Raw genomic sequence first — 144,179 nt, 5'->3', positions numbered from 1 at the left:
TACCAGTTTATATACAGTATGAGAAGGTAAGATTTATTTCCAACTTCTTAAAAACTTAAAATCTTCTTAAAAACGTAAAACTTTCTTAAAAGCTGTGTAGAGTAAAATGTTAAAATATTGAAAGAAAAAACACCAAATTAGATTTTTATATACCGCCAAGTTATCCTGAAAGGTATAGAAAAAAATAAAGACTTTATAGGGCAGAAATTTATATCCATATCTTAAAAATTAAGAAGATTGGGTAGGAGAGACAGCTTAGCAGTTAAGGTGCTTGACTGTGAAGCCTAAGGATCCATGTTTGACTCTTCAGATGCCATGTAAGCCAACCACACAAGGTGATGCAAGTATATAAGGTCACGCATGTGCACATGGTGGCACACACATCTGGAGTTAGATTGCACTGGCTGGAGCCCTGGTATGCCAGTTCTCTCTTTCTCTTTCTTGCTCTTACTCTTTCACATAAAAAGGGACAGTCTGTTGGGTTTGCCTCAAAAAAAATTAAGAATATTACATGTACTAAGTAAAATTAAAGCTTATTTTTCTCATTGCTAGTTGATCTAACAAATTTCTTAAGATTAAAAAAGTACCAGTGTGTTTGATGGTTGTTGCTTTGCATTAGTGAAATGAATTAGAGCAAGAAAATAAGGGAGGAGCTGGAGAGATGACTTAGCAGTTAAGGCACTTGCTTGCAAAACCAAAGTACCCAGGTGTGATTCCACAGGACCCACTTAATCCACATGAACAAGGTGGTACATGCATCTGGAGTTCATTCTGAGCTAGGCCCTAGAGCCTGAGGTGTCCTCACTCTGCACCCTGTTCTCCCTCTCTCTCCACTCCGTCATCTCTCTTTCACCACCGTGAATTGCATGAGAATTACAACTCCCATGGACAGGCCAAGGCTACTTTTCAGTGGGACTCATAGAGTAATCTGCCCTCTTTAAACCTTCTCCCTTCTTCTTAGGCCAGTCCATAGAGAGGCCACTCAGTGTATTCACTGGACCATCTTTAACCCAAGGAGGTAGCAAGTCAGCTTCCCTCTGTCTTCCTATGGTACCTGGGAGAGACGGACCTAGATCTCTTATCTTGTCCTTGGAGGACTGCCTTGGGAGCCTCTGGTTAGAAACAATTCCTCAGGGATACCTAATCCTCAGACAGACCCACCCCTCCAGTACTTCTTACCCTCCATGGGTTCCTAGATTTTCAAAACTTCACTGGCCTCCCTGCTAGACTGTCTTTTGCCCAGTCTTAATAAATTCTTAGATAAAAAAAAAAAAAACTGTCTTTTTTTGGTACTCCATTGTAAAACCAAGGATGGTGATACCCCAAAGCTGATCCCCTTCTTGGGCTCCACTCTTCCCCCCTTCACCTGACTTTTGCTGTGGTTTTTCTACAGCCAATACTAGCTCCATTCTCTGATAAATCAGGTGACTGGGACCAGATCCCTCTGGGCATGGTGCAGGACCCCATTGCTATCTTTCTGATTCATTTCCAGAGCTTGGAGTCTACCATATTCCTCTCCAGGCATTCCCCTCATATCTTTCCAAATGAACAGAGGTCCAGGATCTCCTTAATCCAAACCTGCCCCAGACCATCCACCTAAAAGGAGACATAAAGTTTAAACAACTCATTTTTATTGTAATACAGTCTGGCCACAACATAAATTGGACAATAATTTCTGCTGATCTGAAAATGACACATTTGACTTTTAAGCTCTTAATGACCTTACTAACTCCTTCAACTTCAACAATATATATCACTTTATATATAACTATATATAACAATCCAATAGCCAATATTATGCTAAATGGAGAAATAGTCAAAAAGTTCTCACTACAGTGTAGAAGCAAGCCCCTTTAGCTATGGAGCCATTGCCAAAGAACCTCATTAAAATTTGGAACAAGACAAAGGTGTCCATTCTCTCTATATCCATTTAATATAGTTCTTAAAGTCTACATAAAGAAATAAGAAAAGAGAAAAAATAAAAGGTATACAAGCAGGAAAGGAAGAAATGAAAGTATCTTTATTTGTACATGATATGATTCTATACATGAGACCTTAAAGACTTCATCAAAAACTAGTTTTAGCAAAGTGGCAGGATATAAAAATAACACAAAAATCAGCAGCCTTCCTATATACCAATGACAAACATACTAAGAAAGGAATCAAGGAAATAATTTAATTCACAATAGCCTCAAAAATACCTTGAAATAAACCTAACCACTGACATGAAAGACTTCTACAAGTAAAATTTTAATACAATGAAGAAAATAGTTCAGAAGTTATTAGAAGATGGAAAAACATCCCATGCTCATGGATTAGAATAATATTGTAAAAAAATGGTTATCCTATAAAAATCAATCTACAGATTCAATGCAATCCCAGTGAAAATTCCAGTACCATCTTTCACCAGAAATAGAAAATAATTTCCGTGCATATAGAATGCATATAGAAGCACCAAAGATTCCAGATGGCCAAAGAAACTCTGACAAACATGAGTAATGCTGGAGATGACCCCATGTCAGAGTTCAAGTTTTACTACAGAGCCACAATAATAAAAAGGGTACTACAACAAAAACAGACACATAGATGAAGGGAATAGAATAGCAAATCAGCATATAAATCCATTTAACTACAGTCACATGATATTTTGACAAAGATACCAAAAAGACACATTGGAGAATAGACAGCATTGTACTAGAAAAACCAGATTCTACATGTAGGAGAATGAAATTAGATCCTTAGGTCCTCCCCTGCACAAAAATCAACTTCAGAAGGACCAAGAATCTCAGTGAAAGACCTGAAGCTCTGAAACAGCTAAAGGAACAAGTAGAACACTTCAAGATGTAGGTACAAGTAAGTGTAGTCTGAATAGACCTCTAGTTACCAAGGAAATAAGGCAAATAATTGAAAAATGAGACCTTATGAAATTAAATGGATTTATGTAACTTATGTTTCCACCAACAGTGTATAAGAGTATCTTTCCCCTTGTATATCCTCACAAACATTTGTTTCTTTGTTTTCCTAACAAAAGTCACTCTGATTGGGGTAACATGGAATTTCCATATATATGTATGTATGTATATATGTTTGCAAGCAGAGAGAGACAGAAGAGAGAGAGAGAGAGAGAGAGAGAGAGAGAGAGAGAGAGGGAGGGAGAGAATGGGCATATCAGGGCCTCTGCCCATTACAAACGAACTCCAGATGCATGTGTCATTTTCTGCATCTGGCTTTGTGTGGGTACTGGGGAATCTGATCCATGTTGTTAGACTTTGCAGGCAAGTGTCTTAACCACTTAGCCATCTCTCCAACCCCTTCACTGTAGATTTTTATTATCATTTTTAATTGTTTTGTTTATTTTCACTTATTTGTTTGAGAGCAACAGACAGACAGAGAAAGAGGCAGAGAGGGAGACAGAGAGGAAGAGAGAGAGAGAATGGGCGCACCAGGATTTCCAGCCACTGCAAACGAACTCCAGATGCATGCACCACCTTGTGCATCTGGCTTACATGGGTACTGAGGAATTGAGCCTTGAACTAAGGCCCTTAGGCTTCACAGGCACATGCTTATCCACTAAGCCATCTCTCCAGCCCCTTTATTATCCTTTTTCTCTGAGAGAGAGAGGGAGAATTAGCATACCAGAGTCTCCAGGCACTGTAATCCAACTCCAGATGCATGAACCATCTTGTGTGCATGTGCGACTTTGTGGGCTCATGTCACATTATGTGTCTGGCTTATATGGGACTTGAAGAGTCAAACATGAGTCCTTTGGCTTCAAAGGCAAGTGCCTTAACTGCTAAAGCATCTCTCCAGCCCTTGCTGTAGTTTTGATTAATATTTTGTGAATGATTAAAGATTGAATATCTTTTTCATTAGTTTCATGGTCATTTATAGTTTTGCAATTAAAAAAATCTGTTGAATTCATTTGCCCATTTACAGATTGAATTATTTGTTCTCTTGTTTTTAAATTTTTCATATGTTTATATATTCTGTATATTAAGTCTCTCTCTCTGAGATGAATAGCCGACAAATGATTTTGGCATTGTGTAGATTATCTCTCCACATGAGCACAAACAATAGTTCAAGAAAATGATTATACAAAACTCCTATTTGGTGACTTTATTGGGGTTACTTACAGAATACAGGTGAGGAGTTACTTACAGGACCATGGCAGGGATGACTCAAAGGTAGCTGCATCATTGGAATTCTTACCTAAGCATGGATGATCACTTAGGGAAACTGCATCCCTGGATCTCACTAAATGACTTGCAGGCAGCTTGGCTGGTCACCCCAGCACTTGTCACTTTTTTTGTTGCTTTGTTTCCAATGCATGCTTTTGGTAGTTATGACAGCACCATTCTCTTATTGTTACTGTGGTGCTAAATTTTAGTTTGAAATCAAGCTTTGTGATATCTACAACATTGCTTTATCCCTTCCAGATTGTTTGGGCTATTGATGGTCTTTTGTATTTCTGTACGAATTTTAGGATTATTGTTCTATCTCTATGAAGAATATCTTTAAATTTTTAGCGGGGGTTATATTGAATTTGTATACTACATTTCCACAATATTTATTCTGCCAATCCATGAACATAGGAGGTCTTTCCATCTTCTAGTACATTTTTCAGTGCTTTATAATTTTCATTGTATAGCCCTTTGCCACCTTTGATTATGTCTTGGCTTTTTATATTTTGAAGATGTTGTGAATGGAATTATTTCTTGACTTTTTTCTGTGAGTTATTGTTGCTGCATAGAAAATCTTCTGATTTTATGTGTTGGCTTTATATCCTATAAATGCTTCACCCTGTTCTTTCTTGTTCTCTTGATTCAACTTTGGTAGTTCAAACTTGTTTTGATTTTTTTCCATTTATTCTATATTTTCAAATATTAGTAACACACGTTTTTAAAACATTCCTTAATTATCTATTGTAATATCACCCTTTAACTTACAAGTTATTAATTTGGGCCTTCTTTCTTTTAGTTAGTTTGGAAGACAATTTCTCCATGCTGTTCATCTTTGCAGAGAATAAAGTTTTAGCTTAATTGATTCTTCATAATATTATTTTAGCCTTTTCTCAATATGAAATGTTTTTTGTTTTTTTCAAGTAGACACTCATAGCTACAAACTTCACTTGTATTTTTTTCTTTTTTAATATGATACTATTTATTGTTTTTTTTTAATTTAATTTATTAGTTTTCTTTTCAGCAAATACAGGCAGTTTGGTACCATTGTTTAGGCTCATCCATGATCTACCCCCTCCCAATGGACCCTCCTTGTTGATGTAAATGGGTGGTGCATTGTGTAGTTAGCCCACAGTTATTACAAACTTCATTTATAACAGCCATCATCGTGTCCCACAGATTCCAGTAAGTAGTATTTTTGTTCTCATTTGAGTCTAAGAATTTTTAAGTTTCCTTCCTGAATTTTTTTGTTTTAGTTATTATATTTCTTAACTAACTTTAAAAAATGAAAGTTAATAAAGATTTAAGTAATAAAAAGAGATGTGAGGAAAGGGAAAAAAGGAAGATAGAAAGGAGATGTACATGAGGTATAGATGTAGGAAAATAAAGATAATATAATAATACAAATTCAAAAACAAGCCCAGAAAGAAAAAAAAAATTCTCTTTGCTAAAGAGAATATGATATTTTCCCAGGACTGTTTCTAGACTTTGTTAGTATAGAGGACAGGGTGACTTATTTCTTCCCAGCTCTAGTCAAATAAAACTAGAACAGACAATGTAAACGTTGAGGCTGTCCTGCCTTGGCTGCTGGTTCCAAAACAATATTTTCCGTGACTGCATATTCACTTTGTGAACTGTGTGTGTGGTATTGGGAAGTAGCAACCTGCCTGAAGCTGTGTTTGCCCACTGAGCTTAAGTGGGGGTCCACTTTCACCTGATGTTCACTGTCATTGCGCCTGTATGTGTGGAAAATTTCCAGCAGTGATAGTGTAGTCTGCCAAGGCTTCTCATCCTCTGAGCATGAAGAAAGTGAACAAATCTTTTTTTTTTAATTTTTATTAACATTTTCCATGATTATAAAATATATCCCATGGTAATTCCCTCCCTCCCCACCCCCACACTTTCCCATTTGAAATTCCATTCTCCATCATATTACCTCCCCATTACAATCATTGTAATTACATATATACAGTATCAACCTATTAAGTATCCTCCTCCCTTCCTTTCTCCACCCTTTATGTCTCCTTTTCAACTTACTGGCCTCTGCTACTAAGTATTTTCATTCTCACGCAGAAGCCCAGTCATCTGTAGCTAGGATCCACATATGAGAGAGAACATGTGGCGCTTGGCTTTCTGGGCCTGGGTTACCTGACTTAGTCTAATACTTTCCAGGTCCATCCATTTTTCTGCAAATTTCATAACTTCATTTTTCTTTACCGCTGAGTAGAACTCCATTGTATAAATGTACCACATCTTCATTATCCACTCATCTGTTGAGGGACATCTAGGCTGGTTCCATTTCCCAGCTATTATAAATTGAGCAGCAATAAACATGGTTGAGCATGTACTTCTAAGGAAATGAGATGAGTCCTTTGGATATATTCCTAGGAGTGCTATAGCTGGGTCATATGGTAGATCAATCTCTAGCTGTTTTAGGAACCTCCACACTGTTTTCCACAATGGCTAGACCAGATTGCATTCCCACAAGCAGTGCAGAAGGGTTCCTTTTTTCCCGCATCCCCGCCAACATTTATGATCATTTGTTTTCATGATGGTGGCCAATCTGACAGGAGTGAGATGGAATCTCAATGTATTTTTAATCTGCATTTCCCTGATGACTAGGGATGTAGAACATTTTTTTAGATGCTTATATGCCATTCGTATTTCTTCCTTTGAGAACTCTCTATTTAGCTCCATAGCCCATTTTTTGATTGGCTTGTTTGATTCCTTATTATTTAACTTTTTGAGTTCTTTGTATATCCTAGATATTAATCCTCTATCAGATATATAGCTGGCGAAGATTTTTTCCCATTCTGTAGGTTGCCTCTTTGCTTTTTTCACTGTGTCCTTTGCGGTGCAAAATCTTTGTAATTTCATTAGGTCCCAGTGGTTAATCTGTGGTTTTATTGCCTGAGCAATTGGGGTTGTATTCAGAAAGTCTTTGCCAAGACCAATATGTTGAAGGGTTTCCCCTACTTTTTCCTCTAGCAGTTTCAAAGTTTCCGGTCTGATGTTAAGGTCTTTAATCCATTTGGACTTAATTCTTGTGCATGGCGAGAGAGAAGAATCTATTTTCATCCTTCTGCAGATATTTATCCAGTTTTCAAAACACCATTTGCTGAAGAGGCTGTCTCTTCTCCAATGAGTATTTTTGGCATTTTTATCGAATATCAGGTGGCTATAGCTACTTGGGCTTACATCTGGGTCCTCTATTCTGTTCCACTGATCTACATGTCTGTTTTTGTGCCAGTACCATGCTGTTTTTGTTACTATGGCTCTGTAGTATAGGTTAAAATCAGGTATGGTGATACCACCAGCCTCTTTTTTGTTGCTCAGTATTATTTTAGATAGTCGAGGTTTTTTGTGATTCCAAATGAATTTTTGGATTGTTTTTTCTATTTCCATGAAGAAAGCCTTTGGAATTTTGATAGGGATTGCATTAAATGTGTAGATTGCTTTAGGTAAGATTGCCATTTTCACGATATTGATTCTTCCAAGCCAGGAACAAGGGATATTTCTCCACTTTCTAGTGTCTTCTGCAATTTCTCGCTTGAGTGTTTTAAAGTTCTCATTGTATAGATTCTTTACTTCCTTGGTTAGGTTTATTCCAAGGTATTTTATTTTTTTTGATGCAATTGTGAATGGGAGTGATTCTCTGATTTCATCCTCTGTGTGTTTGTTGTTAGCATATATGAAGGCTACTGATTTCTGTGTATTTATTTTGTATCCTGCTACATTGCTGTAGGTTTTGATCAGCTCTAACAGCTTGCTAGTAGTCTTTAGGGTCCTTTATGTATAGAATCATGTCATCTGCAAATAATGATAACTTGATTTCTTCCGTTACAATTTGTATCCCTTTTATGTGTGTCTCTTGCCTTATTGCTATGGCTAAGACTTCCAAAACTATATTAAACAGAAGTGGGGACAGTGGACACCCTTGTCTTGTTCCTGATTTTAGTGGAAAAGCTTCCAGTTTTCCCCATTTAGTAATATGTTGGCTGTAGGCTTGTCATAAATAGCCTTTATTATATTGAGATATGTTCCTTCTATTCCCAGTCTCTGTAGGACTTTTATCATGAAGGGATGTTGGATTTTGTCAAATGCTTTCTCTGCATCTAATGAGATGATCATGTGGTTTTTGTCCTTCAACCCGTTTATGTAATGTATTACATTTATAGATTTGCGTATGTTGAACCATCCCTGCATCTCTGGGATAAAGCCTACTTAGTCAGGGTGAATGATCTTTTTGATATACTCTTGTATTCTGTTTGCCAATATTTTGTTGAGAATTTTTGCATCTATGTTCATGAGGGAGATTGGTCTGTAATTTTCTTTTTTTGTTCTATCTTTGCCTGGTTTTGGTATCAGGGTGATTCTGGCCTCATAGAAGGAGTTTGGTAGAATTCCTTCTTTTTCTATTTCCTGGAAAAGCTTAAGAAGCAATGGTGTTAGCTCTTCCTTAAAAGTCTGGTAAAATTCAGCAGTGAATCCATCCGGGCCTGGGCTTTTTTTAGTTGGGAGATTATTGATAACTGTTCGGATCTCCATGTTTGTTATAGGTCTATTTAAGTGATTAATCTCATTTTGATTTAATTTAGGTAGGTCATATAGATCAAGGAAATCATCCATTTCTTTCAGATTTTCATACTTTGTGGAGTATATGATTTTATAGTATGTCCCTATGATTTTTTGAATTTCTCTGGAATCTGTTGTGATGTTACCTTGTTCATCTCTGATTTTATTAATTTGTGTCTCTTCTCTCTTTCTTTTGGTCAGATTTGCTAAGGGTTTATCAATCTTGTTTATCCTTTCAAAGAACCAACTCTTTGTTTCATTAATTCTTTGGATTGTTCTTTTTGTTTCTATTTCATTAATTTCTGCCCTAATCTTTATTATTTCTTCCCATCTACTCATTTTTGGTTTGCCTTGTTCTTCTTTATCCAAGGCTTTAAGGCGAAGCATTAGGTCGTTTACTTGCGACCTTTCTAATTTCTTAATATAGGCACTTAAGGCTATAAATTTACCTCTTAGAACTGCCTTCATTGTGTCCCAGAGATTTTGGTATGTTGTGTTCTCATTATCATTTGACTCTATAAATTTTTTGATTTCCTTTTTGATTTCTTCATTGACCCACTCATCATTTAGTAGTGTATTGTTTAGTTTCCATGATTTTGTGTATGCTCTATAGCCTTTCTTGCTACTGATTTGTAGTTTAATTCCATTGTGGTCAGATAGAATGCAAGGAATTATTTCAATTTTCCTGAATTTGTTAAGATTTACTTTGTGTCCTAATATATGGTCTATTTTAGAGAATGTTCCATGTGCTGCTGAAAAGAATGTATATTCTGCAGCCTTTGGATGAAATGTCCTGTATATATCTGTTAGGTCCATTCCTTCTATGACCTCATTTAGTCAAGATGCCTCTCTGTTTATTCTTTCCCTGGATGACCTGTCAATTGATGAGAGTGGGGTGTTAAAGACACCCACCACCACTGTGTTTGGTGTTATCTGTGACCTTAGTTCTAATAGTATTTGTTTGACGAATTTGGGAGCCCCCATGTTAGGTGCATATATGTTTAGGATTGTAATGTCCTCCTGTTGGAGTGTGCCCTTAATCAATATAAAGTGACCTTCCTTATCTTTCTTGACTAACGTCGGACTAAAGTCTACCCTGTCTGATATTAGGATAGCAACCCCTGCTTGTTTTCTAGGCCCATTTGCTTGAAACACCGTCTTCCAACCTTTCACCCTGAGATAATGTCTATCCTTTGTAGAAAGGTGAGTTTCTTGGAGACAACAAATTGTAGGATCCTGCTTTTTAACCCAGTCTGCAAATCTATGTCTTTTCGTTGGGGCATTGAGACTGTTGATATTAAGAGATATTATTGAAAGGTGTGTATTTATGTTTGCCATTTTTGTGTGTGTGTGTGTGTTTCTGGTTCTACCTTTGCTCTCTTCTGTTAACTGGTATTTGAGTATAGCTTGTTTTTTCTAGGTTCCTTATATGTGTGCTTTTCCTTTTGTTCAGCATGGAGGATTCTATCAAGTATTTTCTGTAGAGCTGGTTTTGTCTTCAAATACTCCTTTAACCTGCTTTTGTCATGGAATGTCTTTATTTCTCCATCTATTTGAATGGATAACTTTGCAAGATAAAGTAACCTTGGTTGACAGTTGTTATCTTTCAGAACTTGGAATATATCACTCCAAGCCCTTCTGGCTTTAAAAGTTTGTGTTGAATAATCTGCTGTAATCCTGATGGGCTTGCTTTTGTAGGTAACTTGATTTTTCTCTCTAACTGCTTTCAATATTTTTTCTTTGGTGTGTGTGTTTGGAAGTTTGACTATAATATGGCGAGGAGAGGTTCTTTCTGGGTTTTGTCTGGCTGGGGTTCTAAAGGCTTCCTGTATCTATATTGGTACCTCTTTCCCAATTTGGGGGAAATTTTCCTCTATGATTTTGTTGAAGATGCCTACTATGCCTCTGGAGTGGAGTTCTTCTCCTTCTACTATGCCCTGAATTCTTATATTGGATCTTTTCATAGTGTCCCGAATATCTTGAAATTCCCACTCATACTTTTCTATAAGTTTGTCTTTCTCTTTGTTGGACTGCATTAGGTCTGCCACCTGGTCTTCTAGCTTAGATATTCTGTCCTCTCCCTCATCCATCCTACTGGTGAGATTTTCTACAGAGTTTTTTATTTCATTAACTGTGTTCTTCATTGCTAGTAATTCTGACTGGTTTTTCTTTATTATTTCTATTTCCCTATTTATGTCTTGTATTGCCTTCTTTATTTCATTAAATTGGTGTCCTGCCTCTTCTTTGATTCCTTTGATTTCCCCTTTGATTTCTTCTTTGATTGTTTTCATGTGTTCTTTGACCTCTTTGAACATATTTATAATTATTCTTTTGTACTCTTTCTCAGGCATTTCCTCTAACTCTTTCTCACTGGAGGACATTTCCGATGCATTAATGCTTTTAGGTCGATTTATATCTTCTTGCTTTTTAGTGTTTCTTGTGTTATAATGTATATATTTTTGCATCTTGGATTAAGTTAATGCTTGGATTTTCTAGCTAGCTGTGTATTCTTAGCTGTATCTATTGATTTGATGTAATATATTTTCAGGGTAGGACCTTAAGGTGTTAGGTGTGGCTCTTAAGACTCTCAGAGTATCTACAAAGATGTTCTTAGGGGTTGAGTTTCCCTGCTATAGGAGTATTCAAGCAGGCTGAGTGGAATAAAATACAGGTAGATTCTAAAATTTAACTAAACACTGTACACATTCAATCAAAAACAGCCCCAAGTATGTATGCAAGAGTAGTTATTATAATGACCAGATCCTCTATCAACAAAGAGGTTTAGATTTCTGGTCTGTTGAGGGATCCAAGTCAGCTTGTGACCAAGTGAGACCCTTCCCTGGTGCAATCCCAGTTACCTTGGGTGATTTTGGTCTCAGTCAAGTTGTTGCCTGGGTCGTCGGGCTGCTGTTCTGATTTCTGGAGCTGGGCACTTGCTTTTCCTTCGGGGCAAAATGAGCCGCTGCTGCTGCCTCTGCTGCTGCTGTAGCTGCCACTGCTGGAGCCACCACTGCTGCTGAAGCTGCTGCTGCTGTGTCCACTGCCACTGCTCCCCCTGAAGCTGCTGCTGCGTGATCTGCCGCTGCTGCCGCTCCTGGGTCTGCTGCTGCTGGGGCCGCTGGTACCGGTGCTGGAGCCGCTGATGTTGCTCCCGAACTCTGCTCCTGCTTGGGTCCCATTGTCAGCCCAAGTTGGCGTGGCCGGGTCCCGGGCCGCTGCTCTGTTTGCTGGAGCTGGGTTCAGGCGGTGGGGGAGGGGAGGGAGCCGCGGCTGCTCTGGTTGTCTCGCTGTTCCACGTGTTCTTCTACCTCGCGGTCTGCTCCTCCGTTGCTCGCTGCCGCTCTCCCCTCACGTTTCCCGAGTTGTGGAGAACGCGGTGTGAGGGGAAAATCCCGCACCTGGCTTTTCCTGCGGCTGGAGCCAAGTCTGGCGGTTTTCTGCTGCGCCGCGGCCGCGGCGGTTTGCCGAGCTGCCGGAGCCGCTTTTCCCGCCTGTGTAGGCTCTGAATGCTCTATAACTCTTCTACTTCCCTGCTGCCGCTTTAATTTCCTATACACCTCACTTTTTAGTAAAAGTGTGTATTTTGCTAAGTTTTTTTTGGTCTTTTTCCCCCCTAGCCTGCTTTGGCGTGGTACCTACGCCGCCATCTTAACCGGAAGTTCTGTGAACAAATCTTAGCAATCAGCACTTGGAGGGTGATCTCTGGGCACTATGTGGTCCCTAGCCCCAACTATATTGGTCTCTATTCTAGATCCCACATAAATCCACACATAAGTAAGTATTATTCCCACTTTGTATGTTCATATTTCAGCTTTTAAAAGGAAGCACCTTCCATTTCTCTCATTATTGCAAAGCATGATTTCCACTGTAGATTTGTGTCTTCAAAGTTGTAACCAGCTTTCTGGGTCCACACTAGCTGTAGATAGAGGTGTCACTAGAGGCAGTGAAGTGGAGAAGCTGCTGCAATTTGTAAAGACAGAATCACTCATGCCAGCCATATTAGCTGGTATGAGTCCTCTTAAGACAGCGTCCACTTATAGCACCTATGTATGACTAAATTAGGACATTTAGAAGAATTTTGTTACAATGCCACCTTTCTGCCCAGATTGTATATCATGTCTGAGATTGTATTTTTACAGGGTTATAAATTCTTCATTTGTAGGACTTCTTAAGCCTTTCTTTCTTTTTTTTTCATTTTTGCCTATTGTCTTATTGCAAACTTGCTGTTACAGCTCTCTGTTTATCTTATAATTCTAAAGTCCAATATTTCTAGATTTCACCTGCACCCCCACCTCCACACTCCTTCCTGTAGTAACACACCTGTTGTGGAGACACATTAAAGTGATGGGTATCTCCCTGAGTATTTATAGGCAGTTAATGGTTGCTGGGGAATGGAGAGCCCATTTTCCTGTAAATAATCCCTCATCCAAGCACCTAAGGAGTCTTAATAAGTCATTAGGTCCCCCAAAAGAACATTAAAGTAGAAAGGAAACTAGTTGGGGAGAGAAAGGGGAACAATAGGAGTAGGAGGGGAACAAGAAAGGATAATGGGAAAATGAATATGATAAAAATACACTACATAGATTTATTTCTAACCTACCATAATTTGCTTCCATCCCCACAGGACAATTCATTATTTAAAAAAAAAAAAAAAAACTAGAGCAGGGGCTGGAGAAATGGAGCAGTGGTTAAAGAACTTGACTTCAAAGCCTAAGGATCCAGGTTCAATTCCCTAGTACCTACGTAAAGCCAGATGCACAAGGTGGTGTATGCATCTGGAGTTCGTTTGCAGCGGCCATACCCATTCTCTTCTCTCTCTTTCTCTCCCTCCCTTCCTCCTTTCCTCTTTCTTTCTCAAATAAAAAACAATAAAATAAAAACGAGAGCTAACATTCACTTCAAAGTAAAATACTAAAATACTTCTCCACTAAGATTGTAAACAAGGGGAGCTTGTACATGGTAACTACTTATGTTCAGTATTGGATTTCAAATTCTTGTCAAGCACAATGGGACAAGGAAGGGAAATAAAAGCTCAACAGATTTTTTTGGGGGGGGGGTTTTGAGGTAGGGTCTCACTCTGGCTCAGGTTGACCTGGAATTCACTATGTAGTCTCAGGGTGGCCTCGAACTCACGGCGATCCTCCTACCTCTGCCTCCCGAGTGCTGGGATTAAAGGCGTGCTCCACCATGCCCGACGCGCAACAGATTATTAAGGAAAAGTAAAGCATCTACACTTGTGCGTGACATATTTTTTTATGTCATAAGTCATTAATAATTTTTATTAACCTCATAATAAATAGGTAAGTATAGGAAATCAAAGGATAAAAACTAAACATTTATATTTATTGGAAAGCAACAAACATAGTAAAACTCTAATGAAAGTAGATTATAAATTAAAATGAAATACATAATTTCTGGGCATAATTTCAGCAAAACATAAATATAACATGTTTGCTGAAAACTTCTTATGTGCTGAAAATAATGCTAATGAAGGCAATGATAGAGCTCTATTAATGAAATGCATGAATTTGAAGTCTAAACATAGTAAAAGTATAAATTATTCATAAATGTGTAGAAATTTTAATAATATTTCTATAAAAATTCAGCAAGATTGTTATTCTACAGACAATACTTTTAAAATTGATACAGAGAGGCAAAGAAACTAGGACAGCAAAAAGCAATTTTAAAAGAATGATAAAAGAAGGAAGAAAATTTTATCCAACTTGAGACTTATAGTACAATTATAATGAGCATTGCTGTGGTATTCATAGAGGAAAGGACATACATGTCAATGGAACACAAGAGAGAACTCAAAGACAACTTGGATTAATAGCAAATTTTAGTTTTACAATGTTGCAAAAGCAATTCAGTTGATACTGGCAACTAATGGTGCCAGAAAAATTGAACACTCATAGACAAAAACAGATAAACAAGCAAAACATTTTACCTACATGTCACAACCTACAGGTTCTTATAAATTTGATATAAATTTACTGCACAATTCATCAATTCCACATTATGTTTATGCAAGAGTATTCAAAGCAAATTCCCACTAACTTCTACACAATACTTTAAAAATTTTATTTATTTATTCATCTGTGAGAAGAGAGAGAGAAATAGAACGGGTGCACCAGGACCTCTTGCCACCACAAATAAATGCCAGATGCATGTACTATTTGGGCATCTGGCTTTACCTGGGTACTAGGAAAATGAACCCAGGCCAAAAGGCTTTGCAAGCAAGTGACTCTAACCACCAAGAAATCTCCCCAGCACACAATGTTTTTTTGAAAATATTTCTACTTATTTATTTGAGTAAGAGACAGAAAGAGGTAGAGTGTGAGTGTGGATACACCAGGGCCTCCTGCCATTATAAACAAACTCCAGATTTCATGAGCCACTTTGTGCATCTGGCTTTACATGGGCACTGGAGTATCGAACCTGGACCCTTGGGCCTTGCAAACAAGTGCCTTTAACCACTGAGTCATCTCTCCAGTCCCTATAATGCTTTATTAAAACAGGGCCTCACTCTAGTCCTGGCTGACATCAAACTCATGATAATCCCCCTATTTCTTGCAGAGACTGATTAGCCACCATGCCTGGCTTCACAAATGTTTTTGACAGAAGTACTCATGCCCAAAGTGGTAACAATTAAATGTCCACCAACCAAGAAATTCATAAACAAAATGTAGTATATCCATATAATTGAAATGTTGGTACATGTTTCAACGTGGACAAATCTTGAAAACATTATACTAAGTGAAAAAAGCAAATTTTCACAGACCACATATTGAATCATTATAAGCATTGTTTAGCATAATCCAAAGAGACAAATAAATTAATAGCTGCCCAGCTCTAAATGTAAAAATAATGCATATAATTGTTGAGTTTATTTTCGTGGAAATTAGATGTTGTAAAATGATATAATTATGAGTATTTCTTAAATAATTGAAATTCTACAACATATATTCTTCAAATTCAGTTAATTTAAAAATCAGGAAAATTATGGGTTTCCCCAAAATTGTGGAAGTTTAACAACATGCTCTTAAATAACCACTGAGTAATGCATAAATGATATGGAAAATTATAAAATACTTCAAGATGAATGAAAATCAAAGCAACATGTTAAACTATGGGATGGAATGCAACTGAAGTGGTATTTAGAAGGAAATAAGTACTAGTAAATGTTTAAGTTAAGAAAGAAGACTTCAAGTCAATAACCAGACTTTCTGTGTGAGAAGAGAAGAAGAGCAAAGCAATAGTAAAGAAAACAGAAGGAAGGAAATACTGAAAACTATAATGGAAATTAATAAAATACACGGCAGAAAAATGATTTAAAAATGCTAAAATCTAAAATTGGTTCTACAAAGAAATCAACAAAATTGACAAACATTTACCTAAACTGATCAAGAAAAAAGTGGAAAGAATCAAATTAATAAAATCAGTACCTGAGTTTGGATATTCAAACACCATATAAAAGCTGGAAACTGTAGTAGGCTTTTGTAACTCCAGCATTCCTATGAGCACTATGGAAGGCAGACACCGGAAAATTTCCCAGAAGCTTGGAGATCACCTATCCCAGGAGCAGTGAGCCATATATCTTGCCTCAAACAAGGCAGAAGGTGAGGACTGGCACCTGAATGTTGTCTTCTGAACACCACACATGTTCATGGAAAACATTTGCTTGCACTTATACATCTGAACATGTACATACACAGACATCACGCGTGCGCGGGCGCGCGCGCGCACACACACACACCCACACACACACAGAGCAAAAAATTAGTAATTAGTAAAATCAGTAACTAAGGAGAAGACATGAAATGAAGAGTTACAAAATAATTTTTAAAATGACAACAAAGTGGATAACTTACATGAAATGCGACAATTCCTTCAAAGAGACAAACTACTGAGACGACCTCAAAAAGAAATAGAAAATCTCAATGGACTTATAACTAATAAAGATTGAATTAGTAAGTAGAAAAATCTTTACAAGGAAAAACCCATGTCTTTATTGTTAAATAATACAAAACCTTTTAAGAAAAATTAATAGCAATTCATCATCATAGTTTTCAGAAAATAGAAAATGAGAGAACATTTTACAGATTATTTTATTAGGCCATTATTCTCTTCATAATTTCTCCAAATAAGACCTAACAAGAAAATAACACTATAAAACAATGTCTTTTTAAACAATATCCAGTGGATATTTATTGTGTGCTTGATATTTTGGTATACTTGAATTCCATAGTATGTTAAGAGTTTTGCATGCATTATATCATTTGAGCCACATAAAAATGTCTTGGACAGGTGCTACTATTATTTTTCTCATTCTATTGTGGAACAAACTGAGACTTCTAGTCTCAAGGTGAGTCAGCCAATGCCACAATAGCAATACTGGGATTTAGAAAACTGATTCTGAAAGCCCTATGGTCTTGCATTGCAGCTTTGTGGCTAATGTCAGTTGTGAAAACATGGTTTTATCCACAATGCTAATTTTCTCAAAAAACATCTCTGCCTTTTATTTCCATTGTTCCCATGCCTGGAGCAGCTTCATGTCCTATTTTCCTAATTCTTTCCCTAATGTAGTATTTCTTTATAAATCTTTACTTTTTTATTAATTTTAAATTAACATATATGATAATGGGTTTCATTATGGCATTTTCATGCATATGTCACTTTATATTCATCCTGTGCCCCTGATGTTTCCCCACTCCCTCTGCTACCCTCTTGCTGATCCCTTTTCTCCCTCAAATAGTTTCCCTTCTGGTTTTATGTAACATGTATTCCATTACCTTGTATTTTTTTTCCTCATCATCATTTCTGTGCATATGAAAGAAAACATGTCAGACTCAGACAAATACTAAATGAGCCTAAACTTAAGCTGGCTTATTTGCCCTCCATTTTACTAAAATGTCATAGTTTTCATTTTTCCTTATTGTTCAGTAAAATCCCATTGGACATATGCAACCACATTTCTTTATCCATTTATCTTTGTTGGATACATAGGCTGTTTCTATTTATTAGCAATTGTGAATAGTGACACAATAAACATGGATGTACACACATCTCTGTGGTATATTGACCTGAGTCTTGGTATATACTCACGAGTACATCATGTGGCAGCTCCATTTTTAGTTTTCTAAACTACACTGATTTCAACTATACCAGTGGCTGCACCAGTTTACATACCCATCAGCAGTGTATAAGGGTTCCTCTTGCAACACATCCTCAAATTGGTTTTGGCTGAATTAGTGGGTGGCTAAACAGCTCAATTCTCTGTAGTGTTTGCCAATGTTGGAGCCATCTGTAAAGTGTCTCTGGCTAGAAGTTTTTTTGGAGTTATGAACATGCAGCAGTTTGATCAATATTATAGTATGCTTCATATAAATCAGAGATAATCACTGCTAACATTTTGGTGGCTGTATTATAATATTTTGCTGTGAATAAATTTACTTTCTCCTCTCTGAGAAATACTAAGGATTGAGCTCTCAAGAATAGGCTACTCAAGCTGGGCATGGTGGTGCACACCTTTAATCTCAGCACTAGGGAGGCAGAGGTAGGAGGATTGAAGAGAGTTTGAGGCCACCCTGAGAACACACAGTGAATTTCAGGTCAGCCTGGGCTAGAGCAAGACCTTACCTCAAAAAACAAAACAAAACAAAAAAGACTACTCAAATAATAAGCTCTCCAAATAAAATTGGAAGGAGGGGCTGGGGAGATGGCTTTGTGGTTAACACACTTGCCTGCAAAGCCAAAGGACCTACGCTTGATTCCCTAGGACCCACATAAAGGCAGATGCACAAGGTGACACATGCTTCTGGAGTTCGTTTGCAATGGCTAGAGGCCCTGGAGCATCCATATGAGAGCTCTCTACTTGTCTCTTCCTTCTTTTCTTTCTCTCTCTCTCTCATAAATAAATAAAAATCAAAAGGAAAGCATAGGCAAACATAAAAAATTACAAAAAACTGAAAGGAATATCCAAGTAATAGGTATGCAAATTGCAACATAGAAATGCAAAAAAACATGTAATAGCAAGACAACATGATTCTTCCAAAAGATGATAATTACTCATGAATTACTGAATTAAAAGATGCTGACATCAGTAAAAGTCCAGACAATGATTTCAAAAGTTTACTATTAAAAATAATCAAACCTAGGGCTGGGGAGATGGCTTAGCGGTTAAGCACTTGCCTGTGAAGCCCAAGGACCGCTGTTCGAGGCTTGATTCCCCAGGACCCACGTTAGCCAGATGCACAAGGGAGTGCATGCCTCTGTAGTTCATTTGCAGTGGCTGGAAGCCCTGGCGCGCCCATTCTCTCTCTCTCTCCCTCTATCTGTCTTTCTTTCTGTGTCTGTCGCTCTCAAATAAATAAATAAAACTAAACAAAAAAAATTTTAAAAAAATCAAGTCTGAGACAAGATTCAAATCAGCAGATGAATTCAACCCAAGATCCAGAGAGGAATTTGGCAACACAAAGAAAAAGGTCAGCAAATGGAAATATAGAAACAAAATTCAACAACATGAAAGAAATAAGCAAGGAAATTGAGAATTTGAAAAGGAAAACAAGTAAAATTATGGAAATGAAAAGAGGTCAATGAATCAAATAAAAATCACAGTGGAAAGCAACACTATTAGACTCAACCAAGCAGAAGAAAGTGTACCAGTGGTGGAGGATAAGGACAAGGAATAACTATATTCAAGCTTCTGTAAAGAAAAAAAAATAATTAAACCATGACCACAATGTTCAAGACCTCTGTGATATGATAAAGAAACAAAACTCAAGAATCCACAGAAGAGCTAAAATCATAAGGTACAGCAAATCCATCCAGTGAAAATCTAGTAGAAAAACCCAAAAGATGTGGACAAACTTGAAGATAGATCTCTCCCAGTACTAATCATGAACTCTGTTTATTTTTGTTTTGTTTGCTTTTGGTCTTTTGAGGCAAGACCCTAACTTGCTGCACCAGGTGGCCTTAAACTTGAGATCCTCTTGACTCAAACTCCTTAGTGTATGGATTGTAGTACCATGCCACCACACCTGGCTTAACACAGACCTTTTGTGTCACACTGACAGTTATTCATCTTGGTGGATGGGAAGTTACTTCCTAATCTCTCATATGATAGGATGAACAAAGGATACAACAGATATACTTGAGGTTCAATTTCTCTGAAGAATAATAGCAATCTATGTTCTACAAAAATAAATCCCTGGGCCTGGACATGGTGTGAATGCCTTTAATCCCAGCAGGCAGAGGTAGGAGGATTGCTATGAGTATTAGGGCCCCCTGAGACTCCATATTGAATTCCAGGTCAGCCTGGGCCAGAGTGAGACCCTACTTTGAAAAACCAAAAAAGAAAAAAAAGTCCTAAAAAATTCTGTGTCAAACTGACAAAGTTGTTTTGAACTTTAGTTCAAGAAGGCTCTGCATAGTAGTGTTAAATGCATAGATCATCTTGTCACTTCTACAGAAGCAAGGGCTTTGTTTCATAAGTTTATAGTTTGTAGAAATGTCTTAATACTTAGTGGCTTCTAAAACATGTTCTTTTCACTTTTATCAATATTTCTGATACTTGTCTGGGTTTTTAAGTGTTAACTCGCAGCCAGTGCCAGGCAAATGGTGATTAAATATATTTCCCTGGGGGAAGGGTAGGAACAATACAACTACAAAACTATTCTTCATAGATGTGGGGTTTATAGAAAAATCTTTTTGTTGTTGTTGTATGTTTTTTGTTTTTCATGGCAGGGTCTCACTCTAGCCCAGGCTGACGTGGAATTCACTGTGGAGTCTCATGGTGGGCTCGAACTCACGGCAATCCTCCAACCTCTGCCTCCCAAGTGCTAGGATTAAAGGCATGCACCACCATGCCTGGCTTTAATAGAGAAATATTAAAAGCTACTTTAATAACCCAAATGAGGAAAATCCTAAAAAAGGTCCAGTTATATACAAAGATGATAAGTTTAAAGAAAAAACTGAATAGCCATAGATTTTTAGGTACACTTAAAATATATTGAAAATAATTGTAAAATATACTCCTCAGTGCATTCTATAATTGTTTTGAAATTCTTATGAAGGTATAGCAAAAACTATACAGAAAATAATGTATTTTCTATATTCTCTTCTCTATCTTCATTTTAAAAACACATTTGAAAAATAAATAAAAATTTACAAGCTGTTTCCATTTTACAAAGCTACAAAAGGCACCCTGATTGTTTCAAGAAAATGAGGTGAGCAGTGATGTATGCACTCTTCCACACTACTAGAGAGTACTAATTTTGTAGTAGAAACATGCGACAAGACATGAACAAAAATATTTGTCTTCAGTGTCTATGGCTGTGAAATCCAACCAGGAAAAAGATGTTCTGAGATATTCATGTATGAAGATGTTCATGGCAAAACTGAACTTGTAAGGAGGAAAATACCTTAAACATACAGACAGTTTGGTTGCAGAAACAATAGATCATCCCCAAGCTGGAATATTAGATATGAACAGAATTGCATGAGAATGTCTAACAAAAGAATGATAGTTCCCAAAGAAATGTAATAGTGAAAATTCTCCAGTGAAATAATCTACATTGTATTATAAAGATATGTAGATAGCTATTAAATGTTACTTTTTCAGGCTCTGATATGATTCTCAATATCAGAAGCCATTCTTGGCTTTAGGTTGTTTTGCTTCTTTTTCTTACATGAATATTTAAATACATGTTTCCTATTATGCATATGCATAATTTCTATATGTGAACATATATATCCACACTGTTATCCCTATTAAAATATTGGCAAGATGGACAAATAATTGTGATAGATCAGTCATTAACAATATTAGAATTTCTTGTAGAAATGAACTTATACTATATTTCTCCACACAAAACACACATTAAGGTTTTAATTTTTTTTCTACCACTATCTGTTAAAGAAGCAATCTTGAATGTCAATAAGGTTTATGTTCAACAAAGAGTAAAGACTTAAAGCATGAACAAGTGTATGCAAACACATGGACATAAAGACATGAATATATCTGTACATATATCTATCTGTCAATCAATGAAATTGAGTGAAAATTAGTAGCCAGAGATAATATTTTAAAATTATCTTTAATGAAAGGAAATGAAGTTCAAAAGTCTGTGTGCATAAATACATACACACATACTTATGTGTGAAAAGCAGATAGAAAACAGTATGTACATTATAATATACATATGTGAAATATGCATAAGAAAAATACTGGCACAACAAGCAAAAATGTTTCAGGTAGTTACTGGAAAACACTGGGCACATACAGATGAACATGATTCAAAAAGGCAAGGGTTGTCATTGGGATTGGTAACTAATAATATTCATTTTCATCTGCTCTCTGCCTTATTTTTTTTTCCTGTAATAATGTTGATTTGTTTTTATTTAACAGGGAAAGGGAGCGGAACAGTGAAAAGGAATGATTAACAGCGATCAATTCCAATGAAATAACCAGGACAGTGAAATACCATTAGCAAACCACCAAACTGGCCAAGACAGACAGACACACACATGCGCACACACTCACGCACGCACGCACGCACGCACACACACACACACACACACACACACACACAAACACCAATTACAATGGCCCAAGAGACTTTGCAGGGGAAACAGGAATACTCCTTTTACTAGCTGCGCTGGCTGGCACAAGTGCAAATTGGTACAATGCTTATGAAGGTAGCCTTTTGGCAACACATAAGGAAAGTCTCTGAAATGTCTATATGTGGACCCTGCAAGTCCACAGTTAAGGAAACCATCCAGGATGCTAGCACAGAGTTGGCTTGACAAGGAAGGATTCACTCATCATCAGAGCACGCAGTGTTGGTTTTAAACACAGGGAAATAACTAGGCACCACCTGAATGTCCAACAATGCTGGAATGATTACAGAAACGTTAAGGTTCATGGATACACACAGGAGCACTCTGCAGGCACTGAAGATGAGGATTCGTAAGCCTGTTGAATAACATGGAAAGAAGTTCAATGGGTTGATTTTTGTTTGGTATTAGTTGCTGAAAAGAAAAGCAGGTTAAGAAACACCACATACTTGAACCATTCTACAACAGTATGTTGAAAGGGAAGGCGGCTTTGGGGTGAGAGGGAGAAAAAGGGAGAGCAGAAAGCCTGGAAAATCAGCACACAGAAAAGGTAAAAGTGGTCCTCTCTGGGTAAGAGGACGCTAGGGAGCAAATACTCGCTTGCTTTTTCCCTCATCTGACTTCCTTCTCCTTTCTGATGTTTCTACCATGGAGTGGTACCACCTGTACAGTAAACAGAGAGAGAAAGAGAGAGAGAGAGAGAGAGAGAGAGAGAGAGAATGATTTTAGGAACCATACCACAGAGAGAAGAGGCAGCCTTTAACCTATCGAATGGCACAGATCAGTAGGATTTTTCTCAATGTCCTTGCTGGGGGTGAGGAGAGGAGAGGGGAGGGGAGGAGAGGGGAGGGGAGGAGAGGGGAGGGGAGGGGAGGAGAGGAGAGGACAGAAGACAGGAGAGGAGAGGACAGAAGACAGGACAGGACAGGACAGGACAGGACAGGACAGGAGAGGAGAGGAGAGGAGAGGAGAGGAGAGGAGAGGAGAGGAGAGGAGAGGAGAGGAGAGGAGAGGAGAGGAGAGGAGAGGAGAGGAGAGGAGAGGAGAGGAGAGAGCTAAGAGGAGAGAGGAAAGGAAGGAGGAGGACAGAGTGGGGACAGACAGATGGAGAAAAGAATGAAGGGGAGCAGAAGAGGAGTGGAGGGGGGAGAGAGGAAGGAAGAGAGAGAGAGGGGGAGAGAGAGACAGCGTTAGAGAGACAGAAAACACACAGGAGAGAGAGAGAGAGAGAGAGAGAGAGAGAGAGAGAGAGAGAGAGAGAGAGACCTGCACTCCCAATACAATACACTGCTGGTGGGTGGGGGTGGGGGCGGGGACGCTGTAAACCGGGTGAGAGCCAAGGTCTGGCTCTACTGGCTAGCTGCTAGGACGTCTTCATCGGAAGGTGGCCTCCTCATCGGTGTCATCCTCGAAATCTCTGAGGTCAGCACTGGTGGACTGCCGGGCCCAGGCTCCCCTTTCTGCCTCCCTCTCTTTATGCGACTTGAATCTCCCCACGAAAATTTTGCGGTAGTTCAGGAACATGCCATTCAGCGCATCTATGGCCCTCTCAGCCGACTCCTGCTTCTGGAAGTGCACGAACCCGTAGCCCTTGGGGCCCTTCTCATCGCAGGCCACCTTGCAGGACAGGATGTTGCCGAAGGCCGAGAAGATGTTGTACAGCGCCTTGTTGTCGATGGTCTTGCCCAGGTTCTTGATGAAGACGTTGCCCACCCCGCTCTTGCGGAGCGAGGGGTCCCTCTGGGACCACATGATGCGCACTGGCCTGCCCTTGATGACATCAAAGTTCAGGGTCTCCAGGGCCCGCTTGGCGTCCACCGGTTGCTGGTAGTTGACGTACGCGTAGCCCAACGAGCGGCGGGTGATCTTGTCCCGGCAAATGCGGATGGACAGGATGGGCCCGGCCGGACTGAACTTCTCGTACAGCATCGCCTCGGTCACCTCGGGGTGCAGGTCGCCCACGTACAGCGAGGCCATGGGAAAGTCTGGGTTTCCCTCGGGGCCCTCGCCGGACTCCGCTTGGGCAGCCGCCTCCTCCGCGGCGATCGCCGCCGCCAACTCCTCATCCGCATCCACCTCCCCCAAGGGGGCCGCCGCAGCCTCCGCTGCAGCTGCGGCGCTGGCCTCAGCCGCCGCCGCCGCCGCCGCCGCCGCCACGGCCCGGGCGGCCTCCTCCTCCTCGTCGTCCTCCTCCTCCTCTCTAGCCAGGGCGGCCGCCACCTCCCCCAGGGTGGCCTCCGCCGCTGCCTCCTCGCCCGAGGCCTCCGCCTCCACCTCAGCCTCCACCTCTGCTTCCGCCTCCGCCACGGAGGCCTCCGCCACGGCCTCCGCCACGGTCGCCGCCGCCGCCTCCGCCGCCGCGGCCGCCGCCGCCGCCACCGCCGCCGCCACGGTCGCCGCGGTCGCCACGGTCGCCGCTGCCGCCGGGCCGCTAGCGCGACCTCCCCTGCCGCGAACTGAGGGGGCGGAGAGGCGGGGAAGGGCCGGTGGGTGCCGGAACCCGGGCCGGGGGCGTGAGCGCGAGCGGCCGGAGGGGGGCCTGGCTCCGGTCGAACTGGGAGAGCGAGTCACCGGGATGGCGAGCGCGGCCGGGAGCGCGCCGGTCCGAGTCGCCGCAGCCCGCTGCTGCCGCCGCCGCCGCTCGGTCGTGGGCTAGCGTGCGGGGCGCGGGCGGGAGGGCGGCGTGTGGTGGGGGGCGGGGGTGTTGGCGTCTGTGGTCCGGGCAGCTGGGAAGGCTTCTGTCTCTTTGGTTCCCCCTGTGGCTGCTGCGGGGCTGCGGGGCCGCGGGCGGTGGGGCGGGGGCGGGGGCGGGCTGGCGTGAAGTGGGGTGGGGGTGCCAGTGCGCAGCCTCTGGGAGCGCGGGCATATTTATGACGAGGGCGCCAGCGGAAGGGCTCCGCTCTGGACGCGAGGAATCCGGGTTCCCTGCGTGTGCTGGGGGGGGGGATTTGATGCCCCCGCCCCCAAAATGGAACGCTTCCGTGATCAAAGCAAGTACCTTGCAAGAGTGGGTGGGGCGGCCTTCGAGACACGCTTGCTTGGCCTAAACCAGCCAAGAAACCGTGTTCGCGCATGGGGGGGGGATGTGCAACCCCCGCCAGAAAAAGCCCCCACCCCCCACACACGCACTGCCTAACGTCACCACCAGGAAAGCACGAGTCTCCCCAGCTCCCCACGCAGCCTGCTGAGCCATTTTCTGAGCTACTCCCCCCCCCCCCTTCGCACCTCTTCCCCTCTCCTTCCGCAACACTTGCAGAAGACAGAATACAGAATGCGCATTCATTCATAATGCTGTGCCTCACATACATGCAGAGTCAGAGCCAGGCAGTCCCTGGGGATGCAGGGGGCCCGGGAGACACAAGGCAGTAAGACGCAGGCTGGCTGGAAGCCTGTCCTGGGGGGCAAGGGATGTGGGCTGGAACGCCCTACCCCAGCCCAAGGCGCACCTATGGGCCCGGGGTTCTGCACCCTACCCCGCCCCCCAACTCCCCGCTGGCCTCGCCAAGCTGAGTGGATGGATGCGGTCTGCATGACGGAATCAAGAGCACCCTGTCCCCAGCGTTGTGCTCCTTGGCAAGATAGGGACAGCCAAACCGATGTCTGGGAACAGGGCCTGTCTGGTGCACAGTCAGACACTTGTCATATTTCTGGCTCTGCCCTCAAGGTGCTAACGTTCCCAACCTCGACTAGAGACGCACAAGGCAGAGCTCAGAAGGAAAAGGAAGACAGAAGCTGAACTCTTGCTCTGGGCTGACACGACCAGCCTTTACACCAGCCCGTAGGTATGTATACAGGCAGCAATGAGTGCTGATGTGTGGGCGGCGGTGTGTGGCGAGAGCAGCCTTGTCTCCCTGGCCGGAGCAGCCAGGTTGAGGGAACAGGCCAGCTGGCAACTTTCAGAAGAGTGCATCAAGAGAAGCTGGAGCCTCAAATCCTCCACAGAGTGGGGTCGGCCTCTAGCTGTTCCCAGTAGGCGCCAGGGAAGGCCATGCCAAAGAGGACACCCCATCCTGGGGTATGAAAGGTGATAAGGCAGGCACTCCAGGCTGTGGGATTCCTCTGTGCCAAGGCACACACATGGTCACTCTTGGTCATGCTCGATAGTCTGGCCAGGACAAATCTCCAAGAGCACAGCATGGGAGATGGGGGCTGGAAGTCCTTTGAATCCTGAAGTCAAGTTAAGGCGCTGGGGTCTCTGTACCCAAGGTCATGGTCACCACTGGGCATGTGCAAGGAGAGAAGTGGAATGAATAATCACAAAGTCGCTCTGCGTGTTTGGAGCCTCTCTCCGTGTACATACAAGTGTGCATGGTCAAACGCATAGGCACACATGGGCACACACCTTTGCAGCCATATAGAACTCCAAGGTAGAGCAAAAAGAAGAAAATTCTGTGGGAACCAGTTCCTAAGAGACAAGAAAACACTTCCCTGTGCCCCTCCTCTTCATTTCAGAAACAGGGTTCTCAGAGCACAAGCCAGTAGGATCAGATCTCAAAGAGTGGTGAAAACATAATGTCTTTTCCTCAGGATGTCTTGACTCCACTCCAGCTCAGGTTTCCACTAAAGATAACAGAATTGCCAGGACAAACCTACTAGGTTCTTGGCTGGGAGTGGAAGGTGTGGAGGGGGGCAGAATGGCTCAGTGGATAAATCACTCACCATTATCTGGAGGTTAATCCCCAGAGTCCACCTCAAAAAAAAAAAAAAAAAAAAAAAAAAGACAGAAGTTGGGCTGGAGAGATGGCTCTACCTGTTAAGGTCTTGCCTGCGAAGCCTAAGGGCCCAGCTTCAATTCCACAGCACCCAGGTAAGGCACATGCACAAGGTGGCATATGCCTCTGGAGTTCCTTTACAGTGGATAGAGGCCCTGCTGTATTCATTCTCTCTCTCCCCCCCCCTCAAATAAATGTCTAATTTTTTAATATAAAAGCCAGGAGCTATGGCTGGTTTCTGTAACCCCAGCATGCTGGCTCTGATACTGAAGCTGAAGGCGAGAACGGAGGTAGAGAAAGCCTGTTCTGGAAGCTCATGGGGAGCACAGCAAAGAACAGCAGCAGCAGGAGAATCGCCAGCAAGAAACCCTACTTCAAATCAGATCGAAGAACAGAGGATTAACCTCGACTTTCTCCCCCACATGCACCCTGTAGCACGCCTGGCTCTGCACTCAGACACTTGAGCACACACAAACAATTAAAACATAAATATATGCCTATAAATTCAATTATATTGATTTTCAAGGTTAGAATATAAAATGAAGGGTTTCATCTTGACACCTTTATACATAAGTGGCATTATAGTTTTCCCATTATAACTCTCTTTTACTTTCATCGCATATGTGTATGATGTGTGGTGTGTGCACTCATGTACATAGAGACGTGTGCCTCAGACCCGTGCATAAGGAGGCCAGAGGAGAATTTTGGGCGTCTGCTTATCGCTGCTCCTCATATTTCTTCTCCTGGAGCCACTGTCCTTCACTAGGCCCAGAGATCTCTGGTCTCCGTCCCCTGTGCTTACCATGGACTGGAGTTACAGACTTGCATGGCCAAGTCCAGGTTTGCATATGTAGCCTGCAGAGTTGATCTGGTCTGAGAGGTCCTGATGCTTCAGAGGCAAGCACTCTGCACCACTGACCCAGCTTCCCAGGGCCTCTTAGGCTTTCGTACCATATCTAATTCATGACTCTCCGCATGTCTGCCCTGCCTCCCCGAAGTTCTCTTGCACCCCTCTGTAGGTTTGTGACCTACAGACATTTGTGTATAAATACATACACACATCTGTACAATTTTCAGTCTAGGACCCGCATGTGATAGAAAACGTGCTGTTTTTGTCCGAGTCTGGCTTATCCCCTTAACATAAGGATGTCCGGTTGCCCTCAATCTCGTGCACGTGTCATGAATTCATTTCTCTGTACGGCTGCATAAAATCTGTTGTAGGTATGCCCCACAATTTCTTCATCCATTTATCTGTTCAGAGACACCCAGACTGATTCCATCTAATGGCTGCTCTGAATAGCATAGCAAGAAACACGAATGTGCAAGTATCTCTGTGGAAGGTTGACCTAGAGTCCTTTGGGTATACACCATTGAGTGGTAGAGATGGGTACTAGGGTAGTTCTTTTCTTCAGGTTTTTGAGGAACTGCCACACTGGTTTACAGAGGGGCTGTAAAGATTCACACTGCCACCATCCATAGAGAAGGCTTCCCCTTCCCCCATGTCCTCACCAGCATTTACCATCATTTCTTCAAGATAGCCATTCGGACCAGAGTCAGATAGCATCTCAAAGCAGTTTCAATTTGCAGTTCCCTGCTGGCTACGGACTTAGGACACATTTTCAAGTCTTTCCAGGCCATCTGTGCTTAAGTAGACTGTCAAATTCTGTGTGCTTAGACTATGGTGGCCATGGAATGTTACCTGCCCAGCACATATTCCTGATCCAGCATCCAAATCGACCTTCTTTATGGAAGTAAAGCTGGTTCATTGAGTGGCAGTGTTGACTGGCTCTGAGAAGGTACACTGGACAGGACAGCTATGCAGCCCAGGAAGTCACAAGTTTGGCATGTGTGGCAGATATTTCCATCTCTGCCCGAGAATCAGATGCACAGACAGGGGTTCTGCTCACTGGGCAGAGCCCATCTCTCTGCCCCTATGCTGAGCTGTTGCTGCTGAAAGCAAGACACAGAGACATGGAGCTCGTGCACAGTCAAGGAAAATACTGCCAATTAGGAGCCAATCTCCTGGGGGCCTGGGTTGCTTGCAGATGGGGGCCAGGTAAGCTCATGGTTCACCACTGCTGTTGGCTCTCCAAGGGGCGGGCGCCAAGGGGAAAGACATAGTTACCTAGTAGGGCGTGATGATGAGAAGATGTGATGTCACAATATTACAGGAGCTTCTCTGCATTAATAGTTGGAGACTAGTCACAAAGGGGATCCACTGCGGACCAACATAATGGCAAGGGTTTGACAAGCTCCTTCCCCGACTTGGCTCTCTCTCTGCACACAGTGGCACAGCATGATAAATGAGCCCCCTTTGGGGGGAGGCAGGCTAGACTCAGCCAATTCGTGCTGAAGATGCTCCCTAAGATTCAAAACAATGTCATGAGACTAGAAGGGACCAGGACAACATCTGGAACTTTTTGTCCAAGTATGTTCTCAGGAACCCCATCTTTGAAGTTAGTTTGTGATCAGTTTCTGCCACCTGCAAGCAAGTGTTTAGGGCACTTAGTACAGTGAGAGATGCAAAAACACTAAATAAAGGACCCTGTGGAGTATCTGTGGGGGAAAGACAAGGCCCTTTTCTGGCGGAAGGGAGTTGTGTTGATTTTCTGCATTCAGCCATTCAGATCAAGTCTTCATGCAGGGCCTGCTAGGCATTATGCCTTATTCTAGTCAGAGGACCTCACACACAAGGAGCTCACTTTCTAGTGGGAAGGTAGATATCAGATTTATCTGAAAATATGAAATAAAACTAAAGGTTGCCATAAGGCGCTCGGGGAAAGAATGAAGATAAATTGATGCATACTTAATGAGAACTTTGCCAAACTGGCCAAGCTGGAGACATGAAGCCTGGGGAGGTTCTTTCTGAGGAGAGTGATAAGCTCCCTATCTTAAAAGGAGCCATGGAAAGACCTGCCTAGCAGAGGCAGCTGCAATGCCCCCAGTCCTGTGGCACAAAAACCCTGGAACTAAGAGAAGAGAAGAGGTACCATCAGGACTTGAGGCTAGTGTGAGAGGAGCTAGAGGAAAGAAACAAGGAAGGAAAGTGCAGTTTCTGGAGGGAGCCATGATGAAGTGCTGGCTTCTTATTCAGAGTGTTCTGAGGAGCAAGGGAGAAGAATGAATGCAGGAGGGCCTGGATCTTATTGGCATTTAATAATTTCTCTTTGGCAGCTCTGTATGGATAATTCCACAAGTGGGCAGGGCACAAAGGAAAGTGGGGAGCCCAGTGATGAGGCTTTTGCTGCCTGGCATCCATTTGCTTGGGAGACAGAAGCTGGTCCAGAATGCAAGAATGAGAGCGGAGGTACTGCATGAATTCACAGGGCTTTCTGCAAACACGAGAGTCAGTACCCACCGATGTATTAACGGCAGTTGGTGACCAAACTTCAGAAATGAGTGACAACACATGAATGGTAGGCGAGTGAGTCTATTAAATGGGTGATGGATATAATATACATTTAAATATGTCACATGTAAGTATATACATCCATTCTTGCTCATCGCGTGATGAACATCAATATCCACCAGTTGTACTAATTTGGTGGAGTTTCCAAAGGGTGTGCTATATCTATGTGGTAAAAGTCAGCTTTGGAGCAGGGAATGGCACACTGGGTCAATACTCTGTATGGGAATCAGGGAGATGTAGGGTCAGAAATTATGTCAAACCTATTGCTGAAGTCTCCACCTGCTTGGGCTGTGAGTTTACTGAGAAATCAAGATGGACTTGAGATGAAAACCTCCCCCCTGTACACCAGCTGGAAGAAGGAGAGAAGAAGGTACTCTGTATAAAGCCCTATGGGAGAGAGATGTCGTCCGTGGCCAAAAAAAAAAAAAAAAAAAGAAAAGAAAAGAAAAGAAAAAGAAAATCAGTGGACACTCTAAGCCTTAAGTTTGGTCAGCCAGGCCAAATGAGCCAATTGGTGCAACAGTGGCATGTCTGTTATTGGGGAAACCAACGACTCGATAATTAGACTGGAGACTCCCTCCACTGGAGGGGATACATGCCCAGTAATGAAAACCTATGACAAGAGATGTCATGAGCTCTAGAGGTGTTAACACCTGCTGGTGTCTGGCTAAATATATGTATTATGCTCAGCAAACCGCCCAGCAAGCACTTCTCTTAATATTCATACCCACACTTTAATGCTACTCTCACTTTTGGTTAGAGAAGCTTCTCTTCTGATGGCGGTGACCTCTGGGATGCCTCAAAGGTCACCATAGTGCTGAGAAGGGACAACGACGAGTGTTCAGCACTGAAACATCTCTATCACACCTTGCAAGGCTCGGGGTCCATTGTGGAAGGGGTGAAGGAAAGTATATAAGAGACAAACATAGGACAGGACTGCTTACAATGAAATCTTGCAGATACAAAATGGCCTGGATATCCATAACCTCACAATGCCTGGCACTATCTACATAGGGCTCACATGATAGGAGGAAAAGGTGATGACATGAAAATAGAAGAGAGCCTAATTGTGAGGGGGAAGGGATATGATGGAGAGTGGATTTGTGAAGGCGGAAGCGGAGGAGTGGAGGGAATTAATACCTCTTGTCTATAGTTATCTATGTTGTCAACAACAACAAAAAAAATTTTAAGGAAATAGTGTGAAAGTTACCCTCCAGTCTGTTTGCTAACTCATCCTGCAAGTCCCAGAGGCAAGTCATCCAGAAAAGGCCAAGCATTCTCCTTGCATCCTCCCCAGTTGCCTCATTTCTGTGCCTCCTAGGCCAGGCACCTGCAACGAATAAGGAACACTGCCACCATTGATCAGAGTTTTGTAAGACATTAATGGACTGTCAAACCTGTGTCCTACTTCACCTCATGTTCCTGAAGCCACTGTTCTGTCTCTTTGCAATTCCTATGGCGCCCACCTCCCAAACATAGGAAGCTCTGAAACTGTACTTCCAATTGTCATTATGTTTCCTGCATTCTCAGGGTAACCTCTTCCCACCAGACTGGTCATCCTTTTCATCCAAATTCACTTCAGTAACTGGTAGAAGCTGAAGGACATATTTTATTTTATCTTATTGTTTCATTGGTTTTTCGAGGTATAGTCTCACTCTCACCCAGGCTGACTTGAATTCACCATGTCATTCCAGGCTGGCATCACACTGATGGCAGTCCCCTTACCTCTGCCTCCCGAGTGCTGGGATCAAAGGTGTGCACCACCACACCCGGCTGAACAGCATCTTTTGCCTGTTGTTCTTAACCCCCTCCCCCAATGAACTCTATGCTGTTCCCACTCCCTGGCTGTTATAGACAGTTCCTCGATTCGGGTATGAATACCCAGACTAAGCACACTTTATGGGTGGATGGTATATATTTGAAGCTTACAGATCCAGTTGAATTTCCATTGATGGCGGAAGCAGCGGAGTCCCATTCATAAATCTAAGCAGAGACAGAAGCCACTATCAGTCAGCAACACCAAGAAACAGCAAGCACAGACCAGCAGCAGTCAGATGGCACACCACCAGAGATCAGGCCTCTCTATAAAACTTTGGCCTGGAATGAGATGTACCCCTAAACACACCTTTGGGATGGACTCCAGATCTGGACCCAATGAAACCTCCTGCAGCCAGATAGCTGGAGGTCCAAGTCAGAAGTTTAATTATAATACCTGTGTCCATAGTGGAATACATTCAACCTTCTACACTGGTCCCCTGCCTGTTCCTCCATTGAGTTTGGGCAACTATACTAGGCCCTCCCACTGATGATCATATTCCCACATGTAGCCATCACAGACCTGTCTGGAGACTGCCTGCACATGGAGTGGGACCTATGCTTTCTCATTAGCTCCACCCAGGGTCCAATCCTTCAAGCAGGTGGACCCTAGACTTGTGCCTTCCCAGACTGGAGATCAGACACACTTGGTGCTAGACTTACTCCTTGCTGGCTGCTACAGGCTACCCACAACCCAAAGTGCATGCGCGCGTGCGCGCACGCACACACACACACACACATACGTGCATACACACATGCCATGCGAATAGATGAGTAGCCTAGGCTCTCAGAATATGTTGCTTGTCTTCCAATAAACATATTACAGACCAATGTACAGACTGCTAAACCACACATGCCGAGATCAAGTCTGCCAAGGACACCCCATACAGGCCCCTCTAAAACTGCTGTAGCTACATTCCCAACAAGACAAAAGTATTATCTCCAGATGGGGAAAGTCGAATGCAAAAGAATCACACAAGAAAAATAGGCGACTGATCTCCACTAAGAATTTCAGTCCCATCGTGGAAGCTGCTAATGAAATCTACTTAGAAGGAACTCCAGACACGGAATTCCAGAATGTAACTATGATAAGTGTATGCAACAAATTTGATGGGGCCATGAACAAAGGGCTGAGTGAAATGAAAGAGAATCAACAGAAAGAACTCTTACTGAGTCAGAATGAACTCAGTGAATTCAAATGGGATATGATCATTTACCTGGATGAGTTGCAAGAGACAACAGGCAATCTTGCTCAGGTGATGAAAATGTCAAACTGTGAAAGGAAAATGAAACACTAGGAGAGTGAATAGCTGAAGTAAAACCTAAGTCTCACTAATAGAATAGGTCATCTAAAGGACAGGTTGCTTGCACCTTGAAGGCAAGGCAAGGAAATTAGATTAGGAGACCAAAATCAATGAAAATTTCTAGTGGTTTGATTCAGTTCCACTCCCCCGCCCCATTAACATCTGTTCTGAATGCTCCGTCCCCAGCTGGCGGCAATTATGGAATTGGAGCATCCTGGAGGCAGTGTATTGTTGGGTGACAGACTTATGAGTCTTACAGCCAAATTCCCATGGCTAGTGTTTGGCACACTCTTCCGTTGCTGTTGTCTACCTGATGTTGGCCAGAAGGTGTTGTCCACCCTCTCTTCTCATGCCATCATTTCCCCCAGCCATCATGGTGCTTCCCCTCAAGTCTGTAAGCCAAAATAAACCCTTTCATCCCACAAGCTGCTCTTGCTTGGGTGTTTTTCTGCCAGCAACATGAAGCTCACTGAAACACAAGATCAATGAAACAGATAAACAGAATGTTGCAGTCAGGTTTGCATTACTGGTAGAAATCACCCACCCAAGAGCAGCTTGTGGGGAAAAGTGAGGTTTAATTTGGCTTACAGGCTTGAGGGGAAGCTCCATGATGACAGGGACAATGACAGCATGAGCAAAGGGTAGACATCACCCCCTGGCCACCGTAAGGTAGACAATAGTAACAGGGGAGTGTGCCAAGCACTAGCAACAGGGAACTGGTTGTAACAATACACTCCCTCCAAAAGTTGTTAATTCCCAAATCTCCATCAGCTGGGAACCTAGCATTCAGACCATCTAGGTTTATGGGGGACACCTGAATCAAACCACCACACAGAACATGAGGAAAATATGGGAAACCTTAAAAACAGACACAAAACATTCAAATCATGGACATACAAGAAGTGGCAAAACTACAGGTCAAGAAAATAAAGAATATCTTCAATAAGACTGTACAAGAAACACTTCTGAATCTTTTAAATGTGAGACCCATCTGGGCACAAGAATCAAATAGCCTACCAAATAGACAGGGCCAAAGAGCAAAGTCCTCATGATACATGACACTTAAAATATTAAACACAGGAAACAAAGAAAGAATATGAAAAGATGCAAGAAAGCAATAGCTCCTAGGTTACAAAAGCAAGCCCATCAATTACATTGAATTTTTCAATGGAAACTGTAAAAAAGTCAGAAGTACTTGGAATGGGGTAGGTCAAATATTGTAAGATCAAAGATGCCAACCCAAACTACTATACGCACCAAATTATCCCTCCTAATTCCAACTGAACAGAAAACTTTCAGTGATCAAAGCTGGTTTTATGAATATATGAGCACTAAGCCAGCCCTAAAGAGAATACTGGAAGAAACAGTTCACATGAGGAGAAGAATAAACATACTCAAGAGCACACTGGAGGGGAAAACAATAATCTCAGCGATGCCAGTCGTTAAAGCAAATAAGGAGAAAACACCAAACTCCACATAACCTTCAACATGACAGGGATTAACTCACACTTGTCAAATATAACTCTGAATGTCAGTGGACTCTACTCCCCAATCAAAACACAGGTTAACTGTTGGAGCAGAAAAGCTGCATCCATCCATTTGCTGTCTTCTAGAAATCCATGTTAACAAAAAGACAAACACCAACCTAGAGTGAAAGGAATGAAAAGAATTATTCCAAGCAAATATGAAATAGGAAACAAACAGGCGTGAATATATTAAATTAACATTAGACCAAAGACACTTCAAACCAAAAATAATCAAGAGAAAATGAAGGCCAATTCATATTCACAGAGGAAACAAGTGATCAGTCAGATATGTCAATCCTAAACATACATGAACCAAATGTAGGTGCGAAGAACATTTTTTTTTTAATTTTTATTTATTTATTTATTTGAGAGCAACAGACACAGAGAGAATGACAGATAGAGGGAGGGAGAGAGAATGGGCGCGCCAGAGCTTCCAGCCTCTGCAAACGAACTCCAGACGTGTGCGCCCCTTTGTGCATATGGCTAACGTGGGACCTGGGGAACCGAGCCTCGAACCGGGGTCCTTAGGCTTCACAGGCAAGCGCTTAACCGCTAAGCCATCTCTCCAGCCCAACATTTTTTTTTTTAATGGGAGGAAATGGTTTATTTCAGCTTACACTTTAGAAATTATTTTTTTTTAAATTTTTATTAACATTTTCCATGATTATAAAATATATCCCATGGTAATTCCCTCCCTCCCTACCCCCACACTTTCCCATTTGAAATTCCATTCTCCCTCATATTACCTCCCCATTACAATCATTGTAATTACATATATACAATATCAACCTATTAAGTATCCTCCTCCCTTCCTTTCTCCACCCTTTATGTCTCCTTTTCAACTTACTGGCCTCTGCTACTAAGTATTTTCATTCTCACGCAGAAGCCCAGTCATCTGTAGCTAGGATCCACATATGAGAGAGAACATGTGGCGCTTGGCTTTCTGGGCCTGGGTTACCTGACTTAGTATAATACTTTCCAGGTCCATCCATTTTTCTGCAAATTTCATAACTTCATTTTTCTTTACCGCTGAGTAGAACTCCATTGTATAAATGTACCACATCTTCATTATCCACTCATCTGTTGAGGGACATCTAGGCTGGTTCCATTTCCCAGCTATTATAAATTGAGCAGCAATAAACATGGTTGAGCATGTACTTCTAAGGAAATGAGATGAGTCCTTTGGATATATGCCTAGGAGTGCTATAGCTGGGTCATATGGTAGATCAATCTCTAGCTGTTTTAGGAACCTCCACACTGTTTTCCACAATGGCTGGACCAGATTGCATTCCCACCAGCAGTGCAGAAGGGTTCCTTTTTTCCCACATCCCCGCCAACATTTATGATCATTTGTTTTCATGATGGTGGCCAATCTGACAGGAGTGAGATGGAATCTCAATGTATTTTTAATCAGCATTTCCCTGATGACTAGTGACGTAGAACATTTTTTTAGATGCTTATATGCCATTCATATTTCTTCCTTTGAGAACTCTCTATTTAGCTCCATAGCCCATTTTTTGATTGGCTTGTTTGATTCCTTATTATTTAACTTTTTGAGTTCTTTGTATATCCTAGATATTAATCCTCTATCAGATATATAGCTGGCAAAGATTTTTTCCCATTCTGTAGGTTGCCTCTTTGCTTTTTTCGCTGTGTCCTTTGCGGTGCAAAATCTTTGTAATTTCATTAGGTCTCAGTGGTTAATCTGTGGTTTTATTGCCTGAGCAATTGGGGTTGTATTCAGAAAGTCTTTGCCAAGACCAATATGTTGAAGGGTTTCCCCTACTTTTTCCTCTAGCAGTTTCAAAGTTTCCGGTCTGATGTTAAGGTCTTTAATCCATTTGGACTTAATTCTTGTGCATGGCGAGAGAGAAGAATCTGTTTTCATCCTTCTGCAGATATTTATCCAGTTTTCAAAACACCATTTGCTGAGGAGGCAGTCTCTTCTCCAATGAGTATTTTTGGCATTTTTATCGAATATCAGGTGGCTATAGCTACTTGGGCTTACATCTGGGTCCTCTATTCTGTTCCACTGATCTACATGTCTGTTTTTGTGCCACTACCATGCTGTTTTTGTTACTATGGCTCTGTAGTATAGGTTTAAATCAGGTATGGTGACTTCCGGTTAAGATGGCGGCGTAGATACCACGCCAAAGCAGCCTGGGGGGGGGGGGGAAGACAAAAAAACACTCAGCAAAATACACACTTTTACTAAAAAGTGAGGTGTATAGGAAGTTGAGGCGGCAGCGGAGAAGTGGAAGAGTTATAGAGCATCCAGAGCCTGCACAGGCGGGAACAGCGGTTCCGGGGCGGCTCGGCCACCCGCCGCAACCGCGGAGCGGCAGAAAACCGCCGGACTCTCGGCTCGAGCCGCAGGACAAGCCAGGTGCGGGATTTTCCCCTCACACCGCGCTCTCCGCAACTCGGGAAACGTGAGGGGAGAACGGCAGCGAGCAACGGAGGGAGGAGCAGACCGCGAGGTAAAAGCACACGTGGAGAAGCGATACAACCAGAGCAGCTGCGGCTCCCTCCCCTCCCCCGCCGCCTGAACCCAGCTCCAGCGAACACAACAGCGGCCCGGGACCCGGCCACGCCAACTTGGGCTGACGGCGGGACCCAAGCAGGAGCAGAATTCGGCAGCAACTTCAGCGGCTCCAGCACCGGTACCAGTGGCCCCAGCAGCAGCGGACCCAGGAGCGGCAGCGGTGGCAGATCCCACAGCAGCGGCTTCGGGGTGAGCAGCAGTGGTGGACACGGCAACGGCAGCTACAGCAGCGGTGGTGGCTCCGGGGGTGGCAGCTACAACAGCTGCAGAGGCGGCAGCAGCGGCTCAGTTTGCCCCGTAGGAAAAGCAAGTGCCCAGCTCCAGAAATCAGAACAGCAGCCCGACGACCCAGGCAGCAACTTGACTGAGACCACAATCACCCAAGGTAACTGGGATTGCACCAGGGAAGGGTCTCACTTGGTCACAAGCTGACTTGGATACCTCAACAGACCAGAAATCTAAACCTCTTTGTTGATAGAGGATCTGGTCATTATAATAACTACTCTTGCATACATACTCGGGGCTGTTTTTGATGGAATGGGTACAGTGTTTAGTTAAATTTTAGAATCTACCAGTATATTATTCCACTCAGCCTGCTTGAATACTCCTATAGCAGGGAAACTCAACCCCTAAGAACATCTTTGTAGATACTCTGAGAGTCTTAAGAGCCACACCTAATACCTTAAGGTCCTACCCTGAAAATATATTACATCAAATCAATTGATACAGCTAAGAATACACAGCTAGCTAGAAAATCCAAGCATTAACTTAATCCAAGATGCAAAAATATATACATTATAACACAGGAAACACTAAAAAGCAAGACGATATAAATCCACCTAAAAGTATTAATGCATCAGAAATGTCCTCCAGTGAGAAAGAGTTAGAAGAAATGCCTGAGAAAGAGTTCAAAAGAATAATTATAAATATGTTCAAAGAGGTCAAAGAACACATGAAAACAATCAAAGAAGAAATCAAAGAGGAAATCAAAGAGGAAATCAAAGGAATCAAAGAAGAGGCAGGACACCAATTTAATGAAATAAAGAAGGCAATACAAGACATAAATAGAGAAATAGAAATAATAAAGAAAAACCAGTCAGAATTACTAGCAATGAAGAACACAGTTAATGAAATAAAAAACTCTGTAGAAAATCTTACCAGTAGGATGGATGAGGGAGAGGACAGAATATCTAAGCTAGAAGATCAGGTGGCAGACCTAATGCAGTCCAACAAAGAGAAAGACAAACTTATAGAAAAGTATGAGTGGGAATTTCAAGATATTCGGGACACTATGAAAAGATCCAATATAAGAATTCAGGGCATAGTAGAAGGAGAAGAACTCCACTCCAGAGGCATAGTAGGCATCTTCAACAAAATCATAGAGGAAAATTTTCCCCAAATTGGTAAAGAGGTGCCAATACAGATACAGGAAGCCTTTAGAACCCCAGCCAGACAAAACCCAGAAAGAAACTCTCCTCGCCACATTATACTCAAACTTCCAAACACACAAACCAAAGAAAAAATATTGAAAGCAGTTAGAGAGAAAAATCAAGTTACCTACAAAAGCAAGCCCATCAGGATTACAGCAGATTATTCAACACAAACTTTTAAAGCCAGAAGGGCCTGGAGTGATATATTCCAAGTTCTGAAAGATAACAACTGTCAACCAAGGTTACTTTATCCTGCAAAGTTATCCATCCAAATAGATGGAGAAATAAAGACATTCCATGACAAAAGCAGGTTAAAGGAATATCTGAAGACAAAACCAGCTCTACAGAAAATACTTGATAGAATCCTCCATGCTGAACAAAAGGAAAAGCACACATATAAGGAACCTAGAAAAAACCAGCCATACTCAAATACCAGTTAACAGAAGAGAGCACAGGTAGAACAAGTAACACACACACACACAAAAAAATGGCAAACATAAATACACACCTTTCAATAATATCTCTTAATATCAACGGTCTCAATGCCCCAACGAAAAGACATAGATTTGCAGACTGGGTTAAAAAGCAGGATCCTAAAATTTGTTGTCTCCAAGAAACTCACCTTTCTACAAAGGATAGACATTATCTTAGGGTGAAAGGTTGGAAGACGGTGTTTCAAGCAAATGGGCCTAGAAAACAAGCAGGGGTTGCTATCCTAATATCAGACAGGGTGGACTTTAGTCCGAAGTTAGTCAAAAAAGATAAGGAAGGTCACTTTATATTGATTAAGGGCACACTACAACAGGAGGACATTACAATCCTAAACATATATGCACCTAACATGGGGGCTCCCAAATTCATCAAACAAACACTATTAGAACTAAGGTCACAGATAACACCAAACACAGTGGTGGTGGGTGACTTTAACACCCCACTCTCATCAATTGACAGGTCATCCAGGGAAAGAATAAACAGAGAGGCATCTGGACTAAATGAGGTCATAGAAGGAATGGACCTAACAGATATATACAGGACATTTCATCCAAAGGCTGCAGAATATACATTCTTTTCAGCAGCACATGGAACATTCTCTAAAATAGACCATATATTAGGACACAAAGCAAATCTTAACAAATTCAGGAAAATTGAAATAATTCCTTGCATTCTATCTGACCACAATGGAATTAAACTACAAATCAGTAGCAAGAAAGGCTATAGAGCATACACAAAATCATGGAAACTAAACAATACACTACTAAATGATGAGTGGGTCAATGAAGAAATCAAAAAGGAAATCAAAAAATTTATAGAGTCAAATGATAATGAGAACACAACATACCAAAATCTCTGGGACACAATGAAGGCAGTTCTAAGAGGTAAATTTATAGCCTTAAGTGCCTATATTAAGAAATTAGAAAGGTCGCAAGTAAACGACCTAATGCTTCGCCTTAAAGCCTTGGAAAAAGAAGAACAAGGCAAACCAGAAGTAGTAGACGGGAAGAAATAATAAAGATTAGGGCAGAAGTTAATGAAATAGAAACAAAAAGAACAATCCAAAGAATTAATGAAACAAAGAGTTGGTTCTTTGAAAGGATAAACAAGATTGATAAACCCTTAGCAAATCTAACCAAAAGAAAGAGAGAAGAGACACAAATTAATAAAATCAGAGATGAACAAGGTAACATCACAACAGATTCCAGAGAAATTCAAAAAATCATAGGGACATACTATAAAAGCATATACTCCACAAAGTATGAAAATCTGAAAGAAATGGATGATTTCCTTGATCTATATGACCTACCTAAATTAAATCAAAATGAGATTAATCACTTAAATAGACCTATAACAAACATGGAGATCCGAGCAGTTATCAATAATCTCCCAACTAAAAAAAGCCCAGGCCCGGATGGATTCACTGCTGAATTTTACCAGACTTTTAAGGAAGAGCTAACACCATTGCTTCCTAAGCTTTTCCAGGAAATAGAAAAAGAAGGAATCATACCAAACTCCTTCTATGAGGCCAGCATCACCCTGATACCAAAACCAGGCAAAGATAGAACAAAAAAAGAAAATTACAGACCAATCTCCCTCATGAACATAGATGCAAAAATTCTCAACAAAATATTGGCAAACAGAATACAAGAGTATATCAAAAAGATCATTCACCCTGACCAAGTAGGCTTTATCCCAGAGATGCAGGGATGGTTCAACATACGCAAATCTATAAATGTAATACATTACATAAATGGGTTGAAGGACAAAAATCACATGATCATCTCATTAGATGCAGAGAAAGCATTTGACAAAATCCAACATCCCTTCATGATAAAAGTCCTACAGAGACTGGGAATAGAAGGAACATATCTCAATATAATAAAGGCTATTTATGACAAGCCTACAGCCAACATATTACTAAATGGGGAAAAACTGGAAGCTTTTCCACTAAAATCAGGAACAAGAAAAGGGTGTCCACTGTCTCCACTTCTATTTAATATAGTTTTGGAAGTCTTAGCCATAGCAATAACGCAAGAGACACACATAAAAGGGATACAAATTGGAAAGGAAGAAATCAAGTTATCATTATTTGCAGATGACATGATTCTATACATAAAGGACCCTAAAGACTCTACTAGCAAGCTGTTAGAGCTGATCAAAACCTACAGCAATGTAGCAGGATACAAAATAAATACACAGAAATCAGTAGCCTTCGTATATGCTAACAACAAACACACAGAGGATGAAATCAGAGAATCACTCCCATTCACAATTGCATCAAAAAAAATAAAATACCTTGGAATAAACCTAACCAAGGAAGTAAAGAATCTATACAATGAGAACTTTAAGACACTCAAGCGAGAAATTGCAGAAGACACTAGAAAGTGGAGAAACATCCCTTGTTCCTGGATTGGAAGAATCAATATCGTGAAAATGGCAATCTTACCAAAAGCAATCTACACATTTAATGCAATCCCTATCAAAATTCCAAAGGCTTTCTTCATGGAAATAGAAAAAACAATCCAAAAATTCATTTGGAATCACAAAAAACCTCGAATATCTAGAATAATACTGAGCAACAAAAAAGAGGCTGGTGGTATCACCATACCTGATTTTAACCTATACTACAGAGCCATAGTAACAAAAACAGCATGTTACTGGCACAAAAACAGACATGTAGATCAGTGGAACAGAATAGAGGACCCAGATGTAAGCCCAAGTAGCTATAGCCAGCTGATATTCGATAAAAATGCCAAAAATACTCATTGGAGAAGAGACAGCCTCTTCAACAAATGGTGTTTTGAAAACTGGATAAATATCTGCAGAAGGATGAAAATAGATTCTTCTCTCTCGCCATGCACAAGAATTAAGTCCAAATGGATTAAAGACCTTAACATCAGACCGGAAACTTTGAAACTGCTAGAGGAAAAAGTAGGGGAAACCCTTCAACATATTGGTCTTGGCAAAGACTTTCTGAATACAACCCCAATTGCTCAGGCAATAAAACCACAGATTAACCACTGGGACCTAATGAAATTACAAAGATTTTGCACCGCAAAGGACACAGTGAAAAAAGCAAAGAGGCAACCTACAGAATGGGAAAAAATCTTCGCCAGCTATATATCTGATAGAGGATTAATATCTAGGATATACAAAGAACTCAAAAAGTTAACTAATAAGGAATCAAACAAGCCAATCAAAAAATGGGCTAAGGAGCTAAATAGAGAGTTCTCAAAGGAAGAAATACGAATGGCATATAAGCACCTAAAAAAATGTTCTACGTCACTAGTCATCAGGGAAATGCAGATTAAAACTACATTGAGATTCCATCTCACTCCTGTCAGATTGGCCACCATCATGAAAACAAATGATCATAAATGTTGGCGGGGATGTGGAAAAAAAGGAACCCTTCTGCACTGCTGGTGGGAATGCAATCTGGTCCAGCCATTGTGGAAAACAGTGTGGAGGTTCCTAAAGCAGCTAGAGATTGATCTACCATATGACCCAGCTATAGCACTCCTAGGCATATATCCAAAGGACTCATCTCATTTCCTTAGAAGTACATGCTCAACCATGTTTATTGCTGCTCAATTTATAATAGCTGGGAAATGGAACCAGCCTAGATGTCCCTCAACAGATGAGTGGATAATGAAGATGTGGTACATTTATACAATGGAGTTCTACTCAGCGGTAAAGAAAAATGAAGTTATGAAATTTGCAGAAAAATGGATGGACCTGGAAAGTATTATACTAAGTCAGGTAACCCAGGCCCAGAAAGCCAAGCGCCACATGTTCTCCCTCATATGGGGATCCTAGCTACAGATGACTGGGCTTCTGTGTGAGAATGAAAATACTTAGTAGCAGAGGCCAGTAAGTTGAAAAGGAGACATAAAGGGTGGAGAAAGGAAGGGAGGAGGATACTTAATAGGTTGATATTGTATATATGTAATTACAATGATTGTAATGGGGAGGTAATATGATTGAGAATGGAATTTCAAACGGGAAAGTGTGGGGGTGGGGAGGGAGGGAATTACCATGGGATATATTTTATAATCATGGAAAATGTTAATAAAAATTAAAAAAAAATCAGGTATGGTGATACCACCAGCCTCTTTTTTGTTGGTCAGTATTATTCTAGATATTCGAGGTTTGTGTGATTCGAAATGAATTTTTGGATTGTTTTTTCTATTTCCATGAAGAAAGCCTTTGGAATTTTGATAGGGATTGCATTAAATGTGTAGATTGCTTTAGGTAAGATTGCCATTTTCACGATATTGATTCTTCCAATCCAGGAACAAGGGATGTTTTTCCACTTTCTAGTGTCTTCTGCAATTTCTCGCTTGAGTGTTTTAAAGTTCTCATTGTATAGATTCTTTACTTCCTTGGTTAGGTTTATTCCAAGGTATTTTATTTTTTTTGATGCAATTGTGAATGGGAGTGATTCTCTGATTTCATCCTCTGAGTGTTTGTTGTTAGCATATATGAAGGCTACTGATTTCTGTGTACTTATTTTGTATCCTGCTACATTGCTGTAGGTTTTGATCAGCTCTAACAGCTTGCTAGTAGAGTCTTTAGGGTCCTTTATGTATAGAATCATGTCATCTGCAAATAATGATAACTTGATTTCTTCCTTTCCAATTTGTATACCTTTTATGTATGTCTCTTGCCTTATTGCTATGGCTAAGACTTCCAAAACTATATTAAATAGAAGTGGGGACAGTGGACACCCTTGTCTTGTTCCTGATTTTAGTGGAAAAGCTTACAGTTTTTCCCCATTTAGGAAAAATTATTTATTTTTATTTATTTACTTCAGAGTGACAGGCAGAGAGAGATAAAGTGAGAGAGAGAGAGAGACAGAGACAGAGAGAGAGAGAGAGAGAGAGAGAGAAAGATAGAATTCGTATGCCAGGGCCTCCAGCGACTGGAAATGAACTCCTGATGCTTGTGCCCCCTTTTTCAGCTTACACCTTTTAAGGGAATCTTCATCATGGGAGGGAAAAGCACAGCAGAGCAATGTTTGGGCATCACATCTTGTCACATCAGCTAGGAGGTAGCAGCAAGAGGGAGTGAGCACCTGTACACCCAAGTGGGCTGGGATAAACCTCAAGGTCTGATCAGGCACACAGCCCCCTCACAAAGCTCGATTTCCAAAATTGCCACTAGCTGGCAATCAAGTATTCAAGAGAAGTGAGACCATAGGCAACATTTAATCTAACTAGCACACTTGTGTTTTAAAATTATTCTTTATAGCCGGACATGGAGGCGCACGCTTTTAATCCCAGCACTCGGAGGCAGAAGCAGGAGGATTGCCGTGAGTTCAAGGCTACCCTGAGACTCCATAGTGAATTCCAGGTCAGCCTGGGTAGAGTGAGACCCTACCTCAAAAAACCAAAAAAAATTATCATTTTAAAATTTTATTTTATAAAAGGTAGTGAATGTTCTTTTATTGCTCACCCCCTCCCATTTCCCTGGGTGCCCTCCTCAATGGGATTATGATATTCACTGCGGGGGTCATGAAGGCCTCAGTCATTCTCAGTTGGGTGGGGGCAACTAGACCACAGGGTATTCCTACCCTCTCTGTACCTCTTATAATGTTTCTGCCCCTCTTTCAGAATGTTCCCTGAGCCTTGGAAGCCTGTTAGTTGTCTGATTTAGTGTTGAGTTCTATGTAGACTCTGGATTTCTGCATATATATATATATATATATATATATATATATATATATATATATATGTATATTCTTGAGGTAAAGTCTCCCTCTCCTCCAGGCTGACCTGGAATTCACTATGTAGTATCAGGCTGGCCTTTAACCCACAGCGATTTTCCTACCTCTGCCTCCTAAGTGCTGGGATTAATGGTGTGTGCCACCACACCTGGTTTTAATGGGTTTTGATTTACCATGGTGTCTTTCACCAACAAATTAATAGAGAGTGACATGAAGACCCCACTTTTACCAGTAGAAAGATCATCCAAACAGAAACTAAATAAGCAATGCAACTAAATAAGACAATGGATCAAATGAATGTAACAGACAAGTAGAAAATATTCCATTAAAACTCCATAGGGCTGAACAAGATAGCTTAATGATTAAGGTGTTTGCCTGCAAAGCCAAAAGAACCGGTTTGGTTCCCCAGGACCTACATAAGCCAGATACACGAGGAGGCACATGCATCTGGAGTTCGTTTGCAGTGGCTGGCAGCCCTAGCATGCCCATTGTCTCTTTCTATCTCTTTCTCTCTCTCAAATAAATAAATAAATAAATACATTTTTAAAAAGCTCTACAGAGGGGGCTAGAGAGATGGCTTAGCTGTTAAGCGCTTGCCTGTGAAGCCTAAGGACACTGGTTCAAGGCTCGACTCCCCGGGACCCACGTTAGCCAGATGCACAGGGGGGCACACGCGTCTGGAGTTCGTTTGCAGTGGCTGGAAGCCCTGGTACGCTCATTCTCTCTCTCTTTCCCACTTTCTCTCTCCTTCCCTCTGTCTGTCACTTTCAAATAAATAAATAAAAAATAAACAAAAAATTAAAATATAAAAAATAAAACAACTCTACAGAATATACATTATTCTACAGGCCAAATTGATGGGGTGGAGGAAGAGAAGACCCCAATCTGTAAGATTAGAGGTGACAAAGGAAGGAAGATGTTACAAAAGATACTAATGAAATTGTGAGTATCATAAGGACACACCTCAACAACTTATGTTCCACCATATTGGAAAAACAGGAAGAAATGAATGAATATCTTGCATCATCTGATCTATGAAAGCTAAACCCTGAAGAGATAGTCTTTATAGAGCTATAACATCTAGTGAGATTGAAGCAATAATTAAAAGCCTCCCAAGAACAACAAAGGAAACTGCTGGCCCATATGGATTCACTACTGAATTCTACAAAAACTTTATAGAAAAAAAGCAACACCACTGCATTTTAAGTTATTTACAATATTTCAAGGTAAGGAAGGTCTTCTAACCCTTTTGTGAAACCATATTTACCCCAAGACTAAAACCAGACTGAATAACAGCAAGAAAATAAAATTATAGACCAATATTCCAGTTAAACGTAAATGTAAAAATTCTGAGTAAAATTTTTGCAATTTGAAACAAAAATATTAAAAATTCTAGCCACCTCAATGAAGTAGCTTTCACCTCTGGACTGTAGGAATGTTTTGACACATGGAAATGAATCCATGTGCCAGAATCATATACCCCCCCCCCACTGTTCGATATTGGTGGGAGAGACCTATGTGGCCCCCAACACAAATTTGGTCATTGCTTAGGAACTTGGTTATGCACAAGGACTAAATGGAAAAACCTGATTTGATTTTTGTTTTGTTTTGTTTTTCAAGATAGGTTCTCACTCTAACACAGGCTGACCTGGAATTCACTATGCAATCTAAGGGTGGTCTGGAATACGTAGCGATCCTCCTACTTCTGCCTGCCAAGTGTTGGGACTAAAGGCATGTGCCACCATGCCTGTTTTAAGTATGCTGAAGACACCACAGGCTATGGTTGAGGGACATTGAGAAATCAAGCTGCAACTGAGAGGTGAGCCAGTTCAATGCTGGCTAGCTCTCCTAGAGGTGTACGGTGCTGTGTAAGCTGCAGGGGTAAAATGGTCAGCAACAGCTTGAACAAGCTGTGGATCCAACAAGCTACAAAATCAATCAGCCTTGCAAGAAGTACATAGCAGGTCAATAGTGACATGCGGGCTCTGGGTGTAATCCACTGCTGTCTGATTGGGCATGAAGGCAGCTTAGTGAGAGGGATTAAATACCTGTACTAAGTTATAAGCCTATGGCTTAGAAGGCTATAGACCCCAGAGGAAAGCTTCTACAGTTTTGTCGCATCTTGGCAATTCCCTTCATAATAAGTACTTTTGCTACTACCTGCTTTGGAATCACGAAAACAGGGTGGTCATGACAGAGGCCTTTGTCAACATCCCAAGTATTTTTCTTTCTGGGAGCCAGTTCACCTTCTATTGTATGTTTAAATGTTTACCCAGCCCTGACTGTCATAATGCCAGGCTGGTTGCAGCAGTGATCTTCTTACAATGTATATAACCTCCACCAAAAGCCCTGAGTTAGGAGTGGTGCTTACCTTGGCCATGTTTCTCTGCCTTCTGTTCTTCTCCATACCTTTGGAGTCCTTGTCCATACAAAGGGATTTTTATGAGGATGAAAAGTGGTCATGGATGGCAAATGTTTCTAACAGTGTCTGGCATGTATTCAATGCCCAGTACAATGGGTTCCTTATTAATCTCATTTCCTTCTGTCCTGAGGATGTGTTTGGTCATCAGGTTTTCAAAGGGCAATTTTCTTTCTTTCTGGTACCTCCGAAGGTTTGGAAGCTTTTCTCTCACCAGGATCAAAGTGCCAGTACAGAGGGAGTCTTTCCTTTCGGCTACAGTCCTTCGTAATGGAAGCATTTGTGGCACTCAAGAATTCCTGATTCCCTGGCCTGAACTCACTTAACTTAAACACCTTTGAACTGCTCTTCCAACCATAGGAGCTTGGGCATACATTGACTTGTGTGTGGTGGTGGTGGTGGTGGGGTCCCAAGAATTTTGAAAAATAACTCATGAAAGGATGGCACTTTTGAACTCAAGGAAGACCAGAGACTTAATGTGGTAATACTCGCTCTGCACAATTGGGTTTTCACTCCAAACTGGGCTTTCTGTCAGCCCTTTCAAAATTGCATGGGGAAAAAATTGGACACAGTTTACTAAAGGTGATAAACACTGCCAAGTTCTTTGATGGAGGGCAAATGTACTGAAAGTGTTTTGAAGTCGCTGTGTCATCAAGGTAAAAATATTATCAATGTCTACGATAGTGAGTGGACACACCTTTTGGATAACTGAAATGTGATTAGTTGGTCTTCAGAGCCTTTGGTAGCTGAGCAATTTATCTTTGCAGCCTGCTGAACAGACATAAAATGAAGACCCCTTCTTTGTGGTAGTCACTTTCCAGGGCAGAACACTATGCTTTCTACTTCCTCTCATGTACATGTAATGATAAAGTACAAGGGATCTTAGGATTAAAACAAGCAAGCAAACACACAAACAGGACACACAAAGATCTGCAGTCCCATCACTTCCTACTTCCCAACTGTCTTTTCCCAACCTGAGAGGTTTTCTTTTGCACTTATTGTTTAGTTGATTTGAGCCTGTTTCTCATCCTGTTCCTCAGGCCCACCAGGACTTCACTCTGTAGCCCAGGGTAGCCTGGGTTTCATGGCAGTCCTCCTGCCTCTGACTCCCAAGTATGGGAATTACAGGAGTGAGCCACCGCGCCCACCTTCCAATGGCCTTTTTACTGTCTTTTCTTTCCAGTGTTCTGTCAGCCTCTTCTACCCTGCAGATCAACTACTTACTCTTCTTTCTTAATAATCCGTAGGCTTTGGACTTCAGGTGATCACACTCTACTGCAGAGGGTGGCTTAATCCACCTGCTGTGCCTTCCCTGGCTCATTCTTTGTCTTAATTTTCATAGCTTCTCCAAATTTTAAGCTCTTCTAATGGTGCCTCCAGCAATTTTATTTCTTTATTTTTTGTTCTTTTTTATTTATTTGAGAGTGACAGAGAGGGAGAGAAAGAGGCAGATAGAGATTGAGAATGGGCGCTCCAGGGCTTCCAGCCACTGCAAAGAACTCCAGACGCGTGTGCCCCCTTGTGGGTCCTGGGGAATTGAGCCTCGAACTGGGGTAATTAGGCTTCACAGGCAAGCACTTAACCACTAAGCCATCTCTCCAGCCCCCTCCAGCAATTTTAAATGATATGTTTGATTCCCAGTTTCTTCCATGCACCTTGGTCAGTTTCCCACTAACCGAGGGTATGCCAGTCCCTTCTCTGCCCTCCCTTCACCGTCTCCTTCTTATTTCTTTATTCTCCTTTCCAGCCATAATAGTAGTCATTCCCATCCACTCTTAGAATCCCAGTCAAGCCCTTTGTGCTTTGAAAGCCTACAAGCCACTTATCTTTCTGTGAATCTCCAATACAGTTGAGCACAGCACAGGCCTCTTCACTGATTGTAGGCTGGGTCAGTAGGGAGAGGTTGAAACCCTATAGGAAATTTGAATCATATTTGTTCTTTGTTCCCTGAACTGCTAGAACGTCTGCCCTGTAGGAGTTTAGTTTGTCTGTGATGGAAGCCTCAGTGAATGAGCACCCTTTTTATGCCTGTCTTACACACATGCAAATGGTGTGAGACACTCCTACAGCCAGGAGCCGTCTGTGGAATGCATGTGGTCACAATCTCCATTTCAGCCATGGGAAACTCCAGGACCGAGGACTTTGACAATGGCTCAAAAGCAGAACCTGGAGTGTGAGTCAAAGCAAGGCAGTGTTCTTCCATAGTTGATTCTGACAGCAGCATGGTGTTTTGCACTGAGCTGGCCCATGCTGTCACCACAAACGAGACCTCCACACATCCTGTTAATGATTCGCAGTCCCCTTCAAATGGCAACCCATACAGATCTCAGACACCTGAGGATACAGAGAGCACAAAACCTGTTGTTTTGTTACACTTCATCAAGCCCATACAGATGTGTAATAATATGTTTGCATTTTCGTGTGCTGGTGTTCTTCTGTCAACAATGGGCTGATACACGACCCCTTTCTTCCACTTCTCACATGCCTAGAGAAGACTGACACAAACCGATACAATGCGTTCTATTGTGTACAAATCTGCATGAACCTCCACACCTGACAGAGGCACTTCACTTTGGAAACAATGCCATGGCCATTTTAGAGCGTTTGCTTTTGCAGACAATTATTACTGTTTTTTTTCTGATGTGTCTCCTTTCTCAGCCTGCCTTCTAAAGTTTCCCTTTATTTTTTGTAGGCAATTTGCTCCTGTTGAGCCTTTCCTGTTGGTTTGCCTGGACTTCATCCAACCTCCTGGAGCTGTGTGTTGATTGCTTTGACTCATATTTATCACATTTTCTGCCATTCTGTCTTCCAATATTTTTGTCTTCGTTAGCCCCCCCTGTTTCCCTCAGAGGCAACCATTGCAAACAAGTTCGGTGATTTCCTGTTTCCCCATAAGTCAATGAGTTTGTTCATGCTTTGGTTGTTTGACTGTTTGAGGCTTCGTTGCCATAATACTGACCTACACCAAAATGCTGACATCTAAAGCAAACAACTGTATAGGCTTGACATGTGACCCATGAAATAATCACCACAGTTAAGCAATGGCACATTTCTCTTGTCCCTAGCAACCAGTCCCCCCACCTCAGCCTGACACTCTCTGAACCATCACAAAGCAAGCGCTTATATGCCTTTTTGAGCTGAGGACTTCTTTGAGTTGTCCAGAATTGTACACAGCTGATGATTGTCAAATACAGACATGTGTATTTTGACGAGGAATTGTCGTTTTTCTATCTGGATAGCAATTGAGATTCTCTCTCGTTGTACCATGAGAAAAAAACCTCATCAGCATCTATTGGTTTCCAATATTTTCTTGTACAGGTACATAGGAGTCTATCTGCCCAATTTCTCATGGCCATTTGGAATATTGCCCATAGTGTGGCTCTTAGATATGAAGTTTCTATGAACATCCACTTACACAGTCTAAATAGAAGCATACTTTATCTTGAATACTTAAAAATGAGAAACAGTCATGTAGTTTTGTTATATAGTTTAGGGTGACTGGACCACAAAAGTAAAATGCAGAAATGTCCTTAAGTCTGCTTGCAATATCCATTTTACTAGAGATTAGAGAAGGATCTTTCCTCTTCTTTTTAAAAAATATTTATTTCTTTTTGTATTTGAGAGAGACAGAGGAAGAGAGAGAGAGAGAGAATGGGTGCACCAGGTCTTCCAGCCACTGCAAATGAACTGCAGATGCTTGTGCCCCCTTGTGCATCTGGCTTATGTGGGTCCTGGGGAATTGAACCGAGTGCCCTTGGCTTTGCAGGCAAGTGCCCGGTGCACCCATTCTCTCTCTCTCTTTCTTTCTCTGTCTCAAATAAATAAATAAACAAAATTTTTAAAAATTAAAAAAAAATCCTCACCAGGTGGGTCAAATCTCTTTGCTGGCTGTTCACCTCTCCTGAACTTTCAGGTTCCTGTCCTGGTAAGCCTCCCTTTGACTTAGCCTAGAGGAGCTGAGAAGAGGGGAGCCCCCCTACCCATACTCCCATATGGGTTCTCAACCCTCTTTTGCCTACCACATGGCAGGAACTCTCTGCACTTTCTTCTCTTTGTTCTCTAAGTCCATCCTCATGTTTCTTTCAGGCCCATGCTTAATTTCCACGTGTGCTTTCAGACCATGTGGGTGTATCCATTTTCCCTTTCTTGGTTGGTAGACCCTCACCCTCCCTCATATATTCTTGAATAAAAGTGTAATGGTTCATAAATTATCCTTCTCAGTCTTGTTCTATCCAATTCTTTGAGAAAAACAGACACAAGTTCAAGATTTGGGGTTTGGGAAAAATATAACTTTTTCTGAACTCCAAAATATTCATTACAGTAATGGAAATGATGGTGTGGTAGTTTGAACGTATGTCCTTCAAAAGACTCAGGTGTTTTATTAAAACTTGGATTTCTAGCCACCTGGCTAGAAGAGGTATCACTGTGGGAGGGATCCTGGGTTCCAACCCTAAGGTGTGTTTGGGGGCAGATCTGATTTCCAAACAAAAGGTATGCAGCAGAATGTTTTGATCTCTGGCTGAGTCCCTGCCGGCCATGTGTGTTTGATCTTGGTTGTGCGCTGGCTGGTAATGGTTTCTCTCTGGGGCCAGCCTCTTTTGCCATTATGGAAGTTTCCCTGGATGTATAAGCTTCAAATAAATGCCTTACTCCATAAACTGCCAGCTTGGAAGTTCATCCGAGCAAAGTGGAACTGACTATAACAGATGCTTTGTATAGTATGCGTGTATTTTACTGTCCAGTGATACCCAGTAGAATCTGTAGGCAGGGAATCCCTCTAGTATGCTAAAGGTATTGAGAGGAGAAATAAGGAAGAAGATGGTTGGGCCCATTTGTATATATCTTTGAGTATTATCAAAGCCAGACAAATATAGTAATGAAATTATCAAAAATTAGGCTAAGAATGTCAGAAATAGCAAAAAGGGCATAACCCATCATATATGAAGAATCCTCAATTAGGTCAACAGCTAGTTTCTTATGGGAAACCATGGCATTGTAAGAAATGGCATTACATAAAGCTCCGAAAGAAAATTTTATGAATCAGGAATGTTTATCTAGAAAAATTCTATCATTTTGGGCTCTTTTTTGAGACAGGCTCTCATTCTAATCCAGGTTGACCCAGAACTCATTCTGTAGCCCAGTCTGGCTTCATATATTTTGCTTTTGACATATAATTCTACTTTGCATTGTATATGTGATCTAAAAGATGAATGCATAGAATTATTATGAATCTATGCTGTTTAACACTCTATAAAATTGTTCTTTGTGACAACATAAAAGAGAAAGTTGCATAAGAATATATTGTTCTGATGCTATGAAAATTCAGTTGATATTACTTAAAATTATAAAGATTTCATATGTGAATGATCATTCATGTAGTAACCAACAAGAAAATATATATGTTGCACCAAAATAAAAATAATACAGAAATGAAACGGGTTTATAAAAAATAAAATTATAATGGAAAAAAGAGACAGAAAGCATATGACATGCAGAAAAATGCATAGAAAGATGCTATTAAAGTACCTTGTTATTAATTTTACAAGTACATGGATCAAATTTTTCAAATAAAAATGAGACATTGGAATAATGGAGAGAACAACATGACTAAAAACAATATGCTATCTACAAGAGATTCACTTCAACAGTAGTAAGCAAAAATGCATTTTTGAGGTTTCACCAGTTATGTATGATATATATCTGTCTCCAAGGGTGTGATGAAATTATGAAATAAATTACTTTAAGGGCTTTCAAGCTTCCAGAGGAAAGGATTTCTATAAATGTAAATTGTAGAGTGTTACAGTAGGAACACAGTCTATGACTACACACACATCTGTGGAAAATTGAACTATTACTTACTACCTAGCCCCTTTTACAGAGGGCGGAATCTCAATTTGTCTAACTTCTTCAATCACTAGGCTTGCAACATCTCCCAAAACATTGCTCTACCAGCACAGACCATTTTTAAGCAGTTTCCTTTGCTTGGTAACTTGAGACCAGTAGATGGCACCAAACTTCAGGTGTCTGTTGTTGGTTTTTGCCTCAAATGAAGGAATAGTAAGGTCATTTTGTTCTTCTTTCTTCTCTACATCCAGCTGGCCAGAACTCATTCTTTGATGCAATCTGGATTTTCATTTCATGTTTTAAATGATCTCCCCCAAATTAGCTGCTATTATTCCACTGTTCATTCTAGCTCCTTGACTGTTGCAACAACAAAAGCTAACTAGATATCATATTTTAGTTATTCCAAGTTCACCAAAAGACCCCGTTGCCCTGCAACAATTTTCAGTTAATGATTATCTTGTAGTACTACCCTTATGCTACAGAGATGTGGGAGAGCAAAAAGTGCCATTATCTCAGCTTTCTAGATTCATGTGACCCTGTGGTTAGAACTCTAGTTGTACAGTAACAGATCTGGGTACAAATCTGGTGCTTTTACCAGTCTATGCATCCTGGGCCACTTAATTCAGCCTTCTAAACATGTGTGTTTATTTGTACATAAGTATATAAGCCTGTAATATTTTATTACTGAGATGAACAAGCTTAGATAAGTAACATGAATTGTGTCTACCATTGTTACTTCCTCCATAAGTATTGATGCTGTAATTGTTGCTGTTTTTTATAATTTAAAAAAAATAATTTATTTATTTATTTGAGAGAGGGACAAAGAGGCAGATAGAGAGAGAATGGGCATGCCAAGGCCCATATCCACTGCAAATGAAATCCAGACACATGCATCACCTTATGCATGTGGCTTAGGTGGGTACTGGGGGATCAAACTTGGGTCCTTCTGCTTCTCAGGCAAGCACCTTAACTGCTACATCTCTCCAGCTCAATTGTTGCTATTTTCAGATGAGTCCTCCACCACCTAGAAAAACCTCTCCTCCTCTGAGGAACATGACTAGTGGCAGCTACTATGGGCCTCATTAGGAAAGAATTAAGGATCAGTGCAGTAAGATACGTAAGACAAAAGTGAGAATGGGGCTGGTCACTAGAATTTATGATAGAAAAAGAAAGTCCCAGTTTCTTTCTGCAAGAGCGCCACCATGTGGTACAATGAAGAATGTACATCGGCACCTTTGGGAAGAGGCTGTGGTTCCACAAAGACACTTAAGAGGCATCTGGTGAAAAGTAGAAAGAGAAGCCATGCGCACTGAAGTGACCAAACCGGGGGGGGGGGGGGGATTGGGAGGAGAAAAAAGGATTAATAGAAATAAAGACTGACTTCAAAATCAAATGCCACCTTAGCAAGCACTTACCAACTGTCTCATTTATAGTTATCCACCCACATCCACTTAGTCCATTGTGATACATTTACTCACCACTGGCAAAGAGCACCACAGGTTAAGTAGGCCACAGACCCTGTCCTAAAGAAGCTCACAGGCCTAGGGTGGGGAGACTGGGAGGCAAGCAAACAAACGTCTATCATACATCAGTGCTCTCCAGTCAGCAGTCACCAGGAGCACACCTGTGTTTGAATAAATCAGATTTACTGTTCATTGTCACAAGGAAGCAGTTATGTCATGGATAATTGAACAGAAAGTAAGGGGTGTTACAAAAGATGTTCAGTATTTTAGCCAAATTGAGAGTCACTTGAAAGTGGATGTGGCTAAGCGAGCAGGGAAAGTCTATGTCTGAGCATCACAGTAATTTTTTTAAGATTTTATTTTTATTTATTTATTAAAGACAGAGAGAGAGAGAGAGAGAATGAGCATGCCAGGGCCTCTAGCCACTGCATACGAACTCCAGATGCATGTGCCACCATGTGCATCTGGCTTACATAGGACCTAAAGAATCAAACCTGGGTCCTTAGGCTTCACAGGCATACACCTTAACCAGTAAGCCATCTCTCCAGCACCCTCATAGTAAATTTTATTGTGGGAAATAACCCAAGGCTAGAGCTATATGTGGAAAAGCAATGGTACGTAACCACTAATTGTGGCTGGGAGAAGAGGAGTTTTGTATTTTGGCTGCTTGGTATAGTAACCATAGGAAGAGATCTTGTCTCTTACATCTCTCTTCATCACAGTGACCAAGTGGCCTTACCTGGTGTGACCCTGCTGTGAGACTGCTTAGTTTCAGTGGGAAAATCTCATGGCCTAGCCTTGTCAGGCCAGTGACAGAATCCAGGGGCTGCTTTCCTCTTCCATAACCCCCACTTGGGAGGAGAAAGATAAAGATGTTGGACATTCATCTGTGATATTGACATTTGCACCCTTGCCAAGAGTTTGCTGATCACAATCCAGAAGGTTTTCAGAGGACACAGACTGGGTTGTAGGATGAGGATGAGCTGTTGAGTTATTTAAATTGGCAGTGGCTTCATACCTGCATTCTCCACTTCAGACAGGATGCACTGGTGAATGGCAGCAGGTGTTTAACAGGAATGAAGTGATTAGTCCTTGGCCAGGTCTCAAAGCCAGCAGGGCTAGATGCCATAGCCCAGGCAATGAAAAGACAGCTTGCATCCAGCTACGTCTGTCAGAGAGGCCCATGGGGATATGACAGACTATTTACTTGTCCTGGAATATTTATGTGGATATAGTGAGAAGTGTTCACTACAGCATGAACTGTGCTGTGGATGGCCAAGGAGGAATCATGAGCGCTAATGAATTTAGAGGAAGTCTTGGGCTTCTGGCATGGACATTGTGTCATTTGTGACTTCGGGCAAGGAGAAGTTTTAGGTTACTTTCTCCACTTGCAATATTTCTGCTGCAAGAATAAGGGTGAAATCTCTCCTGGGAATTCTCCCAAGGAGCTATGTTCACATCATACTGGAGATTTCTGGGGTTCCCCACCTTAGGAAACCATGGAGTGGTATTTGTTTTATTTATCTCCATGTCTCCATCAATTCTCCTAGTTGACAGGCTGGTGGTGGCCAGCAAGGGAAAGTGTGATGTCCAAGAAAGAAGTGGCCCAGTGTGTATAGGCAGTATAGGAAGTCCGATTATCACATGGCACAGCAGGTCAACTGAATTTTTGCCTCTTGAGGTGGGCACATTCCTTGACCTGGACAAGTATTGCTAGCAAAACAGCTGCAGTGTCTCTGACAGATATTTATTTTCATCCCGAGGGTTGAGCTTTTGCAGATAAGATAGTGATGACCTCAGTAGGAGCATTTTGGTGGCTGAAGTCAAGGTCCATTCTCACAAGACTAAAGGTTGGGGAGGAAAACACAAGTACAGGAAAGGACTTGGAAAAGAGAAGTTGCCTTCTGAAGTGGTTCAAGAAACTGGTATTAAACTTTGACCAGTAAGGAAAGAGGAGTTGTACATCCAGAAATCATAAACTTCATAAACATACAGAAAAGTTTTGTTCTCCAATGGCTGAAAGAAACCATTAGGGGCAAAAAAGTAAGTAAATCTTATTAGTATTCTCAGGGGTGATAAAATGTAGCAGGCAAGGCTGGGTAGCAAAGGGACAGAAGAGAGTGCTGAAAGGCAGAAAATGAATGCTGGTCCTTAGTTTTGGGTAGGAGCTGCCCAGATCCAAAGTGGGCTCTTTGCTCTGTCGTCTTGGGCTTGCAGAATTCCTGAGAATCCTTAGTTTGAGGTGTTGTTTGACAGCACAAGGCAATGTGTGTCATTCCAACAGGAAACGATTATTCCAAGGGTGAACATCTCATTGTTTTATTTTTGTGCCAGTTTTGAGAAGTGACTAATACTGTCTTCTTTTTAAAATTTTTTGTTTACTTTTATTTATTTATTTGAACGCTACAGACAGAGAGAAGGAGGGAAGGAGAGAGAGAGAGAGAGAGAGAGAGAGAGAGAGAGAGAGAGAGAGAGAGAGAGAATGGGCATGCCAGGGCTTCCAGCCACTGCAAACAAACTCCAGACGTGTGCGCCCCCTTGTGCATCTAACATGGGTCCTGGGGAATCGAGCCTCTAACCGAGGTCCTTAGGCTTCACAGGCAAGCGCTTAACCACTAAGCCATCTCTCTAGCCCTGATACTGTCTTCTTTTCAGAGTTTCAACGGTGGTTTTCCTCTTATGGCATTTCCCAAACACAAGAAGTTTATGTCAGAGATGGTAAAGAAACTGTCCATGTGGGATTCTAGAAGTGAAGTATGTGCTTGGTGGTACATCTGGAAGCATGGTTATGTTGCCTGATTTTTCAACACATTGGCTTGTTGCATGGTAGGCTCTAGGATAGAAGGTGTTTTGCAAATACCTATGGCAGTTTGATGTGGTGATTTTTTCCTCCTCTTATGATGGTCTTGAGTAGGTAGTGTCAGGCACTATGAGGTCATGGATATCCAGGCCATTTTATGTCTGGAAGGAGCACATTGTAAGGAGTCCTACCCTTCCTTTGGCTCTTACATTCTTTCTGCCATCTCTTCCGCATTAGACCCTGAACCTTGGAAGGTGTGATCAAGATATTACTCAGTACTCCAGTCACTTCTTTCCAGCAGTATGATACCTTCTGAGTCATCCCAAGGTCACTGCCATTTCAAAAGAGAAGATTTTCTACCAAAAGTGAGAGGAGAATTAATATAAGGGTATGAATATTAAGAGAAGTGCTTACTGGGCAGTCTGATGAGCATAGCATATACATTTAGCCAGATAGCAGCAGATGTTACACCCCTAGGGCTCATGACTACCCCTGTTTTAAGTTTTCAGTATCAAGGATGTATTCCCTCCCATGGAGCAGGCCTCCAGTCCGATTACAGGGAAGTTGGTTTCCACCATGATAGACGTGCCACTATTGCACCTGTTGGCTCATTTGGCCTGGCTGGCCAATTATTAGACTTGCCATGTCCACTGTTGAGTATCCTCACTGGTGGTATGTCATTCTACCACTGAACTGCACGTAGAGTGGCTTCCAGGTTTCTGTCAGCTGGTCTACATGGAAGAGGTTATCAGCTCAGTTCCAGCAGGATTTCTCAGTGGACTTGCACCCCAATATGTGGAGTCTTCAGCAATAGGGTCTTACCATCTATTCCTGGTGGGAAACCAAGGGCTTCAGCAATGGCCTATAATGTTATGGGGGCATCAGGGAACTCCCTGGCCAACAACTCACTGGAAGGTATCCAATCCCTGGCACTGAAAATTTTCTAGCAATAATATATGGCACCTGAGTGTTCCATTGTCCAAAACTGGAGGATTCCATATGATTTATTTATATCCTCCTTCCACTTTTCCTTTACTCAATCTCTTCCCCTGACTTCACTTTGGGCCTTTTCATCTCCGATAATCTATTCTTTTACCTACATATGAACAATACCAAGCTATTAAGTACCTTCCTCTCTTCCTTTTTCTTCCCCTTGTATCTCTTTTTTAGTTTTCTGGCCTCTGCTACTGAGTTTTTTCTTCTCACACAGAAGCCCAATCATCTGTAGCTATGATCCATATATGAGAGACAATATGCAGCACTTTGCTTTCTGGGCCTGGGTTATTTCACTTAGCGTGATTCTTTCCAGATCCATCCATTTTCCTGCATATTTCATAACTTCATTTTTCTTAACCACCGAGTAGAACTCCATTGTGTAAATGTGCCATATCTTCATTATCCACTCATCAGTTGAGGGACATCTAGGCTGGTTCCATTTCCCACCTATTATGAATTGAGCGGCAATAAACATGGCCGAGCATGTACTTCTAAGGAAATGGGATGAGTCTTTAGGATATATGCCTAGGAGTGCTATAGCTGGGTCATATGGTACATCAATTTTAGCTGTCTTGGAACCTCCACACTGATTTCCACAATGTCTGGACCAGATTGCATTCCCACCAACAGTGGAGAAGGGTTCCCCTTTTTCCAGCATTTATGATCATTTGTTTTCATTATGGTAGCCAATCTGACAGGAGTGAGATGGAATCTCAATGTAGCTTTAATCTGCAATTCCCTGATGACTAGGGATGTAGAAAATTTTTATAGATGCTTCAACGCCACCCGTATTTTGTTCTTTTGAGAACTCTCTATTTAGCTCCATAGCCCTTTTTTTAATTCGGTTGTTTGATTTCTTATTATTTAACTTGTTGAGTTCTTTGTATATCCTAGATATTAATCTTCTATCAGATATATAGCTGGCAAAGATTTTTTCCCATTATGTAGGTTGCCTCTTTGCTTTATTCACAGTGTCATTTGCAGTACAAAATCTTTGCAATTTCATGAGGTCCCAGTGGTTAATCTGTGGTTTTATTGCCTGAGCAATTGGGGTTGTATTCAGAAAGTCTTTGCCAAGACCAATATGTTGAAGGGTTTCCCCTACTTTTTCCTCTAGCAGTTTCAAAGTTTCCGGTCTGAAGTTAAGGTCTTTAATCCATTTGGACTTAATTCTTGTGCATGGCGAGAGAGAAGAATCTATTTTCATCCTTCTGCAGATATATATCCAGTTTTCAAAACACCATTTGCTGAAGAGGCTGTCTCTTCTCCAATGGGTATTTTTGGCATTTTTATCGAATATCAGGTGGCTATAGCTACTTGGGCTTACATCTGGGTCCTCTATTCTGTTCCACTGATCTACATGTCTGTTTTTGTGCCAGTACCATGCTGTTTTTGTTACTATGGCTCTATAGTATAGGTTAAAATCAGGTATGGTGATATCACCAGCCTTATTTTGGTTGCTCAGTATTATTCTAGATATTCGAGGTTTGTGTGATTCCAAATGAAGTTTTGGATTGTTTTTTCTATTTCCGTGAAGAATGCCTTTGGAATTTTGATAGGGATTGCATTAAATGTGTAGATTGCTTTTGGTAAGATTGCCATTTTCAAAATATTGATTCTTCCAATCCAGGAACAAGGGATGTTTTCCATTTCCTAGTGTCTTCTGCAATTTCTCACTTGAGTGTTTTATAGTTTTCATTGTAGAGATCCTTTACTTCCTTGGTTAGGTTTATTCCAAGTTACTTTATTTTCTTTGATGCAATTGTGAATGGGAGTGATTCTCTGATTTCATCCTCTGTGTGTTTGTTGTTATCATATAAGAATGCTACTGATTTCTGTGTACTTATTTTGTATCCTGCTACATGGATGTAGGTTTTTATCAGCTCTAACAGTTTGCTGGTATAGTCTGTAGGGTCCTTTATATATAGAATCATGTCGTCTGCAAATAATGATAACTTGATTTCTTTCTTTCCAATTTGTATCCCTTTTATGTGCATCTCTTGCTTTATTGCTATGGCTAAGACTTCCAGCACTATATTAAATAAAAGTGGGGACAGTAGACACCCTTGTCTTGTTCCTGATTGTAGTGGAAAAGCTTCCAGTTTTTCCCCACTTAGTAGTATGATGGCTATAGGCTTGTCATAAATAGCCTTTATTATATTGAGATATGTTCCTTCTCTTCCCAGTCTCTGTAGGACTTTTATCATGAAGGGATGTTGGATTTTGTCAAACGCTTTCTCTGTGTCTAATGAGATGATCATGTGATTATTGTCCTTCAGTCCAGTTATATAATGTTAGGTGTGTGTTAGGTGTGGCTCTCAAGACTCCTAGAGTATCTACAAAAGTGACCCTAGGTGTTGGGATTGCCTGCTATGAGAGTATTCAAGTAGGCAGAGTGGAACCAAATACAGATAGTTTCTAAAATTTAAATAAACAACAAACACTTTCAATGAAAAGCAGCTCAGAGTCTTTATCCAAGAGTAGGTATTATGACAACCAGATCCTCTAAATGTCCCTTAGGCTGTGTGGTGCCCCACCCACACCCTTAATCCTGACAAAAAAGGAGGTTAAGATTTCTGATCTGTTGAGGGTTCCAAGTTAGCTTGTTACCTGGTGAGACCCTTCCTTGGTGTAATCCCAGTTACCTCTGCTCCTGCTTGGGTCTCGTTGTTGGTTCAATTTGGGGTGGCTGGGTCCCTGGACAGCTGCTCTGTTCGCTGGTGCTGGGCACTGGAGGTGGGGGAGGGGAGGCTGCCGATACTGCTCTAGTTCTCTCGCTGTTCCATGTGCTCTTCTACTTGTGATCTGCTCCCCCATTGTTCACTGCTGTTCTCCCTTCACATTTCTTGAGTTTGCAGAGAGGTCCAGTGTGAGTGGAAAATCCCCTCGCCTGGCTTTTCCTGGGGCTCAAGCCAATCCTGACAGCTTTCTGGCATGCCACTGCCACTGCCACTGCACTCTGTGGACCTGCCAGGGCCACTTCTGCTGGCCTGTGTGAGCTCTGGATGCTCTGGTTCTCTCCTACTTCTCCGCTGCCATTTAAATTTCCTATACACCTCACTTTTTAGGAAAAGTGTGTATTTTCTTGAGGTTTTTGTTTGTTTGTTTGTTTGTTGGCTCTTTTCTCCCTAGGCTGCTTTGGCATGGTACCTATGCCACCATCTTAACTGGAAGTCCTCTCTGTCTTTTTTATGAAGGCATTGAGTGCTATGAATTTTCCCCTGAGGACTGTCTTCATTGCATCCCATAAGTTTTGGTACAATGTGTTCTCAGCATCATTCAATTCTAGAAATTTTGCAATTTCATTTTTTATTTCATCCACTATCCAGTTATTGTTTACAAGTGTGCTCTTCAGTTTCCAGGTGCCCTTGGGATTCTTGGTGGGTCTTTTGTTGTTGATTTCTAGCAGTAAAGCATTGTGATCTGATATCATGAAGGGAATTATGTCAATCTTCCTAGATATGTGGAGGCAGTCTTTGTGACCCAGTATATGGTCTATTTTAGAGAATGTTCCATGGGCTGCTAAGAAGAATGTGTAGTCTGTGGATTTGGAATGGAAAGTTCTGCAGATGTCCGTTAGGCCTAAGTGATCTATGGTTTTGTGGAGATCTCTTACTTTCCTGTTGAGTTTCTGTTTGGATGATCTGTCTATTACTGATAATGGTATATTGAAGTCCCCAGCTATGATGGTGTTGGTGGTTATTTCTGTTTTATTGTCAAGTAGGTTTTGTTTTATGAACTGTGGTGCCCCTGTGTTTGGTGCATACAGATTTGTGATTGTAATATCCTCTTGATGGATAGTTCCCTTGATAAATAGGAAGTGGCCTTCTTTGTCTTTTGTGATAATTTTTGGTTTGAAGTCTATTTTATCTGATATTAATATAGATATTCATGCTTGTTTCTTATTCCCATTTGCTTGGAATATTGTTTTCCACCCTTTCACCCTGAGGAGGTGTCTGTCTTTAGTGGTGAGGTGGGTTTCTTGAAGACAACACATTGAGGAATCTAATTTTTTGATCCATCCTGTTAGCTTGTGTCTCTCGATGGGTGAATTAAGGCCATTAATATTTAGGGTAATGACTTTGAGATTTGATTTGATCCCTGCCATATTGTGATGGTATATGCGGATTCATCTTTTCATGGACTTTGAAGTTTTTTGTGCCTACTCTGAGTTTGGTTATTGTGATCTACTTCTTGTAGGCATTTGAGTTTGGTTATTTGTTTCTTCTCTGTGGAGAATTTCCTGAAATACTCTCTGTAGGTTTGGTTTTGTGTTCATATAATTGTAAAGCTGAGATTTGTCATGGAAAATTTTTCTTTCACCATCTATTATGAGGGATACTTTTGCTGGGTAGAGTAGTTTGGGTTGGAAGCCATAGGTTCTTAGACTTTGCAGTGTTTCATTCCAGGCCCTTCTGGCTTTCATGGATTCCATTGAGAAGTCTGGAGTAATTCTGATGGGGTTACCTTGAAAGTGGTGTGCTATTTTTCCCTAGCTGCTTTTAGGATTTTCTCTTTGGTGTAAATGTTTAGAGTTTTAATGACAATATGTCTTGGAGAGTTTCTTCTTTGGTCTAGTCTGTTTGGCATTCTGTTGGCTCTTGTATCTTGATGGGCCTTTCTTTTAAAAGACTGGGGAAGTTTTCTTCAATTATTTTGTTAAATAATTTCTCCATGCCTTTGGTCTGAATTTATTCTCCATCTGGTATTCCAATGATCCTGATATTAGGACATTTAAGTGTATCCCACAATTCCCTCATGTTCTGTTCACAGGAACTTTTGAACTTACTAAAATTTTTTGAACTCTCTAATTGTTTCTTCCATCTTGTCTTCCAGATTGGAGTTTCTATCCTCCACATGGCTGACTCTATTCTTGAGAGCTTCTAGAGAGTTTTGGACTTGTTCAATTATGTTTGCATTTTCTACTACTTTTCTATGTATAATTTCCATCCCTCTGTCAAGCTCCCTTTTCACATCATTTTCTGATTTACTTGATGATTCTTGGAATTCATCCTTGCATTTCTTTATGTCTTCATTTAACATGGCCAGCTGATTTTTGAGGTCTTTTTTTCACTCTCCCTCAAATCTCTTAACTGTCTTTGAACTCCTTCCATTTTCTTACCTATTAGGTCTAGTTGAGTGATGGCAGCATCCACATGATTATCGGTCCTTTGTTGCTTTTCTGCAAGTTCTACCAGTAGCTTAGTCAAGGTTGCATTGCTCATGGCTTCATTTTCATGTTCTGATCCTAATGACACTTCTATGTTTTTGTTAGATCTATTCATTGTAGGACTGGGTAATCTAACTGGATTTTCTTGCATTTGATTTTTCATGTTATTTCTTTTGCGCTGTGGCCTGCCCATCACAGTGTATGGGCACATAGGTGGGTGGATCAGCCTGGGCTCAAGCACAAAAGGAATCTGAGGCAGCCTGAGGTAGTTGCCAAGCATCCTGGGCTTTGTCTCTCACTTGCCAAAGCTGCCTGATCTACTGTGTGGCCAGGGCGCCAAGGTTGCCTGAGCTCTCAAGTGGTAATGCACCAAAGCTGCCTGCATTTGAGCTAGGAGGGACACTGAGGCACCAAGCACTAAAGCAGCCCAAACTGGTGTGGGAACATTTGGACCCAGAAGTAGTCTGTGCTCACCCACCACAGGATAATGGAAGACGGGGGGCACAGCACACAGGTAGGGGATGGCACCTGAACTGGCGCAAGCAACAGACACAGTCTGAGCTTCTGTGTCAGTTGCTGTGGGCCTTGACTTGCTGAATGTGCCACAGCAAGAGCAGTAAGTGAGTGAGTGGGTGGGTAGAGCAGTCTAAGCTTCCACATGCAGGGATTGATAGGCACGCGGACGCCATGGATACAGTGGCTACTTGGGGGGAGGGGTGGGCTACTTGCCTGCGAAGGAATCAGCGATACCTTGTTTTTGCCTGCACTCACTGAACTTGCGTTGGTCAGAGCAGTAAGTAGGTAAGTGGGCAGACCTGTCTAATCTTCCACACTCAGGGATTGATCTGCGAGCAGCAGCATCGTGGATACAGCGGCTACTTGGGGGGAGGGGTGGGCTACCTGCCTGCAAGGGAATCAGAGATTCCCTGTTTCTCCCCACTCTGTGCCCTCCCACTGGCAATCTATTGGAGATTTCTCTCCTCTAAAAGACCCAGTGAACCGTTGATGTCTTGCCTTTCTTTCCTCAGGATCTTCAGCACAGCTATTCAGTCGCCATCTTGGCCAGAAGTCCTAGTATTGACCTCTTTATTTCATTAAATTAGTGTTCTGTGTCTTCTTTGATTCCTTTGATTGCCTCTTTGATTTTTTCTTTTACTTCTTTGAACATATTTATAATCATTCTTTTGAAATCTTTCTCAGGTATTTCCTCTAACTTGTTCTCACTGGAGATCGTTTCTGATGCATTAATACTTTTTGGTGGATTTATATTGTCTTCATTTTTTTGTGTTTCTTGTATTGTAATGTATATAATTTTTAATCCTGCATTATTTAATGATTGGATTTTCTATTTAGCTGGCTATTATTAGATGTATCAATCAATCTAATGTTATATATCTTCAGGGTAGGAGCTTAAGGCCCTAGGTGTAGCTCTCAAGACTCTCAGAGTATCTACAAAAGTGACCCTAGGTGTTGGGTTTGCCTGCTATGATAGTATACAAGTAGGCTGAGTAGAAAAAAATACAGATAGTTTCTAAAATTTAACTAAACAATGTATACTTTCAATGAAAAACAGTACAAAGTATTTATCCAAGGGTAGGTATTATGATAACCAGATCTTCTGATCAGGGTGTGTGGTGCCCCACCCACTCCCTTAATCCTGACAACAAGGAGGTTAATATTTCTGGTCTGCTGAAGGTTCCAAGTCAGCTTGTGACCAGGTGAGACCCTTCCCTAATGTATAACAGAAGAGAAAACAATGCCACTATAAATCCAGAAACAACAAATCACAAGCCTAAAATATAGCTTATTTAAGAATGGCAAATCTGACCATTCATCAGATTTAACACATAATTTACCCTGATATGGAAGGTGCAATTAGCACTTCTGGTTCAGGCCTATATACCAGGTTTATTAGGAGGGTACTGACCTGGTGAAATCCCAGTTACCTTTGGGGATGATTTTGGTCTCAGTAATTCTGCACTCCTTCTTATGCCCTTCTTTGGTGTGCTGTGGGTTCAAGTAAGCTGGCTGAGTCGCTGGACCACTGCTCTGTTCGCCAGAGCTGGGCACTTGCAGTGGGGGAGGGGAGGCTGCCAATGCTGGCTCTAGTTCTCTCACTGGTTCATGTGTTCTTCTATCTTGTGTTCTGCTCCTCCATTGTTCACTGCTGTTCTCCCTTCACATTTCTTGAGTTTGTGGAGAGCTCCATTGTGAGTAAAAAATCCCCTCACCTGGCTTTTCCTGCTGCTCAAGCAAATAATGTGACTTGATCTTTTCCTTTCCAATTTGTATCCCTTTTTCCTATGGCTAAGACTTCCAGTACTATATTAAATAAAAATGGGGACAGTGGACACCCTTGTCTTGTTCCTGATTTTAGTGTGAATGCTTCAAGTTTTTCTCCATTTAATATTATTTTGGCTGTAGGATTGTCATAGCCCTTTTTATGTTGAGATATGTTTCTTCTATTCCCAGTCTCTATAGGACTTTTATCATCAATGGATGTTGGTTTTTGTCAAATGTGTTCTCTGCATCTAATGAGATGATCATGTGATTTTTGTTCTTTAGTACATTTATATAATGTATTTCATTTATCAATTTGCATATGTTGAACCATCCCTGCATCTCTTGGATAAAGACTACATGGTCAGAGTGAATGATCTTTTTGATATCTTCTTCTTTTCTGTTTGCCAAAATTCTGTTGAAAATTTTCACATCTATGTTCATGAGGGAGATTGTTCTATAATTTTCTTTTTCTGTTCTATCTTTGTCTGGTTTTGGTATAGGAGAAGTATATCCAGGGAGGCCCTGGGACAAGGCCCTGAGATTACAGCACATGCTTGACTGCCTCTTCCCCTGTGAGCCATCCTAATCCCTGCCTAAATACCCAGACACTACTGACACAGGAAATGAGCCAATGAAAAAGGGACAACACAATGCCAAACAACCAAAGGACCAATGGGAAGCAGGGAAGGAGTATATAAAGATGTCAGTTTTCTCAGTAAACGAGTTTGCTTTCAGCTTCTCACCTGACTCCTGGAGTTTATGTCATTGACTCTGAACCTTCTTACCCCCACCCCCAAGGGCAGTGTGTGTGTGTGGGGGGGGGGTATCCAGAAACAGTTTTGGTATCAGAATAATTCTGGCTTTGTAGAAGCAGTTTGGTAGGATTCCTTCTTTTTCTATTTTATAAAAAAATTTAAGAAGCATTGGTGTCAGTTCTTCCATGAAGGCTGGGTAAAATTCACCAGTGAATCCATCTGAGCCTGGACTTTTTTAGTTGGGAGATTTTTGATAACTGCTTGGATCTCCACACTTGTTTTATGTCTTTTTAAGTGGTTATTCTCATCTTAATTTAATTTAGGTAGGTCATATAAATCAAGGAAATCATCCACTTCTTTCAGATTTTCAAACTTAGTGGAGTATATGCTATTATAGTAAGCCCCTATATATATATTTTACTTTCTCTGGTATCTGTTATGATGGTGCCTTTTTCATCTCTAATTTTATTAATTTGTGTCTCTTCTCTCTCTTTTTTTTTTTTTTTGGTCAGATTTGCTAAGGGTTTGTCAATCTTGTTTACCCTTTCATAGAACCAATTCTTTGTTTCATTGATTCTTTGGATTTTTTTGTTTTGTTTTGGGGGATTTCTATTTTATTAATTTCTGCCCTAATCTTTATTATTTCTTCCCATCTATTGATTTTTGGTTTGCCTTGTTCTTCTTTTTCCAAGGTTTTAAGGTGAAGCATTAAGTTGTTTACTTTTGTCCTTTCTAATTTCTTAATATAGGCATTTAAAGCTGTAAATTTACCTCTTAGGACTGCCTTCATTGTGTCCCAAAGGTTTTGGTATGTTGTGTTCTCATGATCATTTGATTCTATGAATTTTTTTTGTTTCCTTCATCTACCCATTCATCATTTAGTAGTGTATTGTTTGTTTTACATGATTTTGTATGTTTTTTTGCTATTGATTTGTAGTTTGACTCCATTGTGATCAGATAGACTGTAAGGAATTATTTAAATTTTCCTGTATTTGTTAAGATTGCTTTGTGTCCTAATACATGGTCTATTTTAGAGAATATTCCATATGGTGCTGAAAAGAATGTGCATTCTGCAGCATTTGGATGAAATATCCTGTATATATCTGTTAGGTCCATTTCTTCTATGACCTCGTTTACTCGAGATGCCTCTCTGTTTATTTTTTTTTTCCAGGATGACCTGTAAAGTGATGAGAGTGGGATGTTGCAGTCACCCACTACCACTGTGTTTGGTGTTATCTGTGACCTTAGTTCTAATATCATTTGTTTGATGAAGCTGGGAGCCCCCATGTTAGGTGTATGTATCTTTATGATTTTATGTCCTCCGGTAGGAGAGTGCCTTTAATCAATATAAAGTGACCTTCCCTATCTTTCCTGACTAATGTTGGTCTGAAATGTATCTTATCTGATATTACGATAGTGACCCCTTCTAGTTTTCTAGGCCCATTTGCTTGAAACACTGTTTTCCAACCCTTCACCCTAAGATAGTGTCCATCCTTTGCAGAAAAGCGAGTTTTTTGTAGGTAAATAAATGAATGATCCTGCTTTTTTTAAATTTATTTATTTATTTATTTGATAGCGACAGACACAGAGAGAAAGACAGATAGATAGAGGGAGAGAGAGAGAATGGGCGCGCCAGGGCTTCCAGCCTCTGCAAACGAACTCCAGACGCGTGCACCCCCTTGTGCATCTGGCTAACGTGGGACCTGGGGAACCGAGCCTCAAACCAGGGTCCTTAGGCTTCACAGGCAAGCGCTTAACCGCTAAGCCATCTCTCCAGCCCGATCCTGCTTTTTAACCCAGTCTACAAACCTATGTCTTTTGGTTGGGGCTTTGAGGCTGTTGATATTAAGAGTTATTTTTGAAAGGTGAGTATTTATTTTTACCATTTTTCTTATTCTGCAGTTATTCAAGTTTTACCTTTTCTGTCTTGTATTAACTAGCATTTGAGTGTGGTTTGTTTTTTCCATGTTCCTTATGTGTGTGCATTTCTTTCTCTTTAGCATGGAGGATCCTTTCAAATATTTCCTGTAAAGCTGGCTTGGTCTTCAAATATTCCTTTAGCCTGCTTTTATTGTGGAATGTCCTTATTTCTCTGCCTATGTGAATGGATGGCTTTGCAGGATAAAGTAATCTTGGTTGACAGTTGTTATCTTTCTGAACTTGGAATGCATTAGTCCAAGCCCTTGTGGGTTTTAAAGTTTGTGTTGAGCAATGTGCTGTGATCATAATGGGTTTGTCTTTGTATGTGACTTGATTTTTCTGTCCACCTGCTTTAAATATATTTTCTTTGGTTTGTATGTTTGGTAGGTTAATTATAATATGTCGAGGAGAGGTGCTGTCTAGTTTTTTTCTGTTTGGTGTTCTAAAGGCTTCCTCTATCTGCATTGGCCTCTCTTTTCCAATTTGGGGGAAGTTTTCTTCTATGATTTTGTTAAAGACTATGCCTTTGGAGTAAAATTCTTCTCCTTCTACTACACCCTGTATTCTTATGTTTGATCTTTTCATAGTGTCCCAAATATCTTGAAATTCCCATTCATACTTTCCTATTAGTTTGTTTTTCTCTTTGTCAGACTGTATTATATCTGCCACCTGGTCTTCTACTTTAGATATTCTGTTCTCTCCTTCATCCATTCTACTGGTGAGATTTTCTACAGAGATTTTTATTTCACTGACTGTGTTCTTCATTGGGAGTATCTCTGACTGGTTTTTATTATTTCTATTTCCTTATTCATGTCTTGTATTGACCTCCTTATTTCATTAAATTGGTTTTATGTGTCATCCTTGACTCCTGTGATTTCCTCTTTGATTTCTTTGAACATACTTATAATCATGCTTTTGAAATCTTTCTCAGGCATTTCTTCTAAATTATTCTCACTGGAGATCAATTCTGATGCGTTAATACCTTTGGTGGATTTGCATTGTCTTAATTTTTTTATGTTTCTGGTATTATAATGCAGAGATTTTTGCATCTTGGATTAATTTAATGCTTTGATTTTTTTTCATTATCAAAAGTATTATTGGATGTATCAATCAATCTGATGTTATATATCTTCAGGATAGGAGCTTAGGATGCTAGATGTGGCTCTTAAGACTCTCACAATAATCATAAAAGTGACCCTAGGTGTTAGGTTTGCCTGCTATGAGAATATTCAAGTAGACTGAGTGGAACAAATTATAGGCAAATTCTGAAATTTAACTAAACAATGTACATATTCAATGAAAAACAACACAGAGTATTTATGCAAGAGTAGGTATTATGACAACCAGATCCTCTAACAAAGTCACAATCCCTAAGGATGTGTGTTGCCCCACACCCTTAATCTTGTCAACTGGGAGGGTAAGATTTCTGGTCTATATCGGGTTCCAAGTCAACTTGTAACCAAGTGAGACCCTTTCCCAAAGAAGGACATAAGAGGAAACAAAGGCACTATAAATCAGGAAACAACAAATGACAAATATATAGCTTATTTAGGAATGGCAAATCTGAGCCCCCCATCAGATTTCACATATCATTTACCATGACATGGAAGTTGCAATTAGGACTGTTGATTCAAGCCTATATACCAGGCTTATTTGGTTGATACTGACCTGTATCCTTGTTACCTTCTAGGATGGCTTTGGCCTCAATTATGCTGCACACCTGCTTGGGTCCCTCTTTGCTGCACTGTGGGCTCAGGTAGACTGTCTGTGTTGGTGGTTTCCTTCTCTGTTCACCTGTGCCAGATGCTGTGTAGGTGAGTTCCCTTCCCCAGGTCTCTGGTGCTTGCTGGCACTTGCACTAGCAGTGGGGGAGGGGAAGCTGTGGATGGTGTTTGAAGTTCTCCCACTGGTCTTCTTGATCCTTTTCCTCACAAACCACTCTGTTGGTCCCTGCCATCCTCCCTTCACATTTCTTGAGTTTGCGAGTAGGCCAGTGTGAGTGGAGAGACCCTTCACCTGGCTTTTCTGTGGCTCAGACCAAGCCTTGTGGCTGTATCCACATGGTCCAGGTGCCACCACTGCTGGAGCAACTTCTGACTGATTCTGTGGTCTATAGATGCTCTGAATCTCTCCTACTTCTCTGCTGCAGTTGATAATTTCTTATATAAATCACTTTTTAGTAGAATAGTGTATTTTTCTGGTTTTTTTTCTTTTTACTTTTTCTCCCCTAGGCTGCTTTGGTGTGGTTCCTATACTGCCATCTTAACCAGAAGTCCAGAAGAACATTTTGATAAGTAAGTACAGTAATGAATGTGACAGCTTTATGGGACTGGAGACCCTGAGTGTTATATCAGAGCAGACGTACAAACAGCAATGTGCCTTGAGCCTTGGAGGAGTGATATAGATGTTTCACTTAGTGCTGAGCACTGAACTGTTGCTTACTCTCAGAACTTTGATGAATTCTGAATCTCCCCAGTAGTAATTGCCACCTGCTAAAAGAAGCATTTTGGAGCAAAAGTGTTGTGGTTTGAATACAAAATGTCTTTGATAGCCTCAACTGTTTGTTATTAAGCTATTTAGTTCCCAGTTGGTGTTGCCTTTGGCAGGTAGAGCCTTGAAGGAGGACCTAGGGATTGAATTATCAGCTCACTGGGTGTTCAGAGGCAGCTTGACAGACTGTTTTTTTTTCTCTCTGTTGTGGATGCATGATGATGAAAACCAGCTTTGTGTGCTATAACGAAGCTCCTCTTCAAAACTGTAAGCCTGAAATAGATCTTTTCTTCCTGTAAGGTGGTTTTGGTACATACAAGGATGCTGACCTTTGTCAGATGCACATACTGAATCAACTGACAGGATCACTTAGCCTTTTTCCTTTGGCTTGTTAATTTTATATATGTTATTGATTGATTTTTACCACATTCACTCCCAAAGATGTGATTCAAGGGCAAGGAATGGAAGGGGGAATGCAGGAGGTTGGACAACTAGCAAGAACATACAGTTACATAGAAGGAAGAGATGTCATGCTCAATAGCACAGTAGAGTGAATAAAGCTCATATTTTATTTTTAAAATATATTATTTATTTGCAAGCAGAGAGGAGAGAAAAGGGAGGGGGTGAATGGGTATACCACTTCAAATGAACTCCAAACACATGTGCCACTTTGTGCATATGTACATCTGGCTTTATATAAGTACTGAGGAATCAAACTCAGGATGTCATGCTTTGCAAGCAAGTCTCTTTAACCACTGAGCAATCTCTCCAGCCTCAACTCAAATTTTATAAAGAACTTTAAGAGTGGAGTACAAAGCTTCCCAAAATATGAATGTTAAATGCTTTAGAATGTAGAAATGTTGGTTTTCCTGTGATCTGATCACTGCAAAGTGTATACATGTCAAAAATTATACTTCATTCTATAAGTAGTGCTGTTAATATGAATCATCTTTAAAATGTTATTAAAAGTTTTAAATAAATGAAATCCATGATTATACTCAAAATTGAAATTTTCATGAAAGTTTATCATACAGTCAATGGAGGACAAAGGCTCTGTTTAACTATTGCGGTGTGTTGATTCAGGTGTCCGTCATAAACTTAGGTGTTCTGAATACTAGGTTCCCTGATGATGGAGATTTGGGAATTAATTCCTCCTGGAGGCAGTGCATTGTTGGGGATTGGGTTATGGGCTTTATAGCCACTTTCCCCTTGACAGTGTTTGGCACAATCTCTTGTTGTGGTTGTCCATCTGACGTTGGAGGTGATGTGCACCCTATGCTCATGCCATCATTTACCCCTGCCATCATAGAGCTTCCACTCAAGTCTGTAACCCAAAATAAACCCTTTTTCCCCACAAGCTGTTCTTTGTTCAGTGGTCTGTGTCAGCAATGTGAGCCTGACTGCAATAGGAAAGTTGGTACCATAGGAGTGGGGCTATTGCTGCTAGATATGTTACTGTGTGGCTTTGGCCTTTTGGAACTGATTTTTAAGAGGAATGTGGAAGGATTCGAAACCTTGGCCTAAGAGATGCCTTGCAGTGCTATAAGTACAGCTAGATGGATGATTCTGGTCAGAGTTGAAAGACTTTGATGCAATAATAACTATGGACTGTGAGGTTTGGCTTGTGAGGGCAAGAAAGAGCATTGCCTGGACTGGGCTTGAAGCAGTTTGTGTGAGAGGCTTGCTGTTATGCCCATGTCCTGAGAACTTGTGCAGGCTTACTTTGCACAGAATTGGACTGGTATGAGCAGAGGAATATGGTGCAGAAAAAAATGAAACCTTTGTGCCCAAACTGCTGTCTGTTCAGCTGCAATTGTACAAGAGATTACACCCATTGAGACTGGGCCAGCTGACCTGAATTGAGACAACAGGAAGTCTTTTGAAGGGGTCTGAATGCTAAAGGAGTTTCCTGTTCTTCAAAGTCTTCTTTATTCTCCCCTGGACTAACAAATTGGCACCCCACCTGGTATTATGGAGCATAAGTAATGCAGGAAAGAGAGGGTTTTTGAATTTGGAGCAAGGTCTTGTGTTTTGGAAATGGCCATGGGCAGTGTGTAGCAGGTTTGCTGGATTGTTTGTATGGAGCCCTGATGGAGCCATGGGGATGGACCTTGGGTTGCAGTGGAGACCCAGCGGAGATGCCAGGACCATGAGATTGCTGCTAAGGAGAACTGCTGGCTCCAAATGAAGTTTTCCAGGATTGTGAGTAGTGTAGCTGGAGGGGTTTAATTGGAACTCCAGACACTTGTTGCTGGTTAGAATTGTCAGACTTGGAGATTTGTCACTGACTAGAGTTGTTGGACTTGGAGGTATAAAGTTTGATGTTTGCCCTAGTTATTTTCAATCTTGTATTGCTATGCCAAATGCCATCTTTTGCAGTGTGAGTGTTTATTCTGTACCATAATATGTTTTTTTTTTTAAATTTTGGTATTAAGTCTCAGTTAAAAGACTTTGGATTATGGGGATGTTTGAGCATCAGTAGAATTGATAAAATTATGGGTACTTTTTAAGTTGGATGAATGCATTGCATTTTACATCATGTATGGTTATCAATTTAAGGATTAAGTGGTGGAATGTGGTGGCTTGATTCAGGTGGCCCCCATAAGCTTAGGTGTTCTGAACGTTAGATTTCCAGATGGTGGAGATTTGGGAATTAATGCCTCATGGGGACAGTGTACTGGGGACAGGCTTATGGGTGTTATAGCCACTTTTTGAGTGTTTGGCACACTCTCGTGTTGCTATTTTCCATCTGATGTAGGCCAGGAGGTGATGTCTAACCCCTGCTCATGCCATCATTTTTCCCTGCCATCATGGAGCTTCCCCTTGAGTCTGTAAGCCAAATTAAACTTTTGTTTCCCACAAGCTGCTATTGGTTGGGTGATTTCTGCCAAAAGTGTGAGCCTGAATTCAACAACTATTATTCTTCTGCACAACTAATTTGAGCTACAATAATTCCATCCCAAATCAAACAGAATCCATTTCATGTGATGTTTTTGATAACAATGTCTTGTTTGCGTCACTTGGCATAGTAATATGGTTCTCATAAGACACAATATTTCCCAAAGAAAGACCCTATTTTTACCTCCTATATTTAGGTTTTGTATGCTTACAGGCATGACACTGTAGCACTTAATACTAAGGTCCTTGGTAGCTGGTCCTCAACTGAAGAAGTCAGGCAACAGTTGTGTAAAATTCCAAGAATCCCAGTGGATCTAAAATTTTGGTAAACATCTGAAAGGAATGAGTGATATTATAGCCCTGAACAAGCCTGATATGATGCAAAGCACCTATTTCTTGTCTTGGGACCTACTGCCCTTTTTGAGTTTAAAGTCATTTTGAAAGAGGACTCAGGTAGATTATATTTGTTGAGTGGCCAAGTGACCATCCCAGATCCCCCTGCTTCCCTGTTATTTCAGACACAAAATAATCCCTTTAAACATAGCATTTCCTGTTTAAGCACTATTAGAACAAAAATCACTGTCAATCCAGAACAGACTCTCTCCATTTAGGCTTTCACTACCACTTTAATATCAGGAAAAATTATCTCAGAATTGTAATGCATCAAATCTTATGCTATTCTAGTGGTCCCCAAGTCCTTTTCACTGGGACAAACTTATGACCATTAACACACAATGGTTTGCCACTACTCAGCTACTCAAACTCCAATGTTATCCTGTAAAGCCACATAGGAAACACAGCCATGGTATTCCTGGTAGTGCCAACTGGCATCTAGGTTGACATGGACTTATGCAACCCTGATGGTCCAGTGGTTCCCACACAAATGTTAGCACTTTGTGGCCTTAATTGATGAAGATTCTCAAGTCATGTGGATTTCTATGGACATATCCAAATTCAGCCCAGGGAAACTTTTCACACTAGTGATTATAAGCCATGTAAGGAACAGTATACAACATGACCTGTTATGGTTTGACCATGTTATGTCCCCCCAAAAGTCTCATGTATTGAACAGTTGGTGTGTAGTTGTTGGCAATATGTGAGGATGATCTGCTATACTTAGGAGGTGGGATAAAACTAGAGGAAGTAGATCAATGAGGGAAAGTTACTGGGTAATATATTATCCCTGGCTCCTTTCTCTGTGTTATTGATCCTGCCTGTCTGTCAGGAGGTATTGTTTCCTATACCTCATCTTCCTATTTCTACCATCCGTGTCATCCTTGACCCAGAAACAAAGGAGCAGGTTATGATTCATTTAACCCTCTGAAACTGTGAGACAAAATAAATGCTCCTCTGTTAAGATGTTTCTTCAAAGCAAAAGTAATTAACACACCATTTCAACCTATGCCATTGATATGACTTCTCTGTGTGATTTCACTATAATCATAGTCCATGTAAATTGGCTACACTGATAAATAGCACTGATGCTCTGACCCAAAGTGTAACAAGTTATCATTAACAAAAAAACAAACAAACAAACAAAAAAAAAAAAGGAAAAGAAAAGAACAGAAAAAAGAGCATGCTAAGTATTGTACAAGCCAAGAGGGTGCCAGTTAATTTTCTACATTGATGGAAGTTGCTGAAACTCCAGTTAGGGACACCTTTGGACTACAAGTCATGGATTCCCAACTGTGACTTTCCATACTTGGAGTCCTTCTGCTCCATTCCTTTATTCTTTTCAATCAAGGCACAATCAACTAAGAAATGATACCAGGACTCAGAGAAGATGATATACTGGGAGCTGCTGGCCATGCACGGAACACAGAAATATCCAGCACTCCACTTTTACTTTTCTAGACAGCAGGTGCTGTTGTGACAGGTTTAAAGGTTAGATAATGTCAGTCCTTTCTTGGATAGAAATAGAGATATTGGTATATGGACCAATGCTTACCACCATGCACATCTTGTAAAAAAGTGAAGAAGATTCCAAGCAGACACACTGGTGCTAGCACTTTGAAATATCATGCCTAAGTCTACCTATTCACCCTGTACAATACTGAAGTATGGGGTGCCCCTCAGATCCCCAGAATACAGGCAGCCCCGTTGATATAAAAGACACCCCAATGTCCAGACACTTCTCAAAGCTTGAAACTTGTTGTGGAGTTCTTTAGTTATCACTGACCTGGCTATGCCTCATAATGACTGATGGCTTGTCTCTACGGTATAGTTGGGCTGACTTAGTGCTAGCCTACCTGGTCAGTATTGCACCCACAGTAGCCAGTCTGTAGTGCACACCCATTCCTCTAAGCTGCCACAGCTCAAGCACACTGCACTAACCTGAATAGTCACAATGGTGAACAAGACACAACGGGGTTCTGTGTTTACAGTACTTTCCTGACCTGTCTTCAGACTGGTTACGATGATTGACTTTCTGCTCTTGACAAGAGCTTCCGTGCCTGGAGTGTGTCTCAATAATCATACCGGCCAACTGCTATACCCCAAAATATTACCATAGCCCAGACAATAGTCATACTTTAGGCTCCTGGATGGCATTCATCTGCATTTCATGCAGTAACCCCATCTCTGCATTCTCTGCATTGCATGCAGTATCACCATCTCACATAAAATATCCATTCCCACCTTAGAAGTGCAAATCTCATTCCCTCTAGAGCTTGTCCCTTTGTGCTTCCTGTTAAAAGGCTACTGTTCAAGGTTATCTCCTGGTCTTATCAGCATGCGCATGTCTGAGGCTACCCAGACCCACTGTCAGCAGGTCTGCTATCTATCTGCTCCCTTCTTATTTGTCACACCAGTCCAGGTTAGGCACCTATTTAAAAACACATGCCACAGTTTGGCTTCTCATGCCCACGTTGTATAATGGGCACTCCCCTTGCCTGCCTATGAGGGGAATGTGAGTGCTATAAGACTCGGAGCAATCTGGTTCCCATGTGCTCTTCTCCTAGACAACTCCTTCCTGACATCCCATCTGCATATCCTCTCTCATAGCAACCTCACCTGTACACTGCTGACTCTGCCCTTCCTCTTCCACTTACCCACACTCCATAGACTAAGAGAAAATTGTTACTTCTCACAGCACTATTCAAAAATCTCAGTTTTCTGTTCTTTATGTATATCCAAGTGCTCCCCAACTCTCTATTCTATTCTCCTTCAGGGGCTCCCCTCATGTTGAATATGGTTAAGTGAGCAATAAAACACTGAATTACTTGAGGTTATTACTGGACTGGGCATGTGGGTGTGTTTGACACTGCTACATACCTTGAAGGCTAGCAAGCTACAGACCTGGCAACTGGCTAGGCCAGAAATAACATTGCTCTTGGGAGAGTAAACAGTCATCAACAAGAAAGAACTACAGATATACGCAGCATGAATGAACATAAAATGTATCATGTTGAGAAAAAGAAGTTAGATAAAAGATCACACCTGGTTGTAGAATTGGCAAAACTAATATTTGGTGATAGAAACAAGAAAGTGGTTTGCCTCAGGGAGAAGTGGGAATTGATTAGAAAGGAACACAGGGAAGTTAATGGGGAGATGGGAGTTATCTCTGTTCTAATTAGTGATAGCTATGCAGTTGAGTGCATTTCACAAAAAAAACCCAGCTATTTCTATTTTTACCACCTGGATTTGTGGATTTTATTTTATGCCATTTATACTTCACTTTAAATGTTCTCAGTTTAAAAAAAATCCCACACAAATTGCTAATTTTCACTTTTTAATTTGCATTCTGCTTGAGTTTATTTTTTTAATAGGAAGTAGTTTTTAAAATTTTTTTAAAAATTTTTATTTATTTGAGAGAGAGTGAGAGGGTGGGGCTGTGGGAGAGAAAGAGGCACAGAGAAAGAAAGAGAGAGAGAATGGGCAGCCAGGGCCTCCAGCCACTGCAAACGAACTCCAGATGCGTGAGCACCCTTGTGCATCTGGCTATCCTGGGTCCTGGGGAATGGAGCCTTGAACTGGGGTCCTTAGGCTTCACAGGCAAGTGCTTAACCACTAAGCCATCTCTCCAGCCCTGCTTGTTTCTTGATTTTTTTTTCTGTGTGATACAAAACCTGCTGTATGTAGCACAGTAGACATTTTGTTTCTGGTCAGGAGATTCAGAGGTTTCTGTCTTGTTACATTTTATTTCTGGTCAGGAGGTTCAGAGGTTCAAAAGGAGTGCTAATCTACCTGCATGGCATCATACAATAAAAGGAGGCAGGATGGAGACGTCTTGTTCCTTTTGGACTTTCCAGGATCTCACCTCACATGCCAGCGCTTCTTGAAGGTCCCTGAATGTCAGAGGAGAGGCTCAATGAAAGAAAGCACTTTGTAGGGGAAGGGCGGGGGGAGGCAGCTAAGTCAGGAAGTAACCGAAAATGCCGTCCACTTTGGGAAGGTAGATTATAATTAACAATAATTCTCTGGACTTTGTAGTGGAGAAATAACACACAAAAGGGACACCATTCTTGTCCCCGGAACAACTGGTCATAAAGAAAATCAGAAGAAGTGATAGAGGAGTACTCAGCACTGAAATTTCTCTGTCACATCATCCGAGGCTCAGGCTCCATTGAAGAAGAGGTGGCAAAAAGTATGTAAGAGCCAAAGGAAGGGTAGAACTCCTTACAACTGCTCCTCCAGACACAAAATGGCCTGGATATCCATGACCTCAGTGCCTGACACTACCTACACAAGACCATCATAATAGGAAGAAAAGATGATGACATCAAAACAAAAGAGCGATTGACTGGGAGCGGGAGGGGATATGATGGAGAGTGGAGTTTCAATGGGGAAAGTGGGGGAAGCAGGGAATTATCAAGGGGTATTGTTTACAATCATGGAAGATGTCAATAAAATAAAATATACCCGCCTATCTCTCCCCAACCACCCCCACCCTCGTGCCCATGTTTTTCACATGCAACCGGCTTCAGGGTACAAGCAATGTGTGATGCGGTATGATGTAATAACAGATGTGTGACTCTTCTCCATGTCATAATGAAAGAAACTCAGAGGGGTAGTTACTGTGTGGTCTGGGCAGACACTCAGCAGCAAAGGCACTTCTCATGTCGGGTTTGTTGAAGAGGAAGCAGCAGGGCCTGCATCTGGAGAAATGTCTCCTGCTGGGAGCAGAGGCACCTGCTAGCAAACCTCCTCCTGCTGCTGCTGCTGCTGAAGGAGGCCTTTCCAGATGCAGCGATTCTTCCTAGGCCTGGCGAACAGCGTTCACTAAGGGTTTCCTGTGTTGTGGGCCCGGCAGGGCGGGCCGCGCCGGGCCTGGAAGCTTCTGGTACCTTCCAAGCCTGGCATCAGTGGCCCCCACCTGTGTGAGCGGCGCCCCCGCATCCTTCCGGGCCCCAGACTGCAGTACCCTCCGTCACCGGCAGAGGCCGCGCGGGGCGGAGCTGGTGCGTTCTCGCAGCTGGAGGCAGACCTGGGCTGCGGAGGCTGCGCCCGCTCTCCTCCGCTCCCGGCTGCCTCAGTCCCCGGGTCCGAGGGGGATCTGAGGGCCGAGGCCTCGGACTCCAGAGCCCGAGGGTCTTCTCAGCGGCGGCGGCGGCCGCAGCATCGGCGGCGACGTCACAGTCTTCGCGGCCTTGCACGCAGCGCTCTGGCCGGTCGCCGAATGCCCGCGGAGGACGCGCATCGCATCTCCTCCCAGAGTTCCTGCTTCCTGGGCCAGCCAACGCCGCAGGTGAGAACATCCGCGGTAGAGGTGCCACCCGGGGCCTGCGGGCCCCAGAGGCCCCTGGCCTCCTTCTTCTCTCCTCCTTGCCCAGGAAGCCCCCCGCGGGGGCGCTCGGTGCTCCCCGGAGCCCCGAGAGCACGTCTTCTGAGCCACATAGCCCCCGCCCCGGTGGTGCTGCAAGTTCCTTTATGGACCCCACAAGCCCCTAGGGCTTCCCCCGCCGAGCGCCCCGCGGGCCCCACCACCCCTGGCGCGCATGCCCAGAGGCCCCCGGAGCTAGAAAGTAGCTGAGCTGCTGGCGCAGTACCTGCTGCTTAAGAACGCGAAGACTGTGCGCATCTAAAGGGCAGACGTGCTGAAGTATGTGACCAAAAGGTACAGGAGCGTCTTCCCCGAGATATTCAAGAGAGCCTCTGACCTCCCCGAGTTAGTCTTGTTGGGTCCCGGGTGAAGGAAGGACCACAATCCGCCAGAGCACCCACTCCTATGTCCCGAACAGAAAAATCCGTCCTGCCCTGCTCTGGGGCCTGACAGGCGACCAGGGCACACCAAAGACTGGGCTTCCGCTGATTACCCTGGACTTGTCTTCATGCAGGCCAGCTGTGTCCCCCAGGAGGTGTTCTGGGAGGTGTGGAGGGTGTTGGAGGTATGTCCACCTAAAAAGCATTTCGTCCATGGGGAGCCGTCACCAAAGCGCCTCACCAGAGCTTGTGCGCAGCCCAGGTTCCGGGCGCACGAGTAGGTGTCCAGCAGTCCCGTGCTCTCGGTATTCTTGGGGGCTCTCAAAGGAAACAAGACAGATGGAAGTCCTGGAGTTTGTGGCCAAAGTGAATGACACCCACCCCAGAGCCCTTCTGTGGCAGTAAATGAGGCGTTGAAAGAAGAGGAGGCAATACCTGGTGCCCGAGACGCAGCTGCTGGTGGTGATGTGACAAGTGCGAGTGTTAGTGCCAGTTCCAGTGCCAGGGCCTACGCCATGGCTGAAGCAAGCAAGCATCAGCACCAGTGCCCGTGCAAGTGCCAGTGCCAGGGCTAGAGTCATGGCTGCAGCTATGGTCAGTACCGGGGACAGTGCCAGTGCTGGTTGCAGTCTCAGGCTTAGCTTCAGGGAAGCCTCTGCTGCCTGCCACCTGGCATGGCTGAGGCCCAGGCTTCAGTGGCTTTGTTGTGGTTAGTCAAAGTAGTGCTGGAGCAGGGGCCCCTGGGGCACTGATGTATGAAGAACATAGGGTTAGCGCGGGGTTAGTGAGAACAGTCAGGGGCATTTTGCTCCAGTTGTATGTGTACTTCTTGGTGACTTAGCAAAGTTCAGTTTGTACATGCAACAGCCGTGCTTGCTTTCAAGTTAGCTTTCTTCTTCTTTTTCCCATTGATAAACAACTTACGGAAAGAATCCTAAGTAGTGAGGGCTGGAGATGTAGCTAAGGGGTAGAAGGTTTTTTCCCTCTCATGCACAAGGCTGTGGGATCGAGCCCCACAACCACAAAACAAAGCACAAACTGAGTGCTGACAGATAATATCCTTTAAAAATCCTTGCTTTTCTAGACATATTAAGTATGAGCCTCTAGGTTTATGAGTGGCATTGGTCCAGTGTTGTTGTGTTTTCCTTCAGTCTCAAAAAAAAATTGTGACACAATCATTTTATGTTTGAGCCATTAAAATATTAGAGTAAGCTGTTCTCTGAAAGTTTGAAGGAATTCACAGCACAATGATTCCTCCTCCAAATCTTAAAGTATAAAATAAAAATTTACCAGCACCTGCCATACAAGAAACAACGGATATTTACTTGTCTTAGATTTCTGGAATGTAGGGGACAATAAAAATAATGAATGAGACACTTTGCTCATGGACTCATTTATTCAACATGCATTTAGTGACTTTATGTGGGTTTTTATTTACTTTATGCAAGGCATGGTGCTGAGCACTGGAGATTCAAGAATATACCAGTCTTGGCCTGTGCCCCATATCTGAGAGTCTAGTTTGGGCTGTCATGTAAGTCAGCCAGACAGAAGTGGCTGGGGGGAGCAAGAACCAGGAAGGTGGTAAGGGAGTCCAAAGGAAAGGCCTCTTATCCTGGAAGCTGCACATCTAGGAGGCAGCAGGTTTCTTCAGAGTGAGGTGTCATCTTAGATCTTTTTTTTTTCAGACAAAGAAACATGTACATTTATTGTCTCCCTGAGATGAATTCTTGCATTCATCTTAGATCTTAAACACTAGAATAGAAAGTACAAGGACTCCCAGGTGGTGGAATAGTGTGGATAACTAGAGAACTTCATGTTGTTACATAGAGCTGGGAGGTTAGAATTTGAGATGATGATGTAAGAGCCACAGTCTTCAGTTCATGGGCTTTAGGGCTGTGAGAAAAAAACAAACAAACATGGAATTGAGAACAACTCTGAGAAGCAGACTCTTGGCTCTTGATTATCCAGAGAGAAGACCCACCTGTGGCAGCTTTGGTGGCTGTCCTGGACTAGAATACCAATGCAGGCTGTACAGTGCACACTCCAAGTACTTTTCATTCATTATCTCTAAGACTGGTGGGGTAGTAGTAAATGTCCAAATGTCCACTCACCAGCGCTGAGGTTGCCTCTTGAGGCCTGGTACACTGAGCGGATTGTTACCTGAGACCTGAAGTAGAAATCTTAGTGTGTTAAGGGCATTGGTATGATTGCAGTTTTTTCTAAAGACTAGGATTTAGCAGAAGTAAGTGATCCTGTTCATGTGTGGGAACACTGTTGGCAGAGGAGAAAGATAAGTCTGTAGTAGCCTGGAGCAGAGTCAGGAGGAGCCTTGTTGTCCAGACTTGAGGCCTCAACCTGTTATGATTGGGCTACGGAGGTATTTTTGAACAGAAAGTGATCTGATGGAAGCAGGGCTATTCCATTTTTGTCATAATACCCACTGGTGCCATGATTCTAGTAGCTAGTCAGAATAACTTTTGGTCCTCAAATGTTGATAGACATATATGGCATATGTGCCGGTTGGCAAGCCTCTTATCTCCTAGACATAAGCCCATGGGATCTGGCACCAGTTTTCTCAAGGTTGCCCCCAGGGTACAAAGAACCTTGCACTGAAACAGCTCAGTTGCTCATTTCTGTGCTGACATCCTGCAGAAGTCAGGGTAACATAATACAGGGATGTGCCGTCTAAGGGAAATGAGGAAGTGTTTTAGAAGGGTTCTGTCTTCCTCTGAGTTTAGGGTCTTTGGGGCTGAGTATGTGGGTCTCAGTCTAAGGCCTTTCCTTGGGATCCCAGCACACTTACTCCTCATTTTCAGCCAACACCCATTGTCAGCTGTACAGGAGATAATATTTTTTCTCATTCATGTTTTCAATTGCCCTAGAAGAAAAGCATTGTCTTAGAGTCCACAATCTGAATGGATATGTAGGGAAAAAATCTATAGTCCCATGATAATTACCAAGGATGTGGGTCCATTCGTGTGGCTATACCTTAGAATCCTTGTCATCTTCAACTGCCAAGTACATTCCATTGACATTGACACAAATCCCAACAAATATTTTACATTTATTTTCCATATTAATAGGAAATAAATGAGAAAACCAGAAATGACAGGAAGGAGGGTCAGCCTGCTTAAGGGGTGGCTCCCCCAGAGTGGTGTTCTCCCCTGGGCAGGTAGGGACACTGGTGCTGCCCTCTGGTACAAATGGAGGGCTTCTATCTGTGTGGTCCACTGGGATAAAGCACCCCATTCAGAAAGAAGAAAAGCCAGATTGTTTTGGTGGGACCCTGGTAGATCTACATCCCCATGAATCTGCCAGCGTGTTATTGCCTTGGACTCAGGATTCTTGATGTTGCGATTTCTAACAAGACTGGCTCCATGTTAGAATAACGGGCTGTCTATGATTCACCCTCCCTTGCAAGCTTGTCCTGTGGAAACTATGTTGCAGACATTTCACGGTCATCTCAGAAATTAATGAATCTTTCATAACGTGGACAGGGACAATTTGTACTTGGGGACAAAATTTTCTATGGAGGGGCTCCGTCATGAGGAGGAGTAAGGGTACCCAGGAGGTGTTTGTGAGTCTGAAACCTAGAGCTCTTTTACAAGACGCAGATTCCTCCCGCACAGGTGCCTGTCCCTCCCCCATATAAACACTGGCCAGGTTTTCAGACATGCAGCATATGTACACTGCAAGGGGAGAGACATGCTATTCCATCCTCATGGCTGCATGCAAGTGCGCCCTGGGGCTGAGAGCTGCCAGCTTTGAGAAATGCACTGATGGCTCATTGGTCTGTAAACTTTGAAAGCAGGACCCCTAAGAGGCAAGCAGCATTTCCTCAAGGAGGAGGAAGGGGGACCTTCCAGGATTAAGGAAGATGCTAGATACCCCCTCCCCAATATCCACCACCACCAAAGCTGACACCCCAATGCATCTGAGGATGATGTCATTGTAAAATGTAAAACGAATATCAAGAAGCAAAAGTAGTCAAACATGGCCACATTTATTCCAGGCTCATTGGACAAGGTACTCGGGTTGTGGTGTGGGGAGCAGGTCCAGGGGCAACAGGTCCTGGTCCCTATGCATGGCCTTGCGCCTGTAGCTCCTGTGATCTCAGTTTCGGAACATCTGGAATCTTCTCCTGAGAAGGAAAGCAGAGAGAAAAGTGGGCCCTTTGGAGGTCTGGGAACCTTGGCTATGTCCAGGGTTACCTTGGTGGGAGAAGAAGGGAGGCAGTCAGGCTTGCTGTGAGCAGCAGCCAGAGAGGCAGAAGTTGGGTCAGAGCTCTCACCTGAAAAACTTAGTCACACGTGCCAGCACTCTCTGGAATCGGCTCTTCCATGACCTTCGTGGAGGAAAAGGCGGCACGAGCCAGCCTGGGCCACCAGATGGATTCCCCATGATGCCAGGAAAGATGATATCACCTTCCTCAGATTCTTCTTGTAGGTCTCGGAAAGTCTGAAAAATAGTGGCCTCATTCTAATAGTCCCATCATGGCTGGCCTCCATTATCTCATTTAGTACCCCTAATGTGCATCCTGCACACTGGCACACCTGTCCAGATGCTGGGTGTGCAGAAGTAGGGTGACCTGCACTGACCAAGCCCCAGCTCCCAGGAGGGGGTTTCAGACAATGAGGGGACATGAAACTCACCAGTTGAGGAGGTGGGAAGAAGGGAGTGAAGATCATGCTTCCAGAAGGGTGAGATGTTCCCAGGGTGATCCGCAGGGCTTCCTTGAAGAGATCTGCCTTGTTCCAGACTGCGCAGGGTGTAGAGGCTGTGGCCCGCCCCCTCCACGTCCCTGGCCCCTGTGCTCCTGCACATCCTTCCTCCCTTTTACAGCCCAGCACATTCTGCTCGACATTGGATACATTTCTGGTATGTGCACTCCCCTCGATTTCTGTGGCTCTTAACTCCCACCCCTTCCATCTTCCTCCCTTCCTCTCTCCCTGACTGTCTGTCTCTCTCTCTCCTCTCCCACTTCCCCAACACTTTTCTCCTTCCCTTTTTGCCTCCAACCACCCTTCTCTCTCAGTCTCTGTCTTTCTCTCTGTCTCTTGATTTCTCTCTGTCTCTGTATCTCTTATTTATTTATTTTGGTTTGTTCGAGGTAGTGTCTCACTCTAGTCCAGGCTGACCTGGACTTCACTATGTAGTCTCAGGGTGGCCTTGAACTCACGGCAATCCTCCTACCTCTGCCTTCAGAGTGCTGTGATTAAAGGCATGCACCACCACGTCCGGCTGTCTGTATCGCTTAATCTCTGTGTGCATTTCATTTCTTTTCATCTTCCCTGTGGTTTATCCATCTGTAGGCTCTCAAACCAGGCTTCTGCTTCTTAAGCAGAGCTGCACTGAGACCCGCATTGTGAGAAGCACAGTAGAGCTGCACCGTGGGGCTTCAGTGTGACCAAAACACACCAACTGCCCGTCACTCCTGTTATGGTCCCTCGTGGTCCCAGTGTGTCTGAAATTATTCTAGACTCAAGTCCTATGTTCTTGTCTTATAACATGGAAAATCCTCAGTATTATGCAAACTGGCCACGATGTAGCACTACTTCATGCAGACACTATTGCCATATTATCTAGTTTGGTTTTCACACTGTTGACAGTTACATCTTGTAGGTAAAATCATGAGTGATCCTGACTTGGAAGATGCATAATTTGTGAGTAACAGATGGGTAATGAAGGACCTTTATATCTTCAAAGCATGAATCTAAATGGAGGATGGCTCATTTGAGCTCTGAACACCTAATCTGTATAAACCTACAATTGCTCCTCAGCCATAACCTCTATTGCAGGACTGTTACCCTAGTGTTCTAGCAGGTCCCAGAGGGTTTGAAATAAGATGAAGGGAAGGGACTACCAAGGCTCTGACTTTGTAGGTGTGATTTTCCACATGCAGTCCTTCCCCCCAGTCATGCTCTTACTGGCTTAGAAGGTGTGCAAACTGAGCATGAGTGGCTGCTTGTATGATGTGTCCCCAAGAGAAGGATGCAAGTGGTCCCAGGAAACCCTCCATCTCATGGGATTCTGTGCAAATCAGAGGTAAAAGAGCGCTGAGTATTCATATTCACAACCACCTAATTTGCAAGACGTTATAGGCAAGTTTTGCCAAATACTCAAACTCCTTCCAGGTGTGAATGTTTCACATCCTTGACATCTCCCTTTCCTCTCCACGAATCCAATGAGGTTTTATCTGACAGCACTTCACGAGAACTTAGCAGTTAGTTGGATGCAAACCAGTGGACATGTGAATTGATGTTTTTCAGGTCTATATATGGCTAGCTGTGTGAATATAGTCACAGGTTTGTATGATGTGTTTAAGTACCTAGTGAAAAACTAGGTTAAGATTATTTACTTGAAAAGTATAATGAATAAAAATGAAGACTACATGTCATTTCTATGCACAACTTTCATTCTCATAAAAAGCAAACTTGGTAAGTATGGGGTTTTCAAAAACCTGGAAGGTCCACTAGTCTCCCTGGGAGAAAGGTCCACCTTTGTGCACTTGTTGGCATCATGAAGGACCACCAGGTGGTAGAAGAAGACCAGAACACTGTCCTTGGGGGAGACCCTTCACCCCTTATGCTGCAGTCCTAGGGGCCCATCCCAAGATCCTGCCCACTGAAGTGTTATAGCCTTTGGGGCCTGGTCTGGGGTCTTGATGTCAGCAGTGGTGCTTTAGGCAGTGGCACTGGTGGACAGGATTGTTTTTCCAACTTCATTAGTAAAACTGAGATATGGGAGCTGGCTACTTTAGACAGAATGAGGCACCTGTTTTATTTATCCCATCTCAAGGAAGTCAGGTCTATGATTTGGACAGCAGGGTCATCAAAAGTTAAAGGTCAACAACAGAAATCCTTTCCAGTGTCTATGGACTGGATTTTGTCCCCCCACAATTCATATGTAGAAGCTTTAACCCCATATCATCTTTGGAAGCTAGAGCCTTTAGATCAAAACTAAGGCTGAATATAGTCCTGAGGATGAGATCTTTAATTGATAGAAGTAATGTCCTTATATGAAGACACTGGAAAACTTGCTCCTTTGCTCTTAGCATGCATCCTAGCTTCCTGGACAGTCCACGTGAAGACTTGATGTAAAGAGACAAAGAATAAGGCCCTCCACAGAAACCAAGCCTGAAAACACCTTGATCTTGGACGTGCCAGCCTGCAGGACTATGAGATAATAAATTTCTGTTGCTGTAATCATTCAGTCTCTTGTGTTTTGTTATGGAAACATGAGCAGCAGACTAGTCCCACCTTGAAATTTCTGGAAGACTCTATTGTGGGATGGGGGTGGATAGGGGCACTGTTATATTCTGTACTGTGGGGGAACGTTTGCATTCCGCATTGTAAAAAGGAGTCTGCATGCACATGTTAGTTTAGCACATACACAACGTCACTGGCTTGCTTGTTCTGAGTTAGCTGTCTGTCGTCATCTGCAGAAATGCGGGATTGATGCTGGCAGACACTAACTAGGGTCAGCATTCCAAGCAGTGTCTGAGTCCAGACAGCCAGAGAAGGAGGAAAGAATGCAAGAGATGACAACTAGAGAGGAACTGATATCATCAGTCTCAGAAATATTGTTGACCACCTCACCAGCCAGGCGAGACTGTGCTCTAGCTTTGCCCCCTTTCTATAAAGCCTGCTGGCTGGAGACTGATGGAATGCAACTTTTATGGTGTATTTCAGGGTGTTAACCTGCAGTCTTCTTTGGACGCAGCCTCTCTGAATAATGCACAGCTTAATGATTCAGTTCCCATTTTAGCTTTCTTTGTTTTGGTGACAGGCAACATGAGCTCCAGCATTCACCTTATGAAATGAGTCTGGGGTTGATATGGGTGGTCAGGCTGTTTATTCGGTGGGTGACAAATTCAGGATGAAGCTGCAACCTTGCCTGGTGAATTTTCTTTCTGACTCACCATGGAGAAGATATGCAATCTCCCTGTAATAACCTGGAGACCACAGAGAGTACTACTGTGTGAGTGGGAAGGCCAGTGGGTGATGTTAATGAGATTCTTGCACTGTGCTGAGATTCACACGAAGGAGTACTTATTATGCTAGCCCCAAGCATTGTATGATGCTGGGATGAACAAGACTGTAGAGAATCAAGTGAAGTGAAATTTCCAGTTGGAATGGCTACTTTAGGGAGGTGGGACAAGGTGGTTCCTGCTATCCCTGAGATTCAACTGGATAAGTTACAGGTAATTATATGTGACAAAACACTAGGTACATGTGGGGGATCTCAAGAAAGTCTTATTCATTTGCAAGCCAACTCCCAGGAAAGTCTAAAAAATTGCAAACCATGACAGTTCTTTTTATAAAGCCCATTAGGATGAAGCGTGTCACCTGTTTATACAGTTTCTGGCCTACACAAACAAAATCCTTGTGAACATTCTCACCATGAGCACTGGAACAATAACATATTAAAGGCCAGTCACTGCTGTGTATCCTGTGCCATCACGATTCCCGTCACCATCAGTGTAGTGTGTCTTCAAGAATTCCCCAATAATGTATTTATACAACTACCTCCCCCTGTGATTACACATGGTTCTGACTTTACATGCAACAAAAATACTGATTCATGCTGCACAAAATGTAAGGCATATAGATTTTGCATTCTACATGAGATTGTCTTAGCTTGTAGAATGCTAGGGCCTTATTTTCAGCTCTGGATAGTGTTAATATATGAAGCTTCATTGACACACATAAGGACCTTTTTCAGACTCTCTACAATTTTTACATTTTCATATGCTTCTCAAGTATCCTTGTTTGCAGAGCCTGTTTTTTTTTTTTTTTTTTTTTTTAAGGAATGATACATGGAAATGGATTTTGGGAGCATAACCCAGCATACATTTAAGGATCAAGGAACCATTGATAAATGCATCTCCAGGGAGGTAGAAAAATTTGTTCCCCTAGGAGAGACTTAGATAATAATCATTCTTCTTCACCATTGCTCGTGATGTTAGGCCCTTTGATATTTGACAGTTCAATGGATATCACATGAGAGGCATTGAGAAAATGCATCTTTTACCTAAATTGTGAGAGCCCATGGTGAGTCTTTGTGAAGAGCTGGCCTCCAGGACATTTGCTGGAAAGAGGTCAGGAAAATGCAAACCCAGGGGGGAGAGAAGGAGAAGCTTTAGGGATTGATAGGACTTGCTCATGCAGTTCACTCATCAGAGCTGCAGGGTTAATGGAGTCATTGATGTTTTCTGGAGGATTACATACCTGGAATGAGTTGGGAAAGAAGTTAGAGAAAGGGTTGTGAAGGAAGAGCTATGGAAGCATGAGAGCAGGGAATAGAGGTGACTTTCTGAAACTGAACATCAGCAGATCCATGCTGTTCTGTGCACGTGCAGACGTGAGCATGGCTACTAGGCAACAACACAGAAGAACAGCTCATGTCACACAGAAATACTGGATCTGAAGTCTTGAGAGGAAGGATGGTTGGCTGGGAACTAGATTGTGTCCCAGTGTCAAGCTCTTGGAAGTTTTTGCAGGTCTTGTTCATCCATGGCCTTGGTTTAGTAAGTGTCCTGATTATTCTGGGATAACCATCTCTTAAGGCCCTGGCTGGGGATATTTCTCAGTCCACCCTATTGTAGCACTGGGCTTTGAAAAATGACAACTTTACACAGTAAGAGAGGCCAGGCCAGGGTGGTGATGTCTCAGCAGATGGTACCTGAGAGGCAGTTTCATCGGGGGTCTTGCAGCTAAGCTTAAGACAGGTACAGAAGGCCATTGTGAATGTACACTTGACAGTTCTATGTATGGAATCCTGGAATGTGCAGATATGCATGACATTCGCTGATCTCTCAGTTGAAGATTTCACTATATAGGTTGGGAATTTGGAATGCCTAAAGAAATATCACTGTACTCAACTCACCCAGGAAGAATGGATCACCAAGGCCAGACAGTCAAGCAAAGAGACTGTGCTTGAGGTGGAGATTGACAGATGGAACATGTCATTCCCTAGAGCAGAGACTGTCCAGAACCAAGGGAGAGCAAAATGGTTTATCATGGCAGAGAGTATGTGAGGAGGATCATGGCATCCAGGACTGGCACCAAAAACTGTGGTGTTCTGCCAAGGCAGTGTGTGGCTGTGCCCCTGTAGGGTGGGGATAGCGGTTCTGGCCCATGCTTTCTTTGTGTTCGGGGTGCAGGGATAGAGGTGGGCTCTCCCTATCATGAAGCCCCACTCCATTAATCTCCTCTATTGTCACTTGCTGTGTGGTCTGTCATGCCTCTTGTTTACACAGCTCATCAGTTGAAGATCAGTGCCAACCCAGCCAAAGGTCTCCCTCCCAACACTGTCCTGAAAGGAAGGTGGGTGAAAGGGGACTTCAGAAGGTAGTCCCTTGGTCCTAGGATTCTAAAGCAGCAGCAGTAGTAGCAATGCACTGCTTTGTGTCCCACACAGTGCCCCTATCTTCCTAGACCAGGTCCATTTCTGGAAGGCCTAAAAGCCTGAACCTCCAAGAAGGCGCACTCTCTCACACACTGCAACCATCCAGCCTCTGCTGGGTGGGAGTGTGTGGTCTCAGTGTTGGAGGAAACAAAAGGGAAAATGTTCACCCTTGTCACAGAGCAGAAGCTAGGCTCAACAGTGCTGTAGTAGACATGTGCACATTGTCTGATTTTGCCAATAAATATGTAGTACTTGCAGCCACGAGTCAGGTTGGTTGTTCCTGGGCCATCAAGCAGAGCTTTGCCTCAGAGTTGAGCTTCTGAGTGGGAACAGTCATCGCAATGTCCCTACCAGAGCTCACTGGTGTGCAGAATCCTGGATGGAGAAGAGTAGAGTATACTGTGTGTGTGTGTGTGTGTGTGTGTGTGTGTGTGTGTGAATGTTTATGCATGTGTGTGCTCAGCAGAAATACAACGTGTTCTCAAGGACTGGAATGATCTGGGAAGAAGGGTTCAATGAATGAGTGAGAGAGTTTGGAGGGATAGGGAGAGGGAGGACACAGGAATGGCAAGGAATGAAGAATGGAGGGGGCACGAGACCAAAGGAGAGCAGTTCTCTCTTTTTTCCCAAGATACAGCCTCATTCTCCATTCTAATGTGGTTCCATCCCCCAAACCAGAATTCTTTAAAAGTATCCACTCAGACATGCCTCCCCTCCAGGAGAACAAATGCCTTTGTGTTTTGCACTGGGAGCTTTTCTTGCACACACTTTCTGAACATCAAAGATCCAGAGGACAAATGAAAGGCATTGCATGGGAATAGCATTTCCAAAGGATAGCCATAATGAGAAGTTCTCAAGACAGAGCAGAATGGAAAGTTCTCTTTTGGGGCTGAAGGCTAAGTTTAGATATGTTGTGCAGAAAGCTGGGGCTGCAAGACAGGAGCAGAGTCAAGATGATCAAATGGAAAGTGTGTGTTGTGAGAGGCAAGGTCTCTTATGGAATCCATCTCCTTTTGATATGAGAGAAAGCCATGTATCCAGGGCACCTTCTATTTTGCATATACGGCCTTTTAACTGCACCGCCTCTGGGGCTTGGTAGGAGAGTTTGGAGTGATTTCTCTAATAGCAGTTCCCCCAGAAGGCAGCTTCTACATCTTCTGTGGCTTGGGGGAAGTGGAGATGAGCACCGAACTGGGACATCATTATCATGGCAGAGAGTCCATGAGGAGGATCATGGCATCCAGGACTGGCACCAAAAGCTGTGCTGTTCTGCCATAGTGCTTTATTTACGATAGCAGCACAGCAGCATAGTAAGGGCTGGGTTTCCAGTACATGTGAAATGAGGGACAAGAAGTAGAATTATGGGGGCAAAATTTAGAGCTTAAGCAAGTGAAATATAGGAAGTGGCAGAGGGAGTGGGGCGAAGAGAGGTAAGGAAATGAGATAGGAAAGAAAGGGAGAGGGGAAAAGAAAGAAGAAAGGAAGGAAGAAGGGGAAGAAAACAGGACATCTGACATTTTGTCTAAGCCATATGGCCTCCTCCTGCTTTCTGAGAAGGTTTCCTCACACAGGAATTGTTTACAAAAGTTTCCTTTCTGAACTGGGGAGATGACTCAGTGGATAATGCAAGTGTGAGGACCTGAGTTCAGATTCCTAGCAGCCAAGTGCATGCCAGATAGGGAAGGAATTTTTCTCTAATCCCAGTGCTTGGGAGGCAGAGACTAGGAGCCCTTGGTCCAAGCTGTGAAGTCAGACTAGCTGAAATGGTGAGCTGTGGGTTCAAGTAAGAGACCCTGTGTCAGAAAATATGGTGGAGATCCACCAAGAAGTACACCTGATACCAACGTCTGGCCTCGGGTGCACCAGCACAGAAGTATGCACACACACATGCACATGAGCTGCTCCTAGCTCTCCTGACAAAACAAAGAGAAGCAGCTTGGATCTCTCTCTGAGGCAGGGCCTACCTCAAGACAGAGAAAGGTGTGAGAAAGCTAGGCTCTGGAATGTTGTGCAAAACTATTTGATATCCTTGCCTTTCCCTCTAGCATGCGGCTCTAGTAGGGAGCCTCCGTGCATATAGGCAAGCAGGGACCTCTCAGGCAATGTTAGGTACCCATGGAAGGCACCCAAATGGAGAGCCGGTGAAACTGCATGGAGGCTGGGTGTAGGCCGACATCCAGAGTGGGGACCTTCTCCAGGGAGCAGAGGAGGTCTTACAGATGGGAGTCATTATGTGTGTCTGCAATATTTGCCTGAAAACCACAGGGAGAGCTCAAGCCCTTATGGTGAAGCAGAATTAACCAAGCAGTCCTGCATGCTGCCTTGTTCCCTTTGTTCTTTTATGGTTTTGAAATATTGCCATTGGAAAATGTTCTAAATGTGGGTCAAAGAAGGCAAGGTGGAGCTGTCATGGTCCCTACATTCTAAACATCCCCACTGCATGTCAGAGCCAAAGGCATGAAGCTGGGGTGCTTAGCAAACTGATGCCATTCCTAGGAACCCAACACATCTGTTAAGCATGAGGCCCAGGACCCTGGGACCTTGAATCCCTTGTCACATTCTTAGCCCAGAGCCAACCAGACCCACACCAGGTACAGGGATACTGTGGCATTTCTCAGTACCTTGGAGCAGACAATGACATTTTTCTCCTGCTGTTTTGCTACAATTCTCACAGCTTTTAAGGACCATGTGTCATAACAGGATATAAAAATCCTGAGATGATGGATGTGATCATGGAGTGTTGGGACTCTTGTGAGCTATAGTGGGGATTATGGTAATCAGAAAACAATCTAGCCCCTCCTCCAAGCCTCATGTCTCGATTTGGGGACATCTTGATTCCTGCTAACCTAGGCACCATGGTTGTCAATCCATAGATCTCTTTTCCATCTCTGCAGCTGTCATTCACTCACTGCATATGAGCCTTCCACAGTGAAATGTTGAAACCAGAATGTTCTCCATCCACAGAACACAGTGCTGTCCCAACTGAGGCACTATTGCTGTAATTCACAGGAGTACCCACCCAGACGTCTAAGTACTATGATGTGTTTTGTGTCCCTAAATCCCTCAACGCCACCTTCACCAAGACACACAACCATTTACACAAGAGGTGGACTTTTCTGTTGACAGGGACTCAATATTGCACAACAAAACCACTGGTGCATGCTTAGTGCTTGAGATACTGAAGGGGTGAGGACCGGGAGTAGCAGAGCGGACTTGGTTACCATCTATGATTCTCTGGCTCTGTTGTTCTCTGAGCGTGTTGTAACTTCCCTTGGGAAGGAAGCACAGTGGCCAGTTGCCCTTGGACACCTTGGTAAATGGAGGTCTGAGCTGGCTTGTCCTGGTGGGACAGGCAGGTAGGCAGGCAAGCTTGCTAGGGGCAGGAAGAGTGGCAGAGGCCAGCTCCAAGTTCTTGTGTCAAACACCTGGTCACATGTGTCATCACCCTTTGGAACAATGTTCTTAAACTCCCTGACAGACCATAACGCTTTGTGGGCAAACTGGTCCTTCAGAAGTGTTCTCTCTGGAACTGAGAAAAGAGCATGATGCCTTCAGCTGAGTCATTTCCCTTAAGGAAAATACAGGCAAACTCCTATAGCTAGGAGCGACCTCATTAGACCTAGGTATGAGGCCAGGCAGGGCCAAAGACCAATCACACTATAGGAAAATCAGCCTGAACAGGTCCCTGAGTTTTCTCATCCCTGTGAAGGGTGAACCTTTGAGCTGACCACTCTCCAATGCCAGGGTTTTCCTCTGGGTAGGAGTTTTCAGGGAAGGCCATCTTTCCTCATGTAAGAAGCCCATGTCTCAGCTTCAGCTGGATGCAGGGAATTTTAGGGTTTCCACAAGCATTGTATGTATTGGTTGTTTTTAAGGACTCACTGTTCAGAGCTCTTAATCTCATTGCACTTAAAGATGGAGAGGTCCAGTTCCCTCTGTGAATCTTCCTCTCACTGTCCCTGGCCTAGATTTTCACCACCCTTTCTGCAGATGGGAATGTACTCTCCAAGTAGTTGCTACATTCTTGTTTCTCCCTTAAACAAGGAAATTTAACTTGTGTCATTGTGTTTCTTCTTCTCCTTCATTTCACCTTGAATTCTAACCAGGCTTCCCTTCTCAGTACCCTGCATTCAGGCACATGATTAAATGGCTTATTGAAAGTGCAAGCTCCTATTTTGATGATCCTCTGTTGATGATTATGAAGGGACAAAGCCTTAGCAAAAGACAAACTTTTACATTAAATGTTAAGCTTTACATTCCCATGTGCATGGCAGTTATATCCTTTCAGTTCCCTATGAACACTATGCTCATGGCAACAATCTCAGTGAGTAGACAGGGAGGTTCTACAAGATCCTAGGAGAGGCCATAAGTTTCTATTGACTACAGCCTCATGTATGCTATGGATTCATGATCAAAAGGAGGTTTATATTCTATGTATGAAACATGGAAGCACACACAGAGTCAGAAACATCACACCAAGGCCCTGAAGCTTTTAGTTGAAAGGCATTTATGGTTTTTGCACTCAAAATCCTTTATATTCTTTTGCTTTGGCTTTTCAATTGGCATGAACTCATGTTATATATACTTTCATTCAAGTATATAGCTATGTTTCTCCCATATCCCTACCTTAGTTTTTTCCTCTCCTGCTACTCCCACTAGTCCCCTTCAATGTATTTGCAGCTCATGTCTACTGTCATGTAATAAACAGGCACATATGATTTTATGTATTTTTTTTAATTTTTCATTTATTTATTTGAGAGCGACAGACACAGAGAGAAAGACAGATAGAGGGAGAGAAAGAGAATGGGTGCGCCAGGGCTTCCAGCCTCTGCAAACGAACTCCAGACGCGTGCGCCCCCTTGTGCATCTGGCTAACGTGGGACCTGGGGAACCGAGCCTCGAACCGGGGTCCTTAGGCTTCACAGGCAAGCGCTTAACCGCTAAGCCATCTCTCCAGCCCTGATTTTATGTATTATTATAAAATATAGGATTCACAAGTCTGCCAAATTCTGACTACATTCACTTAAAATGTTAATATCTAGTTATAGAAAAATGAAACTAGATACCTATACTCAATTTCTTTCACAAAATTTAAAACCAAATACATAAAAAATATTCATCCTATGTCTTTGAAACTGATACTGGGATAAAGGCATAACCAAGGACAATCAAGAAATAATGTGCAAAATGAACAAATGGGATTCATGCAATTACAAACCTACCCAGGAAAGAAATCAGTTAATCAAATGAAAACATTGCCAATATGGTGGGAGGAAAAAACATGGCCAATTACACATCTGACAGAAGAAAATAATTGAGCTGAAATTCTTGAATCAATCTTAGTCTTCAGGATCTCTCTTAGCTCATCATTTGGAGGATACCCTACAATATGAATTGTTCTAGAAGTAAGCTTACTAGACCGCAGTTATGGGTCTTGATGTCATATTTGAGGCTTAGAGCTTTGGAGTGAGAAACAACAGGCTTTTGGGGGGATTGTCTTATTTTTTCTCCTGGGTTGCCTTGTACTCACAATCCTTCTTCCTCAGCATCTCTGTTGCTTAGCTTACTGACATAGGCTCATGTGATCAATGGAAGCACCACTTTTATTCAACCTGCTCCTAGTTCTGACCTGTGTCAAGAGAAGGAGTCTAGAGATACACAATGTGCTAAATACTCTAAAGTAGAGAGATGCCTGTAAAATGCCATTACAAAAAAATAAAATAAAAAGAAACCAAACTGTTTCTCATTCTAGTGACAAAAGTTTAGTGTATGATACCCAGCTGGTATAATCATAATTTTTAGTGCTTTTGAATTTCCAGCTGGGAAAGAGGAAATTGGCTTTTATGCTATTTCCATTGTTACTTGTAATTGTGGCACTCCTATTCCTTTTGGATGGGCCATTTAATGTCTATGAGTAGCCTGCTCAAATTCTTTGTTTTTATTTTTATTTTTTGAGAGAGAGAGAGAAAGGGAGGGAGAGAATGAGAGAGAATTGATGCAACAGGGCCTCAGCCACTACAATCAAACTCCAAACGCTTGTGCCAGCTAGTGGACATGTGAAACCTTGTGCTTGCCTCACTTTTGTGCATCTGACTTATGTGGGATCTAGAAAATTGAACATGAGTCCCTAGGCTTCATAGCCAAGTGCCTTAACCGCTAAGCCATCTCTCCAGCCCTCAAATTCTTTGATAACTTTCTGGTTTTGATTATTCTTTTTTTTTTTTGTCTTTTTATTTTATTTTATTTTTTTAAATTTTTTTTAAGTTTTATTAACATTTTCCATGATTATAAAATATATCCCATGGTAATTCCCTCTGGTTTTGATTATTCTTATATGTGTTGCCTGACAGGACTTACCAGAGTTTTCTGTATGCTCCAAATATGTCTGCTATAGTTGAAGATCATTTATATTGGATTTTTTCTCATTGCTGCAACAGAATTCCTCACAAAAGCAACTTAAGGAAGGGCTTACTTTAGTTCACAGTTAAGGGAACAGTCCATCATGGTGGGGTGCTAGGGTGGCACAGCTTTTTGTGTTTTTTTTTCCAGGGAGGAACTTTCTTTAGCCCAGGCTGACCTAGAATTTACTATGTAGGCTCAGCATGGCCTCAAATTCACCACAGTCCTCCTACATCTGCCTCCCCAGTGCTGGGACTAAAGGCACGTACCACCATACCACCACACCCTCAATGGTGGCACAGTCTTGAAGCATCTGGTCACATTGTGTCCACAGTCAGGAAGGAAGGACAGATGAATTCTGCTACTCAGCTAACTTTCTCCTTTTGAATTTACTCTAGGACCTCAGTCCGTGGAATGGTACTACTGATAGGGTGGGTCTTCCCATCTCAGTTTCCCTAATGTAGAATATTCCTTGTTGCTATGCCTAGAGAGTCATCTCTAGGAGATCCAATCACAGTAACAATATTAGTTAACTACCACAAATTCACTCCTTGTCAACTGAGCATCCAAATATATCACTTTTAAGATACAACCTTCCATCATTTGTCCCCATAGACCCATGGCCATCTTGTAATGTATTTAGTACAACTCCAAAAGTTTCCATAGTCTTTAATGGTTTCAATATTGTTTGAAAGTATAAGTGAAAAATTACTTCTGAAACAAAGGCAGTTATATCAGTAATAATGGCACACAGTAAATATTCCCACCCCAAAAGGAAGAAATGAGACAAATCAAAGAAAATATGACCAAAGCAAGAGTTAAAGCTAGCAGGTCAAAATCAAATCCTGTAGCTGCTTGTCTTGGGACTCATGATGGAATCATCTGGTATACAAATGGCTTGGGTAGCCCTAACCATCCAACTCTGCTGTCTATAGCACATGTAGCTTATATACTAGGCCAACTACACTCTGTACGTGTAGCTTTCCTCAGGGGATATCCCATGGTCCTGGCATCTCCGGCATCCTGGGGTCTCCATTGCAATTATGTATTCACATTACAGCTTTATGAACAGACCTCTCAGTACCCCTTTGCAAGGACTACAACTCAGTAATACATTGCCTGCCTTTAGCAGTGCTCTGAAACCATGTTGCTACACTCCATGATCCCATAATTCTGTATCTTTAATGCCTGCAAAACCAATGCCACACAATCAACACTGCCAAGATCTGCTGCTAGCTTGGGATGTAACCTGATTCCTTTGAATCACAGTTGTATTGGCCTCTGAATGCCGTCCAGAGTAAAAACTTCCTTTAATGGTTATTTTTGAAAATAAAACCTCTCCAGTGGCATTCTCAGTTTACAGTCTCTCCTTTCAAATATATTTGGATTTTCATAATATGGAACCTTTGATGGGTGAAGCCTTGTCCTCAGGATACCTTTGTGATTGTCTCAGTCAGAGTATTTGGTTTCTCTTTACCATTGCTAATCCCCTTCACAATTAAAGCTGCCGGGGCTAGACAGTGGATTAGATGAGAAACATTTCTCATACATGGGTGAGGCATGAAGTTCAGACATGAAGCACCAACATAAGTACCAAGTGGGTGTCGCAACCTGTCTATAATCTCAATGGTGTGAAGTGGAGACAAGGGATCCCTGTGGGAAACTGGCTAGCTACAATAGCTAAATTGAGCTGTGTGTTCAACTGAGAGACCCTATTTCATTAAGTAAGAGGAATAATGATGGAGGAAGACACTGGATTTCAACCTCTGGATTCCCAATGCACATGCACGTACATGCATGCACACCAGAACACACATGTGTGTTCATACACATATTCCCACACATATACCCCTCCCCACCTACATACTCATGAAAAACATTCTGCCAAACAAACTGCTGCATTAAATTTGAATTCATACTCACTAAATTTCTCATATCCTTGGCAGAAGGCAGTCAGATTGTTTGCCATAATATCATGTGAACTCCCCTAGCTCAGTTTCTGATAGAATCCTTGTTTCCCCTCTTAAACCTCATGAGCAAGACCTTGACTGCAAACATTTATCTATTACTTCCAGTCTTCCAAACTCCAAGTAGAAGGCCCCATTAAACTTCACTTTCAACAATCTAGGGGTTTTCTAGCCCCAAAGTCCCAACATTTCTCCCACTAACCATTTCTTCCCACATTCCTCACACAAATAAGTTCCAAAGGCCTAAAAACTGCATGAGTTTATTACAGCAATGGCCCTACATTTTGGCTACAAATTTCTTTAGTATTTTTCTCATTGCTGTAATAAAATACCTGAGAATAGCAACATAAGGAAAAGAAGGGCTTATTTTGACTCCAGTTTGAGGATATAGTCCATCATATTGAAGTCATGATGGCAACAAGTTGTGGCAGCTGATCTTACTGTGTCCACAATCAGCAAGGAGAAAAATATGAACATTGGTGCTCAGTTTTCTCTCTCTCTCTTTTTTGTTTGTTTTTTTGAGGTAAGGTTTCACTGTAGTCCAGGCTGACCTGGAATTTAGTATGTAGTCTCAAGGTGGCCTCAAACTCATGGTGATCCTACCTCTGCCTCCCAAGTACTGGGATTAAAGGCATGTGCCACAACACCTGGCTAAAAATCCTTTTTTTTTTTTTTTTTTGGTTTTTGAGGTAGGGTAGACTCAAATTCTCAGCAATCCTCCTACCTCTGTCTCCTGAGTGCTGGGATTAAAGGCATGTGCCACTACACCCAGCTCTTTCTTTCTTTCTTTTTTTTTTGAACATTTCATTTATTTATTAGAGAGGGAGGGAGGGAGGGAGAGAAAGAGAGAGAGTGAGAGAGAGAGAGAAGAAGGGGCAAATATACAGAGAATGTGTGCTCCAGGGCCCCTAGCCACTGCAAACAAATTCCAGATACAAGTGCTACCTTGTCCATCTGGCATATCTGGATACTGGGGAATTGAACCTGGGTCCTTAGGCTTCACAGGCAAGGGCCTTCACCACTAAGCAATCTCTCCAGCCCAGTTTTCTCTTTTTTATTTAGTGGAGAGTCCAGCCTATGGAATGGTGCCACCTACAATTAAGGTGGATCTGCCCATTTCAATTACCGAAATCTAAAAAATCCCTCACAGCCTTGCTCAACAATTTCTCTCTTAGGTAATTATAGATCCAATCAAATTGACAATGAAATGAACTACAGCACTATATTTGTTCCCTAGTTATTCATCATTACTGATTTCTTGTATCTTCTCTTGAGGATGCTTTTCACTTGGGGTGACATCCTAGCTGCTTCTTTTAGTACTCTACACAAGCTTCTAAGTCTGTCTAGATTTATTCCACTTTTCATGTGTAGAAATCAAGGGTCAGAGGAGCTACAGGTGCAGGGATTTGTCCTCTGATTCTTAACTTCCATCATGATCTATATACACATGCCCCAGATGTTATGAAATGAGTTGGGCCCATGCCATGTGTCAATATTAAGTCCCTTCCACACCTATATCCTCCCACAAACAGAGAATAAAGCAACAGCCTAAACTGCCTCCTTAAACCAGCAGTGGTGATGAACATCTGTCATCTTACTAACGCAAGACTATTGTGAGCTCACGTTCACACTGGGTTACACAGTGAATTGAAGGCTATCCTGGGACACATGGTGAGAGCCCATCTCAAGAAAGCAAACCAAAAGTAAAAAATAAAAATACCATAACTGACCAACCAACCAAACACCATCAACTAGGTCCCCCACATTCTCATGAGAGTGTGTCATACACAAATCCACATGACAAGACATAGCACAAATGGCAAGAGAGTGTGGGTCTGTTGCAAAGGACATTGCAATGAGGGTAAAGAGACCTGTGGGCCAGGGTCAAAGGAATCATAACTTGTAACTGTGACTGAGTGCCTGACTCTCTTGGCTGTTCTAAAGGAAAAAGAAGCTCTGCGCTTTGATTCCAGCTGAGATAAAATGGAAGTTTGTGTGCTATCCATCCAGGGAAGCCTATGCTATATTTTCTGGCAAAGTGTCAAGCCTAGTAGGTTGCTACTGTCATGTCTTTCATACAGACATTATAAGGTAGTAATATCCAGAAATATAAGAAAGTCACACACCTCAATTGCAAAGTAAATCCACAAAGAACCTAGTTTACAAATAGAATAAGGACCTCAGTAGACACTGTTGTGAAGAGAGTACTTGGGAGGCAGAGGTAGGATCACCATGAGTTTGAGGCCGCCTTGAGACTACATACTAAATTCCAGGTCAGCCTGGACTACAGTGAAACCTTACCTCAAAAAAACAAACAAAAAAGAGAGAGAGAGAAAACTGAGCACCAATGTTCATATTTTTCTCCTTGCTGATTGTGGACACAGTAAGATCAACATGTATAGACAAAAGTACTCGAAAAGTAATCATCAGGAAAATGAAAATCAGTATCATAATTAGATATTATCTCACAAGGGCTAGAGTTATCAAAACATAAAAGATACAAATTAGAAAAAGTAGGCTGTAGAGATTTCTTAGTGGTTAAGGTGCTTGCCTGTGAAGCCTAAGGACTCATGTCCAACTCCACAGGTCCCACATAAGCCAGATGCACAAAGTAATGTAAGTCCACAGTCACACATGCACATATGGTGATACTTGTGTCTGGAGTTCAATTGCAGTGGCTGGAGGCTTGGTGTGCCAATTCTCTCAGTCTCTCGCTCTATTTTTCTCTCTTTCACTATCTCTCACACTGTCCCTCATAAAAAGTTTTTAAATATTAGGAAAAAGTGAGGAGTAAAGTTAACTTCTTTGGGATGTGTGTGTGGATATACACACATATTCACTTGTGTAGAGCCGAAAGGACATAGGGTATCCTCCTTTATCAGTCTTCCACCTTGTTAGCTTGAGACAGAGACTCTCACTGAACTTAGAGCTCACTGCTTTTCAGTTACAGTAGTTGACCAAGTGGGTCCTAGATATCCTCCTGTCTCCACTGCCCTCAGTGCTGACTTTATAGACATGAACACACCTGGCCTTTCACATAGATGCTGGGGTTGGAACCCAGGCCTCATCCTTCCCATCAACTGCCCTTACCCAGTGACCCATCTTACCTGCCCCAAAGTTAACAACGCTTGTGCACTATTTTTGGAAGCAAGTAAGTAAAGCAATATGTCTGTGACTCAAAAAATTAGTACAACATAAGTTTTAGCAATAACTGCTCTGGATATATAGCAGTAGGAAATGAAATTAGTAACTCCAAGAGATAGTTGTATTCTCATGTTCACTGAAGCATTACAGCAATTGTGTTGTGGAAGTAATCTAACTGTCTGTCAATGGGTGAATAGATAAAGACTATAGATTGACCTGGTGGCACAGGTCTGTAATCCCAGCTACTTGGAAAAGCTGAGACAAGAGGATTGCAAGTTCAAGACTTAAGTGCAGCCTGGGACAAGAGTGAGATTCTGTCTCAAAGTTAAAAAAATCAAAAGGAGGGTGAAGAGATGGCTTAGCAGTTAAAGGCACTTTCCTGCAAAGCCAAAGGACTGAGGTTCATTTCCCCAGTAAACCAAGTAAAACTAGACACACTAGGTGATGCATGTATCTGGAGTTCATTTACAATGGGTAGATGCTCTAGTGTGCCCATTCTCTTTCTCTCTCTCTCTCTCTCTCTCTCTCTCTCTCTCTCTCACACACACACACACACACACACACACACACTATCTCTCTCTCTCTCTCAAGTAAATAAAATATTTAAAAAATTTCAAAGGTCTGGGGATATAGCTTAGCAATAAAATGTTTAACAACCAGCTGGCAAGATGACTTAGCAGTTAAGGCACTTGCCTGTGAGGTCAAAGGATCTATGTTTGACTCAACAGATCCCACAAAACCAGACACACAAAGGTGAGGCAAGTGCAAGGTCACATATGCCCACTAGGTGGTGCAAGTGTCTGGAGTTCAATTGCAGTGGCTGAGGCCTGGTGTGTCAATTCTCACTCTCTCTCTGTCTCTCTGTCTCTCTCTCTCTTTCTCTCTCTCTCTCTCTCTCTCTCTGTCTCTAGAATAAATAAATGAATAAAAGTTTAAAATATCAGCACATGTTAGATTGTCATTAAGATGATGCTACAGTGGTCATCAAAAAATGTATACTAACAAGTGCAAGGTCCTACATTCAATCCCCTGTACCACTAAAAACAAAAACACCTTCCTTGGAGAAAGAGAGAAAAAATCAGAGAGAGAGAGAGAGAACAGAAAGGGCAAAATGTTATACACAAATGGCAAAAATCCCAGTAATTTTCTGTCATTTGCAACAAGGTAAATGGCATTGGGCTATGTGCAATTAACCAGAAACTTGAAGGCAAATCCTATATTATCTGATTTCTATGAAAAAATGTAAAACAGCCTCAATCAAGAGAAGGATCATATAAAGCAGTGGTTGCCAGTACCTCAGGGATAGGGAAGGCATATGGGAAGGTGTTTACAACAGGGCACAAACTTTTGTTAGTAAGATAAACACAATACAACGTAATATGTGCCATGGTCGTCATGATTTACAGTAAGTCCAGGTATAGATTTAATACATGCCATAGAATGACCAAATAATAAACATTATATATTATCTGTATATAACACATTTTCAATATATACATTATTCACAATGTATACTATCTGGCTTATATAGCAATACAAAATTATGTATCTATAACACACACCTTTAGTTTGGAAGTAGATCTTAAGTGTTGTCACCATAAAAGAAAAATGGTGACTCTGAGGTGATAGATGTATTATTTAATTTGATCATGGCAATCATTTCACAATGCCTAATACATCAAATTGTCAAACTTGTACACCTTAAATACATGCAGTTTTTATTTGTGAATTACTCCTCAAGAAGGCTAAGAGGAAAAACATCCACACAGCCAGGAGAAAGAAGGTGACTTGTTGAAAACCCAAGCAAAAAAGCTCTGTACATGCTGAGTCCAGAGAGGAGATAATATTGTCCTCCGTCGGGCTCAGAGCTCAGGGTCTCCCAGGCTGAGAGACTAGCACTGTTGCTGGTAAGTGTACACAGAAGAGGTAAGCAACCTTTGTTATAAGGCTGGGAGTCCACAGAGGAGAAAGCAGATCTGCTTGTCCATCAAAGCCATGGAGAATGAAGGTAGGTGAATGTAGCAAGAGGTCAGATCAGCAGCAGAGACATACCTTTCAGGAGACAATGTGAAGGTTGGGTGGTGGACAGTGGATAGATAGTTTTGGTTTGGGTTAGAGTTAGTTTGGAGTATTCTAGACAGGGTGTGTCTATACTGGGGAGAAGAGCCAATATGAAGTCTCTTTACAAGGCTATCCAGCTGCACTGACCACACCTCTGCCTCTGAGTTTCAGTTGAGGCCACTGAGTTCAACTAAACCTCATCAGATCATTTCTATTTTCGACAAATATTCACATTGTAAATATCTGTCCCCCCACATGTGCATATGCACACACACACACACACACACACACGATAAAGGCTTGAGACTTGAAATGCTGCTTCATGCCTAACCCCCTCCTGCACTACTGAGTTTTCTCACTGTTCTTTTCAGCAAAGAGTCAATGAATTCCCACAGCAAACCCAAGTTAAGAATTTTTTTTCACTGTATTTGTTTGGTAGAGGAGATTATGTTACATAAATGGAAAAATCATTTTATATGTCTATATCTACATAGCACTTAGGATATTTGACAGAAAAAAAATACATCCCATGTGATGGTGACACGACTTGGTACAGGAATTTGTTTTTTCTATTTATTTAATCTGAGAGAGGAGGGGGAGAGAAAGGATGAGGCAAATACAATGGGTGTACCAGGGCCTCTAGCTACTGCAAACAAACTCCAGATGCATGCACCACCTTGTGCATGTGGCCCTTGTGGGCACTGGGAATCAAACTTGGGTCCTTATGCTTTGCAGGCAAGCTAAGCCATCTCTCCAGCCCACTGGTATAGGAATTTCTAACAAGCTTCCTCCACATTAGGGTAATGGGCCATGTCTGCTCCACCCTCCCTTACAGTCTTGTCCTGAGGAAACTATGTTGCAGACATTTCAGGGTCATCCCAGAAAGACATGAATCTCCCATGACATGTCAAGGGACAATCTGTAATTAAAGGTTGTCTCCTTGAGGGACTACCTTGAGGAGAAGTAGGGGTATCTGGGAGTTGTTTGTGAGCCCTAAGATCTTAAAGCCCTTTCACAAGATGCATTTCTTCCTGCATGGGTGTCTACCCCTCCCTCATATAAACACCAGTGAGGTTTTCTCAGTTATGAAGTTTATGTACACTGCAGGGGAAAGAGACTTGCTATTCCATCCTCATGGCTGCATGCAAGTGCACCCTGGGGCCGAGAGCTGCCAGCTTTGGGAAATGCACTGATGGTTCACTGGTCTGTGAACTTTGAAAGCAGGACCCCTGAGGAGCAAGCAGCATTGCCTCAAGAAGGAGGATGGGGGTGGCCTTCCAGGATTAAGGAAGATGCTAGATACTGCCTCCCTAATACCCACCACCACCAAAGCTGACACCCCAGTGCATCTGAGGTTGGTCACTGTAGAATGTAAAACAAATATCAAGAAGCAAAAGTAGTCAAGCATGGCCACATTTATTTCAGGCTCATTGAACACCATACTTGGAGGAGCACAGGCCTGGGGCAGCAGAAGATCCTGGTCACTATGCATGGCTCTGTGCTTGTGACTCCTTTGGTCTCAGTCACGGAATGTCTTGTATCCTCTCCTGAGAAGGAAAGCAGAGGGAAAAGTGGGCCTTTTGGAGGTCTGGGGAACTGAGGAATGGCCAGGGTTACCTTGGTGGAAGAAGAAGGGAGGCAGTCAGGCTTGCTGTGAGCAGCAGCCAGAGAGGCAGAAGCTGGGTCAGAGATCTCACCTGAAAAATCTGGTCACACGTGGCAGCACTGTCTGGAATCTGCTCTTCCATGACCTTCGTGGAGGAAAAGGCAGCATGAGCCAGCCTGGGCCACTGGAGAAGTTCTCCATGTTCTCCATGGTGTTAGGAAAGATATCACCTTCCTCAGATTCTTTTTGCGCGTTTCTCACAGTCTGCAAAACAGTCAGTGGCCTCATTCTAACAGTTCTATTGAGGCTGGCCTCCATTACCTCATTTAGCAGCATTGATGTGCATCCTGCATTGCAGAAGGAGGGTGATCTGCATTGGGAATCCAGTCCCCAGAAAGTCATTTCAGACAATGGGAGGAAATGAGACTCACCGGTTGAGGAGGTGGAATGAAGGGAGTGAAGATCATGCTTCCAGATGGGTGAGAAGTGCCCAGAGTGACCCACACAAGGTTTCCTGGAGATCTGCTTTGTTCCAGACTGAACTGGATGTTGAGGCTGAGACCCGCCCCCTCCACGGTCCCAGCCCCTCTGCTTCTGCACACCCTTCCGCCCACCTACAGTCTAGCACATTCTGCTACAGCAGTGGATACATTTCTGTTATGTTATGCCCATAGTCCATGTTTCTCTCAACCTCCATCCCTTTAAACTTTGTTTCTTTTCCTGTGCTCTCTGTCTACCTAGTAGACTGAAGTCAGGGTTCTGTTGGCTGAACAAAAAATGAAGAAGTCTTCAACCAGACGGTGAGTCTATTTTCGTGGGGTTGCCACAGACAGGAGTATTCGTCAGTTCCCTCTCTCCTGGTTGAATTCGCAGTATGATGGCTCTCAATGCGTTCAGTAGTCTCAGGGTATAAATCATTAAAACTCAGAGAGGGAGTTGGGGGAGGTGTCCAGAGCCCAGTCCTACTCAGATTTTCCCCTCCCAGGGTTTTCTTCTTGGATGGTGCTGTGAATATTTGCTTCTGCATGTCAGTCAGTATCTTGTGGATGGTGGTCATGTGACTGGGAGTTTGGAGGGCTTGAGAACCATGCCCCACAACAGACAAAGGTCCAGACTGGTTTCCATAGATTTTAAAACTTTATAAATTACACTTAAAGCAATGATTTATTTTGAGTTAATGTTTACTAGGGTATGACTTATTGTTTTCTAGGCTATTAAGGTTTGATTGCTTTTTTCAGTACTGTTTATTTATTTATTTGATGCGGGGGTGGGGGTAGGGAATAATGGGCACACCAGGGCCTCTAGTCACTGCAAAGGAACTACAGACACATGCACCATATGCATCTGGCTTATGTGGGTTCTGGTGAATCAAACCTGGGTGCTTAGGCTTCCCATGCAAGTGCCTTAACCACTAAGCAATCTCTCCAGCCCTCACTACAGTTTCTTAACTTAATTATCTTGGAGCCTTGGTAGTAGTTTCTGGGACTTCCATTGTATCCACTGGCCCAGTGGTCTTCCCCAATGTGATACCATCCTGTAATGAATACCACCACATTGTATGAAAATCGCACACTTCCAGAGTGTAAGCATTCCTACCATCTTTGTCCTCCTCCAAGAAGGCTTAACTGTTCAGTGTTATATATATTAGCATAGAGCTCTGAGATATAACTTTACCTTCAGTGATGATTATGGTGAAACGAATGAGGAATGTGTACTTCCATTTTTTTAGGATTTTAATTTCTTTCAGCATTATTTTAAATATTTCTGTACACAACTCTGATTTATTGTGTTGAAATTCTCAACATATACTTCATTTATTTTATTATTTAAAGTGTCATTCAAGAAAATTTCCATCTCCAATTATTTGTTCCTGGTGTATAGAAATAGAGTAGTTTTGTACAACTCACTTTCTATCTTCTAATTATGCTAAGTAACTTCTGATATCTATAAAATTACTTTCTCTGGAATATGGCCTATTCTCTTTGTAAACTAGTAAGTCACTTTTAAGAAAGAAGTGTGCCTCCCCCACACTTTTTTTTTATTTGAGAGCGACAGACACAGAGAGAAAGACAGATAGAGGGAGAGAGAGAGAATGGGCGCGCCAGGGCTTCCAGCCTCTGCAAACGAACTCCAGAAGCGTGCGCCCCCTTGTGCATCTGGCTAACGTGGGACCTGGGGAACCGAGCCTCGAACCGGGGTCCTTAGGCTTCACAGGCAAGCGCTTAACCGCTAAGCCATCTCTCCAGCCCTAGTATGTCACTTTTAAATGAAGAAAGTCATTTACCTCCTCCTTTTCAATCTGTATGTCTTGCATTTAACCTTTTTTCATCATAATAATGCTGCATGCAAATGATAAGAATCTGTGGAAAGAGAGATTTTATCCCTAATGTCTTGACAAGAATATTCAGCCTTTCCAAATATCATATGCTTTATCTCATATGCACAATCTTGATTATGTGAAATGAGAATAGAGGGAGGGCTGTTTGTGGGAATGGAACTACATGAATCAGGAACAGAGAGGGTAATAGGGATAAAAATGTGCAAAGTACAATGATCTAAATGTGTGAAAATGCCATAATAAAATCTGTTATTCTGTATGCTAAATTTAAAAATTATTTAAAAATTATATTAGGGCTAAAGAGATGGCTTAGAAGTTTAGACGCTTCCTTCTGAAGCCTAAGTAGCCATGTTCGATTCCCCAGGTCCCACGTAAGCCAGATGCACAAGGTGGCACATGCGTCTTTGGAGTTTGTTTGCAGTGGCTGAAAGCCCTGGTACACCCATTCTCTCTATCTGCCTCCCTCTCTCTCTCTCAAATAAGTAATAAAACAAAAAATATTTTTGAAAGTATATTATTTTTTGTTTATTTTTATTTATTTATTTGAGAGCAACAGACAGAGAAAAAGAGGGAGAGAGAGAGAGAGAGAATGGGCGCGCCAGGGCCTCCAGCCACTGCAAAAGAACTCCAGACACGTGCACCCACTTGTGCATCTGGCTAACGTGGGTCCTGGGGAGTCAAGCCTCGAACTGGGGTCCTTAGGCGTCACAGGCAAGCGCTTAACTGCTAAGCCATCTCTCCAGCCCAAAAGTATATTAATATTTTAATTAAGAAAGTTTTATTTAGCATTTCATCATTAAGAATTTGGCTACCAGTAGATTTTTTTAAAGTAGATATACCTTATTGGGTTGAGTATATTCTCTTCTCTTTCAAAGCTATCTCAATTTAGGTTTTATTTTTTTTATTATAAATGGGATTTTATGGTATATAATGCCTTTTATGTCACACATATTGGTAATTATTATTCTTTTCCTTTATACTTTTCATACCATTAAATTCACTGGTAGATTTTCTTCTTTTGAGACAGATCGTTAATCTGTAACCCAAACTGTCCTAGAAATGAATTTTTAGTCCAGACTGGTGACAAATATGAGGTGCTTCTCCTTCCTCAGCCTCTCCAATGCTACAATTACAGGTCTGTGTCACCATGCCTAGTTTCATTGGTGACTCAGAGCTGAGATAGGCATCATAGACATATGTGGATATTTCTTTTGTGTGCTGGTAGCATGTTCTTGGTATATGTGCTAAAGAATGGGAAATATGGGTTCTATTTTTTACTCTTTTAGTGAATGTCCCTAGTGTTTCACATACTGGTTATATTATTTTATGTTCCCACTGCAATGTGTTTTTCTCCACTTCCTTGCCAGATGTCTTTTAGATTTTAAATTTTATTTCTCTTATTGATTTATAGAGGCAGCAGCTCACTAAGTATCTCAGGATAGCCTAGAATTTGCTAAGGAACCTAGACTGTCTTTGAATATGGCATTTTCCTGCCTCTGCCTCTTGTGTGCTAGAATAACAGGTATGAGCCAGCACATCTGGACCAACACAAACACACACACACACACACACACACACACACACACACACCTATGTGTGTATTATGGATATATCTATATCTATCTATTTATGTATATGTGTGTGTATATATATATATATATATATATATTTATTTATTTATTTATTTAAGATGAAACCTCATAGTTTTGATTTGCATTTCCTGATGGTAAAAATGTTGAGGAATTTCCTCACATATGTATTGCCATCTATATTTCTTCTTTTATAAAGTGCCTATTCAGATAATTTGCCCAGTTTTTGGATTATTAGGTTTCTAATTCTTTGTATATCCTTGTTATTAATCCTCTGTTATAGAAATAACTAATGAAGATTTTTCTCCCATTTTTTAGGTTGTCCCTTCACTCTGTTGACTTTTTTACTTTGCTGGGCTGAAACACTTAAGTTGATATACTACCATTTGTCAAGTTTTGATTTTGATTTTGTTTCCTGGGCTTTTGTGTCCCTTTCTTAGAATTTTTTTTTTTTTTTACCTGTGTCAAAATCCTAAAGTGTTTCTTTTGTGCCTCAAATTTTCAGGTCTTACTCAAAGGCTTTTGATCCATGTTGAGTGGATTTTTGTACATAAGAAATATATGGGTCAAATTTCAATCTATATATGGATAATCATTCTTCTCATCACATTTGTTAAGGAGCTTTGCATTTTTAACTTTTCTATATCTCCAAAGTCCTTCTTCATCTACCATTTCTCATACTATTTATGTCCATCTCCTCAAGTTATTTCTGAAGCTGCTTCTTTGCTGTTATTGTAACTGCTGTTGTCATTGCCCCTGTTGCTATACGTCACCTTCCATGGCTGCTACTACTCCTACAGAAAGTTTCTCTGCTGCGTCAGTGACACTGCTGATGCTACTGCTAATATATCATGTTACCCATTCTATTGCTATTCTCAAGGACATGGAGTAGACAAACAACCACTGGGGGATAGTTTATATTGGGGCCTAATATTGCAATACCAGGGAGTTTCAGGCTTTTTAGCCTACTCCTACAAACTTCCAAACTCCTCCTGCAAACCAACTCCAAAGGCTTCTCAACCATAAGGTCTGGTGTACTCAACATAAATGACCTCAATTCTTAGTACTATTATCCATTTGTCAGTTTTCCAGCCATATAAGAAAATCCTTGAGAAAATCAACTTAAAGAGAAAACATTTACTTTGGATGAGTTGTTTAGAAGATTCAATTCATGGTTGTTTTGCTTCACTGTATCCTGTCTATATTGAGGTAGAATATCATGGTGGAGAGTACATGTTGGAGCAAAGTTGCTCCTTTCATGCAAACAGGGAAAGAATGGGAGAATGACATCAGTGACAAAAAATGTCCCCAGTGATCCACTTTATCAAATAGGCTTAACTTCATAAAGATGCCACCACTTACTAATATACCACTAATGACTCTGTAAATGACTCATCCATTCTTGAAGCATGAGCCCTCATGGACCAGTCACTTCCCAAAGGCATTTCCCTCTGAACCCTATGTTCATTGGGAACCAAGCTTCCAATACATGAGATATTGGAGTACATTAATTTTCAAACCACAACATTTTCTTACTATAATTTTCAGGTTTTTTTAGTAGTTTCCCCACATATGGCAATTAACATGTTAACTTAATACAATTTAGCTAAGATTAACAGCAAATTAAATTTAATACTATACAAAACCTTGAACCTTATGTAAAGCATGGGACCACCCTGTTTATGCTATTACTGTAATAATATCACTACATATTGATAAAAATCCATCCAGACAGATTCACAAGGTCTTCCTCAGACAATAATTGTCCTTTATATATATAAATTATATCTTTTATATATATATAAAAGATAGAGGAAGAAAACAGTTACAGACCACAATACATTCCGGCAGCCTTTTGTCAGTGCCGGTACAGTTACCTTTGATAATGCTCTATTTTCTTTATGGGGATTTGAGTTATTTGTATAGACTTCTGAGATTTAACGTGAACATGCATGTACAAAATGTATTTAACACCCAAAAAGAGACAATTTGGGGAAACACTTCTAGGGAGCACAATGCTCAACTTACCCTTCACGGCTACTGTTTGGCCAAGTTAAGTAAATCCAACCCTACAGTGGCAGGTAAAAGGGTGAAAACTCCACAATATGGGGATGCAAATGGGCCTTTCAGCTCACTGTTTACCATTGAGAAGTACAAGGCAGTGCTAGCAGCTCATTGGCCTTTGTGGATAGCCATGTAAAGAAGCAGGAGACACTGTGGGAGAAGGAACTAGATATTTCCTGAGAATTTAATTGCCTGATTAAAATCTGATGGCATCTGAGGTAGCTGAGGACTGGCATTGGGTATATCATTCTCATATTACATACCTTTTTTTCTTCCTGTTATCTTTCCTTCTCCAGATAGCCAATCACTTCCCCTTTCTACTGCCTCAATGGAATAATACCACTGACTGAAAATCTCATTAGTCCCTGCCCCTGGTGATTCTCCCTTTGTGAGAATCTCCAACCTCTGAATCCTGGGATAGATCTCATGACCCTGCCTTTGACTCCAAAGTAGGGCAGAACAAAATTATTAGGCTTCCTCAGGAGAAGGCATCTCTTCTGCTTGCAAAATGGTCCCCTTTAGGCAAGAAGGAGATAATTGGAGATGAAGAAGGTGTGACAAGCACAGTTGTTGAAGTTTAGAGAAGTTTGGAAGATTGGTGGGAGGCTATGGAAGAAGTATGGAAGAACATTTGCTTGAAAGCTGAGAGGATGTGTTGATGTGAAAAAAAGTTTGTCCCCAATGAGGGGTCAATTGGCTAGACCCAGGCCCTGACATTCTATAGGGAGTTCAGCAAAAAACATTTTAGATGAAAAATAATGTGAAAGAATAAAGAATTGAGGAAAACTAATAACTGGAAGAAGTCAAAGATTTAGGACAATAAATTTTTCTGAGACACTGCCTTGGTAATTACATCAACTTTTGGTGCCTCCAACAGTGCAGAATGGCTCCAATTTCTCCACATCCTCTTCAATGTTTGTTATGTTTTGGAGAGAGTATCTATCCTAATTGAATGAGTTGGTTCCTCATTGTGGTTTTGATTTTCATGTCCTGTCTTTTCATGAAGTTCTTTGTCATTGGTATGTTTAGGAGAAATGTCTGTTTAAATCCTTTGCTTATATTATGTAGGTTATTTTTGTTGTTGAGTTTTAGTCTTTTGTTGTTTTTCTGGAGACAGTACTTTGCTCACTATCACATGTAATGAATCTTCCCGATTTCTCCACACCTTCCTGCCTCAGTCTTTCCAGTACTGAGACTTAAGGTTTGGGCCACAACCCTTGAGCCAGAAGAATAATATAATTTTACGGGGAGCAAGAGGGTAGTCAGTTTGAAGAGGGATCAAGGGAATTATTAAGGTAGGATATGAAGAAAAACAATAGAGGGGAAGGGGAGACTGCTTTATGGCATTCACAAGACTATTGACTGGGTGCATTGGACAGAAAATCCTACATGGGGAGTGAATAAATGCAGAGTTTTAGGAAAACAATTAAATGTTGAAGTGCTTGACAGAAATTGTGGTTGGGTTTGACAGAGCATAGGATGATGCAAAAGAAGGGAATATAGTGATTGTTGAAGGAGGTGTGGGAATTCTTATGTATGTCTGAAAACGGGATGTGTGCATTGAAGGTAAACATGGAGAATCATGATAAGATTGAATTTCTATGAGGGAGGCAATGTATGACTGGGATTTGCTGGGACAGAGACTGTGTGAGTAAAGAAGTCATATAAATATTGGGAAAGGCATAAGAGAATAAGGGAGTGAAAACTTATTCCAGCAGTGAGTAGAATGGAGAGGAAGATTCCACTCACTACAAATGTGGTTTTCTAGGGGCAGCATAAGTACACTAGGGGCAGCAAATCTAGTGGCTATTCTGACCCCCAATCCTTGACCTAGAAACATGGAAAACATGGACATATCTGCTGTACTCTGCTGCTCTTCTGATGCTATATGCAACAGTGGGCATGAGACCAGATCTCCATGGAGGATTGACCTTGGCTCTAAAAGATCTATAGGTGACTCTGATAGCTACAATCACCATGGCATCACTACCCTAGGTGTGATAAGCATTTCTGCCCCTTCCAGGCCTCCAAGTGTCACAATTGTGCTGACTTCTTGTGAGTATCATGTCTGATATGTTAGAGGTCAGTCCTCTTTTACATCTGACTAACCTTAGGCTTTCAATCCCCTATTTAGGAAGCAACACAGGACCTTGCCTGCTGTGAGCTCCAGGAAGAAGAAGCAGCGTGCACAGCTAAAGAGGCATCTGGCTCGATTGCTGATAAAGAATATGGCTGTTGCCCCTAAATCCCGCATGCATGTCAAGATGATGACTATTGAAACGAGAGACCTCAGTGAGTATCTTGGGTCAGGGAGGAAGCCTGAGTTTGTATGCAGAAAGCATGAGTAATTCTATCACCATCCCTGTTACAGAATTGTAGTGTGACCTTGGGCAAACAGTCCTTGGACCATAGCTGGTCTGTGCATGAAACATCATATCAATGTTAGGCACCAAATATTTGTCAGGAAAAAGAGATCCAGGAGCTTAGAAAGATCTACAATGATGTAAGACCTCAGAAGGGATGGGGTTTTGGAATGGTGCTAATGGTAAAGCTCATCCAAATCTCATCTAATGTTTTTCAGATAGGAAGGAAGGCACCGTGCACTCACCAGAGGCCAGGCCTGGAAAAGCTTCACAGGAGGTAAGGAGAGTCTGTTGCCTTTGGGAGATGATACCAGTAGCCACTACCTAGAATCTTTGCACTGTGTCCCAATGACATATGTTCCACCTCCAAATATAACCACTGAGTGTCATGTGACCTTGGGAAAAATCACTTCTCCCTGAGTTTCAATATGAACTGAAAATTAAAGGTAAGCCTAGCTCAGGGTCTGACATTCCGGTTTACTGTACTCATACCAAAACATGCCCATCCCTCCTTTCTTTATGGTTGGTTTGCTACACAATTCCCATCTGTATTTTCTGCTCTTGTAGGAGAGTTCTCAAGGACCCCTAGTGCTCAGCCAGCCACGAGAATCTCAAACTCTGTCCTATACTCCAGTGACCACAGAGCAGCAACAGATGGCTTCTCTTTCCAGGGAGCACCACGGGCACTGTGTCAGGCCCAATAGGTGAGTAGAATGAGGAAATGGAACCAGATGTGTCTTGTGTTACTGTGTAAAACATTGGGCTTAGTGTTATGGGAAGTAGGAAAAGAAAGAGCAAGTGGATAGAAAGGAGTAGGAAAAGTGGTAAGCAAAGGAGAAGGCAGCATCACACAAGGAGGAGTAAGGATAGGACACTTTCAGCTTTGACAGTTCCTAATATTGAGGGTTTGGATAAGTGACTTTATTTTTTCCAAGTTTTCTTTTTCCCCCAGTGGGCATGGAGGAAAAGCATTATGTAGCTATAATATTGAAAAGGGGACAAAACTAGCCACATAGCAGGCCTTTAGTATGCCTGGACTGATATTCCACATTGTAAAAGATAGATGATATAGAAAGTCCTTCTGAAAACTGAGATCATGATAGGGAGGGCCACAGAAGTCCAAGGGACAGCTCAAGTCCAGAGGTCAGAAGAAAAAGCTTCTTGGAGAGGCACTATACTTTTCCTTCATGACCTGTGAGGACTGGGTAAATTGGAGGCAAGAGCCAGGCCTCAAGAAGGGATGGTGATCATGTCTTTCCAGATGCTTTGCAGATTAAAACATGGCTATTGTGATTCCCCATCATCATTACTGTAGCTCTAAGAGAGAAAAGCTGGTATAAATTAGAGTCCCTGGCAACCTGTATATAAGAAGGAATGGAAAGGAAAACAGACTAAGAAGGGAAGGGACATGCCCATGTCACAAGGACTAATGTGTTAAAAGTCATTCAGAATCCCCCATCCTGATATTGCAAAACCCTGGCCCTCCATGTGTACTGGTGGTATATGTCCACCAGAGGGTTTAATCCCCCGGCCTCTCCTCTCCTTGTTTCTAGATTCTCAAGTGTGATCCTGCAACCTTGTGCCACCCCTGGCCCTCTTCTACTGCAGCCACAGGTCCTGGCAAAGAAGTGGGGTCCAGGTCCCTGGAGGGGATGAGCTTAGTGGATGGGAAGAACAAAAGGTCTTGGGGGTGGGGGTGGGTTTGGAGGGATTTGGGGACTAAAGGATCACCTGTGCAAGTGGGAGGAGGTATGGTTTGCCAGTCCCCACTCTCTGACACCATTTTCTTTGCAGGTCTCTAGTGCCTCCAACCAGGATTCTGTTTCTGATGCTTTAGAGTGGCAGCGGAAGCTAGAGGCTGCTGAGGCTCTGCTGGCTCTGAAAAACTCTTCTCAGGCTCCTACTGACTCCATGCCCATTCAACAGTCTGACAGTCCACCAGGTAGCTGGTGTCTTGAAGGTGGAACATAGGGTAGAGATAGTTGGGAAATTGAAGGGGTTGTGATAAGCTGATTATAGCTGGAAATAGAGAATTGTGGTTTGAATCACCTTGGGTTTGGGCATTCAAGCTCCTTAGTCTGACTTCTGAGTTAGTAGTTGAAGGAGGATCAGTGATTCTTTAAGTTATTGGGTTTTGTGCTCCACAGCAAATGTTTGCAGCTCTAATGTTCATAGAAGTAGAAGCCAGGTGTGGAGGTTCAAACCTTTAATCCCAGAACTTGGGAGGCAGAGGTAGGAGTATCTCCATGAGTTCAAGGATACCCTGAGATTACATGGCGAATGCCAGGTCAACTTGGGCTAGAGCGAGACCTTACCTCATGAAACCAAAAAAAAAAATAAATAAATAAATAAAAAAGATACAAGTAGATTGTGGCCTCCAAAGGCTGACTATTAAGTGGCTCAAATAGAACTGGGTATGTATCAATGCCTTTACTATTTTCTATGACAAATTATTTGATAGGAAGAAGACTAAGGAAAGAAAAGATTTATTTGGGATTATACTTTCTAAAAATACATACTATCATGGTAGGGAAGGCATGACAGCAGGAGAAAAAGACCATTGGTCACATTGCAGCCATAGTCAGGAAGCTGAGGAAAAAACAAGCAGTGAGTCTGGGATATACATCTTCAAAGCCCATCCACAGTGATTCACTTCCTTCAGCAAAACTGCTTCCTAAAGGCTCCACAGCTTCTCCAAACAGTACCATCAGTTGAGAATCAAGTATTACACATGTGAACTTATGGGGGACATTTTACATTCATATTTTGCAAACCACAGCACTCTGTTCTTGGCCTGCATAAGTTCATGACCATATCATGACACAAAATATATTCAGTCCAAAGTCAAAAGTCTCCAAAAGTGTTTGAAAGTCAAACATCCACAGTAGCTCCATTTCCAGCATCTAGTATTAATGATGAAATTCTCTGGTCTGCCAAGAACACCTGTAGCTGTGATGCTTGAAACCCAAGCACAAGCCTCCCTGAGTCAGCAGGTATTCTTGGCAGCTGTATTCAGTCATGGAGTCTCTGCCACAACCTAATGTTCAGTTTCACACAATGACCTCATAGTGCTTCCCTGCAGGAACCTTAGCCATGCCCCATATATTACAGCCTCAGCAGCTTCAGGAATTATGGTTGCAATCCAGTGTCCCTGTATTTTTTGCATTTGTCCTACTTCTAAAATCAGTACTGCATGGGCAATGTTATCAAATTCGTTAATCCAAGGAAGATAAATTTTGATGGAGGAGCATGAACTTCTTTCAGCATTCATTCTTCAGGCTTCCTCCATTCAGCATGCCTCCTAGTTCAAGCCTCCAATGGCTTGGGTCTTGCTATCAGGGCATCTCTCCTATTGTTTCAATGCAAAACAGCAGGCCCATTTTCAGTGGTGGCTATTTCTTAAACAATTGCAACTGAAGCAGCCAAAATCTCTAGGACCTGAGACTTTGATTTATCTCTGTGACAAATTTTACAACATTCATATGTTTGGGCTCTATATTTTCCTCTCCCAAACACACCAGTCCTTTACTTTTATTTATTTTATTTTAAAATTTTTTATTTAAGAAAGAGAGAAAGAGGCAGAGAGAAAGAGAGAAAGAGGGAGAGAGAGAAGAGAGAGAAAGACAGACAGAGAGAGAGAGAGAGAGAATGGGTACACCATTGCCTCTAGCCACTGCAAATGTACTCCAGATGCATGTGCTACCCTGTGCATCTGTCTTATGTGGGTCCTGGAGACTTGAGCCTGGGTCCTTTGGTTTTGCAGGCAAGCGTCTTAACTGCTAATCCATCTCTCCAGCCCATGAGGTTTTAATAAAAAGGTTGCATCCATCGACCCTTTCTCCCCTGCCCCAATTCTGAGTGTCTTTAGTGGGATTATTGGTATTCACTGTCAGGATCAAGAGACCTCAATCAGTCACTGCGTGGTTGGGGTAAACTTGGTGTCTCAGGCTATTCCCACCCACTGTGAGGCTCTTACAGTCCCCACCTTTTTCCACAGTATTCCCTGAGCTTTGGTAAGCATGATAGAGATCTGATTTAGTGTTTCTCTGTAGGTTCTGGATCCCTGTTTTCTATTACTTTTAAAATTATCTTTGCTCAAGTTCTTAGGACATGGGAAGGACACATCCAGTACACCACATGAACTGCCTATTTCCCAGTCCCTGACAAAGTCCTCCCCCCCAAAAAAACAACTTCTTAAACTAACATAGACAGTCCATGGTACTGTTTACATTTTGATCTTTCAGAACTATCCATTAAGTTTTTCCCATAGCATTATAAAGACTCGGGAGCTCAAAATTCTAAATCCTTTTGTATTTCTCCCACAAACCAGGTCCAGTACCTAAAACAATTTCATCATAGCAGAGAAAGAATAGCAAGAGCAGACATCATAGCATCACATATTCACATCATCAGGCAGGAAAGAAAAGGATTGGGCTGTCTTGCACTGGAAAATTTGGCTGGACTATAACATCCCAAGACCTGCTCCCAGTGACACACCTCCTCCAGCAAGATTTCACCTCCCAAAGGCTCTACACACTAAGGATTAACCATAAACACATGAGGCTATGGGAGACAATTTGCATTCAAATCAATACATCTCTTAACTGTGAACGCCAGTAAAATTAGAACAAATTATATATTTCCAACATATATTGGAATAGAGCAAACATTCCTATTCCAAAAGGAAGGAATGGACACATGGCTAGGAAAGACCAGATCAAAGCAAGACCAAATCTCAGCATGGCAAATAACAAACTGCAGCTCCATGTCCATGTTCAGTAGCTTGAAATTACTATAGAATCCTCTAGGTTCCAAAGAGCTTGGATAGCCCCAACCCACACGTTTTTTGGTCTTTAGCACACACAGCTTCTGTCTTTGACTGGCTTTTTTTCTGAGCCTATAGCTTTCCTTGGCAGATATTCCATGGTCCTGGTATCTCCCACATCCTGGGATCTCCATTGTTATTTAGGCTTAATCTAAACAATGTCACAAAATAGCATCCCAGCGTCTCCTTGCAGGGACAATGACCCTGCCTCACATTTCTCAGCTTCAGCAGCTCTCTAAAACCATGAAACAAAGCACCATGACTTTCTCAGTCTTTCATGCCTACCAAACTAGTACCATGCGAATGATGTTGCTAATTTCTGTTGCCCTTTGGACCAAAGGTACAAAGTTTCCTAAATCTGAAAACACAGATTAGGCAATTGTTTTTGAGCTGCATTATATTTTCTGTTGTTAAAGAATTTGCATTCTTACAACTTAAAGCCTTCAATTGGTAAGGTAGTATCCTCATGGCAAATTTGTTTTATAGTCCCAACACAGAACAATAGGTTTCTCTTTTTCTCAGTATGCTTATTGTGGGGAACTTTACACTTGCTCCTTTCTTCTCCAAATGACACATTCTTCATATCTTTTTGCCCTGTACTTTCAAGGTAGACCTGAAATCAGAGCAGTGAGCAAAAACCATGCCATGGGCTTGATGCTATTCTCCTTTGAAATTTTCTCCTCCAAAAAGTCCGTTACTTTTAAGTTCATCTTTATTCAAATTACCAGGACACGAGCAGAATTCAGCCAGTTTCTTTGCCATAATATAACATGAACTGTCTTCAACCCAGTTGCACATAAAATCTTTGTTCCCCTCTGAAACCTCATGAGTCAAGCCTTCACTCTCCATGTTTATCTCCACATTTGGGACTTCCAAACCCACACAAGAATGGCTCCTTAAACTCTGCTTGCACTGTAGACTTTTCAAACCAATAACCTCCTGACAAATAATGCAGCTTGCTAAGCAACTGAGCCACCAGAATGCCCCATTGTAGATTTATCTAGCCCAAAGCTCCAAACTCTTTCCATGGTCTCACAAAGCAGTTCCAAAGGCCTACAAAGTACATGATCAGGTTTATCACAACAATGGACCCACTTCTCAGGACCAATTTTCTCTGTTAGCTTGTTTACTTATTACTTTGACTAACCTTATGACAAGAAGCAATTTAAGGAAAGAAAGGGTTTAATTTGGCTTACAGATTTTAGAGGATACATTCCATAATGGTAGGGAAGGTATGGCAGCAAGAGCAGAAGGCCAACTGGTCACATTGCAGCCAGTCAGAAAGCAGTGCTAACAGGAAGTGAGGTCATGCTATAAATCCTTAAGGCCCACCTCCAAAGATCCGCTGTAAGGTTCGGGAGTGACCAAGACCAAGCAAACCATTCTGAGGCAAAGATGAAAGCTTTTATTCAGGAAAAACACAAGCTGCCAGGACTGACTCTCAAGAGCAAAGCACAGCCAACCTGAGGTTACAGATGGTGCACTTCATAGGGCTTCTTCAGTTGGGGGAAGGTGAGGAAGGGAAAAGAGCTCCTTTTTTCTTTACATTAGCTATTTCAAGTAGCTAGGGTGTGAGACCAGAGCAGTGAGCGGGTGACTTATGAGATAAGGAGCCAGGAAATCATGACTGGAGCATTGTTAAGCAAGGAAGGGATAATGGCTGGGCAATTTCTTGAGGAATGTGGGTAAGTCTCTGTTGCCATCCTGCTGTCCTTGGTGACTCCATTTTGGGAGCCCATCCCGACCTAACATTCCTGCCTGTTGTTAATGACAAGAGACGAAGGTTAATTTTTTCATGCTGACCATAGGGGCAGTGAGTTCTTACGGGAGAGGCTGGATAATGCAATCGATGGGTCTCTCTTTAAGGCAGGTGATGAGGAGGCAGTTTCATGGTGGCTAGAGATGGCAGAGTGGTAGCACATTGTTATGACTTGGTCCTGAATGAAACAGAGACCTCTCTCATACCATCCCTGTATTGAGCTGGCTTCTAGGCAGTCGCTGGTGACACCTGTTATAGAGAAGGTGAGGGAGATGGGCCCTGTGCACCCCATGAGAAAACAGAAGGGAAAATTAAGTTGTTTGTTACTCTTGTCAACAGCTACAACATCAAGACACCAGGCGTAGGGCTAGAGAGATGGCTTAGTGGTTAAGCACTTGCCTGTGAAGCCTAAGGACCCTGGTTCAAGGCTCGATTACCCAGGACCCACATTAGCCAGATGCACAAGGGGGCGCATGTATCTGGAGTTTGTTTGCAGTGGCTAGAGGCCCTGGAGAGCTCATTCTCTTTTTCTTTCTCTTGCTCTTGCTCTCTATGCCTCTTTCTCTGTCTGACACTTTAAAATAAGTAAATAAAAATAAAAATAAAACACCAAGCATAAAGGGAGGATGAGCATTCAGAGGTGAGGGATAGAGGGCTTGGGGCAAGAAAGAGGAGGCAGAGGGGCACCAGGAAGCCCCTGATCATCAAGAGGAGCATTTTGGGATCAGGATAAGAGTAAGAACACAAAAGAGTTTAAGTTTGAGAGTGTCCATTGGGGTGGCAGTGTACTTATCCCTGGATGAGATAGGTTTAAGAGCTAAGGAAGCAGGGGGCCTGAGAAATACCTCTGATTCTGGCTAAGGCAAGTGGGAGGAGCTGGAGCCAGGATAGGTGAAGTTCAGAAGTAATCAGGGACAGCTGAGGCAGAAGGCATAAGTTAATGTTAGAGTCTAATACTGTAAGTCAGCATCAGACAGGGAGCCTATTAGTCTGAATCTTTGTTTATATTGTAGCTATATTTTTCTTACTGGGTGATTAAGTCCATGTAGGCTGTCAGAATTAACTGTATATTTTGGAGGTCAACAATGGTGCTGTAAAAAAGACCTTTGGGGACCTGTGAGGAGTTCTATGACTCTCAGCATTGTGATCTACTAGGATAAGTCAAGGCCATGCTGACCAAGTGGCCTTCTCTCTTTTGGAAGGCCTGGAGGACTGATTTTCCTCCGATGTGACTCTCCTGTTGCAGATACTCTGACTTGGAATTCATTTGTGGGTCTCCATATCCTCTTGATCAAGAAGACAGGTAACTTATCAGAGGCTAGAAGTTCAAGTTTACCATCATCTCCTGTGGCCTTCTGACCTGGGAGCAGGAACCAAAATATTGGTTATCCTTTAAACTCCAATGCTTCCAATTGATTTTGGCTTCTACATATGGTTAGTAATCACTCAGAGAGACTGTACATATCTGATTAGCAAAACAGATTAGTTAAAAAGGGTACAGAACATATCTGGTTAGCAAATGGTTAGCAAAGCAGATCTGGTTAGAGAATGACACAATAGTTTAAGATCATTTGGACTAATATTTAAGTTTAATTGTCAGATGATAGTGTAAGCTAAATCTTAGACATAGAAAGCGTACAAATTCTATCTTTTTTTTTAAAGTTTTTATTTATTTATTTATTTGAGAGCAACAGACACAGAGAGAAAGACAGGTAGAGGGAGAGAGAGAGAATGGGCGCGCCAGGGCTTCCAGCCTCTGCAAACGAACTCCAGAAGCGTGCGCCCCCTTGTGCATCTGGCTAACGTGGGACCTGGGGAACCGAGCCTCGAACCGGGGTCCTTAGGCTTCACAGGCAAGCACTTAACCGCTAAGCCATCTCTCCAGCCCCAAATTCTATCTTTTAAGTATATATCACTTATAAGTATAGACAGAACATTTTAATAGCATGAAAACAATATCTCATCAAATATTTTTATCAATAACTTTAAGGCAATTGATTTAATCTAGAAATTGTATGCCAGAAAAAAGACAAGACAGTATATAAACTTCACGTCTGTGTTTGAAAACAACTTTGGTTAGTCTATATACCAATGTAAGAACCAATTACCCTCCTCCACCAACCAAGCTGAAAGCAGAATAGCAATTTAAGTTTATATTATTAGGGCAGAAAACATGTCTTAAGTATCAATATCTTTATAAGCAATTAACTTAATATACCATAAATGAGACAATTAATTAAGTGAAACCTTGACTGAGACTGTTTATACATAGCTCAAGTATAAAATAAAATCTGGTCATTGTTAAGCAAGCCCAATTTTAACATACATTAGAGACAATAAGACAGACATAAAATAATTTCTTAAATAAGTACCTTTTACCATTGAACAATTTTAAGGTTTAACTAAAGAAATATTTATGACTGTTACATGAAGCGTAGAGAAACTATATTAATGTTGTTTGTATATAGTGGATTTTCCTAAGACATGGTGAGCTTTTGCAGTTTTTCTAAGAACAAAATCACAATAAGTCAGTTTTTTTTGGGGGGGGGTTCGAGATAGGGTCTCACTTTAGCTCAGGCTGACCTGGAATTCTCTATGTTGTCTCAGAGTGGCCTCAAACTAATGGTGAAACTCCTACCTCTGCCTCCCGAGTGCTGGGATTAAAGGTGTGCACCACCATGCCCTGCAATAAGTCAGTTTTTATAAGACTTAGATAACCTCAGTGAACCTCATCCAGCAAAACCAGCATGAACAAGACAAGAATCATCTTAAAATTATAGTTTTAGCCAGGAATGGTGATGTATGCTTATTGATGGCCAAGCATCATGGACTTTGTATAAACCAAATTACAATATTCTGATATCTGGAAAAGTCCCATATTGAAAAAAGTACAGTTCACATATTTAAGGCACATGAGGTTACAGAGAGTAAACTATGATCAAAAGATCTGCTAACATAACTGAAAATAAATAAGAAATCTATGTTATGTAGTAACATTTTTTGCTTAAATATAAAGATATGAAAAGTTTTACAATTTTTAAAGCTTATCAGAATTGGGATATTTTATAATATATATATATGGTGTATGTATATATTATGAGGAGATTTAGCACTTTTAAAAGCTAAATAAAATGCCCATCCAATCTGTAAGTCAGTTTCTGAAATTAATTCAGCTATATCTAATATACCCAAAGAATAGAGAAACTGACTAAACTGCCATGATCTAATGACAAAAGGAGACAAGTCTCATGGAAAAGAGAGGGAATGGGCATGCCAGAGCCACTTGCCACTGCAAACAATTTCCAAATGTATGCTCCACTATGTGCATCTGGCTTTGTAAATAAGCAGTCTAACTGCTCAGTCAAAAAGAAATATTTTTAGGGCTGGAGAGATGGCTTATGGTTAAGCGCTTGCCTGTGAAGCCTAAGGACCCCGGTTCGAGGCTCGGTTCCCCAGGTCCCACGTTAGCCAGATGCACAAGGGGGCGCATGCGTCTGGAGTTCGTTTGCAGAGGCTGGAAGCCCTGGCGCGCCCATTCTCTCTCTCTCCCTCTATCTGTCTTTCTCTCCGTGTCTGTCGCTCTCAAATAAATAAATAAAAATTTAAAAAACTATGATATTAATTACTTTTAGTGTTCCTTCTGGGGAACAATCAACTAGTAAAAATTGGCTATGCCATCTAATACAGTGGGCTTGGTGGAGAACATCCCACCACAATGAAATGGCACTGCTCAGAACAGAAAACATTCTGCAGCGTTAGGGCTGTGAGCCACATACATACTCATACACACACATTCATTTTAAGTGCGCTTTTCATATAGACTCTAGACAACCATTTCCCTTTTACATATTCATTCATTTATTTATTTATTCAGAAGCTGTTAATTCCCATTTTAAATTTCTATTATATTTACAACTCTGGAGACTAAAATCAAACCTTGTTACCAGGCAGGGGTCAGGAGAGGCTGAGGGAGCTGGAAGAGCCACAGGAGCTGTTGGGGTGAGGTTATCTATGGCATCCGGGTCAAAAGCAGACAGTGAGGATGAGTATGGGGGAGGGGTTGAATGAGAGCACATTCCTGAGACCTTGGCTAGAAGGACCTGATGAGAAGAGCAGGTAGAGCAGAGAGAAGCCCGTGCATGCAGAGTGAAAAATGCTTGAACATAGGATATTTTGGATCATTTGCCTGTATGTTGGCAGAATTTTTTTTTAAATCAGTGAGAATTTGGAAATCAAAAGTACTATTACCAGGCCATTTGGACCCATTGTCCAGCTTATATTATGGCCAACCAGAATTTCAGTGAAAGATAAGATGTCATCCAAGAGTTGTAGAGGCTTTAAGTTCTTAAAGAGACAGGGAAAAAGCAAAACAAGAGTGAGAGAGAAGAACCAGGGCTTAAATTAGGTTTACACAGAACACCAATATGAACGCCCTGACTCATCAGGGTGAACAGGACCTGCACTTCCCACATGGACAGAGGCCATACAGGTCGCAACTGTCAGCTTTTTAGCCTGTTAATGGGAAAGGCAGGTGACTGTTCTCCCAATGGCGAAAATGGCTGTCAGTGAAAAACGAGACCTCAGGAGGGAGAGGGAGGAGAGTGTTCCATGATAGTGCAACTGAACAAAAAGGCTCCCTTTAGGGTATGGTAGACCAGACAGCAAGAGACCCAAAGTATCAAGACTGCATCTTTCTTGAGACCTGGTGTTGGGGCCCAAAAATGGCTGAGGGGTGTAGCGTGGCTTGTCTACATGGCTTCCACGAGGAGGGATTAAATCTGAGAGCAGGTGAACCCAAGAGGGACACTTACCAAAAAGGAGGAAGGAGATGAGGAAAGGAAGAAGAGTGAGGCCGGATTGTGGTGGGTGTGAAAGCCCATACCAGGTAGAGATGGTACAAAGCCTTCAGAGGGTCAAATGGTAACTCAGTGGTCTGGTCAGGAGAAAGGAGGTCTGGCCATCCAAGAGGAAAACTGAAAGCCTCCTATCCAAGTCAGGGCACCAGATGTAAGGTTTAGAATTGATGGAGGCTATGCAAAGATGAAAGCATTTATTCAGGAAAACTACAAGCTGCCAGGACTGACTCTCAAGAGTTGATCACATCCAACCTGAGATTCCACATACTGCTCTTTATAAGGCTTCTTCAGTTGGGGGAAGATAAGGAAGGGAAAAGGACTCCTTTGTTCTTTACATTAGCCACTTCAGATAGCTAGAGTGTGAGACCAGAACAGTGAGCAGGTGACTTATAAGATAAGGGGGCAGGAAATCATGACCTGGGGCATTGTTAGGCAAGGAAGGGATAATTGCTGGGTGGTTTCTTGAGGAATGTGGATAAGTCTGGGTCACCATTCTGCTGTCCTTGGTGGCTCCATTTTGGGAGCCCATCCTGACCTAACACAACTTTCTCCAGCAAAGCTCTACCTCATAAAGATGCCACAGCCACAAACTACACAAAAAATGCCACTAGCTGGGGATCAAACTTCATGTGTTTTCAAACACATGGGACTTTGGGGGACATTTTAAGTTCAAACCACAACAGGGTATAATAACGTACAGGCCAGGGCTATCTTAGTCCACTGTAGCTTGAGATGGTCTCGGAAGGACACACCAGGTAATATGCACCTTAAATAGAAGGGATTATAACGCTCACTCCATGGAGTCTTCCTTGTAGATGTAGAGCCTGGCTGCCTTCCTATACTGCATTTTGCCACTGAACCTAAATAGCATGCTCAGAGAGAAAGGGCTTCATGAGTTCAGAGGAGAATTACATCCCTGAGGAGGCTGTGAGTAAAGGCTAGGAATTGCTGAGAAAAAAATCAGATGGGGACAAGTGTGTGTGCGCAGAAGCAGTGCTGGGTGAAACTGAATGAAGCTGGAGCTGTTACTGATCACAGAGGTATGGCTGAGGAGACATCATAGGCTAGGCCAGCAACTGTGGGTGGCGAGGGGAAGATACTTTCCTGATATGGGAAGGAACATATTCAGAGACCCAGGGGGCTGACCAAGAGATGGGGGAAGGCAAGAGTAGAAATGGAAAATTCAGACAGCAATAGCCCTGGTCTCACTAGTTCATTGATCTCAGTGACAAATGTTAGATTATGTGGGCTACAAAATAATGTGAGGAGTTTGGGGCAGTAACATGGATGTGACTTGGCTCTTGCACCTTCTTTCCTGACTATAGGTCCTGCTGGAGATACAGAATTGCAGCTGTCCAGCCCCTCTGTGCCATCTAGGCCTGCCAACTCTGCCTCACTGCCTACTGGACATTTGGACTGCATCTCCCTCTTGACCTAAGAGCCCAGAATGGGAAGCCTTGCTAGAGCACTGCCTGTTTGGTATCCTGTTTATGAATGTACAAAATGGTCCATATCTAAAATGATTAACATGTCTTTATTTTTTTGAGACAAGGTTTTATGTAGCCTAGACTGACCTCAAACTTGATATGTAGCCAAGGATGTCCTTGAACTCCTAGCCCTCTTGCCTCCACCTCCCAAGTGCTGGGATTACAGGCATGCCCCACCATGCCTGGCTTTTTTTAAGTCTTCAGGTGTTTTATAATTTTTCAGACTCTTGTTTTGATGTAGGGCATTTACATGACTGAGATTGGATCTTGTACTTCTATCCTTTATTTCTTTGGAAGCTTTGGCTTTTTTATGTTTCTTATAAAATCAGTATTGTTTAATCTAATGTGATCAGTTGATGGGATTCTGAGTGGTTTGTATGCCAGTGTTTTCATTTGTCCTGTGATTGCACATGTATCTGCACACTCCTATACATAATCATTTATGTGGAATCATGAGGATTTTTCACTTTGTGTCTAGGCATATGTGTGTGTGAACAAATAATAAATATTTGTTGTTGTAGGCACTGAGAAATATGGATTATTTGTTAAAACTGTATAAGGCAAACATCTTGGAAGACTGCCTTGCCTTCACCAAGCCTTAAGTTAGTGAATCATCATTTAATTTTTGCTTAAAGCATTAAATGAATATTTTTAGACAGTGTATTGGCTGATGAAGCAGACATCAATCAGAAGACTTTTTCAAAAGTCTTCAGTCCCCTTTACCTTTAGTTGCTACCCAAGCTAACACATATGGTAATCAATAAGAATTTTTTGATTTGCCTGTTTCTGAACCATTTCTTGATGTTACAAACATATGAAGAATTGCAGACCTCACCAGTCAGACAGCTAGCTCACCTGGACATGGTTAGACACAGATTGTTACCCATTCTGATATCTCCCTCTTTACTTCCTTGCCTCTATTTATCCCCTCTTAAAGATATGGACTACTCATTATGTAGTGCAGGCTGGCCTTGACCTCACTGTGTTTTCTAGGCTGCCTTCAAAATAACTTGTGACTTTTTTGCCTCAGCCTTCCACATACTGCACCATGACTGGCTTTCTGTCTGTATTTTTAATAACACAAGTTTGATGGTAATGACATCCAATTACCACAAGTGTTTTCTTTTTGAGTAGCTGAGAAGTCAGAATTCTTACATTCTCTATCTGTTGACAGTGAAAAAAAAATACATAAAATCACTGAGAATTTGGAACATGAAGATGAACTGAAGTTTATTTCACCCTTCCTCTTTCTGATTTGTAACATGAATAAATGATCCCAAAGTCCATTATCCTGTAAATAAACATAGTCTCATGTTCTTGCAGCTGTATGTAGTCCCACAGTTGCATTGGGTAAAGGGGGAAGTAAGTTTTGGTTAAAGGATGTGGCACAAGAAGAGAGAGGAAAGAGAAATAAAATTATAGGTATTGGGTAAAGGAGAGATTCTTCTCCCTGGACCCTTTGATGTTTGTGAGGCCTATTGACTTTTTATTTAAATGTTTTCAGACCAGACACTGCCCTCTCTCAGTGCTTTACAACTTTCAAAAATGTCTTTATCAGGCATATTTGGGTATCTTCAGATACCTGTGTAAATGTTCAGTATCAAATTTTTTGGTATGTCTACCTTTGTCATGTATGACCATACTTCACGGGTTTAAAACACTAACCTTTGTGAGTTATATTTTGAATTTCATATGTTATGTGACATCATTGATAAGGTCTGATCATACCCACCATTTCAGAACATCTCTAGAGTGAATCAATTGCAACAAGTAGTGTTATGGCAAATGAATGTACATTTCCTATCTAGTGCCCAACACAAGTTCTCTGGGAAGAAAATGTTGAGGAAAATTCATTATGTTGTCCAATTGCTGAATTCACAATATCAAAGTGATGTCAGTGAAAACCAAATTGGAAAGAAATATTTTTCTATCATTCAGGCAGTAACTAAGTTACTTCATGAGCATAGGTAACAGTGAGATATGGACAAATGATTTAGGGATTGATGGATTTTGAATATACATGATATTTGTTTACAGTATAGCAGATGTGATTGTTAGTTTATATAGTTTGATTTTATTAATTGACTATATGTAGGAAGTGCTTGTAAATGCTTGAAAATTTAACAATTGGCTCTCATGGTCAAGGAAATACCAGCTTCAGGAAGGCATTGCTTTCCCCTTTTGTCCAGGAAAACAATTCTTCCAAAGAAGGTTCCCTCAACATTGCATTGCAAGACCAAGGACAATTAAAAACCTTTGTAATAGTATACATTTTTACCAAAAGACAAGAATTTATTATTAATGTTGAGCAGCACAAATAATAAACAATTTTTATGTTGGAATGTACATTACTAAATAGGACCAAACTGTACATAATTAAGTGGTAGGGACACTAGAGTTGGCAAAGTCCACTTAACTTTCTTAAAGTTTAACAGAGGTAAGTGCCATTATATCACTGCATTAGTTAATTTTTTCTTGCTGATGTGACAAAATACCTCAAAAGAAAACAAATTTATGAAGGAAGGATTTATTTTGGCTTGCAGTTTAGGATACAGTTCTTGGTAGGGAAGGCATGGTGGCAGGATCACAAAGCAGCTGGTCACATTCTATCTGCTGTCAGGAAGTAGAGAGACATGAATGTTAGTGCTTAGCTAACTTTCTCTTTTTTATTCAGTCCAGGATCCCAGCCCATGGGGTGGTATCATCCAGGTAGGGTAGGCACCTCAATTATGTTAATCTAAAACCTCCCTTACAGATATGCCCAGAGATGTGTGTCCTAGGTTACTCTTGATCTTGTCATGTCTAAAAATCACAATTTAACTATTGATTCAGGATTTGGGGGTTCATGAGGGGTCTCCAAAACTTATGAACCCCAATTTTGGGCCCTTATACTATTTAACTGAGGATTGATAAAAATGGACTCAATGATGAAGTTTGAATTATTGAATTTATTTAGGGATATTCACAAATTGTGGGGTTTATTGACAGGAAATCAGGATCTAGAAAAGGGTTGGAGCACAGTCACAAGCATGTGGAAGATAGAAAACACACTCATGTGGAAGGCACAGCATAGTTCCTGAGGTTCATTTAAGAGAAATGGAGGTCTAGAAAGAAGGCAGAGCAGAGTAATAAGCATATGGAAGATAGGACCTAGAAGCTTATGTAGGGAGAATTTAAAAAAAAAAAACATGCACTCATGTGGAAGGCACAACATCTGCCCTGAGCTTCCCCATGGAAGAATGTTAAGAGAGCAAGTGGTGATGGTTTAAGGAAGAATAGGAGAGGGAAAGTACAAAAGCAGAAAACAGGAAATTCAGATGAGAAATGGGTAGTAAAGATAGTTACATCCATGGTTACCCAAGTTTAGAGAAATTACAAAACTAGCAGGCCCAAAATTTAGAGGAAATAACTACATGGTAGATCTAGAATGTAAAGGAAGTATACATGTGGTAGACTCAGAGGTTAGAGAAAAATCATACTTGTAATTAAAGTGAGAGGTTACTTCAAAACATATAACAGAGGGAGGCAAGCAGAAAACTACACAGGCCAAGAAATAGTACTCTCCCCTACTCAGGGGAAAGGCAGGCTTACACATGTCCAGACAGACATCACAGGGCACAGAGAGATCAGAGCTCAGCACAGACAAGTCTTTATAACAGATTAAAAATGGATTTTTTTTCAGGAAGACCTATTTTTTTCCTCAACTTTTATTAACATTTTCCATGATTATAAAAAGTATCCCATGGTAATACCCTCCCTCCCCCCACACTTTCCCCTTTGAAATTCCATTCTCCATCATATCCCCTTCCCATCTCAATCAGTCTCTCTTTTATTTTGATGTCATGGTCTTTTCCTCCTCTTATGATGATCTTGTGTAGGTAGTGTCAGGCATGGTGAGGTCATGGATATCCAGGCCATTTTATGTCTGGTTGGAGCACGTTGTAAGGAGTCCTACCCTTCCTTTGGCTCTTACATTCTTTCCACCACCTCTTCCTCATTAGACCCTGAACCTTGGAAGGTGTGATCGAGATGTTACTCAGTACTCCAGTCACTTCTTTCCAGCACTATGATACCTTCTGAGACATCCCAAAGTCACTGCCATCTGAAAAGAGAAAAAGGAAGACCTAATTTGTTTGAAGAGTTAAGGGGTGGACTCCAATGGCCAGCCAATTTAGGTAGTGTGCTGGACTGTGGAGGCATCAGGGTGTGCCTCAGCCATTGTGGATGAAACTGGATCAGACACATGTCCCATTTCTGCCAAGGTGACATCTTCTGGTTCTCTCTTTGGACTCCTATCCCAAACTGAAACTGTCTAAAAGAAGCTAGCTTTCTCCTAAGTCTCCTTCACTATCACAAGTTCAATCCTTTTAAATTTGATATCCAAACATGTCACTTTTAAGCCACAACCACCCATTCTTAATCTGCATAAACCCATGGCCATCTCACAATGCAAAATGCATTCAGTCAACTTCAAAAGTCCACAAAATATTTAACATTCTCAACATGGTGCAAAAGTTCAAAGTCTTTTCTTAGATTCAAGGCAATTGCTTAACTTAAAGCCCCTATAAAGTTAATAAACAAGTTATATACTTTCAGTATATAATGGCACAGAGCAAGTGTTTCCATGACAAATGTGAAGAATGGATTTATAGCCAGAAAAGATGAGTCTAAAGAAGCACCAAAACTAAGCAAGAAAACACACTCCAGTTCAACGAACGATATGTGGGGCTTGTGATGGAATTATTTGGTCTCCAAAAGGATTGCATAGTCTTGTCCCTCCAGCTCTGCTGCCTATAGCACCCATAGCTTCTCTCTTGATCCAGCTCCATTCTGTGCATAAAGCTATCCTCAGTGTACATCTCATGGCTATGGCATCTCCAACATCCTGAAGTATCCATAGCAACTTAGACCACTTTCACAACTTTATGCAGTGGCTTCTTGGAGCCTCCTTGAAGAGACTTCAGCTCTGCCATATATTTCCAAGTATCAACAGCTCTCTGGAACGATGGTATAAGACTCCATAAGACCCTCAATCTTGTAACTTTCATGCCTGCAACAGCAGAATCACATGGACAATGCTGCCAAGTTCTGCTACCAGCTTGAGAAAGCCTGGTTTCCTGCAATCACAGTTTCATTGGTCTCTGTGTGCTTTCTATGCTGGCCTTGGGAAACAACTTCTCTAGGCAGCTGTATTCCAGGAGGGAATCCTTTCCATAGCCTTCTCAGTTTAGGTTCTCTTCTTTCAAAGGTGCTTGGACTTTCATAAGATGAAGTGTCTAATGGGTGGGGTCTTGCCCTTAGGGTACTTTTCTTATTCTTTCAGTACAGTGCAAGAGTTTTCTCTTTAATGGCACTGATTTATTTAACAACGGGAGCTGCTTTCTCAGCTCCAGTCTTGTTTGTAACTCTAAACTTCCTCTGTTACACTTCTAGTGACACATTTTTAATATGTTTTTTCCATTTGTTCCTTTCACAATAGAACTGGATCAGAACGATGAGTAGTTCCCCAATCTTACTCTTGAGCCAAACTTTCATTGTCCATGTTTCTCTCTGCATTCTGGTCTTCTGGCTGCCACCAGCATGTTCATTACATTCTGCTTACAGCATTCTAGAGCTTTTCTAACCTAAACATCCTAATGCTTTCACATTCGTCCCTCAAGCCAGTTCAAAAAGCCTAGGCACACATGGTCAGGTTTATCATAGCAATGGCCTCACTTCATAGTACCAATTTTCTCTATTATTTTTCTGGTTTCTATGACAAAATACCTGGCAAGAAGCAACTTAAATGAGGAAGGATTTATTCTACCTTATAATTCAAGGGTATAGTCTATACTGGTGTGGAAGGCATGCTAACAGAAGCATGGAGCAGCTGGTTACATACAATCCACAATGAGGAAGCAGAGAGGGATGAATGCTTATACTCTCCCCATTTTCTACTTTTCATTCACTCTAGACTCCCAGCACATAGAACAGTGCTCATCACAGTTAGGTTGAATCTTCCCACCTCAATTAATCTAAACTAGAACCCCCGTCACAGACATAACCAGAAATTTGTTTCCATAATATTTAAAAAACCCGTTGATGATCAAAATTAAATTAGCACATTCACCACTGTAACCATGTCTCTCCTTAAACAGAGATACATTTTTATGTTCCATCCTCATGTGTAGACAAATGCTGTGTGGGGAATGTGAACTTCTCTATCTTGTCCATTTCTACATTATTCACTCACTCATTCATTCTTTCTTTCTTTTAAAATCTGAATACAGTTTGAAAAGTATTACCAACAAATAAAATGAAGGATGGAAGGCAATATTGAGGAAATACTACATTCAGATAGCAATAAAAATGAGATATAACCACAATTTTCAAGAACTGTGAGACAAGATCAAGAGATTAAAACAAAAATTTCATAAGATAGTGGTATCTGAGATATACATTCAATGCATAAGAAACATACCCAGTGAAATTATAACAGAAAAATCCCCAAATCTAGGGAAAGATAATGTCTTTCACAATTATGACATGTAGAATGTTATTTTTTACCAAAATATGAGATTGTACATCATATCTAAAATTGTAATACTAAAGAACAAAGAAACAGTGTTAAAAGCTCCCAGGGAAAAATTCCAACTAATTTAGAATGGTAAATCCATCAGAATAAAATCAGAGTTTTGAGCAGAAACTCTGAATTCCATGACAGCATGGAATGATATACATCAAGCCCTGAAAATAAACTACCAACCAGAATTACTATATCCATGAAAGTTATCCTCAAAGAAAGTCCCTTTAACCACTGAGCAATCTCCCCAACCCAAAACCTATTCTTTAAACCTAACTGGAGAAACAAAGACTTAAAGAGCAATACAAAGAATTAATGAAACAAACAATTGGTCTTCTGAAACTATAAATAAAATTGATAAGTCCTTATCCAATACAATGGGTGAAGGTTTGGGGCAGGGCACAGGGCTCAGTGTTTAAAATCACTTGCTTGCAAAGCCTGCTGGCTTGGTTCTATTCAATAGAACCCACATAACACCAGATGCACAAAGTGGTACATGGATCTGGAGTACCTTTGTAAGGTTCAAGAAGAAGAGGTTCTGGCATGCTTGCTTGTTTTTTTTTTTCTCTCTCTCCCCCACAAATAAAATGTTTTAAAGAGAGTGAAGGTCAAACTAATAGAGATGAAAGAGTCCATTACAACAATAGAAATAAAATCCAGAGGATAATAAAGGAGTGGTTTTCAAAGTTATGCTATTTCTAAAAGTAATGCATAAGTTCCCAGGCAAATATGATTGATCAAAATTAAAACATGAGTGTATAAAAATAAAACAGATTAATAAATGATGAAAGCAAATCAGCAATAAATAAATCTCCTGAAAAAGAAAAGCCCAAGACCAGGTTTATTGAAAAATTGTCCAAGGTTTATTAAGAAGAATTAATAGCATTACTCCTCAAATAATTGTGAAGTCAGAATTGCTCCAATACCAAAACTATATAAACTATGACATTAAAGAAAACTATAAACCAATTTTCTTGAAAAAAGCCTATTTAACAAATTGTGCTGCAGAAAAAATATCCATAGGAAAAGAGTATCCATCCAGAAGAATGAAACTTAACCTCTATCTCTCACCATGTTTAAAAAAAAATCAAGATAGATCAAAGATTTTAATGTAAGACCTAAAACTTCCAAACTGACAGAGGCAAATATAGAGGAAATACATCAAGGTATAAATATAGGCAAGAACATTCTGAAAGGATATGAATAACCCAGGAAATAATAGCAAAAATTTATCATTAGAATTGCATGAAATTTTAAAATGTTTCTACACAGCAAAGGAAACAATGTAGTGAAAAGATAGCCTATAAAATGGGAGAAAAATCTGACAGCTATACATCTGACATGGGATTAATATCTGGAATTTATAACTAACCCCCACAAAGCATCACTAAAAGCCCAAGTAATCCAATCAATAACTGAGCAAATAAACTGAACAAAAGTGCTCAAAAGAAAGACAAATGGCCAATAAATGTGTGAAAAATGCTCATAATCTGTAGCAATCATGTATTTGCAAATCAAAACTATATTGATATTCTATATCATCTAATAATGATGGAGATTAGTAAAAAATGAGCAGCAACAAATATTGGAAAGGACATAGAAGAAAAGAAGCCATATACACTCTTGGTGGGAATGTAAATTTGTATAGCTACATGGAAATAAGCATTGAGTTTTCTCAAAAAATATAAACAAAATTGCCATATAATTTATTATACCACTTCTGGGTATAAACCCAAAGTACTCTAAATCAAAACACAAGAGAACTAACTGAACATCTATGTTTATTGAGGCACCAGTCACAGTAGTCAGCCAAATGTGGTAGCATATATCTATAATGCCAGCAATTGAGAGGTAGATGCAAGGGGATCAGGAGTCCAAAGTCATTCTTATCTACATAGGGAATTCTAGGCCAGACTGTGCTACATGAGACTGTTTCAAACAAACAAACAAAAAAAACCCAAAAGTAATACATTACCATCAACAACAACAAAACCCCCTACATAAACATAATAGTTAAGGTGTAGCATCAGCCAAGATGAAAATACTATATATATGATGAATCTTATTCAGCAATAAAGCACAGTCAAACTATGGCATTGACAGGGAAGTGGATGGAACTGGAGATCATCATGTTAAGTAAAACAAAGCAGACACAGAAAGACAAATGCTTCATGTTTCTCTCATATGTAGAGTTTAGATTAAATACACACACACAGTTGTGTGTGTGTGTATGTATGTATGTGTGTAGCGCAAGTAGAATGGGACTTATCATAGGTTACAAGATTGGCTTATTTAGTATGAAGGTAGAAGGAGGATCATATATAGAGAGATGTACCAATGAAGGAGGAAGAAGAAGTAAGATGGGAGTTTGTAGAAGCAAATACAATCTATAGATATAAGAAAGAGCATTATTTTATACATTAAGTTTAAAAAGACATCCAATAAGCTAAATGAAAACACAGGTGTATAGCCAAAACATTCCTCAAAACAACAAAAAGAAAACAGAAGACTAAAATATGGAAGACTCATCTTTCTTGACTTTAAACCATATAATATAGCTATAGTAATCACAATACTCTGGTATGGGCATAAAAACACATAGGCTAAGGATACACACTACAGAGTTTAGAAATAAACCCTCATTCATATAGTCTAATGACCTTTGGCAGGGTACCAAGCCTACCTAATGAAGAAAGATAGCCTCTTTAACAAAACATGTTGGGAAAATCACAGGCAAAGAAGAAAATTAGAACCTTCTCCACATCATATAGAAGCATTTATTTAAAATTGATTGAGAGGGGCTGGAGTGATGGCTTCGCTGTTAAGGCACTTGTCTGCGAAAGCTAAGAACCCCGGTTCAAGTCCCCAGGACCCATGTAAGCCAGATGCACAAGGGGGCACAAGCATCTGGAGTTCATTTGCAATAGCTAGAGGCCCTGGCATACCCATTCCCTCTTTCTCTATCTGCCTCTTTCTCTCTCTGTCAAATAAATGATAAAATAAAACAAAGAAAAAAATTGTTTAAGATTGATTGACAGAATAAACTTAAAACAAGAAAAGCAAAATCAGGGAAATGTGATTGCAGGAAACTTCAAATTTTATCATTGCGTCAAAGAACACGCCAACAGAATTAAAAGGCAGTGTATGGGAAAATAATTCCAAACCATGTATGTGATCAAGGGTTAATGTCTAAAATTGAAAAAGTATTGCAATGCAACAACAAATATCTTAACCCACTAAAAAGTCTGGCAAAGTTCCTAAATGATTTTTCCCAAAAAGTGATGTACAAATGGCCAAGAAACATAGGGAAAGATGGGTGACATTGCTAATCACTACTGTAATGAAACTCAATACCACAGCAGACTACAGCACACCTAATGGATGACTATTACCACAAATGCAGATATAGGCGTTGGTGAGGATGTGAAGAAATTGAACATTTTGGGTACTATTGGTGAAGATGTATATTGGAACAGACTTTGTGGAAAATAGAATGGAGGTTTGTCAAAAAAAATTAAATATAGAAGTGACATCCCTCTCTGGTTATACATATCCTGCCCCCATTGAAAGCACACTACTAAGGATTTTATCTGCACAGATGTGAGTGTAGCAACATTATTTACAATTACTTAGAGTTGAAAATAACCTAAATTTCCATTGAAATATGAATTAATAAGCTAAATATGGTCTGCACACATAAGGACATATTACTCAGGCTTAAAAGGAAAAGGCATTCTGACACATGGAATGATGTGTATGAACCTTGAAAGCATTATGCTAAGTGAAAGAAACCATAAATAAAAACAAGAACTATCAGTTTCCATTTATATGAGTTATCTGAAGTAGCTAAATTCATAGAGTAAGAGAGTAGAAAGATGGTTACCAGGGGCTATTTAGAGGGAGAAAATAATTTGTTGTTTAATGGGCACAGTATTCCAGAATTCATGATAAAAGCTTCACAATCTGCTTCATAATCATGTGAATATGTGTAAGTATTACTGAGCTTGACCACTTATAAAATTTAAGATGGAAAAGTTTAAGTTATGTGTTTTTACTCTACAATAACACAAGTGAAAAATTTACATATTGCCTCATTAATTGGAAATGTCATCTTTGTCATGCATAAAACTTGCTTGTGCATGGGAATTTACTTTTGGATTTTCTATTCTATGTATGCAACAATAGTAAATTGTTTTAATTTATAGAACTCAGATTTCAGGATGACAGTTTGTGATCCTGGTAACCTTAGTCATCTGCCTGCTTCAAGCATATTTTTGGATTTTCAGTTTGCCTTTTTCTTGGAACAACATAACAAAAAACATTGAAGCTGTTTATGTGTTCAGTGTGCTTTAAGTATTGAAATTACTGTTCTAGAAGCAATTGCTTGAATTTATGATCAATTATGATTGAAATAAGCTATTTCAGAATAAGTTTAGATTTACATCAGAGTTGAAGGATGGTAGGGTGACTTCTCAAATCCCCTGTACTATATTGATTGCATAAGATACTATTATGCATTTGTATCACAGTTTTGACATGATGTTGAAACATTTTCACCTATGTTTTTCAATCACTCTGCCAACAAATCCTGTTATCTTTCCATTTTCCCAAATGACAAAATAACCTCAGACTATCTCCAAATGAAAGCACATTTGAAATGATAAGTTTAATGTCCACTGAAAGCAAGTGGTACAAAATACTGAGATATACCATTCCAAATATGTGGGCTAAAATTCATTATGCTAAATAATACTCATTTCATAAGAACACATACAGACAAAACTGCAGATATGAAATTACACACATGAACCTGGAAGAAAGTGGTAATGTCAATAAAATGTGAATTTAAAGAAGAAGGGAGGGGCATTGAAAAGTTAAAAGAGGGGCTGGAGAGATGGCTTAGCGGTTAAGCGCTTGCCTGTGAAGCCTAAGGACCCCGGTTCGAGGCTTGGTTCCCCAGGTCCCACGTTAGCCAGATGCACAAGGGGGCGCACGCGTCTGGAGTTCGTTTGCAGAGGCTGGAAGCCCTGGCGCACCCATTCTCTCTCTCTCTCCCTCTACCTGTCTTTCTCTCTGTCTGTTGCTCTCAAATAAATAAAATAAAAAATTTATAAAAAAAAAAAAAGAAAGAAACCACCACACTGATTTAAAAAAAAAAAGAAAGAAAAGTTAAAAGATGACACTCTGCAACAAGTCAAGAATTGGCTTTAATTTAACCATCAACATTTGAAACCATGAAATCCAAGAAAGCAAACACCAAAAATATCTTAAACTGAGGTGGGCATGGTGGTGCATGCTTGTCATCTCAGCTCTTTAGAGGTAGATTCAGGAGAATCAAAAGGTCAAGGCTAGCCTTGTTTACTAGTAATATTGAAGGCAGCTTGGGGAACATGAGACCATGTTTCAAAAAAAAAAAAGAATAAAAAAAAGAGAGCTGGTGAGATGTCTCAACAGGTAAGAGCTCTTGATGCACAAACATGAGGACCTGAATTTGATTCCCAGCACACCCTCCCCCCTCCAAAAGCCAGGCATGAATGACTGTCTGTGCATGTCTGTAACCACAATGCTGAGGTGGTGGTGAGGTTTCCTAGTCAGCCAGTTTGATTGAAAAACAGCAACCTTCAGGTTCAGTGAGAGACCCTGTCTCAAATATAAGGTGGAAGAGTGATGGAGGAGGACATTTGATGTCTTGCTCTGGCCTTCACATACATGTAATCAAGGTGCATGTATATGTATACACTGTGCGCACACACACATGTACACACACACTACACACAAAATACATGAAAAATCTTGAAATGAACTTCCTGATCTAGCACCAGTGGACTACATAATTCAGATTCCACTGAAACAACCTACATACAAGGATACCAACATCTCCCAAATCACAAGGCAAGTGATGAGAAACTACCAGGCCAAGATGCTAAAGAGGTACAGACAGAGAGGTCTGCCTAGTATTAGATGGTCAAAATTTGCCAAGTTACTGGGAGAATGCTGAGTGTGAGCTGTGTCTTCTTGCACCCTCCTGAGGCCAACATGACAAAGGAAAGTCTAAGAGGCTGGCAAGGGTGGTACACTGTGCTCTAGTCTGCAGCAGGGAGCAGTAAGGGACACAGCCCATGCACTGCAACAGCCCTGGGGAATCTCAGGGAATCCCAAGATGTAAGTCTCACAGGTCTGATGTCACACTAAGGTGATGGCAGTGGGCTGGTGCTCTAAACCTCCAGGAGCAGCAACTGAAAAAAATCTTAAAAGGAAGTGTATTTTCAAACAATAATTATGAGCCATTTTTAGTTATTCATGAGCAATCATTTAAGAACTTCATCCACATGGTCTTGCAATTGACACATTTGAAAACATCAAGAAATAAACTTTCATTGCAAATTAAAAGCATGATTTGTAAAAATCTCAACTTGACCAGGGTTGAAAAGTTCAAAAAACCTTTAAATATATTGAGGAAAAGCACATTTAAAAACTATGTTTGGGGCTGGAGAGATGCCTTAGTGGTTAAGGTACTTGCCTGCAAAGCCAAAGGACTCAGGTTTGATTCCCCAGGACCCACTTAAGCCAGATGCATAAGCCACCTTATGCATCTGGTGTTCATTTGCAGTGGCTAGAGGTCCCGGCATGCCCATCCTCTCTCAAATAAATGAATAAAACTACTTTTTTAAAACTATGCTTTAGCCAGGCATGGTAGCCCACACCTTTAATTCAAGCACTCAAGAGGCTGAGGTAGGAGGATTGCTGTGAGTTCGAGGCCAGCATGAGACCACATAGTGAATTCCAGGTCAGCATGGGCTAGATCAAGACTTAACCTCAAAAAAAAGTAAAGAAAAAGAAAGAAAAAGAAACAAAAACACTATAGGTTTTATATAAAAAAATACAATTTATGATAAAATATTTAAAAATCCATGCTACATAGCAAATGTACATAATTCTAGATAAATGAGCAATGCTCTAAAAACAAGCCTGTAAGGTTTCCAGCTTCAATATCTTCTTTATTTCCTCTTGCTGAAATTGCATATTCATTTCCTTTTGGCATATTGTTTGCTGGATGGTGGTTGAGATGTTAACCCAGAATTCTCTCAACTTCCTTTTCCTCTCCATTGCAGTCTTCTCTAGAGTGCCTTTGTGTTTGTGCAAACATGGTCCATAACCCTGATACATCTGTGTCTCACTGGTCTATTTTGTTGTCCTGAGCCCTGGTTTCAGCACCCTCCATCAGTTGTCTCAGCATCCAAGTGTTGAAATTCTACAGTTGGTGCCTGAAGAGTATCCACATGTATTGCTGGGCTAAACCTTCATTCCTTTCCTCATTATTACAATTCTGGTGGTTATGGTAGTATTGCTATGATGTTGATTGCATCTAAGATGCTTACTGTATTATTCCTATTTATTGCCTTAAAATGATACTCCAGCAAAGCTCAAAACAACTGCCTCAAATCTTTTTCTCTTTCAGCAACTTTGAACTCCAGTTTTTTCAACTCTTACAGTGGGCATATACTGTTTGGGGTTAGCCTTTTTATAGGGAAGTCAGGTGTACAAATATATCTATCTTCTTTGGTGTCATTCACGCTAATCAAAACATTTTGGTTTCTAGTGTTGAACCATTAATTTTACTGTTGCCCCAAATTTTCTCTGCTGTGATTTTTTAAAAATTGAGACAGAGTCTCACCAAGTTGTCCAGTTGGTCTTAAAGTCTCAGTGTAGCCCTTGTAAGTCTGGAAATTGTGATCTTCCTGACTGAGTCTCCATAATAGCTGAGATTACAGGCACCACACCTGGCTTGCGGTGATCTTTCTGTGTGATGCCTAGGGGGTGCCACCTGAGTACATTTTCCTGGTGCTAGCTTTCACATAGGAAGCAAAGGGGGTAACAAGGAAGCCAAGGGGAAAAGATACGTGCTTTTTATTGGCCTTGCTACCCACAGTTGAGGTCGTGTTGACTCAAGCTGGTTGTGATACCTGGAATCTTTTACACTTTGGCTAGGTAACCAAACTGACAGAAGTGTGAGAGATGATCAAGAATCTCGGGTGTGCTCTGTGCTCCTACTACTGATCTATAAGTGATCTTTAAAATAAAATGTCTTACCTACATTTGAACATCATACTGGGGGGAGGCATATGATGGAATAAAGCAGCTCATTTCATGGTGGGTAGGACAGGGACAAAAAGTGCCCATGAAGGACATACCCTCAATAACATATTTCTTCCAATTACTTCACAATGACTACAGTTTCTACTACCTCCCAGTAGCATGTCAAGCTATGAATTCATGAATAGATTAACTCATGAGGTTAGAGCCCTCGCAGGTCCATCATCTTACAAAGGCCCCAACTCTGAATCTGTTACACTAGGGACCAAGCCTTTAACACATAAGATTTTGGCAGACAATTAAAAGTATTACAAACCACAATATATTCCTATAGCCTTTTGTCAATGCTGGCATATTCTAACTGCTTCATGAAAATTTGAATTATTTTTTATGGTCTTCTGAAATTTCTCCTGAGTATTTCTTATAGGGAAGTTCTACTAGTGATAATTTCCTCCAGCTTTCCTTTATCAAGAAATACCTTTAACTCATTTTTTTTAACCTGTCGAGATTGAGTCTCACTCTAGCCCAAGCTGGCCTGGAACTCACTCTGTAGTCTCAGGCTAGACTTGAACTTACAGTGATCTTCCTACCTCTAACTTCCAAGTTCTGGGATTAAAGTTATGCACCACCATGCTCTGCTAATTCAACATCATCTTAAAGTCATAAGTGAATGTGATGTGTTTCACTTCATTAGATTGTTTCTCTCCAAAATAATCTTTTAAAACTAATATTGGGCAGGACACGCTTCTTATGCTTGAATGGCTGGGTGGGGTAAGTATGTAAGGCTCTGCTAGTTCATGAAGTGGAATATCTCTGAACTGTTCCTACAAAGCACAACCTTTCTCCTTTGTTTTGGTTCATATCCACAAGAGAGCACTTGTCCATAGGGCAAGACTAAATCTCAAAACAACCTCAAGGAACTGGGAAGAAGGTGTTTAGGCATCAGTGGCAGAGAGAGGAACTATAGCCTTTGAACAGTAGAGCCCCAACACTTGGAGAAAAACCCCACCAACTCAACAACTTACCTCCCATTGGCCTGAAAACCTATCCCTCATCAAATGGTTCTGGCTTACTGGAGTATCTGGACCTCTTTTCTGAACACCTAGACAGCCCAAACATGGCAACATCCCTTCTCCCAGTGAAAGCCCTGATGTGGAGCTTGATTTCAGAGGGGTTAGGGAGGGCAAGATCAGGAAACTTACTAAATGAACAACAGGCGAGGCAGTTATAGCCTTTCAGAACACAACTCCAACAGTAGAGAGTCAAGGAGTCTGGTGAGAAAAAAAAGTTATCCTAGTTGTATGTTATTTTGTTGTTCATTATGACCAAGTAACTGACAAAAATCAACTTAAAGGAGAAAGGGTTGGTTTAGTTTGGTTCCCAGACCAGAGTGCAGTATATCATGCCTGGTGATGGGAAAGGCTTGGTCCATGGCACTCACTAGGAAGCAAAGAAAGGGTGAGGCCTTTCAACTGGCTTTTTTCATCTCCCTTTTTATTGACACTGGTACTCCAGCCCATGGAATGGTACTGCCTACATTAAGTGTAGATTTTCCACCCTCACTTAAACCTCTCTGAAAACACTCTTACACATACATCAAAGGGTGTGTCTCATTAATTTATTAATCCAGTCAAGGTTTTTTTTTTGTGTGTGTGTGTGTGTGCACGCGCACATGCTGGTGTGAGTGACTGTACTTATGAAAGTGTTCATATGTGTGCACGTGTGTGTGTGTGTGTGTGTGTGTGTGTGTGTGTGTGCGTGTGGCATGTGTAAGCCATAGGTTGATATGAGATTTCTTCCTCCATCACTTTCAACCTTATTTTTTGAGACAAGTTCTCTCAATAAACCTAGAACTTGTTAATTCTGCTAGACTAGCTAGATGGAGAGTCTCAGGAATCCTTCTGTCTTCACTTCTCCAGAAATGGTGTATGCTTTTATGTGAGTGCTTAGGGTTTAAACTTAAGTCCTCATGCTTACATGACAAACACTTTACTGACAGATCCATCTTGCCAGCCCAATCCAATCAAGTTGACAATGTAAATTAACCATCATACTTGATAAAGAGAAGTTGCCACACCTTGTATTTGTGTAAATTCTTCTTTGCACAGAACAAAGAAAGTCAAGGTACTCAATTTGAATCCTAGA

General features: G+C 41.5%; 5 protein-coding genes across 5 annotated transcripts; 2 read left to right on the top strand and 3 right to left on the bottom strand.

The window, feature by feature from the left end:
- Positions 1-23,579: 23,579 nt before the first annotated feature.
- Positions 23,580-24,441, bottom strand: Pabpc1l2b (poly(A) binding protein cytoplasmic 1 like 2B). Its single transcript, XM_004660903.2, has one exon. The coding sequence runs from the start codon at positions 24,345-24,347 to the stop codon at positions 23,745-23,747; it is 603 nt and encodes a 200-aa protein (XP_004660960.1). The 5' UTR covers positions 24,348-24,441; the 3' UTR covers positions 23,580-23,744.
- LOC123456528 (antifreeze protein Maxi-like) lies at positions 24,346-25,026 on the top strand. Its single transcript, XM_045139879.1, has 2 exons — positions 24,346-24,723; positions 24,832-25,026. Exons 1-2 carry the CDS (start codon positions 24,346-24,348, stop codon positions 25,024-25,026), a joined length of 573 nt encoding a protein of 190 aa, XP_044995814.1.
- A 54,841-nt stretch (positions 25,027-79,867) lies between these two features.
- On the top strand, positions 79,868-127,506 carry LOC101596138 (doublesex- and mab-3-related transcription factor C1; the record flags this gene model as incomplete). Its single annotated transcript, XM_045139877.1, has 7 exons — positions 79,868-80,055; positions 114,223-114,380; positions 114,670-114,728; positions 115,019-115,155; positions 116,005-116,065; positions 116,246-116,393; positions 127,217-127,506. Coding segments are annotated over 7 exons (864 nt in total), but the record flags the coding sequence as incomplete, so codon positions are not given.
- Positions 84,495-85,259, bottom strand: LOC123456676 (protein FAM236A-like). The gene is made up of 3 exons (XM_045140617.1): positions 85,163-85,259; positions 84,802-84,968; positions 84,495-84,651 (listed from the first exon to the last, which is right to left on the bottom strand). The coding sequence occupies exons 1-3, from the start codon at positions 85,196-85,198 to the stop codon at positions 84,624-84,626; spliced, it is 231 nt and encodes a 76-aa protein (XP_044996552.1). The 5' UTR covers positions 85,199-85,259; the 3' UTR covers positions 84,495-84,623.
- Positions 105,891-106,691, bottom strand: LOC123456675 (protein FAM236D-like). Its single transcript, XM_045140616.1, has 3 exons — positions 106,529-106,691; positions 106,189-106,361; positions 105,891-106,038 (listed from the first exon to the last, which is right to left on the bottom strand). Exons 1-3 carry the CDS (start codon positions 106,562-106,564, stop codon positions 106,011-106,013), a joined length of 237 nt encoding a protein of 78 aa, XP_044996551.1. The 5' UTR covers positions 106,565-106,691; the 3' UTR covers positions 105,891-106,010.
- Positions 127,507-144,179: the final 16,673 nt, after the last annotated feature.

The sequence above is a fragment of the Jaculus jaculus genome, chromosome X (genome assembly GCF_020740685.1).
Source record: "Jaculus jaculus isolate mJacJac1 chromosome X, mJacJac1.mat.Y.cur, whole genome shotgun sequence".
Lineage (NCBI taxonomy): Eukaryota > Metazoa > Chordata > Mammalia > Rodentia > Dipodidae > Jaculus > Jaculus jaculus.
The sequence above is the reverse complement of the archived record's forward strand: the minus strand, read 5'-3'. Positions and strand labels throughout refer to the sequence as shown.

Coding starts and splice junctions, on each gene's coding strand:
- LOC123456675 (XM_045140616.1), bottom strand. CDS start 106,564: ATGATCTTCACTCCCTTCATTCCACCTCCTCAACCG. Junction 106,362..106,528: donor TCATTCCACCTCCTCAACCG/GTGAGTCTCATT, acceptor ACTGTTTTGCAG/ACTGTGAGAAACGCGCAAAA. Junction 106,039..106,188: donor CGTGTGACCAGATTTTTCAG/GTGAGATCTCTG, acceptor TTTCCTTCTCAG/GAGAGGATACAAGACATTCC.
- LOC123456676 (XM_045140617.1), bottom strand. CDS start 85,198: ATGATCTTCACTCCCTTCTTCCCACCTCCTCAACTG. Junction 84,969..85,162: donor TCTTCCCACCTCCTCAACTG/GTGAGTTTCATG, acceptor ACTATTTTTCAG/ACTTTCCGAGACCTACAAGA. Junction 84,652..84,801: donor CGTGTGACTAAGTTTTTCAG/GTGAGAGCTCTG, acceptor TTTCCTTCTCAG/GAGAAGATTCCAGATGTTCC.
- Pabpc1l2b (XM_004660903.2), bottom strand. CDS start 24,347: ATGGCCTCGCTGTACGTGGGCGACCTGCACCCCGAGGTGACCGAGGCG.
- LOC123456528 (XM_045139879.1), top strand. CDS start 24,346: ATGGGAAAGTCTGGGTTTCCCTCGGGGCCCTCGCCGGACTCCGCTTGG. Junction 24,724..24,831: donor CGGTCGCCGCCGCCGCCTCC/GCCGCCGCGGCC, acceptor CCGCGAACTGAG/GGGGCGGAGAGGCGGGGAAG.